At 29.6% G+C, this 139,967-nt stretch overlaps 24 protein-coding genes across 24 annotated transcripts; 18 read left to right on the plus strand and 6 right to left on the minus strand.

Moving 5' to 3' along the window:
* Positions 1-2,416: 2,416 nt before the first annotated feature.
* Positions 2,417-5,801, plus strand: OCT59_011037 (uncharacterized protein; the record flags this gene model as incomplete). Its single annotated transcript, XM_066136250.1, has 6 exons — positions 2,417-2,861; positions 3,068-3,190; positions 3,327-4,108; positions 4,208-4,556; positions 4,633-5,613; positions 5,689-5,801. 6 exons carry the CDS (start codon positions 2,417-2,419, stop codon positions 5,799-5,801), a joined length of 2,793 nt encoding a protein of 930 aa, XP_066000894.1.
* Positions 5,802-20,718: 14,917 nt separating this feature from the next.
* On the plus strand, positions 20,719-21,981 carry OCT59_011038 (uncharacterized protein; the record flags this gene model as incomplete). The annotated part of the gene is made up of 3 exons (XM_066136251.1): positions 20,719-20,986; positions 21,548-21,642; positions 21,712-21,981. 3 exons carry the CDS (start codon positions 20,719-20,721, stop codon positions 21,979-21,981), a joined length of 633 nt encoding a protein of 210 aa, XP_066000895.1.
* A 65-nt stretch (positions 21,982-22,046) lies between these two features.
* Positions 22,047-22,590, plus strand: OCT59_011039 (uncharacterized protein; the record flags this gene model as incomplete). Its single annotated transcript, XM_066136252.1, has 2 exons — positions 22,047-22,170; positions 22,463-22,590. 2 exons carry the CDS (start codon positions 22,047-22,049, stop codon positions 22,588-22,590), a joined length of 252 nt encoding a protein of 83 aa, XP_066000896.1.
* A 1,664-nt stretch (positions 22,591-24,254) lies between these two features.
* Positions 24,255-25,529, plus strand: OCT59_011040 (uncharacterized protein; the record flags this gene model as incomplete). Its single annotated transcript, XM_066136253.1, has 5 exons — positions 24,255-24,320; positions 24,522-24,682; positions 24,818-24,863; positions 24,931-25,173; positions 25,242-25,529. The coding sequence occupies 5 exons, from the start codon at positions 24,255-24,257 to the stop codon at positions 25,527-25,529; spliced, it is 804 nt and encodes a 267-aa protein (XP_066000897.1).
* A 561-nt stretch (positions 25,530-26,090) lies between these two features.
* OCT59_011041 (uncharacterized protein) lies at positions 26,091-27,763 on the plus strand (the record flags this gene model as incomplete). Its single annotated transcript, XM_066136254.1, has 6 exons — positions 26,091-26,374; positions 26,536-26,642; positions 26,710-26,958; positions 27,024-27,170; positions 27,226-27,274; positions 27,346-27,763. 6 exons carry the CDS (start codon positions 26,091-26,093, stop codon positions 27,761-27,763), a joined length of 1,254 nt encoding a protein of 417 aa, XP_066000898.1.
* Positions 27,764-29,650: 1,887 nt separating this feature from the next.
* Positions 29,651-30,118, plus strand: OCT59_011042 (uncharacterized protein; the record flags this gene model as incomplete). Its single annotated transcript, XM_066136255.1, has 1 exon — positions 29,651-30,118. The coding sequence occupies one exon, from the start codon at positions 29,651-29,653 to the stop codon at positions 30,116-30,118; it is 468 nt and encodes a 155-aa protein (XP_066000899.1).
* Positions 30,119-43,946: 13,828 nt separating this feature from the next.
* On the plus strand, positions 43,947-44,829 carry OCT59_011043 (uncharacterized protein; the record flags this gene model as incomplete). The annotated part of the gene is made up of 2 exons (XM_066136256.1): positions 43,947-44,621; positions 44,737-44,829. The coding sequence occupies 2 exons, from the start codon at positions 43,947-43,949 to the stop codon at positions 44,827-44,829; spliced, it is 768 nt and encodes a 255-aa protein (XP_066000900.1).
* A 1,687-nt stretch (positions 44,830-46,516) lies between these two features.
* Positions 46,517-46,789, plus strand: OCT59_011044 (uncharacterized protein; the record flags this gene model as incomplete). The annotated part of the gene is made up of 1 exon (XM_066136257.1): positions 46,517-46,789. The coding sequence occupies one exon, from the start codon at positions 46,517-46,519 to the stop codon at positions 46,787-46,789; it is 273 nt and encodes a 90-aa protein (XP_066000901.1).
* Positions 46,790-62,621: 15,832 nt separating this feature from the next.
* On the minus strand, positions 62,622-63,887 carry OCT59_011045 (uncharacterized protein; the record flags this gene model as incomplete). The annotated part of the gene is made up of 3 exons (XM_066136258.1): positions 62,622-63,584; positions 63,669-63,727; positions 63,804-63,887. 3 exons carry the CDS (start codon positions 63,885-63,887, stop codon positions 62,798-62,800), a joined length of 930 nt encoding a protein of 309 aa, XP_066000902.1. The 3' UTR covers positions 62,622-62,797.
* A 1,488-nt stretch (positions 63,888-65,375) lies between these two features.
* On the plus strand, positions 65,376-66,563 carry OCT59_011046 (uncharacterized protein; the record flags this gene model as incomplete). The annotated part of the gene is made up of 3 exons (XM_066136259.1): positions 65,376-65,459; positions 65,545-65,600; positions 65,684-66,563. The coding sequence occupies 3 exons, from the start codon at positions 65,376-65,378 to the stop codon at positions 66,561-66,563; spliced, it is 1,020 nt and encodes a 339-aa protein (XP_066000903.1).
* Positions 66,564-66,836: 273 nt separating this feature from the next.
* OCT59_011047 (uncharacterized protein) lies at positions 66,837-71,683 on the plus strand (the record flags this gene model as incomplete). Its single annotated transcript, XM_025314003.2, has 21 exons — positions 66,837-66,954; positions 67,057-67,100; positions 67,165-67,323; positions 67,396-67,495; positions 67,562-67,773; positions 67,847-68,021; positions 68,099-68,245; positions 68,324-68,382; positions 68,454-68,593; positions 68,665-68,719; positions 68,790-68,894; positions 68,958-69,050; positions 69,135-69,693; positions 69,777-69,919; positions 69,988-70,074; positions 70,146-70,241; positions 70,314-70,457; positions 70,557-70,673; positions 70,756-70,956; positions 71,031-71,143; positions 71,223-71,683. The coding sequence occupies 21 exons, from the start codon at positions 66,837-66,839 to the stop codon at positions 71,404-71,406; spliced, it is 3,051 nt and encodes a 1,016-aa protein (XP_025186086.1). The 3' UTR covers positions 71,407-71,683.
* Positions 71,684-72,444: 761 nt separating this feature from the next.
* Positions 72,445-73,226, minus strand: OCT59_011048 (uncharacterized protein; the record flags this gene model as incomplete). The annotated part of the gene is made up of 3 exons (XM_025314002.2): positions 72,445-72,938; positions 73,016-73,118; positions 73,200-73,226. 3 exons carry the CDS (start codon positions 73,224-73,226, stop codon positions 72,445-72,447), a joined length of 624 nt encoding a protein of 207 aa, XP_025186085.1.
* Positions 73,227-75,543: 2,317 nt separating this feature from the next.
* On the plus strand, positions 75,544-80,302 carry OCT59_011049 (uncharacterized protein; the record flags this gene model as incomplete). Its single annotated transcript, XM_066136260.1, has 16 exons — positions 75,544-75,708; positions 75,789-75,929; positions 76,001-76,234; positions 76,324-76,710; positions 76,788-76,928; positions 77,000-77,233; positions 77,328-77,705; positions 77,787-77,927; positions 78,004-78,237; positions 78,331-78,762; positions 78,839-78,979; positions 79,047-79,280; positions 79,371-79,622; positions 79,702-79,842; positions 79,913-80,146; positions 80,228-80,302. The coding sequence occupies 16 exons, from the start codon at positions 75,544-75,546 to the stop codon at positions 80,300-80,302; spliced, it is 3,564 nt and encodes a 1,187-aa protein (XP_066000904.1).
* A 3,273-nt stretch (positions 80,303-83,575) lies between these two features.
* OCT59_011050 (uncharacterized protein) lies at positions 83,576-83,806 on the plus strand (the record flags this gene model as incomplete). The annotated part of the gene is made up of 1 exon (XM_066136261.1): positions 83,576-83,806. One exon carries the CDS (start codon positions 83,576-83,578, stop codon positions 83,804-83,806), a length of 231 nt encoding a protein of 76 aa, XP_066000905.1.
* A 7,941-nt stretch (positions 83,807-91,747) lies between these two features.
* On the plus strand, positions 91,748-92,250 carry OCT59_011051 (uncharacterized protein; the record flags this gene model as incomplete). The annotated part of the gene is made up of 2 exons (XM_066136262.1): positions 91,748-91,763; positions 91,838-92,250. The coding sequence occupies 2 exons, from the start codon at positions 91,748-91,750 to the stop codon at positions 92,248-92,250; spliced, it is 429 nt and encodes a 142-aa protein (XP_066000906.1).
* Positions 92,251-92,800: 550 nt separating this feature from the next.
* Positions 92,801-93,496, plus strand: OCT59_011052 (uncharacterized protein; the record flags this gene model as incomplete). The annotated part of the gene is made up of 2 exons (XM_066136264.1): positions 92,801-92,912; positions 93,090-93,496. The coding sequence occupies 2 exons, from the start codon at positions 92,801-92,803 to the stop codon at positions 93,494-93,496; spliced, it is 519 nt and encodes a 172-aa protein (XP_066000907.1).
* A 583-nt stretch (positions 93,497-94,079) lies between these two features.
* On the plus strand, positions 94,080-95,030 carry OCT59_011053 (uncharacterized protein; the record flags this gene model as incomplete). Its single annotated transcript, XM_066136265.1, has 3 exons — positions 94,080-94,362; positions 94,426-94,458; positions 94,612-95,030. The coding sequence occupies 3 exons, from the start codon at positions 94,080-94,082 to the stop codon at positions 95,028-95,030; spliced, it is 735 nt and encodes a 244-aa protein (XP_066000908.1).
* Positions 95,031-96,805: 1,775 nt separating this feature from the next.
* On the plus strand, positions 96,806-97,723 carry OCT59_011054 (uncharacterized protein; the record flags this gene model as incomplete). The annotated part of the gene is made up of 1 exon (XM_025333641.2): positions 96,806-97,723. The coding sequence occupies one exon, from the start codon at positions 96,806-96,808 to the stop codon at positions 97,721-97,723; it is 918 nt and encodes a 305-aa protein (XP_025186079.2).
* Positions 97,724-98,421: 698 nt separating this feature from the next.
* Positions 98,422-100,023, plus strand: OCT59_011055 (uncharacterized protein). Its single transcript, XM_066136266.1, has 2 exons — positions 98,422-98,464; positions 98,547-100,023. The coding sequence occupies exon 2, from the start codon at positions 98,672-98,674 to the stop codon at positions 99,425-99,427; it is 756 nt and encodes a 251-aa protein (XP_066000909.1). The 5' UTR covers positions 98,422-98,464; positions 98,547-98,671; the 3' UTR covers positions 99,428-100,023.
* An 11,402-nt stretch (positions 100,024-111,425) lies between these two features.
* OCT59_011056 (uncharacterized protein) lies at positions 111,426-111,954 on the minus strand (the record flags this gene model as incomplete). The annotated part of the gene is made up of 2 exons (XM_066136267.1): positions 111,426-111,525; positions 111,602-111,954. 2 exons carry the CDS (start codon positions 111,952-111,954, stop codon positions 111,426-111,428), a joined length of 453 nt encoding a protein of 150 aa, XP_066000910.1.
* An 8,519-nt stretch (positions 111,955-120,473) lies between these two features.
* On the plus strand, positions 120,474-123,538 carry OCT59_011057 (uncharacterized protein). Its single transcript, XM_066136268.1, has 5 exons — positions 120,474-121,221; positions 121,301-121,587; positions 121,665-122,079; positions 122,165-122,431; positions 122,507-123,538. The coding sequence occupies exons 1-5, from the start codon at positions 120,924-120,926 to the stop codon at positions 123,124-123,126; spliced, it is 1,887 nt and encodes a 628-aa protein (XP_066000911.1). The 5' UTR covers positions 120,474-120,923; the 3' UTR covers positions 123,127-123,538.
* A 4,855-nt stretch (positions 123,539-128,393) lies between these two features.
* Positions 128,394-129,451, minus strand: OCT59_011058 (uncharacterized protein; the record flags this gene model as incomplete). The annotated part of the gene is made up of 2 exons (XM_025319838.2): positions 128,394-129,353; positions 129,410-129,451. The coding sequence occupies 2 exons, from the start codon at positions 129,449-129,451 to the stop codon at positions 128,394-128,396; spliced, it is 1,002 nt and encodes a 333-aa protein (XP_025172841.1).
* A 3,416-nt stretch (positions 129,452-132,867) lies between these two features.
* Positions 132,868-133,235, minus strand: OCT59_011059 (uncharacterized protein; the record flags this gene model as incomplete). The annotated part of the gene is made up of 2 exons (XM_025311337.2): positions 132,868-133,097; positions 133,169-133,235. The coding sequence occupies 2 exons, from the start codon at positions 133,233-133,235 to the stop codon at positions 132,868-132,870; spliced, it is 297 nt and encodes a 98-aa protein (XP_025172840.2).
* Positions 133,236-135,599: 2,364 nt separating this feature from the next.
* Positions 135,600-135,929, minus strand: OCT59_011060 (uncharacterized protein; the record flags this gene model as incomplete). The annotated part of the gene is made up of 1 exon (XM_066136272.1): positions 135,600-135,929. One exon carries the CDS (start codon positions 135,927-135,929, stop codon positions 135,600-135,602), a length of 330 nt encoding a protein of 109 aa, XP_066000912.1.
* Between the last annotated feature and the right edge of the window lie 4,038 nt (positions 135,930-139,967).

Consider the following 139,967-nt stretch of genomic DNA (forward strand, 5'->3'; position numbering starts at 1 on the left):
TCCTTACAACTTACTTTATTTGACATGAAAACTTCATAGTGGATATGATAAAACTAATAAAGATGGAATAAAAGCTGAAATGATTTATAATCTTTATGAATTATATTTTAACTTTAATATGAATCAATATCAAAACTCAATGTGATTACGTTGGTTATATGAACTAAACAATATCTTGAATGTAAAGAAGCTTACTAACAATTTGTAAAATGATTTATTCCAAAATTATGTGCATTGGAAAATACATCTAAATCATATTTAGATAAATAGAAATTATTTCAAGTATAATTGAATGAATTTCTTGTGAAATTTGGGAAGGAATTTTATAAACCAGTGGTAACTTTTTTAAATGGGATTGATTCTCAACTTAGGATTTTAATTAAGCATAATGAGGACTCCGCTTACTTATAATAAAGGTCACTATAAAAAATTAGCCCTTTACTAATAGTTTTTACTTTACTTTTTTCTTAAATTCTATTGGTTAATTAGCTAAAAAGGAAAAAATCATAACAATGTAACATAAAATTTCCTTTTATAGTAGGATTTGTAAAGAATTTTATATATGATTTTTACCTTAGGCCTGGGTGACCTTAAAGTTGCTTGTCTAAACCTCTTCAAAATCCTACGATTAGTTTCGTCAAAATTTTACTATAGATTTATTATAGTTTCGGCAGAGTTTCGGCAGTTTTGGCATTTATAATAAGTTTCGGCAGTTTTGCCTTTCTCCAAAGTTTCGCCAGTTTTTTAATATAACTTTAATATAGTTTCGGCAGAATTTTGCTTTTCGGCGAAACGTCATCTTGCCTAAACCCCTAGGTTTCGGCAAGCAACCTTAGGTTACCTATCTTATAAGTAAGTGGAGTCCTGCATAATGAATATGGCCAGTTACCTCACCATCGTGCTCATGGAATGCTAGAAGCAGTTACAAGATAAATTAAAGAACTCCTATTCATTGCTAAAAATATACATGATTTTTTTAGTGAAGAGTTATTAAAAGTAACAGAAGTATTAATAGAATAATAAATAGAGAAATTAATTGAAAATTTGGAACTTACAGCAAAAAAAATTACTGAAAGTTTTTCAAAAATGGATGAATTGTTGGCTTTATCTTTCTTTAAGTGTATTTCATCTTGGTGGATCTTATAATCATGAATTTGCTAAAGCATGTGCCAATGTTGTTTTTGATTTGTGTTTTCCTAGTATTCTAATATTACGTCAACTATTATATATTAAACTCTTTAAAAGTTATATTGAAAAAGGTAATACAAATGATTTTGATTTATTTGATGCTTTAGCAGATTCAATCTTTAAAATAAATTTATTCATTATGTTCAAAGTTAAAACTCAAATCTTTATGAATATCCTCATTTATATGATTTTGTAAAAAACCAAGAGTCAAGAGCTACAGTGCGCAAAAAAAATAATTATAATAAAAATTATATGTTGAAAATCTTTAATAATCCCTGCAATATACATCCATTCGGCAAATAATTTTACCTGATTATACAGTAAACATATAATTATATGCCAATCATTTTTTGTTTATATGTTCTTTTATAATTAGTTATATTTTACCTATAGCAAAATGGCATATAGAATTTTTGCACAATATCGTACAATGATAGCCATACTATGAGAAAATGGTACCCATGACGGCACGACGCTAAAACTTTACACTCTTTAACTTCTATCCCACTCCCTACAATACAGTCAACTCTCTTTATAGTCACACATCTGAGACAGTCCATATTTGGTGATTATAAAGAGATGTGACTATATAAAAAATTTCTTATATTAGTATATCATAATTCCAGCCAAAAATTAATATAATTTTAGCCAAAATTATACTCAACACTTTATTGTATCGTAACTCCGCCAATATAATCGTAAAGAGATGATCTTACCGCCATTCGATTCGTCTTGATGAGACGGTTCTAATGGTATAAAATACATCGAATTCCAATCACTAGATTAATTTCTGAAATTAAAAAAATATTAATGGTTTTTGTGTAATAACTCTGCCAATATTGATCCTAAAGAGACGATCTTACCACCATTCGATTCGTCTTGATGAGACGGTTCTAATGGTATAAAATACATCGAAATCCAATTACTAGATTAATTTCCGAAATTAAAAAAATATTAACAGTCAGGCGATATGTCTGATGATCAGCAGGGGGTTTGCATTTTATAGTGATCTGCATAATAAAAAAATTTTTTTTTTCATAGTAAATTTTGCATTTATTATGACGTTTCAGTACATTTGCATAATTGTAGCACAAATTGAATTATACGAATAGATAAATTGAGTAACGTGAATTATTTTTTATCATTTTTATTTTAAACTGCTTGTTCTTTATGGAGAATCTTCAATAATAAAGAGTATATTTCATTGCGAAATCAGCACAGTAGTACAATGGAAATGTTTGATTTTTATGACTTAAATGATCAAATAAGTGTGTTTTCTGATACAGACAGCGGGTTTAAGGAAAGTTATGATAATGAAGAATATGAAAATAACCAATATGAGGATGACTTCGTAATAGATTTTGATGAAGAAGGGTATTTTCGTGCATTAAATTCTTTAATTAATGAAACAGATGAAAGTGACATTGAACCTGATGATACAGAATCTGAATTGTCTGAAATTTCAGAACCAGACGAAGATTTTTATCAAGTCATTGGCCAAGATACTGATAGTAAATTAACGTCTTGTGTTTTAATTGACTATATAGATGGAACATATCGAACATGTGGACAAGTTAATTGTAAGAAAAGGTTGCGGGAATTAATTGGCATCTGGCAGATTGATAGCGAAATAGTTACAGCAGTTAAAAATGATCTTTCAAAATTAGGTGTGTGTATGTCTCACTTCAATTTTGATCAAAGAATTCATAAAAAAAAATAAAATCAATGACAAAAAGCACTGAGGAAAGTCGTATACAACAACGCCAATGTTTATTCTGTCATCAGAACCATCATTACTTTACAAGGGGAATTGGTTGTACACAACATTCATGGGTTATATTGGATAGAGTCATTCTTACGCCTTGCATTGGGCAGATAGATTGTTACGCGTTGAAAGAAAGTGGTAATTTTTGTAAATCTTCATTAAAGAACTTTTCCCGGCCTCGATTCTCATGTGGTAATTGTTTTGTTGATAAGGGTGGTCATTTATACACCAAGCCAGGTAAAGGTAAAAAAAAGAAGGTCGGATGTGAAGAGCATCATGTAGCAGATACATCTACACAACTTGAAATTATCGGAAGATGGTTTATTAGAATAGCGAAAGTTTGGTGAAGATAAATTTAAAAATAAAACTCTAGCAGCCATTGCACCTTCAATTTTTCAAATTCTTCAAGAAATTCGTCCAACAAAACACACTTCTGAACCTACCATATCAGAATCAGTTTCAGAAGAAATTCCTGATGTTCCAAGTTTATTTATGTTGCACGTTGGCATGCAACTAAAACAAATTAATATTGAAGTTATAACACAAGAGGATTTGAAAGATCAGTTTTGTCAAGATTTAGGAAAACAATTTGCATTAAAAATATGGAAATCTCGAATTGAATTAACTTTAAATAAGAATCAATTACAGAATCCACAATCCATAGGTGAATACGTATCCAGTTTTCCTTCATGGTTGGTAAATTTTTTTTATGCATTTTTAACTGGTATCTATGAAAAAAAAATGGCTATTGTAAATCAAAGACGAAAAGCAAGAAATATATCAATAAAAGCTAATGATCCAGTTCAAATTACCAAAATTGTTTCATTATTCTTATCCATTTTGATTAGCATTACCTTTCCTTCACTTCAAATCTGGTTTTCTACAATAATTGCCAGCCTTACACGAAAACCAAAAATGGCGGGTGATTTAACAAATCTTCTTGCTGTCTTAAAAGTTTTATCTCACTGTAAGGAACATGAACGAAGATTAGAAAAAGAGAGAATGAATAAAGTAGATCCAACAAAGCGTTTAAAAAAAAATTCTTACTTTTGGAATCTAGCCGTAATAGACAATATAGACTTTAAGGAAAAAACTTTTTCCTATGGCAATATATTTGACATTACACGTGGCACATCACATGCAACTCTTCGAATGGTATTTTAAACACCTTTACAAACTCCTATTATTGAAACTAAACACGATGAAAAAGCATTGGTATCTCATCGAATTTTTGGAATAAATGTCACTGCACAGAAAATATTAGATCTTTATGATGAAATATTAGATGAATGTTTAGGATTTTATTATTCTAATAATGATCATGAAAACTTACAATTTGAGACAAATTTTGATATTTCTACAGTACATAAAAAACTTATTGAAAGAATGGATCGAGGATGTTTTGGAGACCCACAGCATGTAGTAATTTTGGAAGCGGGTGGTATTCCAAATACAAATGAGGGAATCTTTAATGCAGCAAAAATGTATAAAAATGATTTTTCGTTAAGTTCTGATGAATATTTGGATATCGTTGCTGATGAATCTATATTTCGGCGGTTAATAAATTTACGAAAAGAGTGGCCAAACCTTCGACCTATTCTTGGTTCATGGCATACTAACAAAGATATGGCATCAGCTCTTATTAGTATATTCTCAAGCTTACGGAATTTTTGATTTAGCTGCTGCAGTTGGAGTCAAATATATAGACAAATTGGAGAAGGTTGTTGACTATCGGGCTACAGTCCGGATTATAGAATTAATTTGGGTTTCAGTTGGTATAGCTTTACGAATACATTTAAAGTCAAAAAATATGCATAAATATGATATTATGGATGACAAATATGAAGAATACCAAATACTTAAAATCTGGTATTTATTTTATAATTGGGCGGGTTTATTTATTGCACATAGAATTGGTATTCGAATAGGAAATTTTAATATTCAAAAGAATACTTTAGCTGCTTTTAGTCCCCTGCTTCCTTCAGCTGGAAAATCTAATTATGCTCAATCGGTTTCACATTTCTTTGGAATTCTTGAACAATACCCCAAATTAGAGGAAAAATTGCAAGTTGCAGGGTCTTTTAAAGTATCAGAAGATAGATTTGGACATTTTATGGCATTTGACGAAGCTCTAGAAACATTCGGAGTAAAATTTATTAAGCAGAATGTTACAGGTAATGTTATAGATCAGGAAAACCTTAAGCGACAAGTGAAAGCATCTCAGTCAGAGTATGAACGAATAGAATTATTTTTGAATGAATATTTGCATAACAATACCTCTACTAATCATGAACGATCAACAAATTTAAGAAAAGATGAAATGTGGAGTTTGGTGGAGAAATTGTTGATAGCTTTTGATACCAAAGATTTCAATCATTATAATCAAACACATGATCTTTTCCATACTTCATATCCAAAAGAGATTCATGCTGATGGAATAAGACGATTAAAGGAATGCTATAAGCGGGGACTTCACCGTATACATCTCATATATGCACAAGAAGTGTTAAAAAAGAAAAAAATTGATACTACAGGACGAAGGGTAAAAGAAGTATTAGTTACCAAATGTAAAGATATTGAAAAACCTCCCAGAAAAAGAAAAAACACAAATATTTTAGATAACCAACCTGGATCATCTGATGAAGCCACCAAGAAGCGAAGTACGTCGAATTCCATCAAAAGAAGCTGTTGAAATACTTGCCCCGATGGTGGCCCATTAACACCACCTACTAAAGAAGAAGTACAACGATATCTTGCTGCACTTGAAGGTATATCTTCATCTTCAGATATTTGGGACGCAGCTCGATTAACTCAGTATTATAAAAATCGACATAAAAAAGCTAAATAATGGCAAGGAAAACGGTTAATAACAATATTTGAAATTATAAAATAAAAAAAAACATTTTAAATAAAAAAAACCTTATATTTGTTTACTAGTTAACTACATACTATATTATTTAAAATTACAATGTCACTTTAAAGCTCTATTATCCGTTATATATCAAAACTAATATTAGTGATAGTGTATGCGACTCAACTGGACTCGCAAATCTGGGTACTTACAAAATTGTAATATTTCTTCCGTTTGGAGAATCCTTGCCATAAGTACGAAAATTAAGACCATATTTAACTAATTAAAATAAGACCAGAAGCAGAAAAAAGTAAGAAATTTCTTTAGAAATGTATAGTTTGAAACTTGGAAAACGAAGTTTATTTAGAAAGAATTCGCAGTTAATATATGACAATTTGACGTTAATATATTCCCTAACTTCTACGAATGATTGTTACACAAAACAATTTAATTAATGATCTGCACTCAATCAGACATATCGCCTGACTGTTAATGGTTTTTGTGTAATAACTCTGCCAATATTGATCCTAAAGAGACGATCTTACCACCATTCGATTCGTCTTGATGAGACGGTTCTAATGGTATAAAATACATCGAAATCCAATTACTAGATTAATTTCCAAAATTAAAAAAATATTAATGGTTTTTGTGTAATAACTCTGCCAATATTGATCCTAGAGAGACAATCTTACTACCATTCGATTCGTCTTAATGCGACGAATCTAATGGTATAAAATACATCGAAATCAAATCACTAGATCAATTTCCGAAATTAAAAAATATTAAATGGTTTTTAAGTAGTAACTCCGTCAATATTGATCACAGAGAGATAAGCTTACCACCATTCGATTCGTCTTGATGAGGCGATTCCAACGAGCTATTGATTGTCATTTTACAATCACTAGGTACCGAGAAATTTAGCAAAATGTTAAATGGCGCAGTAAACGTAAATCAAGAAATATAATAATGCTGATGCTTAACATTTTGTTGAATAACTCATCAGCCAGTGATCGCAAAAGGATAAAACTAAAAAACTAAAAAAACTCTCTCCTGTTGCCTTCACGACAATATTGCGACAAAAAATAAAAAAGATTTTTTCGAAGTATTTTTATTATTTACTTCGCGTTACTATTAACTATTACATATTTTAGTTCTCCCTTCTACTTCTAGCTATGACAACCAAACGAAACGCTAAAGCTTCTGGTTCTTCTGCTCCAAAACGTCCTGCCCAGAGTCCTCCTTCTGGCAACGTTCAAGGTCAAGGTTCTTCTGTTTCTACTTCAGGTTCTACTTCGCAACCTTTGACCGACAACTCTGCAAAACGCACACGGGTATCTTCGAACCCGTTATGGACCAAGACAATATTTTGACTCCTCCTACTTCTCAGAATAATACTTCAACTTCGCTTCCTCCTCCCGTTGATACCAACGCGTCCCCTTCAGCTCCTGACTTTGGTACCTCCCTTGAGGACTCCCAACACTCCCCCTCTAACTCCACAGACAAAGGAAAATCTGTAGAAATTTTGCCTCCTGAGCCTGAACGTGCCGCGTCTCCCGACGCGTCTACTGCCACCATACAATCTTCCCCCCTTCGCTTTTATGCTGCGGCTGCGCCCTCCACTATCGAAGGATTTTGGACCCACTACAAGACCAATCGCGAAGCTTGCGACGCGACTGATCGTGAATTCTCCTCTTTTTCCTCTTATGGTAGTAAGGCTACCACTCAAGGATCAGGCGACACTAAACTTATCGTTGTCTACTTTCGTTCCAAGCCCGATATGGAAAAAGCTATTGCTGCGCCTATCACCTCCCTGCATGATCTACAGTTTCACGAACATGACCCATCTGCTAAAAAGGCAGATGAACAACTTCGTACCCTGGTAGTTACCGACATCCCTCTGCTGTCACCTGATGCACAATTAAGGGGCACCTTTTCCCGTTATGGTATTGTTACCTACTGCCGTACGCGTCTTTCAAAACTTTATCGAACTGCGTATATAGTTTTTGACTCCGCCACCTCCCTGGACCAATTTGAAAACACGTGGGCCGTTCTTCGACGGACATCGCTACGCGTCGCTCGCCTCCTCTCATTCACCTGACCAACGCGCTATTAGGCGCGCTCATGTTGCACTTCTTGCCGGCCTCCCTCGCGGTTCTGTTGCCGCTGATCTCTCTGAAATTGCCGAAGAAGTTTCCGCTAAAAGCGTCAACATTCCTTTCTCTTACAACTCTTATACACCCAAACCTTATGCATATGTACATTCTTCCGTCGCTACTAAAGAGTCAGCTGCTTTTGTATTACTTTGCTCTCAAATCTATTGGCCTTACCTGGCACGAACCTACTGAAGTCTCTTCTCTTTGTCATCGTTGTGGCCGCCCCGGTTGTAATCCGGACAAATGTGCTTCATCACGTGCCCCACAACGTCCTTCTCGCCCATGGTCTAGCAATGATAAATTGCGTGAATTATATAACAAACACTTACCTCCCTCCCATCCTGCTAAACGTCACAATCGTTTTGCGCGTCCTGCTAATTCTACACATGCATCTTATGCTGATGCCGCTGGTAGAAAAGTTCCTTCCCAATCACAATCTCGCCCTAGATCTTCACGTTCGCGCTCTCGTCCTGACAATCGTCGTCATCCTCATCAACCTTCTCTATCTGAGTTGGATCACGACATTGCTGCAATGGATGTTCCGCCTTTGATGGATTGGCAACACATTACTGAACAAATTACTATTATACTCGAAGAAATTACTCACCTCACCACAGAATTTGCCCAACTTCAACATCGTGTCAAATGGTTGGAAGATCAACACTCTTCTTCTCCTTCACCTATCCCCAAATTCCCGCAACCTCAGGATCCCCTTGTTCCTGTACCTGAGCCTATGAATCAAAGATGGGATAATGATGAATCCTCTGGTCTTCGACGTCTGAGTAACAACCTTATGGATTTTAGTTCTCTTTCTTCGCCGCCAAATGGCCCCAATTTTATTGCTCAATCGCATATTCCTCTCCCTCCCCTTATGAGCATGATCCCTGGTCTCGCTACTTCACCACAAGATCGACTCTCCTCTCTTACTGCTACTGTTACTGAGCTTACTAAAACGGTTAAACAAGGCATGGCTCAACAACAACAATTCTTGGCTGCTCGCGATACCGTGAACTCCCAATAATTATTGATTACTATTATTCTCCTTTACTACTTACGCTCTTTATCATAGTGTAGTAATGATGGATAACAAAAAACATAATTTTTCCCCTCACCCTTCTCCTCTTATTAAATTCGGTCAAATTAATGTCAATGGTTTATGTTCTCCGGTTCGACAACAACATTTGCTTAATTTCTTTCTTCACTCATCTTTTGGTGCTTTGTCTTTGAATGATACTCGCCTTTCCCCTTCAAATGCTAAATTTCTTTTTAAAAATGAACATTCCCTACATCATTTTAGGTCATATTGGGCCTGTTCGACTTCTTCTCGTCCCCATGATGGTGTTGGTATTTTGCTTCGAAATCCCCTTTATAAACATGTACAAACAATTGATTCTTGGGAAGGTCACCTTCTTAAATTAGACTTATTTTTTCATCAAACAAAAATTTCAATTATTTCTTTGTATTATCCTCCTTCTGGTTCCGTTCATCAATCCATTTGTAATGATCTTATTGCCAAACTTCTTTCTTGGCTCGATCATGCCTGTACTAATAATCATTTTGTAGTTATTCTTGGCGACTTTAATATTGATGAGATCGCCCACTCTAACTATTCACCCAATCATTTTAAACTTCTTCGTTTACTTTCTTCTCGGTTTTTTACCGATCATCAAGCTCATTCCACTACCGAAGGTCCTGATCCTACCTTTTATCATGCCAATGGATCTTCTAGACTGGATTATATTTGGTCTTCGCCTGGTTTTCCTGCTCCTGGTCTTTTCTCACATGTGGTTACTTGTCCCTATCTTCTGGATCGTCCTTTTACTGATCACAAAGTTCTTACAACTGTTTTTGACTTCAGTTCTTGTCTGGCTATTTTAGCTAAATCTCGTCTTAAACAAAAAAAAGAAATGCGTACTATTTTCTCTTATACCTCCACTTCAGTTGAACAATGGAATAATTTTACCGCTGAAGTTGATGATTCTCTTGGAGTATATTTAGACAAGCAATATCACCCTAGTTTTGATTTCTCCTCTCTTTCTCTTGATCGTATGTGGCATGCATTGAAAGCTGCTATATTTAGTGCTGCTATTGAAACATTACCCTTTCAAAAAGTTTCTAATACACACCGACATTTGTACTCTCCTGAATTAACTAAACTTATTGCTATTAACAAGTTTTTAGACCGATTTCTATTTCGCCTTACTACTCGTCATTCTAATCGACCTACTCAAATTGCGCAAATGACTGCTGCTTTGCTAAGGTTGCTTGCCGAAACCTGTTTGGCCTAATGCCGAAAGGTGAAACCTCTTATATAGTGCCGAAACGCCGAAACGCCGAAACTGCGAAATCTGTCAAAATTGCGAAACTGCCGAAACATGCCGAAACCTCTATAATAGGTTTCTCCGTAGTTTCGGCATAGTTGATCATAAGATTTGCATATAGTTACGCCAAGTTACACCAATTAATAATATAATTTAGATGATCAAATAATCTACAGATAAAAGATTAAACTTCAATATTTTACCGTCGTCTTAGTTCTTTTAAGCTTTATCTAGTGTTAGAATTTTCATTTCTAACTCCCATATTAATATTATGATATTACACGTTTTTACAGTTTTTTTTTAAGGGGCTTATATTCATTAAAGGAAAATGCGTAACATGCATTTAATAAACCCAATTCCGTCATCTCCTTTAACACTGAACTAAAGTTTCTTTTACTTTCTTCCGTTTTCTTAATAATAATATTAATAATAAACTGTTTCAAATGACTGATCACATAGAAGATTCACCCATTAAAATGAAAAATAGAGGAGGTCGGCCACCTAATAGCATTTGGGAAGATATTAATAAAGGAGAAGCTGTTGGTTCTGGCAAATTTGCCGCCTCCTGCAAGTACTGTAAGAATACATGGTCATGCGGTGAAGTTTCAAAGCTCGAAGAGCATCTTTCAAACCATTGTCCAGATGCGCCAGCAGCAGTTGTTAGAAGGTATATGACTAAAGTAATGGAACGGCAAGATAAGTCCAAGTCATCCAAAAAAGAAAATACTCTGAAGGTCAAAGTAACATGGATGATTACCGCTGATTCAACAGAGCTTAACGAACAAAGATGTACACGAATTAATCGTGCATTAGTTAAATTTTTTATTGCGTGCGGAATTGCGTTTAGAGTAGTGGAACATCCCTTTTTCATCAATTTTATAAAAGAGCTTAATGCCGGGTACAATACACCAACAAGGGAAGTATTAGTAAATCAACTACTTGAACGTGAATTAGCTCAAGTGAACTTCAAAGTTAATTCTGAGCTTGAAAAGGAAACGAATTTAACGTTAGGTTTGTTAAATTAAATAGGCTATCATACGTCATTTTTATTTAATCTTACTTACTATATAATATTAATTTATAATTTAGCCTTTGATGGTTGGACGTCTGGTACACATCGTTCAATTTGGAACTTCATTGTAATGACTCCGTCGCGTAAAGAATATCTTTATCAACTTTCTGATTTGTCTGAAAATTCGCACACTGCAGAATATCTAGTTACGGTAATTGAAAAGGTTATAGAAGGTATTGGAGAAGATCGAATATGTGCTGTAGTTTCCGATAATGCGGCCAATGTTCGTAATGCACGAAAAATTATACATGAGAATCATCCAAAGATTGAGAATGTGCGATGCGTTGCACATTCTATCAATTTAATTGCATGCGACATCGTCGAGAGAAGTTTGGGGAACGTTTATTAAAACGTGTTAATATTTTGACAACCTTTTTTAGAAGTTCTCATCAGGCTAATGCAAAACTTGCTCAAATAGTTAAAGAAAAAGGAATTAGTGGAGGAGGATTAAAATTATATTGCAAGACACGCTGGACTACTGCTAGTGAATCCGTAAATTCAGTAATAAATTTGGAATCAGCACTAGAAGAAATGGCCAGCGATCACGATAAAGTGCTAACAAATGATAAAATAAAACCGATTATTCAATCGAGAAATTTTTTTTCAAATTTACGAGTTCTTGGGTTTGTTCTGGATCCTCTAAGAAAAGCGGTACTTTCATTAGAATCGAGAAGAGCTACACTTGCAGATTGTTTCCTGAGCTTGGCAAGACTTGCAGCTACATTAAAAAAGTTACCCAAATCATTAAATCCTGCATTCCGAAGTCATTGTATCAAAGTAATAAATGAAAGATTTGATGAATTCAATGATGATAAGTATATTACTTGTTTTTTTATGGATCCCAGATTTAGAAACGCGCCACTTAAAAAATGCGCCCTCATGAGAATTATCAAATGTGCAGCTTCAATCGGGAAAAATTTAGGTTTCGACCGTTACGAAGCTGAAACTTTATGTGATCAAATACAGAAATATATTAATGAGCAAGAGCCATTTGACCTAGATATCGGTTTTGCTAAAGATAATCCCGTGAATTGGTGGAAATATATTAATACCGAACCAGAACCAGATGTCCTGCCAAGAATTGCAAGTTATCTATTTGCAATATGTCCTAACTCAGCAACTTGCGAACGTGGATTTTCGACTTTAGGATGGCTATTTCATAAACGTCGCTTAAATCTTAATGTGGATAAACTAGAATCCATGTGCAAATTAATTTTGTATTGGAAATCCAATTCAAAAACTGAACTTGGATTTTATGGAATTGATCAAAAAAAGAATACTCGTCTTAGTGATGATGAGATCAATATACGTATTGCAGAAGCTTTTGCAGAAGATGACGATGAGGAATATAATGAGGAGCAAGCTTCTACTCAGAGATTAACTACAAGCGGCGAAACAATACCTGAAGACAATTGCCGTGTAGTAATCGAAAGTCTATGGATTGATCAATTTGTTAATTTATCGCATGATTCAATTACTAGTGAAATTGGCGATATTCCAAGAGATATATTGGATGATTCAGATGAAAATAATGCGGAAGATGATGAAGTTGATGATAGTGGTAATAACAAGAGACCCGGAGAAGGTGACTATGATTATGATATAGATGATGTATTAGGTATGGATGACGGTGATAATAATGACGATAATTATGATGATAATGAGGAATAATAATAATGAGAAATAATTACAATAGTTAATCCAATGAGAATTAATTCTAATATCATGTGATTTAAATAATGATACTATTTAGGAAATAAATGATGTAATTATGCAGGGCAAAATATTCGCGATCAAAGTCCAGTTAACATATAATTATGCAGGCAATGCAGGCAATTGTAATTTTATATTATATTTTAAAACATTGCAATTTAATTAAGGAATAAGGATAAGCATATTATATTTTAAAAATAGTGCAATTTAATTAAGGAATAAGGATAAGCATATTATATTTTAAAAATAGTGCAATTTAATTAAGGAATAAGGATAAGCATATTATATTAGAATCAATAAGTTTTAAGGACTTCGTTAATTAAATTTATTACATTAGATCAATAAATTTTAAGAACTGCGTTACAAAAAAAAATTTAGAACTGCGTTAATTAAATTTATTACATTAGAATCAAAACTGTGTTTATTTTGTTACAAATACTTTAATTATGTAGAATGTTATTATGTTCATCAGTTCATGTTTTAAACATTATAACGAATTTTAAAATTATTATAAATATTATGAAATTTGAATTTTTTTTTCGCAATTCAAAACCAAATTGTATTTTAATTTTCAAATTGTATTTAATTTTCAAATTTCAAGTTACGAAAAAATCATAAAAATAAAAAATGGCAGCATTAGTACCTTTTGTCCCACCACCACCACCAGTATTCCAATGGACGATTAATGCAGCTAGGCAATTAATCGCGGAGCGAAGAAACTTACATCAGCAATTCGAAAGAATTGCAAACCGTCATCATGTAAATGCATGGACAATAATAGCAAATAGGGTGTTCGTTGCAACGGGATTTGCAGCGACACCCAGGCAATGCCAAACAAAATGGAATGCCCTCAAACGAGGTTATGAAAACCTCAGTAGGATAATAAATAATAATGATGACGACATTCCTATTATAAGCCCAAATAGTTTCGATAGAGCGTGTTTTGCTGATATGAACGATGAATTCTGGTTACAAACCGGTAATTATTATTAATTATTATTTTAAATTAATTTTATTTAGGCAATTCATTCAATTCATTAATATTTTTATTGGATTTTAGATCTGTTTAGACGAGAGTATCGACGGCAGCATGATGCGCATGATCGACGTCGATATGAATATAGATTGCGAAGGGAAAGAAGAAGGTCGCGATCTAGGTCTCGATCAAGAAGTAGATCAAGAAGTAGAGATAGAAGACGAGATAGAAGTAGAGATAGAAGACGAGATAGAAGTAGAGATAGAAAACGGGACAGAAGTAGAGATAGAAGAAGAGGTAGAAGCAGGTCCCCACATAGAAGATAAAGATATTATTAAATTTTAATTTTTATTATATTTTTAATCGTGTATTTTATTAGTTTAATATTAAATATTATAAAATAAATATTTACATACAAAAAATCATATTGTCTTTAATCTTTATTCTTATAAATTGTTTAAATGCCGAAACTCTAATTAAATCATATAGAAAGTATTGCCGAAACGCCGAAACAGTTTCGGCAAGTTACGGCAGTTTCGCGATTTTGATAGGTTTCGCAGTTTCGGCATTTCTTGATGATTTCGCGAAACTAGTTTCGGCAGTTTCACGTATGCCATTCTGCCGAAACCCTCTAGTTTCGGCAAGCAACCTTATGCTTTGCCCTCCCATCTTGATAATCTTGCATCTTTACTTCCTGATTATTCGGTTCCTACCTATTCTACAACCCCTGCATCTGTATTTAAATCGTTTTTACGATCACAGAAGAATTTAGTTTCTGGCTTTTTATCTACTAAATTCGCCCAACATCTTACGGACTCAGTTGAATATTATACTGCACTACGTGACGAACACTTTTCAAACTCGCTCGGCACCTTTATTGATTCTGCCTTATCAGTAGAAAAACGTTCGATTGTTCTTGACCGTGTCCTGGTTGTCCTGGACTCAACTCCTACTTTATTAACGGATCCTTCGGATATTAAACAAGCTGCTATTTCTCATTTTCAATCAATTGTTTCTCCTCCGTTGGTCCGCTACTCTTCCATCACTTCATTTCCCGCCCGATGGCAACAAGCTTACACTCCTCTAGCCAACGTGTCTGCTTCATTATATGACCCTGTTTTGGCGCCTATTTCTCTACAAGAATGGTCTGCTGTGATTTCCTCCATGCCAAATAACAAAGCTTCCGGCCCTTCAAAAATTTCTTATGAGATGATTAAACATCTATCTGGTGAAGCCTTGGATTTCTCTCTTTTACTTGCCAATACCTGCCTTTCCCGCGGTGATATTCCTGCTGACTGGCGTGAAGCTGTGGTTTATCCTATTCCTAAACCCCATGATTTTGATGCTCAACTCAAGAACACTCGACCTATTACTCTTCTGGAAACAGTTCGAAAATGTGTAGTTAAGGTCGTCACGAAGCGTCTCTCCAACATCCTTGCTGATAATAAAATTCTCCAAGGTGGTAATTTTGCTGGTTTACCTGGTGGTTCTACGGATGTCCCTATTAAGATGCTTGATGCGATCATTCATTAACAAAAACATGACTCTACTGATGATCAGGAATTATGGATCGTTTCTCAAGATATCTCTAAAGCTTTTGATTCTATGGACTTAAATATGCTTAAATTAGCTTTAGATAGATTACATATCCCTGCACTTTTAGTGCGATTTATTTTGAATCTTTTTACACGACGAAATAATAAGATAATTACTTGTCATGGCGATACAGCTGCTTATAGAGTACGTGTTGGTATCGATCAAGGAGAAATCATTTCCCCTCTTCTTTGGGTTATTTATTTGGATCCCTTACTTACTATTTTGAATCAAGAAGCACGAGATCCTTTTATTTTAAAATCTTCAGCTCTTTTAAATTATTCTCCACTTGAATTTGAACAACATTCCTTACCCATTTCACATTTAACGTTTATGGATGATTCTACACTTATTGCTTCTTCAAAATCTGGGATAGAAGATCGTCTTTCTATTACTGCTGAATTTTATACTTTAAATAATGTTCAAGCTAATTCAGCAAAATATGTTCTTCTTTCATCCTCTTCGCCTTCTTCGGAGATTACTTTTGAACTTTCACCTTCCCTTTTAATTTCTGATATTTCTCTTTCCCTTTCTTCTTTACCTCTTAAAACTTCATTTCGTTTTCTAGGAGTTTGGTTTTCTTTGTCCGCCTCTTCTGATTTTGTTCTGAAACAAGCGCGCTCCATGGTTAAAGATATGGCTGCTCTCCTGGGACCAAAAAATTATTAGCACAACATGTGGCCTATCTCTATAATGCTGTCCTTCTTCTGAGATTGGAGTTTCGTCTCCAAACTACTCTTTTCTCTGAAAGTACTATTCAATCAATTATCAAGCCTATGTTTTCAGTACTTAGAAGAAAAGCTGGCCTTGCTGCTACTACTCCATTAGCTTTGCTTTTCTTGAAACTTCCTTTCTCTCTTCAAAATGCCTTCTATCGCTTTCTTTCTTCCCACATTGCATCTTGGCAGAAAATCTTCACTCATCCTGATTTTAAAAGTTTTGCCCTTTATGCTATCTCCTATCTTCAAGGATTTTTGGGTGCAGAAAGCTGCCCGACTACTATTAATTTAGAACCATGGTCACAAGTCGTTTCTTTACAGACGCATACCTTGTTTAATTCATTATTATTCTCTTCACGTTTGAACATCACGTGGTCTCTTTCCTTCCGGCCTCTGAGGCGTAATCTACAACCTGCTTTGCCACTCCGATCTATTCTACCACATTCCATTTTTCAATCAAGTTGGAAACTCTGGAAAAATTTGAATATATTTGTGTTTGCTCAACTGGTTTCTCCTTGTGGACGTTATCTCATGAATTGGCCTGACCTTCGGTATCTTGGCATCGTTGGTCGTAAAGGACGAATTCCTAATTGGTTTAATTTTATTAATAATAACTTTCTTTCTTCTTCTTCTTCTTCTTTACTTTTGCCTTTGTATTTTATTAATTCTTCTTTTACTCTAGCTTCTCCTTGTTTATTAGATCATACTGTTAAAGATTATTCCTTTTATCCTCAATGGGCTATTAATTTTGATTCTGCTACTCAAGCTTTATCTGTTGGTCGTGTGTGTATCACCTACAAGAAACAAAACTCGGCTATTATGTCTCATTGGCTTCCTATATCTGCCCTGGCTGATGAACGATCCTATAACCCTTGTCCTGGTTGTGCTCTTAACATCCCTGCCTTATCCAAAAAATCTGCCATTAAGCAACGCTGTAACAGCGAAAAGTGTTTCTTCAATGTTACTCTATCAGAAACTGTGGGCTACCCTTCCAAAAATGCCAAAGTGTTTGCGGCTTACCTTCCCATTACTTTATCTACTTCATGGAGTTATGCTACTTCCTTGGCTCTTGTTCATTTATTGAACACGCCCTTATCCGCTTCTCCTGCTCTTTCTCCTTCCCATAAGGACAAAATAGATGATAATATCCTGCCGCTTTCTGTGCAATCTATGTATACAGATGGTTCGTTCCATCCCACCAAAGATTCTTCGCCTTCTTCCATGACTTCTGCTTGGATTGCTCTTGATGATGATGGACTTGTTCTTGAAACTTCCTCCATGCATCTCCCTTCCTTTTTCCCTTCAGCTTTGCGTTCTGAAATTTCTGCTGTTCTATTAGGATTGAGCGCCCTCTCCTGTGATTCTTCAATCTCTATTCATACTGATTGTAGTCGATTAATTTCACTATGGACACAGTTTGTTGATGCTCCTTTCTCACCGAAGTTGCTTCGAGAACCCAATCATCTTCTTTGGCTTTCTATTCGACATTTTGTTATGGAACGTAGTCTCAAAGTTGACTTGATTAAAGTCCCTGCTCATGGCGATGATATCTACAATATACAAGTGGATTCTCTGGCAAAAGATGCACATTCGTCTTTACAACCCACTGCTCTACCCTCAGCATTTTGTTATGCTCCATGCTTGTTGACCTTTAATTCCTTGCCTATTGACGTAAATATTCATCATTTTCTCCGCTCCATTGCAGATGCTCGTGCTCTTTTATCTTTCTGTTCGCTGGCACGTTTTACTGCTCTCGGACCTCCTTCACTCTTTGATTGGGCTGGTATATATTTTTGCCTTTCACAAATTAAAGGTTTTGTTTCGCATAGGAATGGTCGTCCTGAATTTTGGATCTTCCGTATCAAACTTCTTTTGGATATGTTGCCTACCTTAACTACTCTTCAACGACGCAAACCCTACTTATACTCTCCTGATTGGCTTTGTCCGCAGTGTAATTCTGCTCCTGAGGATTTGAATCATCTTTGGACTTGTCCTTACATTTTACCGGAGTTAAATCCGTGTTTAACACACCAATCTGAAGTCATTAAATTTAGAGACTCTTGTTTATCTTCTTTCCTTTTCTTGAAATCTTTGGATATTTCTTTCCAGACTGAATTTCTTGCTTTGGATTGTTGGAACTATGAAGCTCCTTCTTCATCCTGTCTTTGGCTCACTCGAGGATTGTTGCCTGCGCATTTAACGGCCTTTTTGAATCAACACTTCCCTCTCTCTATTATATACAAAACTATTTCTCCTCTTCTTAATGACTTCCAAGTCGAATTATATGGTGAAATTTGGCTATGTCGGAATGTTCTTTTCCATGCTTGGGAAGAGTCGCAGGGTATCTCGGCTGCTTCCAAATTACGTGGCCCATCTACAACTTCTTCTTCTACTGTTACTTCTTCACAAAATATCAACTCTTCTTTGGCGTCGGTTTCTCAGGATTCCTGGATTTCTTGGATTTCCTCTTCTATAATTCGGGGTGGATCATGGATCTCGCACTTGGATTTTCTGCGCCGCTTAACAGTTTAACCTCTTAGGGTCTCTTTCTGGTAACGGACTGGATTTTTGGACGTTGGATAGTTGACTCACACTGGCCTTCGGGTAAAGTTGGGGTATGCGATTCTGTAATAGTTTAGTTTTTCTTTGCTTTAATTTATTTTAGTTTAGATTTCTTTACTTGTATGAGTCGTGAAGCTACTCTTTTTATTTTTAGTTTATTTTCTTATTTTTGTAATATTGTTCGATTATACTTTCGAAATTTAAATAACAATAAAATAAAATCATAAGACTGTTTGCACAGCAAAAGGATAAAACTACCACCATTCGATTCATCTCAGTGAGACGATTCTAACAAGCTATGATACATCTTTGTACGATTATTAGATGCCAGTTATTTAATATATTCTTTATATAACTGTGATTATAAACGGTTTTTTTTAATATAAGATTTTTGAGGATAGGTGTGATAGTGACTATAGATAGATTGTGACTATATAGGATAGTTTTTAATAATAAAGTGTTTTGAACATTCAACTGGTGTGACTATATAGTAGAATGTGACTATAACGGGAATGACTATAGAGGGAGTTGACTGTATACCATTATGGTGGTAAAAAAAAATCAATTACTGTAGACATTTTCCAGGATATAATTTGAAAAGAGTGGGAAGGAATTGAACTGAAGATTTTTATTAATTTAATTAAAAGTATGCTCTCAAGATTAGAACAAATAATTAAGGGTAATGACAATAAGATAAATTATTAATTATACATAGTCAAACTTTTTCACAATGTAATAAAGCATATACTATGTTTAAATTTTTATGAATTTTCAATGAATATTCGTTATACAAATAGACAAAATATTATTATAATTATTTTTTTCGCACACTGTACAACAATCAAAGCTGAAACTTTCTATTGGTTCCAATTTATTTGATAATATCAATAAGTCTAGTATTCAAAAATTTGAGAACAAAAAAAAATGTCAACTATTGCAAAACTTAAATATAATTCTACAGGATACTTTACAATTGAATTCAGAGCAAGTTAGTGCAGCAAATCAGTTATTTAACAAGTATTTTTCCAAAAAATAATATGACATTATTTTTATGTATTCATAATAATATTTATAATAATGATTATTTAAAAATAATAAAATAAAAATAAAAATTATGTATAACTATAAAAATTCTGGCAAAAAATCCTTTTAATTCATTAACCAGCAGAAATTAAATGATCAGCAAAAAAATCTTTAATAGTAAATTTTCACATATGTTTTAATTTAATTAATTGATGGAACATCCCAATGTAATAGCGTTAACATTAATCCAGTTTGTATATTAATATTATATACCCTCACTATACATTAAAGAACTTCTTCATTAATAATAAATTAATATGGAATTTATTTTAGTAAATTTTCTATAATTAAATTTATAAATATATTATTTTATTTAAAAATTTTTTATAATTGTTTTAAAGCAAATTTATATTATATTGTTAAAGAATTTTTTTATTCACATTTTTACCATTTATCTTAATAAAATTTTGAGAAATTTCTAGTGAATTTGCATCTATTTTTTAATTTATAATTTATAAATTTCATGTCAAATTTTTCTTTAAAATCAATATTTATATTAAGAATGATTTTAACTTATTTCATAGTGGTGAAATTCACCCAAGGTAAAGTTCACCTATATTACATAATTTATTAAAATTTAATTCGTGATCTGCCTGTGAAATATAAAAAATTTGATAAATTTATTAATGATCGGCGGTGATAATTGTTATATGAAAATTTGCTTCGCATCTGAATCTCTCATTTCTTAAAATTACTAGCCTTTAAAACCCGTGTTTATAACAATGAACAAGTGTAAAAAATATGATGTTTCATTGATAAAAGTAGGAAAACTAGATGAAGAACTACATTTTGGAGCATTTGGACGTTTCTGGTGGAAGGCACGTGACAATATATTATATCCTATACGCTTAGAAATGAAAACCCTTGTCACACTTAATAAAACTCACTTTATAATTACTGTAATTAAAGGAACTTCAGTTGCTGCCTTTCAACCTGGTTATATTTGTGAAGCAAATGGCATTACAAGTTCTGTTTACAATACTCCCTCTGGTGCGATTAACTTTTTATACCACATATTGGGGGTCTTCACAAAATTCGTGATTGAGATTATGATTGAGATTAGAGGTTAATCTGGTTTCACAAAAAACGTGATTGAGATTAAGCTTAATCTCAAGCTGATCGTGATTGAAATTTTATATGAAATTTCAATCTTACTCATCAAGTAAGATTAGAATAAGATTAGTATTAACTTCGTTAACCTGGCAAATTTTCTTGAATTTTTTTTTTCAATTTAAAAAATGTATGCATATTTTTTATTTAAATACTTTTTGAACACGAAACTATTGCAAAACGTGAACTTTTTTTTGTCATTTTCCTTAAACCGTTTTCTTTTAAACACTAAAAGTTTGTGATCTTTTTAATAAAAAAAAATGGAATCTACCTACGAAAATAAAAAAGATAAAAATACTGAGAAACCTTCAAGAGTCAGATGAACTGAACCTGCTATTAAAGCTTTATTGTCTTTTCTTCTTGAACATAAAGAAAAGCTTGAAGATTTAAAGTATAAACGTGGTGCTACATCTAATCCAAAGAGTGTTTAATTGTGGAAAGATGCTGAAGCTTTTTTTTTGACTTTTGAATTTGAACAATCTTATAGTGTTGTTCAAATTGCTAACAAGTGGAAGAATTTAGTAGATAATTATAAGGTTTTTATTTAAAATTAAATTTTCTTTACTTATTATTTAAATTTATTAATAATTTTTTTTTTATTTAAGTCGCAACTTGCAGCTTCAGAAAAAAGTGGTGGACATCCCATTGTTATTCAATATAAAGAAGAAATTGAGGCAATTTTGAATAAGGATAGGCCTACATTAAATCCAAAATCTTGTATTGATTCTTTTGTACCCTTACCAAGAATAGAAAATTTTGATCTTGCGCAAAAAGATTTTGAAGATAATAACAAGACAGAAATTACATATGAATTCCCTAAAATTGGTAGAAAATATACAAATAAACGTGAAATAAAGAAGTTGATGTTAATGTAGATAATCAAAGCAAAAAAAAATCCAAAAATCATGGAGTTATTTTGAAAAATACTATTCAAAAGTGGATGGAGCAACAAGAAATTAGGCAAATAGAATTTGACAAAAGAAGAGAAGAAAAAGAAAAAAGAGATCAAAGGGAAAGGTTAGAATTGCTTACAATAAAACATCAATCAGATATGATGTTATTTGGTTTATTAAATAATATTACAGAATGTTTAAGGAAATTCAAATAATCAATCAGAAAAAAATTTACAAGGTATTTATTATTAATTCCAATGGTAATATTAAGTTTATTTATATGTCATGTTCAAATTCAAATGTTTGTGTTGCGTTCAAATCTTGATTTTTGCATCACATTTAAATTTTGATTTTTGCGTCACGTACAAATTCAAATTTTTATTTTACGATCAAAATCTGATTTTTTATATTAAATTCAATTCTAATTTTAATTTAATTAATTTAATTTTAATTCAATTTATAGATGATTTGCCTCAATTTTCTTCAAATTTCATGTACTTGCAAAGAAATTTACAAACATCTTTACCATCTTTTGCACAATTGGATGATTCTGAATATAAAAATGATAGAAATGATAGCTCACGCACCTAATAATAAATAATGTAATTCTTTTAAATATTTTATGAAATAAATTGGAAAATATATGTTTGTAATTTTTTTAATTCATTGATTTATTACTTAATTATCATTTGTATTTAAATATCTTCTCTGATGATTATTCCATAATAAATTACATATTGCATTTCTTATAGCATTACCTTCTGATGTTTCATTAACATTTGTTTCACTATTTACATCAGTTTCTGTATTATGATATTGTTCTTCTGGTGGTAAAAAATCGCGTCTTTCTTCACAAATATTATGGAGTATACAACAAGTAGTTATGATATGTGGTATTATTTCAAATGAAACTTCTAAACTATGAAGAAGACATCTCCATCTACCCTTTAATAAACCAAAAGCTTGTTCTACTTTGATTCTTATTTGTGAATGTTTACGATTGAAATATGTTTGTTTTTGAATTAATCCTCTACCTATATCTTTATAAGGAACTATTAACCAACTAAGATTCGGATATCTTCCATCACCTAATATGTTTTTATTATTAAAAGTTGTTACTAAATTATTAAACTTATTATATAGATTAAAATTTATTAAAATTCTACTATCATGTATAGAACCTGGCCAACCAACACATATATCTAAAAAACTTTTTTTATGGTCAACTACTGCTTGTAAAACAATTGAATAAAATCCTTTTCTATTAAAATAATCTACAGGAAATAGATGAGGTGCTTTAATTGGTATATGACTACCATCAATAGCTCCAATAACATTAGGAATTCTTCCAGTACCTTTGAATCCATTTGTAATTTCATTAATTTCTGATTCTGTATTTGGAAAAACAATTTTTTCTGCTAGAAATTTTGTAACTATTACATTAATAAAATCTCTTAATGCATAACTAAAAGTTGATTCTCCCATTCCAAACCTATTACCTATAGACCTAAAACATTCTCCAGTAGCAAGAAACCATAATGATGCACCAACCTTTTATTCCTATGCAAGTCCAACTATACCAGGTCCTGTAATTTCTCTTCTTAAATGTGGTATTATTTCACAGCATAACCATTCAAATGTAGACCTGGTTAACCTAAAATGTCTTTTAAATTCAAAATCTTGCATATTTAAACATATTTCATTAAACCAATACTGAGATATTGATCTATTTAATCTTCTTAAATTGATGCACTTATTAATTTCTATTCTATTAAGTTGTAAATATAGCAAGTTTAAAGGTAAAATGTTAAAATTTTCTTCCTCTTCTTTTTATTCAGTTTGATAAGTAGCAATTAAATTTTCTTCAAATTCATTATATTTAATAAGTATAATAATTATTAATATACAAATTGAAATTTGGAATTCCCTGTTCATTACTGAGAAAATAATATGTAATTATAAAAATTTATGTAAAATTTTAAAAGAAAGTACGAAAAAAAAAAATTTTTAAATCATAACGGTAAATCATTAATTTAATGTAACACAAAAATTTGTGAATCAAGATTGAAACGTTAATTTCAATTTCAAGCTGATCTCAATTCCAATCTCAATCCCAATCTCAATCACAGGTTTTGTGAAGACCCCCATTATTCAGTTCAAAAACAAGATTTTCTGGTCTGTTAATATGTGGTTTTAATAATAAGAAAATTAACAAACGAATTTTGGATGATATTTTTTTTCAACTATTTACAATAATGGTCAGTAATTTACAAATATTTATTGGAATGATTGGAGTTTTAGATCAGGAGAATTTGGGATATGTAGGTCTGGGATATTGGTCTTCTTTCATTTATAGAGTTGGTGAAGAAAAAATTTGAATATTATTTGTACAGCAAATTCATCAGCGACATTGTTCTGTAGCTTTATACCAAGATGAGCGAATTAAATTAAAATATAGCGGAAAAAATCCAGATGAAGTCTAGAAAGAAGTTTGGAAAAAAATTGAAGTGCTACAAAATTAGGATGGAAAAACTTTATTTGGTATTAATCATGAAAAGACTCAAAATCTAGTGAATATTCTTCGAACGCCTTCTTGTACAATTAATGAATGGAACAATGAAATTATGATGACACAATTATATAAACAACATTTATATAAGTTTACCCCTGCCAGCATCCCTTGGTATGAATTTTTACTTAATTGGAAAAAGTATAAATGCAATATAATAGAACTATATAGCGCTCTTGAAAATATATATCCAGAAGAATATCAATTTAAAGAAAGAGAATTTCGTGCTTGAAAAGCACTACTACGTAGCATTGGATGTACTAATATTACACCATTTGATAAAGATAAATCGGATGTGAGTTATATAATTGCTTTGGAAAAAAATTTTTTTTTATTTTATTAATAACGAAATAATTTTTTAGAAGAAATTTTGGACTAAAGCTGAAAATCCAATTAATGATAAGCATGTTCTTATCTATTTGTATGAGAATAATTTTCTTGATATGTCTCTCCCAGATGACAATCCTAATCCTATTGTGAATAAATTTTGGTCTTGTTTTAACGAATCTTTAAAAGTAAACAAAAAAGGGATTGATGGAAAAAGAAGAATTCTATCAATAATTGCGGATGATTTTTCATATGAAGAAATTAGGACAAACTTACTGGTTAGTTTATTGATTTACCCAGTTATTTTTTTTTTTGTTACAATTTTACTTATTAATTTCCAATATAGGTCGCTCCTACTACAATTTTTGATGCTCGCAAATATGCTAGATTAAATGGTCCAGACACTAAGCAAATTGAGAAACCTATAAGAACAGTAGCTAAATTATCGCAAGAAAAACTGGAACAATTTAGCATTTTTTTTGAAGACAAAGCAAACGTTATTATGTCATCTTACAAATCAGATGCCAAAACTCAATTACCTGTTCTTTATCTAAAAAACACAAAAAAAGCACTTTGGGAGAAATTTCAGGAAACATATCCAAATGGTTTAAAAAGAACGATTTTTTATTGTTAGTTGGAAGAAAATCGCTACCAATATCGGGAAGATATGGAAGGATTTTGTGCAATTTGTAATACTTATGGATACAAAGTATTTGGATATTTGAAAAACCTAATTCAAAAAGAAGTTAGTTTGATGGAAATTCAGGTAAAGTTAGATTAATAATTGATATACAAAACAAACAACTTATTAACTAAATAATTTTAGAATAATTTCATTCAATGCGCTGAGAACTTACAACGTTACCTTAAAAAATCATATGAACAAAAGTTCACAATATCAGAAAATGGTACAACCAGACATGATCTTTGCATTAATCATTGCTTGCTATACGCTTTTGGAATGTGTGATAAATTACATACTCAAATATGTAATGAATGTCAAGAGTTATTTACTTTCTTTAATGATCTCAAAAAAATTATTGGCTTGAATTCTCTTGACGATTTGAAAATATATGAAGAAAAGCTAATCTACTATCTATCACATCAAACAAGAAAAGTTTACTTGAATTCTTAATTCAATGTAATAATATTAGAATTAGATGAAAAAAGGGCAATTTTCTTAGTAGATTATAAAATGAAAATCTTACCACAAACTGCAAGAGAAACAAAGCAAGATTTTTATGGTAAAAAAGGGTGGTCTTTGCATTCTGTTCTAGTTTATACAAAATCCAGTAACAGCCAAATCTGTATTGAAGCTTTTGATCACTGGTCGTGTGATGTGTGGTTTACTGCTTCATCTTTACATGGGGTAATAGAAGTTCTTGATAAGAAGCCTGAATGGATAAGCATCATTTTGGATAATGGTCCCCATTATCACAATTCTGAATTAATGATAATATTGAGTTATTGGAAAGAATGGTACGATATAAAAGTAAATAAATGGGTATTTCTAGAAGCAGGAGAGGCGAAAACCTCTATCGATTCCCATCATGCACAGGTATATAAAAGTTCTAAATTTATTCAAAATTTTCTTACTTTATTAATTGTTGAATTAAATAAATCTCACAATCAATCAAAAGGCGTATTAAATTGGGATTTGAAATAAGGAATGGTGAAAATATTCAAGAAGCAATTGAAGATATTGCTGGAATTCGTATAGCACATTTAGAACCTGATAGAGATAATGGTAAATAATTTTTTTGTTAGAGAATTGATTTTATGCATAATTTAACACACTATTTGAAATAATAAAGAAAATAAAAAAAATAAAGTAAAAACAATTCCTGGAATTTCGAATTATTTTGAATGGAGGTGGCCAGAAGAAGAAGGATTAGATGGGTGTATACAAGCGAGAACCTTACCTCAAATTGGCGAATGGAAAACCTTTACTCCAAATCAAATATCCAATTGGGCGAAAGCTGGAATGCACATGCCGCAACCTCAAATTTCCTTGCACACGACATCAAAATCCTCTTGGAAGATACCAATGCCACATAGTTCAAGTAAGTGTCTTGATTACATTATACAAATAAAATCAGATAATTGATAAATCAAATTTATTTACCAGATATTGGTATAAAGCGACTAAAGGTAAAACAACTGCAAGAGGAATTGGAAAATCGAGGAATAATGACAAATGAAAAAGAAAATCGTGCAGGAATGATTGAAATTTTAGAAAATGAAATAGCTAAAGAAATGCAAACCAAAAAAATTGGTAAGTTTAAAAAGTCAATTGTATAAAAACGCCTAATAACAAGAATCTATTATAGATAATGAAGGGAGAATCTTAGGTAATATAACCAATACGTCATACGACAGGTAAAATAAAAAATTATAAAATATTCAAATATCGCTTAAGAAGAAAAGTTTGATATTTGTAAATCAAACAGCAACGTAAGTGCATTTCCTTTGCTATGTGGTTGGGCACCAAAGCATAATCAAAAATATGGTAAAAAGGGTTCAGGAAAAAGAATTGCACCTCAAGTTATAGTTTTATTAGAACGGTTCTTCTTAGATGGTAATGTTCACAAAAACAGAAGAATGAATGGGCATAATATGCGAGATAAACTAGTTGAAAAACAAGAAAATGGAGAATTAGCACGAGACATTGAAATTCCAGAAGTAACTTCTATTAATAATTGGATAGCAAGATTTGCCACAAAGTCCAAAAAGGACTTATCTGAACAAGCTATAGCTGGTTTTTATGTAGTTCGAGGCAAAAATTATCATTTTTTGTCATTCTTAATAATCAATAAAATACCTGGAATCTCACATTCCGGGAAGGCAAAGTCAAAAAATTTTTTTTAAATCGTTTTAATTAAATTCATAAAATAAAAATTCAGGATTTGTCACATTATAATAAGGAGTTTTTTTTTTGTATTACGCATTTAAGTCGTATTCATAACATGATCAATTTTTACAATTTGGAATCTTTTATTATATGATTGACATAAAATTCACCAAATTTGTCTAATTAATTTTTATGGTTTATTGGCGGATCACGAATTAAATTGTTTTGTTTTGAAAAAAATAATAATTTTATTAATAAAAATATTTATATAAAATATATATTTAAAAAAGCATATATAAATCATTAAAAAAAGATATTATTTTTGTTACAACAAAATAATAATTATTGTTTTAAAAATATTATCATTATTTTTGAAAAAAAAAAAATGAACCTTTAGCTGGTCTAAACAGAAGATAAAAAACAAAGTAATGAAAAACAAAAACTACATAATTTATTTGAAATGACAAACAAAAATACGAAAAATACGCGCAAAACAAAGACAGAAAAGGGAAAGTTACAACAAATTCAAAATTCCCCAAGAACACTTAAGAAAATAACAATGACGCGTCTCACATACAAGACACGAACGTTAGACGCGCACAACAAGGGCAGGACGAACATAATAACAACAGTTTCACCAACACATTTAACTTAACATTTATGGGGCATAATATTAACGGTTTTGGTCCTGACGATTTTAAACTTAATGTTCTAATGGACTACTATACAAACAAAAGAGCTAACATTGTGGGCATATGTGATATGTGAAACTAACAGAGATAGGAAAAACGGAAAATTTTGGAATAAGTAAAATCCAGAATATATTTCATTCTGGACCAACAAGGACAACAAGATTAAAGGATCCAGAGTTTGTATTGTAATTAATAGGAAATAAGAAAAACACCTAGGAAAGGTTAATAGGGTAGGTGCTTATTACATAGAAGCTCGGTTACTTTTTAAGAATTGCACACTCGTAGTGAGCGTAGTGTACATGCCACCATCAGACATAGAGAAACAAAACGAATTGACTAATCACATTAAAAATGAGTTTATGAATCATAGTAAAAAAAATAGATATTACGTTTTGATAGGAGACTTGAACTCGTATTTTGACAAATCAATGGATTACAGTGGCCCATCCAAACTCACTAAGAAAACTTCAAACATCATCACATAGCTAGACGACTCTTTTTTTGTGGACACATTCAGAAAACTAAATCAAAAAAAGAAGCTTTACATGGACAAACAGAACTACATCAACCAGAATCGATTATATATGGGCAGATCCGAAGCTTGAAGCTAAACTAAAAAAGAGCCACATATACCAATCAGCCAACGTCACAGATAGTGACCATAATATTACACTCGCAGAAATCTCTTTCACAGATATAATAGCTACTAATAACAAAGGTGGTAGAAGAGCTGAGAAAAACACAAGACGCATTATATATGATTATGAAAACACCACAAATGAACAATGGAACAAATACGAAAACCACCTCAAAAGTCTCTTAGAGAAGCGAAAAGCCTTTGGTTATATAGAAACCCACAGACAAAATGAAAACACCCTAAATGAACTATAGGACATTATATGTAACTGTATACAACAGGCCTCACCCAAGCACATCCCACACAAAAAAGTAGGAGGTACCAAAACTAACCTCAATAGAAATTATAAAGAAATAGAAGACTCTTCAAAAGAACATAAAGATCTTTTATACATAAGAAGTATAATGAGGAAACTATACAAGAACGAGTTGAAAGGAACAGAATTAATCAAGGCGTCAGAAGGGATCAAATTGTTCAACCAACGGTATGGAACTAATATCTCCCAGCTAACAGAAAACACAGATTGGTATACGTGAAAATGTGATACTAGAAATTGGTTAAAGTTAGTCAGAAGAATGATTAAATTGAAAGATAAAGCTTGCAAAGAAGCAACAATAAAGAGGAGAATTAAGGAAAGGAACAATATGATCACCACAGATCAACGAAAAATGATTAATAGTATACTAGACAAGACTTACTCCAGAATTAACCTGAACAGGATCCACATAGCCACAGACACACAGGAGGAAATCCTCTTGAATTCTAAAGAAGAAGTTCAAGCAGAAGCCATTAACACATTCTCATCAATATTCCGTTCAAAAAATCACAAATTTGAGAATCTACCTGAACAATGGAAAGACATATATAAACCACGAGCTGATATTGACCTGCAAATTTATGATCATTTAGATGATATGCCGATAGAACAAGAATGGAACGAGATGCTAAACACAATGAATGATAAATCAGCTCTGGGTATATCAAACATCAGCTACAAATTAATAAAGAAAGCAGATGCTGAAGTAAATGAATTATTCAGATGATACACGGGTTTGTGTTATTATCTGCAGAACATACTAGTAAAATGGAAGATATCCCAATTGTATCCGATCCCCAAGATATACGATTGGGATTATAATTTGGCAAGAATGAGACCAATACTTTTAATTGAATGTCTACGCAAATGTGCGGTCAAAATTATTATAAAGTGCTTCAGTAGCATACTCAGCAGACACGCAATCTTAAAAGGACCAAATTACGCAGGCTTACCAGGCGAATTAACATCAATTCCACTAACAATAATAAACAGTATATTAGAGGACGCCCATGAAGAAAATAAAACACTATGGATCGTGTCTCAGGATATGGCGAAGGCGTTTGACAGCGTTGGAATGATCCCCCTGCAAAAAGCTTTGGAAAAGATTAAACTGCCACATACCATCATTAACTTCATCATAAACATATACAGGAACCGTAAGATGAGAATTATTACGGTATACGGTTTAACGGACGCCTTCACTGCGCAGGACGGTATTGATCAAGGTGAGGTGATATCCTCCTGGTATGGAGGATTTTCTACGACCCTTTACTTCACAGAATACAAGAAGATGAATCGTTAGGTTATACAATAAAACTGGAATGGCTGAATAACGTAATCTGCAATGAGAAACGGAGTACAGTCAACTCTCTTTATAGTCACACATTTGGGACAGTCCATATTTGGTGATTATTTTACAAGTGTATTGTACGTTTAGTGGCCACTACTTTCCGCACCCTCTATTGAAGGATATGGAGGTAGGTCGTTTGTATCCTCACCATCATTGAACCACCAGATGTCATCAAGGCCACCTTTTAACCAAGACAACTTATCCAGCACGTCCATCAATCAGGCATACCCCAGGGACCCGAAGGCCTTTGGATCGGAAGAACACCACCCTACTCGTCCTTTAATCCGTTGCATGATACTGTAATGGCTACTATTATAAACCCCTCACCACTACTACTGTCACGGAGGACTTTCGTCAGATAACTTTCAAACATCTAGACCCCTTCCATACCACCATATTAGGTAACAGGTCTCACTCAAAGGCCACTACAGCCCGCGATTACCTACCACCGATAGTACAGTTGTAATCCCCAAGTGGTATACTTTGTAGTGACCACCTGGACAGTAAGCTTGTAGGTGTTACCCAAAATCATCCCTTATGGTGGGTATCAACCACTAGGAATCACCAACCAGGGCCCATCAGAGAAGGGAATCGAACCCAATCACCAAGCTATCTGTCTGTGCACGAACACCTTGGGTGGTCTATGACCTAACAGAAGGTCAAACTACCACTAAGACATTGCACCCTCAGCTTTACCATCTAGGATGACCATCTAGCCATTACCTGACCCCTGCCGGTATCGTAGCCGACCTACCCATTGACAGGAAGTTCCCTCCGGCGTATAGTAAGTGGACCTCAAGGACAGGACTGCGCACATGCCAATGGCCTCATAGGAAACGTTAGAAGGACACCATGACCCTTAGTTGAAATGTGCGGCCTAACCGTACACACTAATTCACCATGATGCAGTCCAACTACACTAATCCCTGTACCTTCACGCTATTGGTTGTAGCGTCCGCAGTAAAATTCTTTTTATTTCCGTGGTCATGGGAATCGAACCTGCGACCTCACCATACTCAGGCTTAATGAGGGTCTCAGTGACTAACCACTAAGATAGGGTGACCAACCCTATATTTGGTGATTATGAGCAAACAGTCTTATGACTTTATCTTTTATTATTAAATTTAAACGAAAAGTACAATAAACAGATCGAACAATATTACAAGTATCAAATATAGAAAATAAACATAAAAATAAAAAGAACTAGCTTCACGATTCATACAAGTAAAGAAATCTAAACAAAATAAAATTAAGTAAAGAAAAACTAAACTATTACAGAAACGCATACCCCATCTTTACCCGAAGGCCAGTGTGAGTCAACTATCCAGCATGTCCTAAGATCCAATCCGTTACCAAAAAGAAATCCTAAGTAGAGGCTGAACTGTTAAGCGGCGCCAAAAATCCAAATGCGAAATCCAAGATCCCCCACGGATTATAGAAAAGGAAACCCAAGAAACCCAGGAATCCAAGGAAGCTGTCGCCAAGGAAGGTGTCAAAGAGTCAAGAGGAATGTTAGAGGAAGGTCATATTTGGTGATTATTTTACAAGTGTTTTGTAAGTTTAGTGGCCACTACTTTCCGCACCCTCTATTGAAGGCTATGGAGGTAGGTCGTTCATTGCATCATCCTCACTAAGCCATGATGTAACCATCCCTGCCACCTTTTAACAGGGACAATTCAACACCACAACCAGAACGCAAGGACTTATCCCAGGGACCCGAAGGCCTTCGAATCTGCTGAACACCACCCTACTCGTCCTTTAATCCGTTGCATGATACTGTAATGGCTACTATTATAAACCCCTCACCACTACTACTGTCACGGAGGACTTTCGCCAGATAACTTTCAAACATCATATTTGGTGATTATGAGCAAACAGTCTTATGACTTTATCTTTTATTATTAATTTTAAACGAAAAGTACAACAAACAAATCGAACAATATTACAAATATCAAATATAGAAAATAAACATAAAAAATAAAAAGAACTAGCTTCACGATTCATACAAGTAAAGAAATCTAAACAAAATAAAATTAAGTAAAGAAAAACTAAACTATTACAGAATACGCATACCCCAACTTTACCCGAAGGCCAGTGTGAGTCAACTATCCAGCATGTCCTAAGATCCAATCCGTTACCAAAAGGAAATCCTAAGTAGAGGCTGAACTGTTAAGCGGCGCCAAAAATCCAAATGTGAAATCCAAGATCCCCCACGGATTATAGAAGAGGAAACCCAAGAAACCCAGGAATCCAAGGAAGCTGTCGCCAAGGAAGGTGTCGAAGAGTCAAGAGGAATGTTAGAGGAAGGTTGAAGAATAGAAGAAGGCCCAAGAGCTGACGATTTCATTTTTTTTGTAATGCCTTGAGCTAATTCCCAATGATGGAAGAAAATGGATCGGCACAACCAGATTTGAACATAAAGGTCAAAATGAAAGTCGTGCAAAGGTGTATCTAAGATAGACCATATGGTAGGTGAAGAAAAATAATTTCCAAGAAATTCAGTCAAAGATATCGGTATAAGTCCTCTTGTGAGTCGCAGGCAGGAAATTGAAGGAGGGTCACAATCCCAACAATTAAGAGCCGTAAATTCAGCAGCAAAAGAGTCTGGTAAAGGTATTAAAGATGATGCGGAAAGGAAATTATCAAGATAAGTAGTCCGAAGAGCCAATAGTAATGTTTTAAAAGTTTGTAAAGGGCTAAATTCCGGTAAAATGTAAGGACAAGTCCACAAGTGGTCTAAAGTCTCAGGAGAAGAGTTACATTGAGGACAAAGCCAATCCGGATTATAAATATGAGGTTTTCGTCTCTGAAGAGTTGTAAGCGTTGGAAGCATATCTAAAAGTAGCTTGATACGGAAACCACAAAACTCGGAACGGCCATTCCGATGAGAGACAAAATGTTTATTGTTATTGAGACAAAATTTGGTGCAAGCCCAATCAATATCAGAAGTTGAAGAATAAGAATTAAATCTTGGTAATACAGCAAGAGTTAAAAGACTTTTGGCGTCAAAAATATCTCTAATAAATTTCCGGATATTCATATCCACAGGTAAGGAATTAAATTGTAAAATGCAAGGAGCCATCAATTCCGAGGGTGGACAAGAAGAAAGATCTGAGTCAGTATGAGCGGCTTTGGCTAATGCATCCACATGATTATTCAAAGGGACGTCAGCATGAGCAGGAACCTTGATCAAGGTAACATCCAGATTCTTTTGCAACATAATAGTGCGTATGGAGGACCACAAAAGGTGGTTGGATTCTTTAAGCATTCTGGGAATAAAAGGAGCATCCACATATAAAGACCATAAAGAAAGTAATTGAACACAATCAGTGGCGACAGTTATCGAAGAATTCCGAGGGAGGGAGTCTAATCCATGTAATAAAGCAAAAACTTCTGAACGTAAAGCAGAAGGAAAAATGGAAGAAATAATATTATAGTGAGATTCTAAAATAAATCCATCAGGATCTATAGCAGTCCATGCGTAGGCCATCGAGGATGTCGGATGACTAGGAGGAGAAAGGAAGGAACCATCAATATAAAGTGTAGACACCGAAGAAGGAAGTTGGATATCGGAAGTCCTAGACACTTGATCAGTTATAGGAGGTAGTTGAACCGGAGCAAAAAGCTGGAATAATAAAAGAGATTTGGCATAGCCTAACGAGGCAGAAAGTGAAACCGAGCGAGTATCCGCGTGTATATAAGTACGTGGTTTCGTAGGATAACGGATCAAACTTGATAACGGAACATGAGAAAAACATCCTTCGGAGGGACATCGTTTAATCAAAGTCTTAGAAGTAGAGGATCGCGGAATAGCAGAGGCACAACCTTGGCATGCAGTAAAATCAGAAAGCAAGTCATCAACTGAAGACGCAATCCAATGTGAAATAAGAGCTTCATTACGTGGAGTAGGATAGGTAGTAATCACACGGCCAACAAGAAAAGAGTTAGTATTACGATTAAAAGAAATAGCCCATTGAGGGTTAAACCAATAATTTCGACTAACGTCGATAAAAGAAATGGAAGCTACTGTATGAGAAATAGGAATCTTAAATTGCGGTAAAACAAAAAAGGAAGAAGAATCAGAAATAACAATAAAATTAAATAAGAAAGTAAACCAAGCAGGCACAGATCCTTTGTTCGAAACTCGTTTAAGAAAGCGTAAGTCTTTCCATGAGAGAAGTCGAGAGCCACACGGAGAAACCAGTTGGGCAAGGAAACGAGTGCCAAAATTGTTTCGAACATTTTTCATAGAAGTAAATAAATCTTTCGGTAAAATAGACCGGAGTGGAATCGCCGGACGTAAGTCTTTTCTCGGAGGTCGGAACAATAAAGACCACGTGATATTTAAACGAGAGGAGAACAATAAAGAATTAAATAAAGAATGTGTTCGCAAGGAAAAGGTATGGGACCATGGTTCCAGATCAATAGTAGAAGGGCAGGCATCGCAGTCCAAAAAACCTTGAGATAAGTAATCATATAATTAGCAAATAGCTTATATGAAGGGTGAGAGAAAATTTTCTGCCATGAAGCCACATGGGATGATAGAAATCGACCAAACGCTTGTTGAATAGAGAAAGGCAACAGAGTGAAAAGCGCGGAAAGAGGAGTGACTGAGGCCAAACCAGCCTTCTGTCGAATAAGAGAAAGCATTGGAGAAACCATGCGATTAATGGTAGATTCTGCAAATAATGTGGTTTGTAGGCGAAATTCTAGCCGCGGAAGTAGGACAACGTTATAAAGGTAAGCTACATGTTGTGCTAAAAGTTTTTTAGGACTGAGTAGAGCTGCCATGTCATTAACCATGGAGACAGTTTGGTTATGAACAAAACGAGAAGAAGCTGAAAGGTTAAACCAAACACCTAAAAACCGAAAAGATGTAGATAAGGCTAACGCCTTTAAAGTAAGAGTAGGATTCAGAATTAAAGGGGAAGAAGAAAGATCAAACTCTATAGTTTGTGAAAATTGTTCAGAAGAAAGAAGGATATATTTTGCTGAATTTGCTTGAGTATTATTTAAAGTATAAAATTCAGCAGTAATGGAAAGGCGATCTTCAATTCCTCGTTTGGATGAGGCAATTAAAGTAGAATCATCCATAAATGTAATATGTGAAACAGGAAGATTGTGTTGTTCATATTCAATTGGAGAATAATCCAATAATGCAGAAGATTTCAAAATAAAGGGATCACAAGCTTCTCGATTAAGTGTGGTAAGTAATGGATCCAAGTATATAACCCATAATAGTGGAGAGATGATTTCACCTTGGTCAATACCAATTCTAACTCTATATCCAGAAGTATTACCATAATGTGTAATAATTTTATTATTACGCCTTGTAAAAAGGTTAATGATAAATTTAATCAATAAAGAAGGTATATGTAGACGGATTAAAGCCAATCTAAGCATGTTCAAATCAATTGAGTCAAAGGCCTTAGAAATGTCCTGAGAAACAACCCATAGTTCTTGGTCATCGCTTTTATCAAAGCGTCGTTGATGAATAATAGCATCAAGCATCTTAATAGGAATGTCGGTGGAGCCGCCTGGTAATCCAGCAAAATTACCACCTTGGAGCACTTGATTGTCAGCCAGGATTTTTGATAGTCGAGTTGTAACGACCTTAACCACACATTTTCGTACTGTTTCCAATAGAGTGATAGGTCGCGTATTCTTCAATTGTGCGTCAAATTCATGAGGCTTTGGAATGGGATAAACAAGCGCTTCACGCCAATCAGCAGGAATATCTCCATGAATGAGGCAAGCGTTGGCTAGTACAAGGGACAAATTAAAAGCTTCTCCAGTTAAATGTTTGAGCATCTCATAAGAGATCTTGGAAGGACCAGAGGCTTTATTGTTAGGCATAGAGTTAATAGTATTTTTCCATTCATCGGTCAGAATAGGAGACATAACCGAAGTATATAAGGACGAATCAAAGTCAGAAAGAGGAATATATGCTCTTTGCCAACGCGGAGGAAACGAATCAGTGGAAGAATACTGGACCAAAGGAGGAGTAACGACCGATTGGAAGTGTTTAATAGCAGCTTGTTTGATGTCGGAAGGATCAGTAAGTAATGTGGGCTTGGAGTCAATAACAACTAAGACTCGATCAAGAATGATAGAGCGGTGTTCCACTGATAGGGCTGAAGAAATAAAAGAGCCTGGAGATGTAGAGAAATGTTCATCTCGAAGGGCAGTATAATATTCAATGGAATCTACACGATGCTGATGAAATTGTGTGGTAAGAAAAGCTGAAACCAAAGCTTTTTGTGAACGTAAAAATTTGACAAAGGTAGGAAGTGGTGCTGTACTATAAGAAGGTATAGTATAATCCGTTAAAAGAGACTTAAGGAGGATTAATTGAGTAGGTAAAGAATTAATCATTTGTGAAATTTGAGCAGGACGACTAGGCCTAGAAGTGGTCAATTTGAACAATAATCTATCCAAAAATTTGTTGATAGCAATAAGCATTGTAAGTTCTGGAGAATATTTATGGTGATGAGTATTGGATACATGTTGGAATGGTAGAGAATCAATGGCACCGCCAAGAATAGAACGTTTAAGAAGCGTGCCAAAGTTTGTCCAATGAAAGAGCTGAAAGTGAAGATACTGAAGGATGATGTGTGGTCAAATACAACTCAAGACGCGAGTTCACTTCAATAGAAAATTTGTCCCAAGTATCATCTTTCAAATTTTTGTAGAGAAAAATGGTGCGTTGTTCGCTTTTTTGTTTTAATCTAGCTTTGGCTAAAGTAGCGAAACAAGAACTAAAATCAAAAGCCGTTATAAGTACACGGTGATCAGTAAATTGATTATCATTCAACTTAGGACAAGTTTCAACATGAGAAAAAAGACCAGGAGCGGGAAAGCCAGGGGATGACCAAATATAATCAAGTCTTGAAGAACCATTCTGATGATAAAAAGTGGGACTAGGACCTGAAATTGAAGAAATATGGGATTGATGATCCGTGAAATATCGAGAAGAAAGTGATCGTAAAATTTTTAAATGATGTTGAGGAAGATGTGAATGTGAAATTTCATCGCATTAAAATCGCCAAGGATGACTACGTGATAGTTATTAGAGCGGGCTTTATCAAGCCATAAATTAAGTTGGGCAAAAATAGCATCACGTTCTTTATAATGAATAGAGTGATAAGGAGGAAGGTAAACAGAAATAATAGAAATTTTTGTTTGATGGAAGAAAAGATCTAATTTTAATAAACGACCTTTCCAAGGATCGATCTTCTGAACATGTTTATGTAAAGGATGGCGAAGCAAAAGACCAACACCATCATGTGGTCGTGAATTACAAGGGGAAGGAGCCCAATAGGACTTAAAATTATATAAGGAATGTTCATTTTGATAAATAAATTTAGCACCAGAAGAAGTAAGGCGAGTATCATTTAAGGATAAAACGCCAAAGGAGGAATGGAGAAAATAATTTAACAAATGCAGTTGTCGAACAGGAGAACACAAACCATTGACATTGATTTGTCCAAAATTAATAAGGGGGAAGAAGGAGAAGAGAGATTATTAGAATTATTAAAATTAGGTATCGCACTATTAGGGGGGTGAAATCCCTGTGATACACCCGATATAAATTGGTGTTCAATCATTAGAAGGGGAGGGTTTTGAAGGAGAGAAGAGTCAATTTTTCCATAATCGAACCAAGTTGGGCAGAAAGATTCTTTTGTGTATTAGTAACATTAAAGATTTCGATTGCAAACGAAGCGTTAGCATCGGGGGTGGTATTAATAGGTCGGGAGACAGGTAAGGGGACATGTCGTCTTGATAGGATTGGAGCTGCCAGTCCTATTGGGCTGAGAAAAGCAGAGGAGAGACGTCCATAAGAGAAGAAGAGATATTGGGGGGAAGATTGAATCCAGAATTCGCGTCTTGGGGTGGAATATCATCCCATCCATGACTATAGGAATGAGTTTCTTGATCGTTATGAGGTGGGTACAAATCTGAGTCACCGGGATTAACGCTATCATAATTCATCATCGATTCAAGCTCGGAAATTCTATAATCATGATTCGTGATAGTATCCTGCATCCAGGAAACAGTTTCGTCAAGAGATTTAAGGGTAGTAGCAATCTCTTTAATCTGCGCCTTTAATTCATCAATAATATGTTGAGGAAGCATAGGGGCAGGATTGTCCGATGGAGAAGTAGGTGATGGAGAATTGACAGAATGAGGTTTGTGTGGAGGTCGAGTAGAACCGGAGGAATTTGTATTGTTCCTACGATTATTAGGATTAGTATTGTTCCGGTTGATATTTTGAGAAGTATTGGGACGAGAAGTGTTAGGAGTATTATTGTTGTTGTTGGAACGGGATGAAGAGGAATTATTATTGCGGGATCTAGAGTTGGAACGCGATCTTGAACGGGAAGTGGAATTGTCACGTGATTGGCGCGAATCCTGACGACCACGTCTAGGTCCAGCATTAAAACGAAAAAAGTTTGTTAAGGCGATCATCCACTTTCCGAGTAGGACGTGGATTACGTACAGAGGGAGAACAACCAGGACGCCCACAAACATGGCATAAAGTTTGTGCTTCATCGTGAGGGTGCCATGTTAATCCTTTGCCGCCGGAAAGCCACGGTCATTTCTTTGGCAGCTTCAAGGATTCAAATGAGGAGAAATTCAAATATACATAAGGGTTTAGGTTTGTAGGAATTGATAGACAAAGGGATGTTAAGGGCACGCGTTGACTTGAGTAGCGATTTCTAACAGATCAGCTTCTTTAATATTCTTAGGATGCCGGCAAGGATAGCAACATGTTCTCTGCGGCTATCGCGTTGGGATTTCGAAAAAGATGCCGGGCAGACACGTAAAGAATTACCAAGGCAAATGATCGCCCAAATGTCATTAAATTGGGTAACTGCATCCGTGGAAGAAAACTGGATATGACCATTATAATAATGTTTTCGAGGAGTAAGTTTGCACTTAATAACAGTGCCGTATCTGGAAAAATGCTTGACGACTTGAGTCCTCAGTTAGGAAAAGCGGGATATCGGTGACGAACAAAGACTTCATCTCATCACTGAGTTTGGCATCTGCAGGGGAGTAATGCATAAAGACCAAATCAAGGAGATCGGCACGTGGGAACTGACACAATCGGTATAATCATGCTGATCGTTAAAGAAGACAAGGATCTTTTTGTTATCGCCTGATCCTTCGCAACGTGCACGAGCGCCATAAGAAGAGTAACGGGAGAGTGAACAATCTACTTCGTCACACATGGAGCGATTGGTAGTGAATTTAGCTTTGAACGCGTCAGGCGCGTCGCGTAAATATGCCGCAGCATAGTAACGAGATGGAGCGGATTTTATAGCGGCAGCATTACCATCGGGGGATGGTCGTCGTTCTGGAATATCAAAGGCGACAGCTTTGCCTTTACACTGCTGGGGGTAGAGGGAGCATGGATAGAAGCGTCAACAGTTTCAACAGGAGTGGTAGTATTTTGAGGAGATGTAAGCACTTGGACTTTGTTGACCGGAAGACCTGAGGGAGTGGTAGAAATAAGGTTGGGAGCTGAAGCAGAAGGTGAAGTTATATCAACATTCATAGCGTCATCGAGACGAACGCGTGAACGTTTGTTGGGCGCGCCAGCGGTACTAGTGGGAGATAAAGGTCGGTCTCCAGAGGGAGTAGAAACAACAGGACGCGGTGGCGGCGGAATATCCGGGTTAATAACAGAAGGAGCTGGAGTTGTAGACGTAGTTTAGAGCTCAGTAAAGAGGAAAGCAACTGTGGAAATATTAATATTTTGAACGAGCACTTAGAAATTTTCGAACGAAAATTTCAAAAATAAATTTTATTAGTATTTTCAAAAATTCAGGAAAGAGTTGCGATGATCCTCATATTTGGTGATTATAAAGAGATGTGACTATATAAAAAATTTCTTATATTTGTATATCATAATTCCGGCCAAAAATTAACATAATTTTAGCCAGAATTATACTTAAAACTTTATTGTATCATAACTTCGCCAATATTAATCGTAGAGAGATGATCTTACCGCCATTCGATTCGTCTTGATGAGACGGTTCTAATGGTATAAAATACGTTGAAATCCAATCACTAGATTAATTTCCGAAATTAAAAAAATATTAATGGTTTTTGTGTAATAACTCTGCCAAAATTGATCCTAAAAAGACGATCTTACTACCATTCGATTCGTCTTGATGAGACGAATCTAATGGTATAAAATACATCGAAATCCAATCACTAGGTCAATTTCCGAAATTAAAAAATATTAAATGGTTTTTAAGTAATAACTCCGTCAATATTGATCACAGAGAGATGAGCTTACCACCATTCGATTCGTCTCGATGAGGCGATTCCAACGAGCTATAAATCGACTTTTTACAATCACTAGGTACCGAGAAATCTAGCAAAATGTTAAATGGCGCAGTAAACGTAAATCAAGAAATATTATAATGCTGATGTTTAACATTTTGTTGAATAACTCGTCAGCCAGTAATCGGAAAAGGATAAAACTACCACCATTCGATTCGTCTCAGTGAGATGATTCTAACAAGCTATGATACATCTTTGTACGATTATTAGATGCCAAGTTATTTAATATATTCTTTATATAACTGTGATTATAAACGGTTTTTTTTAATATAAGATTTTTGAGAATAGGTGTGATAGTGACTATAGATAGATTGTGACTATATAGGATAGATTTTAATAATAAAGTGTTTTGAACATTCAACTGGTGTGACTATATAGTAGAATGTGACTATAACGGGAGTGACTATAGAGGGAGTTGACTGTATAAAGATACGAACTGCCGCTTTAGCATACGCAGATGACACACAGTGGATAGCTAAAAGTAAAGTCGAAGCAACAAAAATATCACTAATTGCTAATGAATTCTTTGACATTAACGATATTAAGATAAATGGAGGTAAATCTGAAATTATAGTTGTAAATCCAGAAGATAGCAATGAAAACGAAAGGTTTATAGAAATAGGAAAAAATAAAGACAAAGTGTTTGCTAATAAAGGTTCAGATGCAATACGAATTTTGGGAGTGTGGTTCAAAGCAGATAAAGGAGACAAACATACAGAATTGATAGTGAAGAAAGAAATTTTAACAATACTAGGGGCCATTAGACGTAAACACATAACTCACGCATAGATAATATACATTATAAATACCGTTTTACTCCCAAGGCTTGAATACAGATTAAAAACCACCATCTGGGAGGATAAAAAATACGAAGAAACCTTCAGACCAGTTATGAAGGTAGTCAAACATAAAGCGCGACTCCCTACTAGTTGTCACGATAATATTCTCCTACATTCAGCACAAGGCAAGTTAAAAAACTTATGGAGAAACCAAATAGCCGCGCAGATTACAGAGCTCTAAATGCAAATGCACAAATAAGCAGGCAGATATGCTCAAAATGAGATTAAAAAAAGCACAATTAACGTTGAACATAACATCGTGTATCTTAATGATCAACCCCGACGTCACAGTCCCGAACAAGATGTTGAACAATCATGCGTACAACATGGCAAGGAAAGCACATGACTATTTGTTTAAATTCCATCCGTTAACGGAAAGCGAAGAATGGAACATACCAATAATCAGTCCAAACATGCAGAGACTTCATATACAAACAAGCGCCAGAACTGCAGAAAAAAGATAAGGAACTCGCCAATGCAGAAAAACGACGCTCTCCATACACAGAATTTTGCAACTCTTGAATTATGATGCATCGAACACAGTCACATGGCAGCAAATATGCGATTTTAATAGGAGACAAGCAAGAGGAAGGACTCTGAAATGATTTGTCACGCTATTAAGCCTAGTGCAACAGTTACCTCAACTTAAAGACTTTTGTAAGATAAGTGTGGAGTCCGTTAACTCAGAAAGCGAGTCAGGAATGGACAGAGAATTTTTAATTAACCTTCAAGCAATTAAAATGACAAAAAAGTTCCATCCACAGATGGCAGAAAAAAGGAGTTTGTTTATACACAACAGGATCACACGCTAGTAATAAGACAAATTAACAAAAAGAATCAGTCAGGAAAGCATACAATGCAGTATTGGACTACTAATGTTGATGACCAGAGAGATGACAATGGAGTAATAATTATACAACGTTGCAGTGGTTGCGCATTAAATGATAAAAAGGTCAACAAAGGAAGTCACGGCTGCTATTTTAATAGGAACCATTCAGATTTAGCTTGCATAAATAGGATCTCTAGTTGCAAAAACATTCCCAATACTAAAAGTATTAAAGATGTTCTGGAAATTAGAAATTGTCCGAGAAACAATATATCCCAGAATGGATACCTGGTCTCATACAAATACACGATTATGATACAGCCCTCATTCAAAATACGTTATTAAATAAGGAAGCTGTGATATAACACACATCGATATTGCATCTTTTAAGATCACTGTTCAACTCAACTGACATGATCAACATATATACTAATGGTTCATTGACAACTCGGTTTAATGCGAATTCAAACACCTTTACAAAGCATATGGGCACAGGTTGGGTGATACTGAATGATAAAGAGGAGGTGATACTGGAATGTAGCAGCTCAATTACAGAATGGCCTTCATTCACACGCGCAGAACTAGGAGCCATCCTATCAGCTATACTTGTCCTACAAACAAGACAGAGAGTAAACATTTTTACAGATTCTCAAGCTGCAATAGACAGTATTAATCACACAAGAATAAATTTGACAAATGGAAAAAATAAAATACGAGTATGGTGTAAAAGTAATAACCACAGTATAGTCAGCAGCATAATTAACTTTGTTGATAGCAAACACTTAGAGTTAAAACTAACAAAAGTAAAAGGGCATTCAGGAATCAAAGGCAATGAAGAAGCAGACAGAGTGGCTAAGAATGATACAGAAAGACTAACTTGCATTACAATTAATGACTCACAACAAAAGGACTTAAAATATGATATATATTGGGATGGTAAAAGAGTTGACAGACACATTAGAAAATTTATAGATAATATATGTGAATCCGTACTAGAGGTAGCATAGTCCTTTAATCGTGCACACAGAACAATTTTTCAAGACACAACGTGTGTGATAGAAGAAAAAGTCACATGGGAATTACTTAAAAAAAACACAGTTCTTAATTGTACAACATCAACAATAAATGACAGATTTATTAAGCACCTGAAACTGACAAATAATCTGCTACCAACTTAGAGATTATGAAAGAAAGGAGATATGATCTATATGGAGATGTAAAGTGCAGAATGTGTCTTGAAGAAAATGAAGACGATGATCACATAATCTATTGTCAGCAACTTAGAGACAAATGGTTAATGGTGGTGAACAACACTATGCATAAATGTGATCAAATGCTTAAAGACTTACTTTCGCAAGAGAAATATCTCCAACTAAATCAAGAGGATACACAACTATTACTTTTGTGGAATAGAAATTTTTTTAGCCATACAATAGATCCTAATCAAGAGTTACCTATTCCCTTCGTACATTTAATGCTAAAAATTTTTTTTCCTAAAGAAAAATATAGAGAAATCAAGCTTATTTTTAAGTCAGAAAAAGCTACACTAACAATTACTACTCTTTTTTTAGAAATATTTATTAATGAATTTTATAAAATCATTTGGCAATCACATTGCAACTTAATAACAGAATGGGAACGCACAAAAGGAATCAAGAAGCAAGACTTAAGGAAGAAAATACCAGCACATCAACATATTACATATGAACGAACTCTAACTCAACAAATAGAAGGTGATACTTATGACTTAAAGGGAAGGAAAATTCTTAAACATAGTGAACAATGGTCAATTGCTCTTGGAAAAACTAGACAATATATAGACCAACTTATCAGAGAAGGAAATAGGGTGATTTGGAAGGTATATAATAATACTAAGATGTACAAATACAAATATAATTTTTCTTTTTGTTTAGAGGGTAGTGAAAGCACATACTAAAGCCATATGATAATAATGATCCTATATAATCTGATAGCTACTATGGGAGGATATAGGTGAATTTTATATTGGTGATGGTAGGGCAGGACCCCGCTTACTTCTAATAGAGGTCTCCGAAAATATAAGGTAAAATTTATATTAAAAAAAAATTTTAGGTCTCTTAATAGATAAAGGTAAAATTATATATATGACAAATAAAGGTCTCCGGATATGTAAGGTAAAGTTAAAATAGGTTTCCAGTTTTATAAGGTAAAATCAAATATAAGTTTACAAATGTTTCGGTAAATAATAAGGTAAAATTGTATATAAAATTTAATATTTACCTTATATATACTAATTTGAAATATTGTACAACAATTATTACAATATTTGGTAATATACGTTTTATAATTTTTTCTCAAAATAAAAAATTTATTCTCTTCTTTATACTTGTAAAAACCATTTTATATTTTTAATTTTATTTGCATTAGCACTATCTTTTTGAAAATTATTACAAAAATTAGCTTTTAAAATATAAAAATTCGTACAGCAATTAGCAACTTCAGAATTTAATTTCAGTACTTTGGTTAAATCAAATCATATTTTACTATCTAAGAAAGTTGTTTAGTAAGGTCGAACTACTTATATTTGAATTTTTATAGCAGTTGGAGTAATATTTATTGCATACGAGCATTTTTTTATTTTAATATTAACTTAAAATTTACGTTTTTTGTTTATTAAATTCGGAGCGTAATTTGGGCATTTTAGTCAAATGAAATCACCTTTTTAAGCTTAAGTAATATTGTTCGGCGAGATCGAAACTACCTGAATATTAATTTTCATAAGAATCAGTTTAATATTTACAGAATACGAGCAATTTTCGCACTTTTAATTTTTTTTTATTTTCCCGATCAGTGATTATAGGGCGTAATTTGGGCACTTTGGTCAAATGAAATCACTTTTTCATGCTTAAGTAAAGTTGTTCGGCAAGGTCGAAAATATTTAAATAAATATTTTCATAGCAGTTGGATTAATACTTATGGGGTACGAGCATTTTTTCATAATAATACCAATTACGAATTTATTTTTTTTAAAAAAAAATCAATTAGATTTTTTTAAAGAAAGTAAGTGAATAATAGTTTCGAAGTAAAGTTAAAGATGTGTGTCTTTAAGATTTTTTTTATAGTATTTTTGTAATTCAAAGTACTTTTTTTACTAATAAAAGTTATTTATCTTTAAAGAATAAGAATTAAACTTAGTAAAAATAAAAAATTTTTAAAATTTATTGTAATGATTATAAAATATTTTGTTTATTTAATATTTAAAAAAATTTAGGTCTCTGAAAATCTAAGGTAAAATTTAATATAATTTTAAAAGGTCACTATATATATATGGTAAAATTATGAGATAAGAAAGGTTGGTAAAATTACTAGTAAATCTGAAATTTTGCCCGGAGACCTTTATTAGAAGTAAGCGGGGTCCTGGTAGGGTACAGGAGCAATCTATAGGATGGGGAACTGGTTCAGAGTTTTAATAGATTAGTTATATATTTAGCAGACACTCCTGTACTTTCGTATAACTAATAAACTCATGAATTGCACTACCTTGCAAAAAAAAAAAAAAAAAAATATATATATTTAAATATAATAATATATTATACAATAATTCATAAGTTAGTTTTATTATAAAAAATGGATAAATCCTACAAGTATTAAGTAGATTTTATACTGCTAAACAACTTTCAATTAATAAAGGAAGTAAATTTCATTTGACTAAAGTGGTGAAATTACGCTCTAAAGTTAGTAAATAGAAAAAAGAAAAATTTGAAAGTTAGTACCATGATGAAAAACATAGTTTTCTCCATATGTATTATACCTATACCCAAAAGTAGTTTTGATCTTGCTGAACAATTTTCAATTAATTTAGAAAGTCGATTTCATTTGACTAAAGTGGTGAAATTACGTGCTGAAGTTAATAAACAGAAAAAGAAAAATTCAAAAGTTAGTACTGATATGAAAAATGTAGATTTCTCCATATGTATTATACCTACACCCATGAAAATTAATATACAAGTAGTTTCGACCTTTCTGAACAATTTTCAATTAATTTAGAAAGTCGATTTCATTTGACTAAAGTGGTGAAATTACGCGCTGAAGAGTTAATAAACAGAAAAAAATTTTGAAAGTTAGTACCGTTATGAAAAATGTAAAGCATATGGGCTGATTTGTCTACCTTTAATTAAAATATTAATTTTATTACATTTTTATTATACAAAATACTATATAATATACAGTAAATTGGAAATGAGTATTAAAAAATTTTTTTATACTATAATTTGGTAAATATTTCTTTTAAATTAATATAATTCTTATACTATATATGTTAAAAATTTGTATCTCAACTTAAAACGTAAATATCTCCAGATCTAGTAATCCAATTGGCAAGCTCTTTTTTCGTTCATATAGACCAGATCAAAGGCTTTCCAAAGAGCCTAAATTTATAAAAAATGGATCAGTAGATCCCAAGATATTTGCATTTAAGCATGTTAAAAAGTTCGTACTTCAACTTTAAACGTAAATATTTCCAGATCTAACAATTCAATCGGCGAGCTCTTTTTTCGCCTATAAACACACGTCAAATGATCAAAAATAGGCAAAAAAAATGGCGCAAATCGCATAAACTATTTGCAAATTTATATAAACTATTCGCAAATTTGTATAAACTATTTACAAATAGTATAGGTTAATTCGTAAATAGCCAAAAACAGCCAAGAATAGCCAAGAATAGCCAAGAATAGCCACTGCTTTTCGCGCCATTTTTTTTGCCGATTTTTAGCATTTCGACCTGTGAAAGTTCAGAACAAGGGGCTTTTCAACGAGCCTAAAATTATAGAAAACGGATCAGTGAATCTTGATATATTTGCATTTAAAGATGGTAATACAAACTCTGACATAAAATAATTATTTTTATTGTTTGAAAATATTTATTATGATACCATCTTTTATATGATATTTTTATTATACTTTTATAAATATTTATAGCTACTAAGGCTATATAAATTTTTATTTTACTTTATATTTTATTAAAATATACTTACTTTTTAATAATATATATTAAAAATTCCATATATATGAGAAATGGGTTTTTTATTAGTGAAATGGGTTTTTCACAGCTCTTTTACATTTAATAATTTAAGTTTTGCAAATGTAAATTTTTGTTCAACTTATTATTTAGTCAAGTGATCATCAATCAGATGATTTTTTGGTATTACAAAACAATTTTGAGTAACAAAAATTGTGAAAATCAATCAATAACTCTTTATAATGCAAAGTAGACAAATCAGCCCATATAACAATATGATTTTACATAGTTTTCATTCAGAAATTTCTTATTTCCCATCATCGAATAAAGCTGAGTTGTTAGCAGTCATTTCAGCATTGATTGTTTTACCAAGTAATAGTGAAGTCACTATTTATACTGATTCGAATAATATTATTACAGGATATTATGATATTATAGACAGAAATAATTTTATTATTTCACCAAGGAAATTTTTTAAGATTCAAACGAATAATATTTATTGGAGTATTCTTCGAGAAATTATTGTTACAAATAATCTTACTTTAGATTTCATTAAAGTTAAAGGACATAGTGATGATCAATTTAATAATTACATCAATGAGTTTATTACTCATACTGACGAATTATCAAATTTAGTTTTTAAGCCAAATAACCTGATTAATTTAGACTATATTCCACAATGGAATAATATTATAATAGAATGTAATTTATGTCAATTTTTGAAGAAAAAATCAAAAGTACAACATTGGGAAAAAATTTTGAATTTGAATCGAAATGGTAAATATAGACACCCTCATGTTAATGTTGATTGGCATTATATATTTTTAATGCTTAATCGGGACATTGAAGATAAAGTTGAGTCAACATATTTTACATCTATATTTTCATCAAAACGGAAAAAACAATCAGTTAATCTTTTGACTGAAGAAATTCCTACTGTAGAAAAAAGGAAATATTTAGCTCATAAAATATTTGATAATTGGAAATGTTCCTTCTGTGAACAGCATGATGAAACATTTGATCACGTATGGATGTGTGAGGATCCCGAAAAATACATATGGAAGTCATAAATGATCAGCAAGATTTTGGCCTAAAATAAGCAACTTTTCAGGGCCGGAATTATGATAATGCTAGCCAGTATCAAAACGGACAATAAAATTTAGGCCAGCACTATCTAAAAAAGGCAAGATTTTTGTGAAAATTTAGGTTCTTTTTAAGCAAACTCAAATGTGACCTTTTTATGTATTTTTCGGGTCCTGATGTGTGAGTCACGTGCTGATGAAATGAATACTATTATTTGTGAAGTAAAAAAGTTTTTCGAAGAAACTTGTAATTCTTTGTTAGTAGAAGCAAAAAAGGATCCTATTATTGACATTGAGTTGATTAATAAAATGACATTTTGGGATCGAACCTATAGTAAAACGAAAATTACCTTCATGGATTTGATTAAAGGTATAATTTCTTGTGAGTCAGCAGCGTATACAGCCTTAATTTTTGAAAACAAGAAATTATAAGAAAAATTTCTGGTTTTATTAAAAAATTTTATTTTTAACAAAAGTTGGAACTTTTGGATTAATAGGTGCTTGAAGCAAAAAGAAAAAGAAAGAAGATTAAAAGTTAATCTCAAGAAAGTTAAAGAAAATCTTGATAAAGATAAATAAATATATTGATCCTAATAGAAAAATTAATCAACTTAACCTTTTTAGTGGTTTAAAAAGTTTACGATCAAATATATACTTTGGAACGAATATGCAGGGTTTTATAGTTTTAGTTAACTACGCTCTTTGCTCTTTATTATGTACTTATTTTTAGGGGTTAGTAGTTGAACGGAGTTCAGTAGTATTAAGGAGTTGAAATAAAAAATTAATTTTACCCTAGGAGTCAGGTTTTTAGAGCGAGGTTGATAGAACGTCTTAAGTGTATGTTACTATAGTAGGTCTCAAATCCAGGTCATAACTTATATAGAAACTAGTTGGTTAGTATTCGTTAGTTTAGAATCAGGTACCTGCAACTATTATTATAAAATTTTGTATATTTGTATCGTTCTTTACAAATTTAATCGCTAATAAAAAATAAAAATAAAAAAAAAAAGACAAATCAGCCCATATGATTTCTCCATATGTATTATACCTACACCCATGAAAATTAATATACAAGTAGTTTCGACCTTGTTGAACAATTTTCAATTAATTTAGAAAGTTGATTTCATTTGACTAAAGTGGTGAAATTACGCTCTAAAGTTAGTAAACAGAAAAAAGAAAAATTTGAAAGTTAGTACCATTATGAAAAATGTTGGTTTCTCCATATATATTATACTTACACCCATGAAAATTAATATACACGTAGTTTCAACCTTGCTGAACAATTTTCAATTAATTTAGATAGTTGATTTAATTTGACTAAAGTAGTAAAATTACGCTCTGAAGTTAATAAATAAAAAAACAATTTTGAAAGTTAGTACTATTATGAAAAATATGGGTTTCTTTATATGTATTATACCTACACTTATAAAAAATAATATACAAGTAGTTTTGGCTCTGTTGAACAACTTTTAATTAATAAAAGAAATTGATTTCATTTGACTAAAGTAGAGAAATTACACTCTAAAGTTATTAAATAAAAAATATAAAACTTTAGGAGTTAAACAGCTAGTAGTGTTATAAAAACACAAATTTCTCTATAAATTTCATTTCTAATTTATGAAATTGAATTGTATGGGTTTAATAATATGTTTGGAAAAAAAGTTACAGTTTAAAAAAATTCATAAAAAATTTTTATTTACGTGTATAAAATTGTGAACGTAATATAAACAAAATTAATATAAAACTAAAATTATAATATTACTGGTGAATTTCACCAGAGATAAATTCACTCCTAGTGAATTAATTTTAAATTAACCACTGGTTAATATAAAATTAATCCTTATATTAATTTTTTTAATTTTTTCAAAAAGTAAAAAAATACTAGTTCTAAATGACATCAAAATATGGCCTTAATATTTAAGTTTAACTACATGCATTTTTGTAATTTTATAATTTAAACCATTTATTAGCATTTTTTACTATATTTTAAAATTGTGATAATTTGGAAAATAAAATTTTCGGCCATCATTTATTCATTTTATTATATATTACAGATATTTAATATTTATTTTTTGGCACAATATTTGAATATTTTAAATTAAATTTACCAGTTGAACAATGCCAAATTAGGAACTAATCAGGTGACCAAATTCCATCTAATTGGTTTCTATTTTTTTTAATTTTCATCGATAAACTTAATTACTATTAAAAAATATTGCAAAAAGAGAATATTTAGGTTTTAATTGGAATATTTAATAGAATACAATCAGGTATTAATAGTTACCAATAGAATATTTACTATTCATCAGGAAATTTGTTTAGGTGTAATTTAGTGTAATATTTTGGAGATGGTGTAAAATTTTGAAATATTATACTAAAAACATAATATTACAAAAGTTTACGTTCTTAAATTTGAATATTTATAATGATTTAATAATATCTCACTATCTACTGATTCAATCAAGACGATCTATAGCTCATTGGAATCAGCTCATCAAGACGAATCAAATGGTAGTAAAATCACATCTTTACATTTGATAGATGACTTTCTATTAATTTAAAATTTTATTGCATACTATAGAGCGTTTTATTAACTATAGAAATGCGATTTTACTACCATTCGATTCGTCTTGATAAGCTGATTTCAATGAACTATAAATCATCTTGATTGGATCAGTAGATAGTGAGATATTATTAAATTACTATAATTATTTAAATTTAAGAACGTAAACTTTTGTAATATTACGTTTTTAGTGTAATATTTCAAAATTTTACACCACCTCCAAAATATTACACTAAATTATACCTAAACAAATTTTCTGATATTTGATATATTAGTATACCAATTGATAACAATAAAAAATCTTCTGATTGCCATACATTTTTATTTAAAATTTACAGTTTTATTTAAAATATTAAAAATATTTAATATATTAAAAATTGTTTTTATTGAAATACCAATTGCTAAATTGTTATTTATACTATTTAATTATCTTACTATTTAGTATTTACTGATACTATTATATTTAAAGGAAATGACACTTATACAGGACCCTGGATATCTAATATAAAGGTCATAATAGACTTTTGGCCAAAAACACCCCTTTTTACTAAAACTCAAAAAATCGTTTTTTTTAAATATCTCAGCATTCAGTGATTCAATTTTAATGAACATTTTTTTATTTTGTAGCCCTCATTTAGCTCTACAATTTAAAAAAAGTTCATCAAAATTAGCCCACTGGATGCTGAGATATTTACAAAAAATGATTTTTTGAACTCCTGAAAAATGGGACAATCTGCCGAAAGTGTGACTTATGACCTGTTTTGGAAATATCCAGAGTCCTACTTATACCTTTTTTTTTATTTTGATCCTCTTCCGTCTTTCTTATTTTTATTTTCATTATTTTTATGATTTTGATCCTCTTCTTTTTGATTTTCATTATCTTTTTTCTCATTTTTATCCTCTTCTTCATCTTGATTTTTATTTTCTTTTTTAATTTAATCAGCTTCTTTTAGTAAAAAAGTATTTATTCTCATTATATTTCTTAATAAACTATTTTGAGGATTTATCGTAACTATTTTTCATTCATCTTAAAGCATTAATTAGAACATTATTCTCATTAGTTGTGTATCTAATATTATATTTCCAATTTCTTATATGTTGAACTTTGATGAAGCTGCATTATCAATGTAATTTTAAAGAAAGTATATAGCTATATAAAATAAAAATAGTATTAAATTAAGATATACTAATTAGTAAAAATTACTTAAATACTTATGAAAGATGATCTCTATATATTTGAGATTCTAGATAATAATCTTACATTTGTTTGGATTGATTTTATTGGTCTCTAATTCCTCTGAAACTCTGAAATGTAATATCAATTTTCAGTCTGAACAGATCAAAGCTTATTGTCGTAAAATTTATCTATCAATTAGTCCTTTAACATTAATAATTTGTCAATAGTTTTGATCTTCTTTTTTATTTTTAAATAAATAATAGAAATTTTTTTTTTTTTTAATCACAATGCATTTGATAGTTTATTAAATAATAAAATTAAAGCTAATTACAACTGTATAAAACTCTAAATAACTATCTAATATCATTAATTATTAAACTACTCGTCATGCATAAAAGCACCTCACATGTGCACTGTCGGGTAATTGCTTTTGCTCAGAGGGTAAGGAAAGCTTTAAACTTCCTATCTTAATGTAAAATGCCCCTCTTTCTTCATAAGGTTATCACAGGACCCATTACATCATAATCAAAAAAGAAAAAATTATTATAAGTTCCTGTAAAGTAAGTAAAATCGAATATTCAAATCGTCCCTTCTTGATACTTTCAACTAGAACCGATGTTGGGCATTCCATTCTAACCAAGTTGTAGTATCTTGCAAACATAACATTAATTAACAAGACCAACCAGCTGCAGTGAGGAAAGTCTGTACGCTTATTGGATTTTTCTAACAAGGTACGGTGCAGAACCTCTATAATAGGAACTTAAAAAAATTTAAATAAAATTTGATTTTATGATTGGATTTTAATTTTATAAAAAAATCAAACTCTATTTATTAAAAAGAATTGATTTATAAAATAAAAAAAAAAGTCTCGATTTTTCAGATTATGTAAACGTCACAAGATACATATATTAACCAATCAGAAATTAGGATTTTATAAGTTATATGATATAAAATTTATTAAGGTTGCTTGCCAAAACTTAGAGGTTTAAGCAAGATGGCATTTTACCGAAAAGTGAAATTCTGCCAAAACTATATTAAAGTTATATTAAAAAACTGGCAAAACTTTGAAGAAAGGCGAAACTGCCGAAACTTATTATAAATGCTAAAACTGCCAAAACTCTGCCGAAACTATAATAAATCTATAGTAAAATTTTGACAAAACTAATCGTAGGATTTTGAAGAAGTTTAAACAAGCAACCTTAAAATTTATATAGTAATATATTTATTTATTGTATTTCATTATAAACTGATGAATCAGGTATACGATGATGAGATTTGTATTTTATTATATATATTTTTTGACCAAATTAAAGTAAAATTACTTAGTTTTTGAATTCTTTCATTTATAAATTCATCTGAACTGTCTTTTAAATATTCACTTAATGATATATAATTATCATCTATAACATTAAATTGACTTATATTTAAACAACCTTATTCATTAAATCTTTTTTTGCAGTTTTAAAATTTTTTTTCTTCTTGGCATATTAAAAAAAAAATCTGTACATTAAATGTGGCTAAAAAAACCTGTAATATAAAAATTTAAACTAGTCTCAATTTTGACTAAATTTAATCAATATATTTAAATTACAGATTTTTAAACAGCTAAAACTCAGCCAAAATTTAATTTAGAAAAAAAATAACCGATAATTTTTAAAGCTAATGGTCATATCTATAAAAATTATCGGTTAAATTTTTTACTTTAATATAAAAAAATTTTTTTTTTAGGAATTTATAATCAATCAATTGTTATTATACATAAATAGTTGAGTATAGAGGTTCTGCACTATACTATTAAAGAAGGTCCCATTTACATGTAGAAGTTTGAATGTCAGTGTCAGGTATGGTATAAGCTATTAGATGTTTAGACACACAACGATAATAGCTAAACACTAACAATCTCCATAATCCAATGTCGATGATTAAACCCTTACTGTAAGTTCTATTCATATAATATAATTGTAATCATGTTAAATCTAATTTAAAAGTTGATTTAAAAGAAAAAATAACAAATAATAAAAAAAAGAAAAAATAAAAGTAAAAATAAAATTCTATGTATTTATCTATAAAAACTATTATGAACATTTTAAGCGTTAAATCTGACAGCTTGTCTCTATTCCTTAAAGCCTTTGGTGAATATGAGTTGAATTCTATGAGATCAAGGTGCAGTGTCATCCATTATTTAAAGAGAGCAGTACACAGTGAAATTCGATAAACCGGATATTCGATAAACCGGATTTGGGCCTAAACTGGACTTTTTTGCTGGAACCAAATCACGTATATTAAAATAGGCTTGATATACCGGAGTTTACTAGTAAAAGCTCGATATTCGCTATAACGGATCAATTTTCTAACCAGCTATAGTAAAAATGATTCGATAAACCGGATCACGTGACTGAGAACCAATAAAATTTAAGTAACGTGATGCGGTAAATCTTAAATTTGGCCGGAATTATAAAAATCTTAATTCCGGCTGAAGTTAAGTATTACTTATATATTCAATTAAAATATTTTATATTCATTTTCATGACCTCTATTACTTAAAACTAGATGAAAAAATCAAATTATAGTGTATATTAGTTTTATTAGCATGAAAATTTTTTAAAAATTCAATATAATAGATTTTCAATATATCGAAATTTTTTCGCTAAACCGGATATCCCGATAAACCGGATATTTTTAGTAGAACCGATAGATCCGGTTTATCAAATTTCACTGTGTATATGCATTTTCACAGGGAAGGCACAACATTCAGCCTGTTGAATTTTTATTAGTTCTGATAAAATTTTCAAATCCAGTGTCACTTATTGGGTATTGCCTAATACGGAAGGCTTCCTCTGTATTTATTATTAATCGTAAATAAGTCAAGAGGTTTTAGAATGTGATCAAAAAGACGTCCAATAGGAGTAGAGAATGTGTTCAGAATTGTTTATTTGGTGATTTTCTTGTGAGCTTGATACGTTTCTTTTTCAGAAAGGACCTTAGAAAAAAGAAAGAGATTATATTGTTCATAGATTTAGAGAGAGCCAGCTGATATATTTCTAGAGTGTCATTTAAGACCTTGTAAAGATATCGTCCATAAGATTTTCGTAAGTGTGGGGTAGTCTTTTCGTATTTCACTTGGACTTTCTCCAAAATATCAAAGTAGGTAGGGTCACCTTTGTAGAGAACATTTTCCTTCATATATTGTAGAAACTTTTTGTCCAAAAAAAGTTTGTTAGAAGTCCGTCTTTCTATATTGCTTTTATTCGTAAAAATTCACTTAATATTATTGCCAGTCTTGAGGTATTCACATTTTTAAGAAGGTGTCCTTTTCTTGTTTTGCTGGGCGATACGTCAATATAAACAAAGTCCAAAAATTACAAGTTAAAAACATGTTAAAAATATGTGAAAAATAAAATGAAACTATACTAAAAACTCATAAGAGTTATTTCTGTCAAGATAAACTTGAAGTATAAGTGTATTATTTAAAGTATTAAAGTATTAGAAGTGAAAGTATATAAAAAAAATAAATAAAAATAAAAATTTTTGTTTATAAAAAAAATGGTCATGAACAGTAGCGAAAAGAGTTTCCATCTATTAGATAGAAAATATTTATTAATAAGAAAAAATAATATTAAACAAAATAATTTAATATTTACATCACTTTATTGGAAATTTATATGCCATTTTCTTTTATCATTTTCTATCCAATTTGTATTTTGACTTGCATTAAGAAGTTTCTTTTGTTATATTCATATATTATATGTTTAATAATACTATCAGTTATTAGGAAGAATTTCTTCATCAGGAAATTTGTTTAGGCATAATTTAATGTAATATTTCGGAGGTGATGTAAAATTTCGAAATATTACACTAAAAATGTAATATTACAAAAGTTTACACTCTTAAATTTAAATAATTATAGTAATTTAAGAATATTTTGCTATCTACTAATTCAATCAAGACAATCTATAGCTCATTGGAATCAGCTCATCAAGATAAATCGAATGGTAGTAAAATCACATCTTTACGTTCAATAGATGACTTTCTATTAATTTAAACTTTATTGCATATTATAGAGTAAAGATGGTCATCGGTCCTAAAAGACTGCAGTCCTACGGTTCTACACCATAAAAAGACAGACCGGTCTGTCTTAATGTAGGACTGCAGTCTTTCAGTCCTGTTTCATATATAATAAGACTGTTAGTCTTTTTATTTAAGGATCACAGTCTTTTTAAAACCGATTGGTCTTTTTTCTTTTTTTTTGCAAATAAAATTTTTTTTTCCCTAAACTTTATTAGAAAATCATTTTCGGTTTAATTCTAATTATATTTATGCAAAAATATTTTTTTATAATCATGATATTGCGTTTTAGTTTTTTCTGAAGTCTTTCGAAATTATAGTTTCAAAAATTTAAAGTTTTGAGACAAAAAAACTTTAAAACGTAATATTTCGTCATTCAGTAATTATAAAGGGATGTAACTACCACCATTCAAATCATCTCAATGAGATGCGTAAAATGATATTAAAATCATGATTTTAGAATTAATAGAAAAAAATTATGTCAGCAAAACTATTTGATAACAAATTCAATAATTACCAGCTATATATCGATCCTAGAAATATGATTTAGATACCATTTGACGCATCTTGTTGAGACGATTCGAATGGTGGTGGTTTCATCCTTTTATGATCACTGGATGACAAGATATTCCGCTTAAACGCTTTTTCAGAGTTTGCATTTTGACAGGCAATTCTACAAGTAGGGAGAAGTGATTGTCATTATCAATTGGTTTGGAATTGGTCAGTCTTTATATTATTTTATAAAGACCTTAATCAGATTAATAGATTTATTTAATATAAAAATCATTTATTATATGAAGACCGGTATGAAGACTGGTCAGTTCTCAAGACCAGTGCTATTGCGTCACAAAAAAATGCAAGACCACAGTTCGGTCCTACAAGTTCTGAGACTGACCAGTTTAGGACTGAGTAAGACTGGTAAGACTGATGACCATCCTTACTATAGAGCGTTTTATCAACTGTAAAAATGCGATTTTACTACCATTCGATTTGTCTTGATGAGCTGATTCCAATGAGCTATAGATCATCTTGATTGGATCAGTTACTATTCACAAATAAGTTTGTAATCAATTGTATCAGTATTTTAAGAATTTTAATTCTATCTATCACCAGTTTTAATTTTTAACATCTCCACTAAGGCTCCGATTAGTTTAGTTCAGTACGGTTTTTATCAAAACTAAAACTGAACTGAATTGATTGGTATCAGTATTGTTAATTACTGAAACCAATCAGTTTCAGTAATCATCAATACTGAAACTGACTGGTAAATACCAAAAACTGAACTGATTTACCAATTCATTATTAGTTTAGTTTTTAACGTTTTTGCAAAACATTTTTTTAATTAATTAACTAATAAAAAATATTTCGATTAAATTATTGAAAAAAAATGTTACAAAACATTTTTTTTTAAATAAATTAACAAATAAAAATGGTTCGCAACATTTTTATTAAATTACAAAAAAAATGTTGTGAAACATTTTTTTTTAATTAATTAACTAATAAAAAATGTTTTGTAATGTTTTCTATTATATTATCGAAAAAAACGTTGTAAAATGTCTTTTTTTTAATAAATTAACAAATAAAAACATTTTGCAACATTTTTATTAAATTATCAAAAAAAAAATGTTGTGAAATGTTTTTTTTAAAATTAATTAATTAATAAAAATGTTTTGTAACGTTTTTATTAAATTATCAAAAAAAAATATTATGAAACGTTTTTATTAAATTGTCAAAAAAATGTTTTGTGATGTTTTTTATCATGACACAAAATGTTCAGCAAATCAGTTCAGTAAATTTACTGAAATGATCAGTAAAATTTACTGAAGTGATCGGTAAAATTTACTGAAATGATCAGTAAAATTTACTAAAACTGATACCAAAAATATCAGTTCAGTAAATTAGTTCAGTAAATTGCAAAACCAATACTGAAACTAAAGTTACCGAAACTGATCAGTAAATTTACCAAAAGGTTCAGTTTGATAAATCAGAATACCAAAACCATTCTAATACCAAAACTAATCAGAGCCCTAATCTCCATATCTACTACCTAATCGTATATCTTAAAAAGGTCTTGAAATATCAATCAAATATATTTTTTATTGACTTTAGCGTCTTCTATACAAGTATTGATAATCTGTAATAATATTTCCGTGGATCTGCTAAGTAATACCGCATGATTATCACAGGACCCCGGACATCTCTAAAACAAGTCATAAGTCACACTTTTAAGTAAACATGACATAGCAGTTTTTATCTTTATTAATTATTTATCAAACTTTACAAATTTACATACAAGAAAAAAGAAAATAAAATAAAAACTAACTAAAAACAAAGCTATATAATCTTCTAGAAAGAAATTAAAATTAAAAGAAAATTCAAAAAGAAAAATCGCTAATACTAATACTTTCTAGATCTTCCTCCTTGATATATTCCAACTAAAGTAAAAGCAACTATGCTAACAAGATAACAAATGACGCACTCACTATTAAAATCGACACTCCATCCTGCAAAAGCTGTTATCAAGTAGTACTGTTAGATAACCCATAAAACCTGAAATGTGATTAAACCAAGATAATCCATATTGCATCGAGTTTTTTAACCAATCAGTTCTGGAGTCATGTGAACTAACATGAGTTAGAAGTGGTAAAGACAAATAAGGTAGGTACGAAGATTTGGGCAAACTGGCAAACCTTTAGGCCTTGAGGAATTTTTAAGTTTTGAAGTAATGTTCATCACATGTTCCCATGATTCTTTATCATAAGAACGTAGATTCCAAATTCTCTTCCAGAATTTGTTGATTAAGTTGTTTTGAATAGCAGCAATTACATTCATGGCAGTAAGACGAGGAATATTTAGATTCTCAAGTACTTCCAAAAAGGCAGAAGGCAAACAACCACAGACTAAACTATAAGAGGACCAGTTATTAGATAAGAAAGACCAACAGGGAAGAGAAGTGATTCTTTTAATTTGAATGAAATAGTCACAATTAGCATTATCACCCACTTCTTTAAGTTTAGTTGTTAGTTGAGAAAATAGAGTTGTGTTAGTACGAAGAGTAAAATTTCTTCTGCAAAATTTTTGACCAAGGATTTACAAGAATAAGTTCAGCAGATTGGGATCAAGTTACACTTTTAGGCAAACATGGTATAGTAGCCTTTATCTTTATTAAATTTTATCGAACTTTACAAATTAACATACATGATACATATGAAAAGAAAATAAAATAAAATACTAACTAAAAACAAAGCTATATAGTTTTCTAAGAAGAAATTAAAATTAAAATGAAAATTTAAAGAAAATCGCTTAATACTAACACTTCCTAGATCTTCCCCCTTAATATATTGACAAAGTAAAAAAGTGTGTTGCAACAGAATTGACGCATTTTTTGAGAGCTCAAAAAATCATTTTGTAAATATGCCAAATGTCCCCAGTAGTCGATTTCGATGAACTTTTTTTTAAAATTGTAGAGTTAAATGAGGGCTACAAAATAAAAAATTCTTCAAAATTGAATTACTAGATGTTGAGATATTTGCAAAATACGATTTTTTGAGTTTTAGTGAAAAGTAGTATTTTTGGCCAAAAGTCAGTTATAACTTGTTTTAGAGATGTCTGAGGTTTTATTACCACCTTTTAGTATATTTTTTTCTGCAATTACAGTTGATAACCTTTTTATAATAATCTTAACTAACGTTTTTCTTAACATCTCTAAGAGTATTATAGGTTTTGTTTTAGTCAACATGTGTTCCATTTCATAGTCTTGAGTATAGGATACAATAAGGCTTCTCTCCATTCACCCGGTATATCTTTTATTTGTAAACACATATTTGCTAATTTCAGCATTAAAGCCTTTATATTGGTATCCAAATGTTTTAACTCTTTAAGCATATATAGCAGTTATTTTTAAGTAGTAAGTAAAAGGAAAAACTTAATATTTTATATATGTAGAAAAGATATATTTTTTCATAATTTTTAGCTTTAATTTATTGTTTTTTCTTTATAAAAAATACATGCAAATAAAAAATAATTATGATGTAAAATAGTTGTAAAATGAATAATAAAATATTTTTTTTTTTCAAAATAACTAATTATATATTTGTTTTTTATCTTTTAAAATTATTTTATTAGATTTATTCTACTAAAATCTTTAAATGGTGAATAAAATCTTTTAAATAAAGTAAAAGAATTTGGGATTCTCTTATGAAAGTATTTTTTGGTAGAAAATAAAATTTTCAGATCAGACTTTGTGCAGGTAACAAAATCGTGCATTACTATTCCTGAAGATATGCTAATATTATCGTTTTACATTCATTTGAAAGCTGAGAATTTGCTCTATTGTAAGAATTAAAGATCAGGAAATTTGGATTACTAGATAAGGTGTAATTAATGATTAAAGTCAAATTAAATTTAAAAATCAAAAATAAATATATTGGACGTAATTATTCACAATTCAGTGATTCAATTCATTTGATTTTAGGCTTATTAGATAGACCTCAATTTTCTCTTTCAAATAAATATAATTTCATTCATGTAGCTTACATCTACAGGTATTTAATAGATTTTTTTACATCAGATTTTATCAAACTTATAAAATTTTATATTAATAATATAATTGATGATTACTGAACATCTACATATATTAAACAAATTATTTTAAATTTATTTTAAAGATAAAAGTTGGCATCACCTTAGGGAGCAAAGATCATTCAAATTGAATCACTACATGTGAAGTAATTAATGATCAAATTTAAATAAAATTCAATAAATATACTGAACGTGATTATTGAACAACTAGTAATTCAATTTACTTGATTTTAGATTCATTAGATAGAACTTGATTTTCTCTTTCAAATGAATATAAATTTATTTATATAGCTTATTTCTACAAAGAATTATCAATGATTTTGTCATGAGAGTTATATTTGATATTTTAAATTTTATGATATTTTATATTAAAAAAAAATTAAAAATTATATAATTAATTAGTTTTTTTTTGCATTATCTAGTATAAATTTATTATTCTTATATAAATGATAATTTATATTTACTTTAATAAAATTATTTTTGTGTAAAAAAATTAGATTTCAAGAATTGACTCATATGTTATCCTGTAATACTGGTGGTTTATAAAGTATTAAATATGCTGTAAGCAAAAAAAATATATATCTGATATATAATAAATTAAACTATAATTTTATATAGTTTAGTTAATGATAAAACTAAAATTAATTGATAATAAAACTGAAATTTTTGGCAAAAAAAGTTTAGATAGACATTATTAGAAAAAAGCATAAAAAACTCTAAACTATAATTAATAATCTTTTTAATTTAATAATACAATTACTTTATAATTACAAATTTATTAAATTTATTAAATATTTAAAATTTTAAAGAAATTAGAAAAAAAAATAATCATTTACTTTTAAAATATAAAAAAAAATCAAATATAGTATTATATAAAAAATCTTAGTTAAAAAGATACTACTTTATAATACAAATAAAGATTTAACTATTTGAAATTAAATTTAATAGGAAATTATAGAATCTTTATTAAAGATCCATAAATTTTTAAAGATCCTTAAAGGATTCTATAACTAATTTAAGAATTTTTATGAATATTTTTTATCTATAAAGAAAAAAACAATTTTTTAAAAAAATTAACTAAAAAAAATAAAATATTAAGTTATTTTTTATTAAAATGCTATTAATATTTAATGTAAAAGTTTAAAAAAATCACTATTAATCTATTAATGAAGTATTATTTTTAATTCAATGAAATTTTTTTGCTATCTAATATAAATAATAATAAATATATATTGTATATGAATAATATTCTAATATCATTAATAATTAAAAAATTAAATTTACTTTTTATAATGTAATATTAAAATGTTTTACAATAATTTATTCTAAATGATTCCATTTTTTTAATAATTAATATATTATTTAATATTGATACTATTATTTACTAAATAATTAAGCCCTAATTGCAGTTAAATTCTTTATTTTTTAAATCAAATGTCCCTTCTAAAAAAAGAGGGAAACAACTAAAATAATTTTACAATATTTTATTTTATACCCATCTTTCACAAATTTTAAAATATGAAATATATTTTTTGAAAGAAATAATTCTTACCTTTTGAATAAGAACCATTCAGCACAGTTTTTTCAATATATTATTACATTCTTTTTCATTAAGAATATCTTTACTAATTTCTTCATAATTTCTTTTCAATTGTTTAACATTATCATTACTTTCAACTTGAATGATTTCTTGAGATTCCTTTGTATTTTCATTATTATTAGTAACATCCTTTTTTTCTTGATTAAAATTTAAAATTGGTAAAGACAATCTCTTATTTGTAAACCAATCTACAGAACGATAATGAAGATGTAATACTGCTATAGGTTTTAGATTGACAATTTTTGTTACAGTAGCAGGTTGAATTTTTGCATGCATAGCATCAAATCCGGTTGTATATCCAATCTCTATATTTTTGATATCAGTTGTCTCTGGAAACTTTACTTGTTTTATCTCAAATTTTGTTTTACTTTGCAATGCATCTTGATCAACAATAATCCCTTTGAAAAAACAAACTGTTATGGAACCAGGTTTTCCATACGTATTTTTTTTTTGTTGTTGTTGAATTGAAGATTTTTTTATAATAGGAAAAGGAACTTTAAAATTATTATTATTAGATAAATCATCGATTTTGTCAAAATAAGAGAATTTGAAGAAATAAACTTTGGTTCTTTCATTATTACAAAAAAATGATCTTGTTCTTGAACCTGATTGTTGGTGAAGGTGTTGTACTTGATCAGACTGTCCATCTATAAATATACGAGAGATTATAATATTAGATGGTTTTGCCTGCTTAGCTTCAAATTTAACTGTGTAACGTTCTCCTGGCGTTATAACTGGAACATATGTAGTGAAATCACTAAAAAAATTGGAACAAATTTTATCAATTCAATCACTTATAATTTAAAATTTAATGAAAAAAAAACCAAAGAAACATTTTTACCTGTGTTTTTTCGTTTGTGTTAAAGAATCCGTAACATAAGAAATACTAGTATTCTTTAACTATTTATTTAAGAGAAAATAAATAATTTTTTCTTTAAAAGAAAAAATTATTATTTTTAAATCTCAATCAACTTACATTAGATTCATTAATTGGGAGATTATATTCTGGTAAAGGTTGTTCATTTACCAAAATTTCAAGATTAAATCCTTGTAAATGCATACTTTTTTCTTTTGATTTTATTATGAAAAATTATAAATTATTGAGGAAAAAATAAATTATTTTTTTAATAAAAAAAAAATTTGAAGATTTAAGATTATTTTTTTTTATTATAAGCGGAAAATATCACTTACTATATTTTACTACCAAAATTATTAAAAATTATTACAATTTACACAAAAATTTTAAAAGATTTTAAAAAATTTTTTTTTGTGAAGATCCAAAAATATCAACGAAAAGAGCTTGTAATACGTAATCATTACTTTATAGATTACGGAATCAGGTTTAAGTGGCTTAGATAAAATGAATTTCATTTGATTGGCTGGACAAATGTATTAAATGTGTTTCTGAAGAAGGGTTTTACCTTTTTTTGTTGTACACCACACGAAATTTTCAAAATAAAAGGTTTGGTTTAATCTTAAATTATTTCATTTTTTTAAATTTTTTTTATTTTTAGAATTTTTCTTATTATTTAAATACTCATCCTAACCCTAACCTAACATACCCCTAACGTGTGACACATTATGAATGACAAATAGAATCTTATTCGTGCAAAGTTGTTGGGTGTAATACATGGTTTTTCAAACACTACACTTACGTAAATCAACTCGTAAATTATTTACTCTATAAAATAAATAATCCAAAGTTAATATGAAAGAAATCGAAAAATACATAAAGAATTCGTTATTTTAACGATGGGTCAGATCTGATTTAACAATTCATCGTAAACTCTTTCACTCATTAGTGCAGAATTACCGTGATATATTTTTTTTTTCCATCATCCCCAAATTAACCATTGAACATTGAATAAAAGTTTTATATCTTTTTTACCTTTTATATTTCATAAAATTATAGCTTTGCCGAATTTTAATTTTATTTTAAATTTTAAGGCTTGTAAAATAAACGAGAAGGTCATTTTCATAGATAATGTAATTAGTATTTCTTACAGAAAAAAAATTATATTGAAAAAAAAAAATATTTTGGAGCAAAGAATTTTTTTTATTCATTTTTATTTCCATATTTTGTTTATACCGTCTTTAAAATGGATATATTAATTAATAACCAATCAAAGCTCGTTATTTTGCTGCGGCATAAAAGCTTTATTTTGTTTTGTGAGACCTTGTACTTTCATCATGAATTTCAAATGAAATTCCAAAATCAGTAAAAGAGTTAATAGATTATAATGTGGCACATGACCATCTTAAAACTTGCATCAATATAAATGTGCTAGTTCCGAACACTTAAAATTTTTATTCCTACTAAACTAATATTTTTTTCGGAATTTATTAAAAGGTAGATATATTTGATTCTCCACATTTACGGACTATAATATATTTAGTTTAAATCTAACACGTGATTGATTAAAATAAACTATAAAAACAAATATGTGAAATATTTTTTCGCTTACTTTCTTAAAAATTTCTTTCCTATTATTATTAAAAAAAAAGACTCAAATTCACTTTTTCAGATTTTATTGGATAATAATTAATTATGCGATTAGATGGGTTTCAACTTGAAGTTTTGGTAAATGGTCAACCTTTGGAAGAATATAATCTTCCGATAAATGAATCAAATGTAAATAATTGTTGAATTTTTTGTCAATTTGACGGAAGTGTGGACTTTCTTTTATTTATTTACTTACTTATTTATTTATTATCAGCCCACAACTGATTCGTCTTATGTATTGGATGAATCAACAAGACAAAAAACATATAGGTAAGTAAGACAAATGGATTATTAATGCAAGTCATTTTTTTTCTTCAATGTATAAATTTTTTAATCATTCATAATCATTATAGTGATGATGTAACATATATCGCTGTTAAACCGGAAATGAAATATTCCATTAGGTTTTCTTCTTCAAGAGCATCTATGTGGTCTCCTCTAATGGCATATGTATATGTTGATGGAGAATATGATTATACTTATCGAGAAGTTTCAAATTCATCACCTCGAGAAAAAGATTGTTTTTGGAATAATACACTTAGTAAGAAATATTTTTTCAAATTTGAAATTTCTCAATTATATGAGATAGATAATCCAGAAATACCTCTTCAGAGAAAACCATATGGTGGATTAGGAGCAATTTCAGTTTATTTTTATAAAGCGAGAGTTATACCTCAAACGCCAGTTTATATACCTAATTTTTCTGTAAATCAAGTAAAAGTAGCTGAAGCAAAATCAACTTGTGGTATTAAATTTACAACGGCATTTGAGGAAGCCGAAGGATTTTCTAATCGACAAGCTGTGGCAACAATGGAAAGACAAGGTGACGAACCCGTTGCTGTATTGCATCTACATTATCGTCCTGCTACTTGGCTTTCAATTAGAGGATGCAATTTACCAGAAATCGACCAACCAAACCATCTTTCTCCAAGTGTTCCCGGATTGTTGGGAGATGTAAAACCATATTCTTTTAATATTAAAGGAGAAGAACCTCAAAGTCCTACAGTGGTAAAGACGAAATATAAAATTATTAGAGCTGCTGTTATACATTCAGATAATGTAATTGAAGTTACTGACGAAAGCGAAAATAGAAATAATAATGAGGTTATCGATTTGGAAAATTATACACCAAAAAATAAACGAACATATACAAAGGAGGTTGATGTCATTGAATTGTTGGATTCTGACGAAGAGGAAGAAGAAAATCCTTCCAAGATTCTTCGTATTGAATGATATTTTTTCTCGTGTTTTTATTTATTTAATTTATCTGTGATGTGAATATAATAAATGTAAAATTTTTTATATCGGCTAATGTAAAACATTATTAACATTATTAGCCGGACTTTTAAATATGACAACAGTAGTTAACTGACGTAAATTCGACGTAAATCACTACCTGATTTAGATGATTTACATTTTGTAAAAAAAAAATTCAATCTCTTCATCTTGTTTTTTTAAATCAAATTTTATCAAAAATAAATCATAAAATTTTAAATTATATAAAGCATGAATTCATTGCTTATTCGTCGAAACTTTCAAAAACTTCAAAAAGTAACTTCACCTCATAATAATAAAATATTAAATTTTATTTGTAAAAAGTCTTATTCGCGTGTCGTTGGTGAAGGTAGTAATATCGATATATTTATACATATATACATATATTTTTATTATTAAAACAATCAAATTCTTATTTTTTTCTTGATTTTTATATTTTTACATCTTTTAGAGTTTAAACTTAATGATAAACTTCATGGGTTTCGTGTTGAACAGGTATATTTTCTTATCGTAAATTTAAGAAAAGAAATTTTATATAATATTTGATTTTTAATTTTAGATAAATCATATACCAGAACTTGAACTAACAGCAACACAGCTTATACATGAAAAAACGGGTGCTTCGCATTTACATATTGCAAGAGATGATAACAATAATGTATTTGGTGTAGGTTTCTCCACACCTCCTATGAATAGCAGCGGGACTCCTCACATATTAGTAAGTAAATATTTTAAATTAAATTTCTTTTGTTATATAATTTTACAGTCGAATTTTTTTTAAATAATACAGGAACATACAACATTATGTGGAAGTAAAAGGTTTCCGGTGAGAGATCCATTTTTTAAAATGTTGAATCGAACTTTAGCAAATTTTATGAACGCTATGACAGGTATAATTTACATTATATTTTTATTTGGTTGGTTAATTGTTTTCTCATTTTTTAAATTTTATTCAGCAAATGATTATACAATTTATCCATTTTCAACAACACATAAACTTGATTATGATAATTTAAGAGATGTTTACATGGATGCAACATTTCATCCTTATTTGAGAGAATTGGATTTCAAGCAAGAAGGGTGGAGACTTGAACATAAGCAACCTAATGATAAATCAACACCTTTACAATTTAAAGGAGTTGTATATAATGAAATGAAAGGTGTAATGGTAAAAAGATTTTTTATAAACTTTGTTAACTTTATTATAATAAAATAAAGTAATTATTCTTATTATATATTAGTCAGATGCAGGATATTTATTTTATAATGGGGTACAAGAAAATATGTTTTCAGGCACAACTTATGGAAATAACAGTGGGGGTGATCCAAAATATATAACCGATTTAACATATCAAGAACTTTTACAATTTCATAAAACTCATTACCATCCAAGTAATGCAAAGTTCTATACTTATGGTAAGATATTTAGAATATTAAAAAGTCTTTTATGTTTATAAATGTGTATAATTTACTTTATTATCAATATTTTATAGGAAATTTTCCATTAAGTGATCATTTAGCAACAATTAATAATAAAATTAGAGGGTTTGAGAAATCAAGTCTTGATGAGGGTATAAAAAATGTTAAACCATTTGGTTCTTCTCCAAAAAGGATTAGTTTATATGGACCTCTTGATCCAAGTAAGAAATTGGTTTCAATTAAAATTCATTATGTATTCAAATGAAATTATTTTTATTAATTTTATTATAATTAATTAGTGATTAATTCTGAAAAACAGACTAAAATGTCCATGTCATTTTTGACTAATAATATAAATGTAATGTACTATTATATTATGATTCATTATTTTGTTTAATTTTTTTTTTAATTTGAAATTTTTTTTTGTAGGATACTTTTGAAACTTTTGTTTTAAAAATATTTAGTTATTTATTATTGGATGGCCATGCATCTCCAATGTATAAAGCACTTATAGATGGAAATATTGGATCTGATTTCTCTGAAAATACCGGATATGATTCTTCAACTAAGTAAATTATTATAAATTAAGTATGAAATTTATTATAATAATTATTGATTTATATAAACATATCAATTATAGAATAAGCTATATGAGTATTGGATTACAAGGAATGAATGAAAAATATGTTCCATTGGTAATTATTATTATATATTTTTTATACAATGTCTTATATTGCTAATATTTGAAGTTTTTCTTATTAATAGGCTGAAGAAACTATAAATAAAGTATTGGAAGATGTGTCACAAAATGGATTTGATTCAAAACGTATTGAAGCAGCAATACATCAAACTGAATTAAGTATAAAACATGTAAGTTGATTATAATATTATATAAAAGTCTAATAAATATGTTATTAATATTTTTTATTATAGAAAACTGCATCTTTTGGTTTAAGTCTTATGCATTTAATAAGTTCTGGATGGTTTAATGGTAGCAATCCTGCTGAATTTCTGGAAATTAATAATGTAAAAAATAACTATTTTGTTATTATTGCATTATCATGATTTTAAGTTGTTTTTTAATATATATATATATATTTTAATTTTTAGAATATTAAATTATTAAGAGAAAAATTAAAGACAGAACCATTCTTTCAAAATTTAGTAAAAAAATACTTTATAAATAATCCACATACACTTATATCAGTAATGACACCAGATTCATCATATACAGAAAAATTATTAAAAGAAGAACAATCCCGATTAGAAGCTAAAACATCAACACTTACATCAGAAGAAAAAGAAAAAGTTTATATGCAATCAATAGAGTTGTTAAAAAAGCAAGAAGAAGAAGAAGATTTATCTGTTTTACCAAGTTTAAAAATACAAGACATAGATAAACAAACGAAAAAATTTGAATTGAAATTTACTGATGTTAATAAATGTCCTGTACAATGGAGAAATACAAGTACAAATGAAATAACTTATTTTAGGATTATTAATAAAATTGAAGGATTAAAAGAAGATTTAAGAATTTATTTGCCTTTATTTGCTCAAGCATTAACTTCTTTGGGAACAAAATCTAAAACTATGGCAGTAATTGATGATGATATAAGATTATATACTGGTGGCATAAATGTTTCAACTTTTTTATCAACAAATCATTCTGGTAAATACATGACAGATTCAAAATTGCTGTCTTCTTTTTTTTAAAAAAATAAATTATATATTAAAAAATTTTTTTTCTTTTAGATTTAAATCAACATGAGGATGGATTATTAATTACATCACATAGTCTTGATAGAAATATTAATCATATGTATGATATATTAAAACAACTCTTATGTGAGACGAATTTTGATAATGTTGACAAATTGAGAACTATTATTTATGCTGTAAGTCAATCTGATTAATGAAATTTAATAATAAGTTAATTTAATATATTTATTTATTTGTGTGATAGAATGCAACTAATATGATGAATTCAGTTGTTGAATCGGGACATCAATATGCAAGTACTTTCGCCGGATCAAAATTAATTCCTACTATGGTAAATAAAAATTTTCAATACTGTAAATTTTTATCTTTATGATTTATTCAATTATATTCCTATTACAATAGAGTAAAGCAGAGATTTATGGTGGTATGACACAAGTACATTTTATGAACAAACTAGCAGCTAATGAAGATTTTGATACTATAATTCAAAAATTGAAGGTAAATTTCATTGAAAAAGATTTTACTTGTTAATAATGTATGTATCAATTTACTAAATATAATATATTTTAGGAAATTTCCGAATACGTGTTAAGTAAACAATCTTTAAGAGTAGCAATTACTTGTGGTTCAGAGAATGTAGATCAAAATATAAATGCATTAAGTAACTTCTTAATTGAATTACCTGAAAAAAAAATATCACAGAGTAATGAACAAGTGAGTTAATTATTAGAATTCATATCCACTTAAAAAATAATATTTGGTTTTTTTTTGTTAAATATATTTTTTTAAAAAAAAACTGCAATTTTTCATTAGTCTTCATTTCAACCAACACATGAAAAGGCATTTTTTCCTTTACCATTTGCGGTAAATTTTTGTGCTCAAGCTTTTAAAGGAGTACCTTATACGCATCCTGATGGAGCTAAATTACAAGTAAATTATTTTTCAGTATAGGTATCTTTTTCATGCTTATTTATGTTTTTAAATATATGAACATATATATATCTATTTTTAGATTCTTTCGTCGTTAATGCGTACACATTATCTTCATCGAGAAATACGTGAAAGAAATGGTGCATATGGAGGAGGTGCAACCTATAATGCAAGTACGGGTATATTTTCGTTTTTCTCCTATAGAGATCCTAAAACTTTGGAGACCTTAAAAACATATCGGGATAGTATTGAGTGGGTTGGAAAAAGAAAATTTACTCAACAAGTAAGTCTTTTATAAATGTTATTTAGCTTTTATAATGAAAGAAAAGTGTGATAAATGATTTTGTTCTTCTGTAGGAAATCGATGAGGCAAAATTATCTACATTTAAAAAAATTGATGAACCTATAAGCGTATCTGAAGAAGGGATGAATTATTTCACAGGAAAGATAACAGATGAACAAAGACAAAAGTAACTTTTAATTATTCAATTTTTAAATTTATTTTCCCTCTAAGAAAAAAGACTTAAACATTGAATTTTCGTTTTATAGACGACGCGAGCAATTACTTGCTGTAACAGAAGATGATGTTAAAGAAGTCGCCAAGATTTATTTAGAAAAACAAGAAAAAGAAAATTTGAATTCCATCGCTATTATTGGTGAAGGTAAACCTGAAATATCAAATGATAAAGAATGGAAATTTTATGAATTAAGTACTGAAGATGAAAAAAAATGAGTATAACAAATATTTAGAAAGCGAAAGAAAAGAAAAGAAATAGCACAAGTTCTTAAAAATAATTATTAAAGACTGCCACGATAATGCAAATATCATGAATGTATATTCCAAAGAAAACAAAATTTTATCCTAATATAAGCTCAATTTCAAGTTTAATTTATCGTTTGCTCCTTGTTTTCTCCTCTCTCTTGGTTACTACCTATTATTTTTTTTTAAAAAAAAAAGCATTCTCATTTATCAAAAAAATATACAGTAATAAATATTCCCAAGTTTTTTTAATGTTATATGTAGAGTGATTGGAAAAAAAGCACTTAGTTCAACAGTATTTTTTTCATTTTAAAAGATAAAGAGATTATTAACAATTGCATAAAATGGAAAATAAGCCGATGAATAATAACAAACCCACCGATTTAACCTGTAATTGAGAGAAAGAACCTGAGAAGACAATGAAAGCATTGTATTTATTAATGTAAACGAAATAAAGAATCTTATAATTGAAGCAGTTGAATTAATATAATATTTATAATAGTAATGTTAATTATAAAGAGAGAAACAAGGTAACATTCTGTTAGAGTCGCTTGCTCAAAAGTTAGTCACTGCACAATTTTTTGTTAATTTCGGAAGGTTATAAAGCTATTTTTCTTTTTAAATCAAATAATTGACTCAACTTTCTACACTTTAGATATCAAAAATGTTATTGGAAGAAGAGAATTATTATATACTACAGTGACACCTCTATAAGTGTACGCAATATATAAATTCTCTTGGGCCTGGTCCCAACTTATAAGAGCTCTTAATATTTTACTCCATAAATGCACACCCTCACTAAGTATACATTCTAGTATTATTTTTTTACTATGGTCCCAAGGGGGGTGCACTTATAGAGGTGTCACTGTATATGATTGTATATATTTTATATTCAAAATTTTTCAGTAAAGAAATCAAAAAAATGAACAAGGCTTGAGGAACTTTAAAGAACGTCGTGAATTAGTATGCCGATCTTTACTTAGTTAAGTTTTATTAAATGAAAAGAAACAGTTAATTGTTGCCATAAAAATAATCCATTCTAAGGTTCTCTTCCACCCAACCCCTCTCATTAATAAATTTATCAACCAATTTCCATATAATCTCTAATTCAACATAACTTAACTGACCATCCAATTTTAATTCAAGTAAAAAAGGCATCCAATAATTCACCCATAAGTTGTTCCAAAATATAGCAAATATAATACCTAAAAGCATACCCATTAATACTTGGGCTGTTGTATGATGACCTAATTCAATTCTAGACCATAATATCAACAAAGCTATTATAAAAACTAGTAAAAAAGAAAATAATTTAACTGAAGAAGATGAATTAGTAGTTACATTAAATAATTGAAGGGATATGAAAGTTGCAAAATAAATTATTATTGCAGAATGTGAAGATGGCATTCCATAAGATTTTCTTTGTTTTATTGTAATAGATTGCGAAGTTGGGATGGTTACGTGATATGGACGAGGTTGTCGAATTATTTGTTTTAATATACTAACTGAAAAAAAAAACGAAATAATTATATATTTAAAGATATTTGTTTTTTTTTTCGATTTTTTTTTTCGATTAAATTACCTGTTATTTTCGTAAACACACCACCTGCTATAGTAAACACAACATGAAAAGTTCTTATATAATTTAATAAACACAATATCAGTATGGAAACCCATATTTTAGTCTATTAAAATAAATATCCATTAGAAGCAAATTTAATTTACACAAACACACAATTATAAATAGTAATAACAATTCTCATTACATGTTCCAAGAAAAATAACAATGACATGATTCTAACGATTCTAACCGCATATAAAATTATTTTTGGTATGTAAATCTAGTTAAGTATATTTATACAGTACAACCAATTTGACTAATCCTAATTTAGTACAGATATTTTAACACAATTACATGTTCGAGTGTTATTGCCCAGGAAGATATGCCGGTTAGATCAAAAAATTTATTAGACAATCACTAAAGTATGCCATTTATTCTATTTATTCTTAAATAATTTCCTCTGCGAATTTCTTGTTATATACATATTTAACAATTTTCATTTACACGACCTAAAAGATATGACAATTGTAAGTTTTAGAGTGGATATAAAATAGTGAATTTGTTTATGTTTAATAATAGTAAAAAAAAAGAAAATACATATAATAAAACTGTTATATGACATTAAAGTCACATGATTTAAATAAATTTTACATAGGATAATACATGTATTTTTAAATATCAGATATAGATTCGGGGATTTGTTAAACATAATTGTAAAATTGGTATGGTCCGCGATTAATTTTATTTTAAGAAAAAATTTTTTTTTTTTGTTAAATCCTAAAAATGCCCAAGAGATTTTAGGAATTCAAATCAATTTTCATTTTCATTTTTTTTACATTTTTGTATTTTAAAAGAAAAGTTAAAATCAGAATACCTTTATTTAGTTTTCTATTATCCTCCCTTAATTTGAATTATCCAACGATTTCCGTGTAACTCGAGGATGCAAGATTAGAAAATAGAAAGAATTTATGCAGAATAATACAAAATATTCAAATATATACAATATTTTACAGTAAAAACTAAATAGTTCTCGGTTAAATAAAACCACTAACGTGATGTTCAAAGATGAATAGAACAGAATCGGGCTAGCAAAAGCATAAATGCAGTACGTGCTTTCCATATTTTTAAAAGAAGACACTCATTTAATCTAACAATTACTTTCCAAAAAAACAGAAAAGTGATAAATATCACTATCACTTTTCGTTATTGTAAGCTATATTGATCTTATTCTGTTTCTATGGAGGTAATGGGATATTTCTGGTTCAATTCGGGTTGAACAACCCAAAAAAATCTGGGAGAAAAAGGTTAAAAGAATTTACGAAATTGAATACTAGAGATAGGTTTTTTAGGCTAATTATATTTATTATAATAATCAATTTTCATCAAAATCATTCTAAAGCAACGCTTTATGGCAAACAAAAAGAAAGCAATTAGTATATTACTTAAACTGTAAGAAAAGTAAAAGTATTCAAAGAAAACGAAGAAAAAAAAGCGTTATTAAAGTTGAACCCCGATTTCATCGGAATGAATGAAAGAAATCACTAAATGCACTTGTATTATATCTATTATGAGCATTCGTTTTCTTTTGTCCCAACGACCCTGACAGATTCTGGTCTCGGTAATTAGTTTGATAGCAAACAAACGAATATCATTAAGCAAATTTGTACGAGTTCTTTTTTATTCGATCAAATTCTTATATTCTTATATGCTGAAAAGCTAGTAATGGATTTTATAACAATTGTGACACAAATTTAGAACGTTTTTTAAATCACTTCATTTCCACGAGAAGAAAAGTCCTTCGTTTAGGAACACCATTTAATTGTTCTTTCTTCTTTTTTATGTCTCTTAAAAAAGTTAATGTACTAATTTCTCTAACATTTCCTCTTTCATCTTAGGAATAGATTTTAATGTAAACTATTTCAAAATTCAGGTCTATATATGTTATTGTCAATAAGGTTGTTGCATGAAAATATCAATTTCTTGTGTTACAATTTCGGATTACACAAAATTTTTCAGGAAAAAAAGTTCTTGGCAGATGAAAATGCATGGAAACATGAAAACATGTAACAACAAAGAATTTTCTTGTAATCTAACTTTAAATATTGGTTTTGATGCATGATGTCGATATTTAATGGAAAGTTAAATTGTTTTGGAGTCGATCAATTCTTAATATTTCATACAACGTTTCATTGTATTTCTCGGATATAGCCAAATGAATAGTTACATCTAGAATTCGATAATTTCTTTTGTGAGTGCAGGGTAACTTTCTCCGAAGTTTTAAGCTCCGGTTAATGATAAGATTAATTATTGTATACATTATGTGCACAGAAATTCTTCACACAACACACACCCGAACATGCATATAAAGTAGTTTATTAAACAATTTCTAATATATTCTCGGTAATAAATTCTTAAATTAGAGTGTTGTACTATGTTTGAACCGACATATTTCTTTGTGGCATGCATAACTTTTCCTCATTATATATAATTGGTAGTTGGAAGATACATCCCCAAAATTTTGTTCCCAGACAAATTCTCAACTGATAAACATGGCCGAAAAATTGGGTAAGAAGACAGCTATTAAAACTACTGGAAAGTTGGACAAGAAAGAAACGAGCAAACTATCAAGAAGACCTTCTGAAAAATTGAATAAGAAGGAAGTTAGAAAAACTACAAATGCAGCTGATAAACTAAACAGAACAGAAATTAAAAAGGTAACCGGTGTAACCTTAATTTTAGAGATGGATGTTCATATTTTCAAGATAATAACTTCGTTTTTTTATAACTGCAATAGATTTTTAACACATTCGATTATAATGGTAACGGTATCCTGTCCCTTGCCGAAATTGATAAAGCTGTTATTGAAATTTACCCACATCTTGCTGAAGACAAGCCTGCCATCATGCGTGCTTACAAAGCTGCTGATACTTCACAGGTTTGTCTAGTTTATTTCGTAATTTATTTATATATTGAAGAATAACACTTCTGATATTCAAAATTTACTAGGATGGTTTTATTGATTTCAAAGAATTCGGACGCCTCATAGATCTCCTTCATTATTACAACGACCTGTTTCAGATATTTAAGAAGCTTGATATAGATAATGATAGACGTGTTGATTTTGATGAGTTCAAAAAGGGATATGAGCTTATGGGAATAAATGGAGGTCCGGATGAAGAGCTTAAAGCAAAGTTTGATGAGATTGATACAAACCAAGGAGGTCATATTCTTTTTGATGAAGTAAATGAAATTTCTATTTTTAACTAATAAAATCTTCAAAAAAAGTCTAGTTTATTTGAAATTAATTCTTCTATGTTTGATTTATTCAGTTCTGCATTTATGCTGCAAAGATAAAATTGAGATCTGAAATACCTCAAGATGCACAAGAAACTCAAGAAATTCAGAAAGCTCAAACAAAACCTTCTGAAAAATCGGATAAAAAAGAAATCAAAAAACCTTTAAGAAGACTTTCTGAAAATGTAAAATCGGATAAGAAAGAAACAAAACCTTTAAGAAGACTACTTTCTGAAAATGGAAAATCGGATAAGAAAGAAATCAGCAAACCTTTAAGAAGACTTTCTGGAAATGTAAAATTGGACAAGAAAGAAACAAGCAAACCTTTAAGAAGACTTTCTGGAAATGAAAAATCGAACAAGAAGATCTCCAGCAAGACTATAAATTCGGTTACCAATACAGACAGAACCGAGATTAAAAAGGTAACCAATGTAACTTTAATTTAGAGACGAGTGTTTCATATCCTTCAAATTACTAATTTCATTTTTTTGTACAATAGATTTTTGACACATTCGATTATAATGGTAACGGTATACTGTCTCTTGCTGAAATTGATAAAGCTGTTATTGAAATTTACCCACATCTTGCTGAAGACAAGCCTGCCATCATACGGGCTTACAAAGCTGCTGATACTTCACAGGTTTGTTCCGGAGATTTCGTAATTTATTTACATATTGAAGAATAAAATTTCTAATGTACAAAATTTATTAGGATGGTTTTATTGACTTCAAAGAGTTCGAACGCCTCATTGATCTTCTTCATTATTACAATAACCTATTTCAAATATTTAAGAAACTTGATATTGACAATGATAGACGTATTGATTTTAATGAGTTCAAGAAGGGATATGAGCTCATGGGAATAAATGGAGGTTCGGATGAAGAGCTTAAGGCAAAGTTTGATGAGATTGATACAAACCAAGGAGGTTATATTCTTTTTGATGAGGTAAAAGAAATATAAATCTCTCTTATTAATTAATAAGACTTCAAAAAAACTAGTGCATTTAAAATTAATTCTTATATCAAATATTCGGTTTTAGTTTTGCATTTATGCTGCAAAGATAAAATTGATATCTGAAATACCTCAAGATACACAAGAAGCTCAAGAAATTCAGAAAGCTCAAACAAAGCCTTCCGAAAAATCGGATAAAAAAGAAACCAGCAAACCCTTAAGAAGACTTTCTGAAAATGGAAAATCGGATAAAAAAGAAATCAGCAAACCTTTAAGAAGACTACCTTCTGAAAACGGAAAATCGGATAAGAAAGAAATCAGCAAACCTTTAAGAAGACTTTCTGGAAATGTAAAATTGGAGAAGAAAGAAACAAGCAAACCTCCAAGAAGACTTTCTGAAAATGTAAAATCGGACAAGAAGATTTCTAATAAAATTACAAAACTAGACAGAACCGAGATTAAAAAGGTAACCGGTGTAACTTTAATGTTAAAGACGGATGTTTCATATCCTTCAAGGCACTAACTTCATCTTTTATTATTACAACAGACTTTTGACACATTCGATTATAATGGTAACGGTGTCCTGTCCCTTGCTGAAATTGACAAAGCTGTTATTGAAATCTACCCACATCTTGCAGAAGACAAGCCTGCCATCATGCGGGCTTACAAAGCTGCTGATACTTCACAGGTTTGTTCCATCAAAGATTTCGGAATTTATCTTAACATATTAAAGAACAACGTTATAATGTAAAAAATTTTACTAGGATGGTTTTATTGACTTCAAAGAATTCGGGCGCCTTATCGATCTTCTTCATTATTACAACAACCTGTTTAAAATATTTAAGAAGCTTGACATAGATAATGATAGACGTATTGATTTTGATGAGTTCAAAAAGGGATATGAGCTCATGAAAATGAATGGAGGTTCGGATGAAGAGCTCAAGGCAAAATTTGATGAGATTGATACAAACCAAGGAGGTTATATTCTTTTTGATGAGGTAAAAGAAATATCTATTATTAGTAAATAAGGTCTTAAACCGCGTACATATCCGAAACTAATTCTTCTATTTTAAATATTTGGTTGTTTTCAGTTCTGCATTTATGCCGCCAAAGTAAAATTGATATCTGAAATACCTCAAGATGTACAAGAAACTCAAGAAATTCAGAAAGCTCAAACAAAATCTTCCGAAAAATCGGACAAGAAAGAGACTAGCAAAACTTCTGGAAAATTGAATAAGAAAGAAATTAGCAAACCTTTAAGAAGACTTTCTGGAAATGAAAAGTTGGACAAGAAAGAAACATGCAAACTTTCTGGAAAATTGGACAAGAAAGAAGCCAGCAAACTTTTAAGAAACCCTTCTGTTAAAAAAGAAACAAGCAAACCTTCTGGAAAATTGGACAATAAAGAAACAAGCAAATCTTCGAGAAGACTTTCTGAAAAATTAGATAAGAAGGAAGTTGGAAAAATTAGAAATACAGTTATCACAACAACTCATAAATTAGATAGAACAGAAATTAAAAAGGTAACTGGTATAATATTATTTTAGAGTAGGATCACATTCTTCAAATTACGAACATTATCTTTTATTACCGCAATAGATATTTGACATATTCGATTATAATGGTAACGGTGTCCTGTCCCTTGCTGAAATTGATAAAGCTGTTATTGAAATTTACCCGCATCTTGCTGAAGACAAGCCTGCCATCATGCGGGCTTACAAAGCTGCTGATACTTCGCAGGTTAGTCTTGTAGATTTAGGATTCAATATATTGAAGAATAACATTCCTAACGTACAAAATTTACTAGGATGGTTTTATTGACTTCAAAGAATTCGGACGCCTCATTGACCTTCTTCATTATTACAACAATCTGTTTCAAATATTTAAGAAACTTGACATAGATAATGATAGACGTGTTGATTTTGATGAGTTCAAAAAGGGATATGAGCTCATGGGAATAAATGGAGGTTCGGATGAAGAGCTTAAAGCAAAATTTGATGAGATTGATACAAACCAAGGAGGTTATATTCTTTTTGATGAGGTAAATGGAATTCTTATTATTAATTAATGGAGTCTTCAATAAATATGGTGTATTTGAGATTAATTCTTATGTTAAATATTTTGGTTGCAGTTTTGCACTTATGCTGCCAAGATAAAATTGATGTCCAAAATACCTCAAGATGCACAGGAAGCACAAGAAATTCAAAAAGATCAAATTGAGTCTGCCGAAAAATTAGACGAAAAAGAAATTAGTGAAACTTCTATAAAATTGGACAATAATGATACGAGCAAACCTTCTGAAACATTAGATGAAAAGACAGCTGGTAAAACTACCAGTGCAGTTACCACTACTAATAAACTAGATCGTACTGAAATTAAAAAGGTAACTAATGTAACTTTAATTTTAGAGGTGATACTTCATATCCTTTAAGATACTGACTTCATCTTTAATTATGCAATAGATTTTTAATATCTTTGACTATAATGGTAATGGTATTCTATCCCTTGCTGAAATTGATAAAGCTGTTATTGAAATCTACCCATACCTTGCTGAAGACAAGCCTGCCATTATGCGAGCTTACAAAGCTGCTGATACTTCACAGGTATGTCTTTTTACATTTATATTTTATTTTACATATTAAAGCCTAACATTTGACATGCAAATTTTGCTAGGATGGTTTTATTGACTTCAAAGAATTTGGACGTCTCATCGACCTTCTTCATTATTACAATAATCTGTTTCAATTATTTAAGAAACTTGACATAGACAATGATAGACATATTGATTTTGACGAATTCAAAAAAGGATATGAGATCATGGGAATAAATGTAGATTCAGATAAAGAGCTTAAGGCAAAGTTTGATGAAATTGATATAAACCAAGGAGGTCATATTCTTTTTGATGAGGTAATTGAAGTCTCTATTATTAATTAAGTAAGATCTTCAAAAAGCTAATGTATCTGAGACTAATACTTATAATTTTTTCAGTTCTGCACTTATGCTGCCAAGATAAAAATGATATCTGAAATACCTCAGGATGTACAAGAAGTTCAAGAAACTTAAATATTATTAAAACCAATAAATTGTAATTAAAAACTAATTCTTTTACTAAATTAAAAGAAAAAAATTTTTGTTATATATAATATATACTGTAATAAATATTATCTATTTTCTTATTTATATATCAATAAATATTTCTATTATTATTAAACAATTATTAAATTTATAATAAATAAAACTTAAAATAAATTTTTTCAGCTTTTAAAAATTTGTCAAAAATAAAATTTTAACTTTTTATCAGAATTTATAATACTATTACATAATTTAATTAATTTTACTTAATTATATTTTAAAATACTAAAATTTTATATTTTCTAATTGTAAGTTATTTTAGAAATTCTTATTAAATAATATAAATAGATATTATTGATTAATTTTAGCATTAATTTTAGCAAAATTAGTTATAAGTTATTTTATTAATATTATATTATATAAGTTTGATCTTATATATAATTTTATAATTGCAGCAAATATTATATATATTTGTAATAAAAATATAATCAGTAAAATTTGCTATTATTTATTATTATATATTGGATTTTAAATAATATAGTAGTTTATTTTTTATAGAAATTAATATTTTATCATAGTAAAAAAAGCCATGTACTGTATGGATGATCGCTAGTTGGGAATTTGTACGAACCAAAAATAAAAAATTATACATGTACTGCTGTAAATAATAAATATTTTCATTTCAATAGAATAAATGATAATAAATAAATGGTTATATTAATTACTCAATTTTCACAAAACATATTTTTAAAAAAAGCTCAGTAAATCGGTTCAGTTTTCAGTAATTACTGATACCGATCAATTCAGTTCGGTATCAGTTTTTGCAAAAACTGAACTGAACTGAACCGATCAGAGCCCTATTCGCAATAGTGAAATGGGTATAGTGAATTCGTTGTTACAGTGAATTAAAAAAGCATTGTATATTATATAACAATTTATATATATTGTTTAGAATTCAGTTTATATATAATTTACTAAAAATTAAAATTGATATTAATTTGAATTAATTTAAAATTCACCCTAGGTTATTTTTTAATTTTAATCACCTTAGGTGAAATTCACCCCTTTGATTTGTGTTACATTTCACAATTATTTATTTATTTATTTATCACGTTATGATTATAAAAAAAAAAAATTTCTTTTCTAAAAAAAATTTTAAAAGCTTTGTTATTAACACATATTAAACACTTTGACTCAGTTTTGTTACTTATATCTTGTGAAGCTACAGGTATTTTATACAATTCATATATTTATTTCTAAATTTCTTTCGTGTTATATTTTCTAACTTCAGAGCGTAATTTCGTCACTTTAGTCAAATGAAATCAACTTTCTTTATTAAGTGATAGTTGTTCAGCTATGTCGAAACTACTTATATCTTGAATATCATAAGCGTAGGTATAATACTTGTGGAAATATTCATGTTTTTTATAATAACAATAATTTTTGAATTTTTCATTTTCCGTTTTTTAATTTCAGAGCGTAATTTCACTACTTTAGTCAAATGAAATCGACTTCCTTTATTATGTAATTGTTGTTCACCGATGTCGAAACTACTTATATCTTAAATTTCATGAGCGTAGGTATAATACTTGTAGAGATATTCGTGTTTACGTAATGGCAATAATTTTCGAATTTTTCATTTTTTGTTTATTAAATTCAGAGCGTAATTTTACTACTTTACTCAAATGAAATCGACTTTCTTTATTAAGTGAACATTGTTCAGCAAGGTGGAAAACACTTATATTTTAATTTTCATGAGTGTAGGTATTATGTTTGCAAAGATATCTGTATTTTTCATAATGGTACTAATTTTCAAATTTTTCTTGCTAAGAATATAATTTCACCATTTTGGTCAACATTTTAGCTATCAAATTTTATAATGCTTTAATAAAGTAAAAAGGAAAATTTTTAATTTATAATTTATTAAAAAATCAGTTTTACTTTACATGTATAAATTTTAAAAATCATATGACCAGGTGATTTTCACCTGAGGTGAGCGTTAAAATTACCCAATTATATATCTTTTTTTGCTAAAATTTAAAAACTATTGTTTGTAAATACTTTAGTATTTAATAATTCAATTTCAATAAATTTTTTTTTAAATTGTAGAATCCAATTATAAATGCTGTCAGAATTATTATTATGGTTATGACATATATTATAATACTGTAATTAAATGCTATAAATCATAAATATTGTAATATCATAATGCTGCAATTTAATTTGATACTATAATATCATAATTTCTTAATTTTAGCTAAGTTTATAATACCGATTAACGATTATTATGTCTTTTGTATTTTGAATGCGTGGGATGCACAATATTGATCCTATGCTGATTTTTCACAGAAATGGGTCTTTTCAACTAACAACCAATTACAAGACATTTCTTTCTTCTGTCTATTATTCATACTCATTTTCATATTTAAAATTTATTGTCGTCTCAAAAGAGAGAAATAACAAATAAGTTTGTCATAATGATGCCTACTTGTATAATAGTTGTTTACTTTAATAAACCTCTATTAATAAAAAAATTTTTTGGCAAAACTTCCTAAACTTGGTTCAGGAAAAACACGTGGTCAAAACTTCCTAATTTCAGTTTAGGAAGTGACATCATAACCTACATATTTTTCTTAGCAGAATGTATATGTACTAATGGACTATTGAATATTTCATATTTTCTATAGAATATTATTGATCATGACATCTAAGGTTGAATCATTGTGACAGCGTATTATTGAACTTAAGGCTGAGAACGCAAAGTTGAGGCAGATTATTGAAGAGAATGCTGTAGCCATAGATACTGAAGTAATCGCATAATATGGAGGAATAATATGGAATAAAAGATCAAACGATAGAAAGTCACATGATTGGATAAAATTAACCGGAAAGGATAAACTTTTAGGAGAAGGAATGATCTACATGATGTAATGTTTATTAAATGATTAACGGAGAACCAATAGATCAAGTGGGGAGTTGATCGATGTGGCTTAGCAACCAGTTTATCAAGTTCAACAATAGGAACAATTAGGAGGAGTAATCATAAGCCACAAATGATAAATCATATAAAAAAGGAAGGATAGCGAATTAAAGGAACAAAAAAAATAGGAACATGTAAAATATTGATGAACTGCAGCCGCAGTAGAAGAATAGCTGACGAGACGCAGTAGAAAAGATAGCACAGCCACAAAAGATGGATCTTTATGATATAATATTTGAAAGATTATTTTATTTTAAAGAAAAGATAGCACAGCCACGAAAACGATGGATCTTTATGATATAATATTTGAAAGATTATTTTATTTTAAAGAAAAGATAGCACAGCCACAAAAGATGGATCTTTACGATATAATATTTGAAAGATTATTTTATTTTAAAGAAAAGATAGCACAGCCACAAAAGATGGATCTTTACGATATAATATTTGAAAGATTATTTTATTTTAAAGAAAAGATAGCACAGCCACAAAAGATGGATTATATCTTTACGACATAATATGCGAAAGATTATTTTAAAGAAAAGATAGCATATTAAAATAGTATAACATATTAGAAAAGATAACATATAAAATAGCATATAAGATAGCGCATAAAAGATAACATATAAAATATTAGAAAGAAATAAGAAGTAGGAAAAGAAAGAATAAGAAAGTTGGTTTAAATAGGAGCGGAATGGGAAGTGAATTCCACAGTCGTCAGATATGATGTAAAACTTTAAGTAAATTAGTTAATTGTGAATTTTATGAAGAATAAATAAAATACCCTTTATATGAAAATTAATTGTTTCGATTGTTTTTGTTACTATTTTCTTATGATGAAAAAGTAATTTTGTTTAATTAATTGTTAGTGAAGCGTAATGTTATTTTAAAGGTAATAGGTTCGCCCTAAACTTTATTGTAACGTTCGCTTAATTAATTTTAATTGGACAAATACATGGTGAATTTAATGTCATAACAAGAATTATGAAACGAATAAAATATAAACTTTCGTAAAGAGGACTATCGTAAATTTGAAAAAAGAGAAAGGATGAAGTATCGTGGCGAGAGCTATCGCAATTTGAAAGTTAAGTAGTAATAAAACTAAACCAAGCAAGAATGTTAATGTTTCGCTGAGAGCACATATAACAGAAGCAGGGAATCTGACTTTACGCGGGTGGCAGACGGTGATAATGCCAGGCGTGATGCTGAGAATGCCAGACACAAGATCAGAATTGAAGAATTGGAGAAAAATAGTATAGATATTTCAGCTGAGAATGCTAAGCTTAAAGCTGAATTAGCAAAATTAAGACATAATTTCGATTCCTGAGCTCAACGTAAGGAACAGCACTTCTTAGCATCTGAGCTACATGTCTCTGTTGGAGAAAAAGAGATATTAGCTGTACTACAGCCATATGCTTTCCACGATATACCTGATCCTGTAATAGACCAGCCCATAATTAGATCACCTGGTGATAACGCAAACATCAAGCTATCGGAGGAAGAGATGATGGTCTCTTTTCTGGATGAAATGAATAAGAAAATTGTCAGTGATGGGATAAGGCAAAGAAAGTGGGATGAGAAGCTTGTAAAAGTGAAACCCATCTTTCCTGAAACAGGTAAACAGGTATCTGTTAACAAAAAAGCACTTTGCAAGAAAGAACAAAGGGAGAAATTCATTCAGAAAGCATCTGAGAATTCAAGCACCAAATGTTCTAATATTATGGGTGAGCTGAGCTCGAATTCTTTGGATGTTTGCCTAAAGCAATTAGTACAAAGCTATAATTTCTCAGCAGTAAAAATAGGGACAACATTTTTTCTTTTGTATAAGAAACTTCTCGATACTGAGAACTTTACTGATTGTGCAGTCCAAGAGGCCATTCATTCATTATATGTTACTGTCAATTTGGAAAAGCTCTTATTTAGAGATGAAGTGAAATAACATTTAAAAAACAAGTTGATCCAAAATCCAATGCTATCAGTAGAATTTTAAATATGGAAGTTAAAGCTCAGCTTCCTGCAGATACTTCTGATGCACTTTTATGGAAAAGAATTGAGCAGGTCAAGAAACTCTGAAAGTTTTTTGATGCAATAAGCATGGATAAAATTTATCAAATACATTCATTCTCTGTTAGCAGTATTTCAAAAATAATGTATAAAGACATTCAGTATATCATAGATAATATAGGACCCCAGATATCTCCAAAACAGGTCATAAGTCACACTTTCGGCAGATTGGCCCATTTTTCAGGGGCTCAAAAAATCGTTTTTTGTAAATATCTCGGCATCCAGTAGTCCAATTTTGATGAACTATTTTTTAAATTGTAGAGCTAAATGAGGGCTACAAAATAAAAAAAAAGTTCATTAAAATTGAATTACTGGATGCTGAGATATTTACAAAAAACGATTTTTTGAGTTTCAGCAAAAAAGGGTGTTTTTGGCCAAAAGTCCATTATGACCTTTATATTAGATATCCGGGGTCCTGATAATATGCCAGTTGACTATAGCATTAAGATAGAATTGCCCACCTGTACTCAGCTGAAAGACACTGTTAAGTGATGAGAAAAATTCTGAATTGTCACATTCTGATCTTGTTCAGGAAGTGATAAGAAAAATTCTGAGTTGTCACATATTAATACATCAGAGGAACAAACATCTTCAAAATCTGGAGTAAATATTTCACCTATATCTCGACCAATGCCTAAGACGAACCCAACTTATAACCAGTCCTATTTTTACAACAAGATATTAGATCAATATCTTAATCTATATAGAAAATGTAATTGTGAAAATTTCGATTATTATGGGATTACTGATGAAACATCATGCGGGAACTACATTTGCCCATTATGTAAATTAGGTCATGATGATGAAAAAATAGAAGGTGAGTATAAAGCTGGATCTTACTTTATTAAATGTGAACAGCGTGAAATTGAGATAACTGCATAGTCCAGATGATTAGACAGCTTTCTATCTGAAAAAATTTTTAATCTTTTTTTTGAATTGATGACCTGAGGAAGAAAAAGGGATTTAAATTGTTTGCAGTCGTATAAAAAGGAAAATAGTGAAAAGTCGATAAAATGCTAACTGCCAAATAAGGTTCTTTTGCAAACCTGTTTGGCTGTACTGAAAAGTGAAAGCTGCTTATATAGTGCCGAAAGCAGCCGAAACGCCAGCTGAAACGAAACCTGTCAATTGCGAAACTGCCGAAACATGCCAAAGCAAACCTCTATAATAGGTTTCTCCGTAGTTCGGCATAGTTGACTATAAGATTTGCATATAGTTACGCCAAGTTACACAATTAATAATATAATTTAGATGATCAAATAATCTACAGATAAAAGATTAAACTTCAATATTTTACCGTCGTCTTAGTTCTTTTAAGCTTTATCTAAAGTGTTAGAATTTTCATTTCTAACTCCCATATTAATATTACGATATTACACGTTTTTACAGTTTTTTTTTAAGGGGCTTATATTCATTAAAGGAAAATGCGTAACATGCATTTAATAAACCCAATTCCGTCATCTCCTTTAACACCTGAACTAAAGTTTCTTTTACTTTCTTCCGTTTTCTTAATAATAATATTAATAATAAACTGTTTCAAATGACTGATTACATAGAAGATTCACCCATTAAAATGAAAAATAGAGGAGGTCGGCCACCTAATAGCATTTGGGAAGATATTAATAAAGGAGAAGCTGTTGGTTCTGGCAAATTTGCCGCCTCCTGCAAGTACTGTAAGAATACATGGTCACGCGGTGAAGTTTTAAAGCTCGAAGAGCATCTTTCAAACCATTGTCCAGATGCGCCAGCAGCAGTTGTTAGAAGGTATATGACTAAAGTAATGGAACGGCAAGATAAGTCCAAGTCATCCAAAAAAAGAAAATACTCTGAAGGTCAAAGTAACATGGATGATTACCATGATTCAACAGAGCTTAACGAACAAAGATGTACACGAATTAATCGTGCATTAGTTAAATTTTTTATTGCGTGCGGAATTGCGTTTAGAGTAGTGGAACATCCCTTTTTCATCAATTTTATAAAAGAGCTTAATGCCGGGTACAATACACCAACAAGGGAAGTATTAGTAAATCAACTACTTGAACGTGAATTAGCTCAAGTGAACTTCAAAGTTAATTCTGAGCTTGAAAAGGAAACGAATTTAACGTTAGGTTTGTTAAATTAAATAGGCTATCATACGTCATTTTTATTTAATCTTACTTACTATATAATATTAATTTATAATTTAGCCTTTGATGGTTGGACATCTGGTACACATCGTTCAATTTGGAACTTCATTGTAATGACTCCGTCGCGTAAAGAATATCTTTATCAACTTTCTGATTTGTCTGAAAATTCGCACACTGCAGAATATCTAGTTACGGTAATTGAAAAGGTTATAGAAGGTATTGGAGAAGATCGAATATGTGCTGTAGTTTCCGATAATGCGGCCAATGTTCGTAATGCACGAAAAATTATACATGAGAATCATCCAAAGATTGAGAATGTGCGATGCGTTGCACATTCTATCAATTTAATTGCATGCGACATCGTCAAGGAGAAGTTTGGGGAACGTTTATTAAAACGTGTTAATATTTTGACAACCTTTTTTAGAAGTTCTCATCAGGCTAATGCAAAACTTGCTCAAATAATTAAAGAAAAAGGAATTAGTGGAGGAGGATTAAAATTATATTGCAAGACACGCTGGACTACTGCTAGTGAATCCGTAAATTCAGTAATAAATTTGGAATCAGCACTAGAAGAAATGGCCAGCGATCACGATAAAGTGCTAACAAATGATAAAATAAAACCGATTATTCAATCGAGAAATTTTTTTTCAAATTTACGAGTTCTTGGATTTGTTCTGGATCCTCCAAGAAAAGCGGTACTTTCATTAGAATCAAGAAGAGCTACACTTGCAGATTGTTTCCCTGAGCTTGGCAAGACTTGCAGCTACATTAAAAAAAGTTACCCAAATCATTAAATCCTGCATTCCGAAGTCATTGTATCAAAGTAATAAATGAAAGATTTGATGAATTCGATGATGATAAGTATATTACTTGTTTTTTTATGGATCCCAGATTTAGAAACGCGCCACTTAAAAAATGCGCCCTCATGAGAATTATCAAATGTGCAGCTTCAATCGGGAAAAATTTAGGTTTCACCAAGTTACGTGCCTGAAACTTTATGCGATCAAATACAGAAATATATTAATGAAGCAAGAGCCATTTGACCCAGATATCGGTTTTGCTAAAGATAATCCCGTGAATTGGTGGAAATATATTAATACCGAACCAGAACCAGATGTCCTGCCAAGAAGTTGCAAGTTATCTATTTGCAATATGTCCTAACTCAGCAACTTGCGAACGTGGATTTTCGACTTTAGGATGGCTATTTCATAAACGTCGCTTAAATCTTAATGTGGATAAACTAGAATCCATGTGCAAATTAATTTTGTATTGGAAATCCAATTCAAAAACTGAACTTGGATTTTATGGAATTGATCAAAAAAGAATACTTTCGTCTTAGTGATGATAAGATCAATATACGTATTGCAGAAGCTTTTGCAGAAGATGACGATGAGGAATATAATGAGGAGCAAGCTTCTACTCGAGAGATTAACTACAAGCGGCGAAACAATACCCGAAGACAATTGCCGTGTAGTAATTGAAAGTCTATGGATTGATCAATTTGTTAATTTATCGCATGATTCAATTACTAGTGAAATCGGCGATATTCCAAGAGATATATTGGATGATTCAGATGAAAATAATGCGGAAGATGATGAAGTTGATGATAGTGGTAATAACAAGAGACCCGGAGAAGGTGACTATGATTATGATATAGATGATGTATTAGGTATGGATGATGGTGATAATAATGACGATAATTATGATGATAATGAGGAATAATAATAATGAGAAATAATTACAATAGTTAATCCAATGAGAATTAATTCTAATATCATGTGATTTAAATAATGATACTATTTAGAAAATAAATGATGTAATTATGCAGGGCAAAATATTCGCGATCAAAGTCCAGTTAACATATAATTATGCAGGCAATGCAGGCAATTGTAATTTTATATTATATTTTAAAACATTGCAATTTAATTAAGGAATAAGGATAAGCATATTATATTTTAAAAATAGTGCAATTTAATTAAGGAATAAGGATAAGCATATTATATTAGAATCAATAAGTTTTAAGGACTTCGTTAATTAAATTTATTACATTAGATCAATAAATTTTAAGAACTGCGTTACAAAAAAATTTAGAACTGCGTTAATTAAATTTATTACATTAGAATCAAAACTGTGTTTATTTTGTTACAAATACTTTAATTATGTAGAATGTTATTATGTTCATCAGTTCATGTTTTAAACATTATAACGAATTTTAAAATTATTATAAATATTATGAAATTTGAATTTTTTTTTCGCAATTCAAAACCAAATTGTATTTTAATTTTCAAATTGTATTTAATTTTCAAATTTCAAGTTACGAAAAAATCATAAAAATAAAAAATGGCAGCATTAGTACCTTTTGTCCCACCGCCACCACCAGTATTCCAATGGACGATTAACGCAGCTAGGCAATTAATCGCGGAGCGGAGAAACTTACATCAGCAATTCGAAAGAATTGCAAACCGTCATCATGTAAATGCATGGACAATAATAGCAAATAGGTGTTCGTTGCAACGGGATTTGCAGCGACACCCAGGCAATGCCAAACAAAATGGAATGCCCTCAAACGAGGTTATGAAAACCTCAGTAGGATAATAAATAATAATGATGACGACATTCCTATTATAAGCCCAAATAGTTTCGATAGAGCGTGTTTTGCTGATATGAACGATGAATTCTGGTTACAAACCGGTAATTATTATTAATTATTATTTTAAATTAATTTTATTTAGGCAATTCATTCAATTCATTAATATTTTTATTGGATTTTAGATCTGTTTAGACGAGAGTATCGACGGCAGCATGCTGCACATGATCGACGTCGATATGAATATAGATTGCGAAGGGAAAGAAGAAGGTCGTGATCTAGGTCTCGATCAAGAAGTAGATCAAGAAGTAGAGATAGAAGACGAGATAGAAGTAGAGATAGAAGACGAGATAGAAGTAGAGATAGAAGACGGGACAGAAGTAGAGATAGAAGAAGAGGTAGAAGCAGGTCCCCACATAGAAGATAAAGATATTATTAAATTTTAATTTTTATTATATTTTTAATCGTGTATTTTATTAGTTTAATATTAAATATTATAAAATAAATATTTACATACAAAAAATCATATTGTCTTTAATCTTTATTCTTATAAATTGTTTAAATGCCAAAACTCTAATTAAATCATATAGAAAGTATTGCCGAAACGCCGAAACAGTTTCGGCAAGTTACGGCAGTTTCGCGATTTTGATAGGTTTCGCAGTTTCAGCATTTCTTGATGATTTCGCGAAACTAGTTTCGGCAGTTTCGCGTACGCCATTCTGCCGAAACCTCTAGTTTCGGCAAGCAACCTTACTGCCAAATACAGTCAACTCCCTCTATAGTCACTCCCGTTATAGTCACATTCTACTATATAGTCACACCAGTTGAATGTTCAAAACACTTTATTATTAAAAACTATCCTATATAGTCACAATCTATCTATAGTCACTATCACACCTATCCTAAAAATCTTATATTAAAAAAAACCGTTTATAATCACAGTTATATAAAGAATATATTAAATAACTTGGCATCTAATAATCGTACAAAGATGTATCATAGCTTGTTAGAATCGTCTCACTGAGATGAATCGAATGGTGGTAGTTTTATCCTTTTGCGATCACTGGCTGATGAGTTATTCAACAAAATGTTAAGCATCGGCATTATTATATTTCTTGATTTACGTTTACTGCTCCATTTAACATTTTGCTAAATTTCTCAGTACCTAGTGATTGAAAAATGACGATTAATAGCTCGTTGGAATCGCCTCATCAAGACGAATCGAATGGTGGTAAGCTCATCTCTCTGTGATCAATATTGACGGAGTTACTACTTAAAAACCATTTAATATTTTTTAATTTCGGAAATTGATCTAGTGATTGGATTTCGATGTATCTTATACCATTAGAACTGTCTCATCAAGACGAATCGAATGGCGGTAAAATCGTCTCTCTAGGATCAATATTGGCAGAGTTATTACACAAAAACCATTAATATTTTTTTAATTTCGGAAATTAATCTAGTGATTGGATTTCAATGTATTTTATACCATTAGAACCGTCTCATCAAGACGAATCGAATGGCGGTAAGATCATCTCTCTACGATTAATATTGGCGGAGTTACGATTCAATAAAGTTTTGAGTATAATTTTGGCTAAAATTATATTAATTTTTGGCCGGAATTATGATATACTAATATAAGAAATTTTTTATATAGTCACATCTCTTTATAATCACCAAATATGGACTGTCCCAAATGTGTGACTATAAAGAGAGTTGACTGTATCTGGATTGGCATACCAAATTAATTGGATTATCAAGTATTTTAACAGATAAGATTTGTTCCAAATTATACAAAAGATATAAAAAACAAACTGGAAATGAGCCATGGCAACTAACAGAAGTACATGAATCAGAAGTCATAAATTCGAAGCCAGAAAACAAAGTATCCTATTTATCTTTTTCTGAGCAACATGAAGAAAAAGGGCCTATCACTTACAAAGCCAAATCTGATCCAGAATTAATTATCAAATCCATCTTAGAGCACTTTCCATACTTGAAATTTGGAAATAGTTTCAGAGGGATTGATAATTATGATTTTACATCACCTCAGCCGTGGAGCTCACTATGTCCTATTTGCGATGGAATACATGGGAATTATGGATTACATGGCGAATGGTATAAAAATGAAACGGAATATTGTCTTGCTTCACTTCAAGCAATAAATTCAAATTCACGATCGTAGCATAGTTCAGTCATGTGAGAGACGATCACCTGAAAATGTGCAGTTGCAATATAATTGTCTTACTAATCCTGATTTGTGCGACAATAGATTTCTTATATAACACTGATACTTTTTGCAAATTTTTTTTTTTTCTGAACTGTACAACTGTCGACTGCACGTTCCACTACTTTTTAAATTGAAAATGTCTGCAAGTACCACCATTGAACCCTCGGTAGAAGAAGTTGAAGGATATAATACGGACGCGCTTATCACTGTCTTAAATGGAAAAAACTTTGGCCTTAACGAAAATGAAATTCAAATTATTCATGAACAGGGGATTGATGGTGCTAGCTTTCTTATGTTAAACAAAAAAAGGTTTAAGGAATGTAACATTAGAATTGGACCAAGAGCTAAGCTTGTCAACTGGATTAATAATTTAAACAACCAAAGTAAGTTCTATCGTAAAATAGTTTAACGTTTGTACGTCTCGTGTGTTATTCAACAGACGTCTTTCAACACAATTATTTTCATAGTATTTATTACTCGTTTCTATGTTTTGCTTGTCTTTTATATGATTCATATAATACCGAATACTTACTTATTCTTGTGCTTTTCTTTCCTGCTTCTTATCGTCAAACCCGCCCAAAAACACATTCGCGTTATCACAGGTCAATCCGTTGTTGGTAAGTGAATTGTAATAAATTTAGTCAATGCGAGTGAATGCGAAATGGCTTGATTTTTCTTTCATAATAATATCAAATATTCCCGCTTTTTTCATTTTCTAACCAATAATGTTAAACTTTTTTTTAGATTCGCAAGTATTAAGAAATTTTCCCTCTAAATTTGAAGGATGTATTAAGAATCGTTAGAGGTCTTGATTTTAAAATGGAGCAGGGGTTTTAATAAAATACGTCGTGCTATAGAGAAACGATCTATTCGCCAGGTATGTTATTCATTTGATCCATCAATCATTTCTGCAAATGCCATTAACGATTTATGTTTAGGTACTGATTTAACGGAAACTGAGAAGGGTAAAACTGTTATGGATAAAGGAACACATATTGTGTTTCCGCTCAAATGGACCACGAGTAGCAAAAGAAGTGGAAATGGAAGGTTTACAAATTCGCCTAACAGAAATGCAGATCCAAAAGAAGAAGAAGTACAACAATACTTTATTAACGAATGCAAGGAACTAGATAAAACTCCAAATATAAAAAACAAGCTTATTGTTGTGGATAAGCATTCTTCACCATCACTAGGAACTTGAAAATCAGATTTCCTATTCATTTCAAAAGGTTCACATTTAAATATGTTAAATGTTGTTGCCGTTGGTGAGATACAAAAACGAGGCAGTGATAATTTTAATAGCGCACAAATAGGACAGGCAATATCATTTGGCGAAAAAGTACTTCAACTTCAGCCACGTCGAACCTTTGTATATGTAATATTAACAGATAGTATTGTAATTAATATCTATGTAGTGCATAGGGTCAGTGATATATATGGGACATGTCCGCCTCATATTGAACGGACTGGACATTCCGGGACATTGTCCAACTGTCCATGTCCTGCTATGTCCCAAAAAGCTGATTGTCAGGGGGACATGTCCCACAAATTTTTTTCATTGTCCCCTGCGTCCCGGACGTCCGAAATTCAGAAAAAAAATTTATTTGATCGATTTTATCGATCTTTTTTTTTAGCGATAAATAAATTCTTTCTAAAAAATTTTTTAAACGGTAAATAAAAATGTTTTTTTTTAAAAAAAATAATAATATATATTTTTTTTTTTAACCAATAAATATCTTATATACCGCTTAAAATTTTGCTTTTTCTTTTTTAAAAAAAAAGACATGCCACCGTTGCCAGCAATTTTAAACGACTATATTATTAAAACTAAAGAGAAACTCAACCAAAGTAACCTTAAAACTTATTGTAGATGTTGCATTGAAGCGTTAGGAGAAGAAGTGGGAAGGAGGAATTGTTTTCCCAATAAAACAGATAGAATAGTACTTCATTTAAAAAAATGTAGCTATTTTTCTGCAAAAACAACACCTGAAATACAAAATGAAATTTTTTCATTAATAACAAAGAATAATGATTTAGAGAATTTAGAATTATTAGGCAAACGAAAATGTAAGCAATTCATATTTCTATTTTTTTATTACAACCTTTTTTTCTGAATTATTTTTTTTACAGCTATACAAGATGTTCCTTCTTATCAATCTTATGGTACGGCTTCCACTACTTCATTTCTTCTCAATTCTTCTAGACGAAAGGTTGTTGTGTGAAGTTCTTCCTATGGACTATTAGATAATTTTATCGTTAGATCGCTATCAAAAAAAGATAAAGAAAAATTTTATATCCTGTTAATTCGATTAACAGTCGCTTGTGGATGGGCTTTGCAATGGGTTAACAAACCCGAGGCAAGAGAGTTATTTGAATTTCTTAACCCTTTTCTTAAGCTCCCTGATCGCAGAAGTCTTGGTGGAGAAATTTTAAAAGATGCTGTTGCTGAAGGAGACAAAGTAATGGAAATTGCATTAAAAGAAGATCAAACAGGCGTAACTCTTACATTTGATGGGTGGACGAACGTGAGAAATGAACAATTGTTAGGTGTTGTAATTATGACATCAGAGGGAAGACCATATGTATGGAAGGCAGTTGATATTAGTTTAGAAAGGGAAACGCATGTTGAAGTGATGGAAAAAACCGAAGCTATGATTTCTGATTTAAAATCAAAAGGGGTTAATGTTTGTGCCGTTGTAACAGATAGTGCAAGTGCATATGCTGCGGCTAGGTAGGTATTTTTATTCTATTTGATATTTAGTACAATTAATATAATAACAATACGACTATTTAAACCTTAGGCGAAGATTAAGAATTTCAAATAGAGCAATAGTTTTTTTACCTCGTTTTGCCCATCAGATTAACCTCTCGTGAGGTGAAATCTTTAAAGAATCAACTGAGTTGAAAGTAGCATTGAATAATGCGATTAGACTTACAACTTACTTTAGAAATCCTAATCATAAATTTTTTATAGCAAAATTACGCGAACAGCAAAAAATTACTTACGATGGTAAAATCTATGCACTAGCACTGCCAGGAGAAACCCGGTGGAACAGTTATTACGAAGATGTCAAGTTATTTGAAAGCTCAACAAGCGTTACAGGTAAATTTACCAACATGCTGTTAAATTATTATTAATTATATTATATTTTAATTAATTTATGAAAATTTGATAATTTTAGATACTTGCAATTAATTTTAAACCACCTTTTAGTCAAGTTCGGCGGCAAGCAGGAGAAACTCCAACTATTTCACGTGAAATGTTTGAGATCATTGATTCTGAATCATTTTAGACGAACATACATTTAATTGTAGAAATGTTGTATCCATATTGCAAAATACTAGATATTCTTCAAAAGGATAAAGCGCGTTTATTTCAAGTTACACACTGTTTTGCATACCTTTTTCAATTTTGGAATGATCATTTGCGAATATTCAAGCTTGCCTGCGCAATTGAAGTTCAAATGCAATTAGAAAAAAGATGGAGTGGTAGACAATGCATACTTTTATTATCATGTTTATTACATCCTGAATATTGAATAGAACAATTCAAAGATAATGTAAATATCAATTATACTACTTTTGGTAAATGGCTTAAATACTATTATTAGGGCGTAGTCTGGAAAAGAATCCACCTGTATTTTACGTGAATTTGATGATTTTCGTTTGGGCAAATATCCGTTTGATGATGATACGTATAAACAATTTAATAATGACATCTGGAGATATTGGTGTTTTGCGAGAGTATCTACAAATGAATTAGGATTAGTTGCTTGCACATTATTTGGTATTTGTGTAAATGCTGCTTCTGTTGAACGTTTATGGAGTTGTATGGGTTTTTTGCAAACTAATCGTCAAAATCGTTTAAAGGTATTTAATTTTTTATTTTATAAATAATATAAACAAATATTAAATTAATATGTAAATTTTTTTTTAGTCATCAAAAGTTCTTAATATGAGTAAGTTAAGGGCAGATATAACATGGAAACATCGTATAAATTCTGATTCTTCAATTTTAACTCCATTAAGTATTATAACTCGTAATGAAGAGAAAAATAATAATGAAAAAGAAGTTGAAGAAAATCTAGTAATTATTGAAGAAGAAGAAGGAGAAGAAGAAGAAAAAGAAGAAGAAGAAGAAGAAAAAGAAGAAAAAGAAGATTTAGAAAAAGAATTTAATAATTATTTGCAAGGATGGTCAGAAATGTTAGAAGAAGAAACTTATGAATTTGGAGAAAATGAAAATGAAAATGATATAATGCAAATAACAGTTGATGATATTCTTCATCCTGCAATTGATCCTAATGCTAAATGGAATTTGAGTTCACTTTTTAAAGAATTAGAATTTCTTTTTTAATAATAATTCTATAAATTGTAAATAAATAAATAAATAAATAAATATTATAAGATCACGTGATATAAATGTCCCAATGTCCCGGAAATTAAAAAATTTTTGTTTATGTCCATGGACTGTCCCGTCCCGTCCCGTCCTCGTTTCTGTCCCGTCCCTATGACAACACTGCATAGGGTAGATCAAAATACCCATTCAAATCCAACCACCAAGTTCACGTATCAATACATAACACCCGCATTTTTAGAGTTCAGTGGTTCTAACGATGCTGATAATACTGGGTGGAAGTTACTGGTAACAATTATGGAAAGCTCTCCGAACATCTTGGGATGGGTCGAACCATCACTGAAATTTGGCAATAATACTGTAAATCTGGTTCGATCCATTGGTGTTGGTAGAACTAGTGTTGTTTATCAAGGAAAACATGATGATGCACTCATAGCTGTAAAAGTTGCGAAAAAGGCAAATTATCTTCCTTGTTTTGAAAAGGAATATACCGCATTGAATGATCTGTCAAGTCTTAATTCCATTCATATTCCAAAAATCCTTTTTAACAGTGTGGATGCTCTTGTTATATCTCAAGTTTGTGAGAGAATTGGTAATTTGCGAAAAAAAGATATTAAAGATATCATCAGTACACTCGAAAAAGTACATTCACTTAATTATGTACATAGAGATCTTCGTAAATATAATCTTGTTCGCGATCAATTAGGAAATATTGTTATTATTGATTGGGGGTATAGCATAAAATTGGAGGGGAATCATAACTTCGCATTTGCTGGAGCGTTGGAGTGTATGCCAGATAACATCTTGCAATCAATAGTCAATGATGATGATATTAATTATGGACCAGGAGTTGATTTGACATGTTTGGTGCATTCATTCTATTTAATGCTTCATAGACCATCATTAGATAGAATTCCTTTCGATAAAGGGGATGATATCAAGAGTCGAGCACAGATGATGCTAAATTTCTGGATGGATTGTGGACGTTCGGATGTATGGGATAACATTTATAACGCAATAGAAATCTTAGACTACGATCAATTAATTCAACAGCTTGAAAGATTGTTTTAAATTGCTAGCCTCGGGTAATTTGGATTTTATTGCTAATTGCTATATCTCTTCTAATTTCTAATGGCATCAAAAAATTTAATGTAATATTGCTTATTATTTCCATCATATATATCAATAAAAATTAGTTTATATGACGTGATGTTAATAACTGTGATGTAGTTTTTTGCTTTTGTACTCCGCATATCATATATAAATAGCATCAATTTTACATATATAATGCATCGTATAAATAATAAATTTTCTTGATTGATTGCACGGGTTTACTGCGCCGAATGCCCGAATCGTGTCCAGACTCAGAAATAAATTTCTTCGGGAGGGAATGCTTTCCATTATTCCCTTGCCTTAATCTTAGAAAATATTTCGCTAAACAATTAGATTATATCCCGCAGAAGTTATGTTTCAAGTGTGATATCCAGTGTTAGCATTTGGCCGTGGCCAAGATTTTTTTGGCCATTTTGGCCACGGCCAAACGGCCAAATGCTAAACGGCCAAAGAAATAACTAGATAGGTATTAGTACCTTGTTGGCATTTGGCCGTGGCCAAAACTTTTTTGGCCATTTTGGCCTCGGCCAAACGGCCAAACGGCCAATGGCCAATGTGCCAACACTGTGATATCGGAATAACTCTTGCCGAAGAATAGTGGCTGTGCAACATGCGAATCACATATATATTCGTATTACTTGATTTGCATTTATTTTTTGCGCAGGCATGCTACTATCATACTAACAAAACAATATTCGGGTATGGATATTTTTCCAACAATCACTATTTCGCATATGGGATTTGGGGATGTGTATCTAATCCTGAAGTCATTTTTTTATAGATTAATGACGAAATGTAGTGCGTAATTGCTGGTGAAAATCCGGCAATATCTTACTCCCGCGACCTTATAAAATAAGCGAGAGCGCCAAGCTGAAAGAATATTATCTTTTTTTTTTCCGAAACATTATGTCCCGAAAAAACATTAACATGGAAAACCAAGAGAGCTCCGCTAATATAGGAGTCGAAAGCCCGAATACTCCTGATGATAACAATATGGAGGAGCACCCAGAGGAATCAGATACAGAAGGTCCATTTGATGTGGAAAATATCACTGCTGACGATATTTACAAAGTACAACTGAGGCGTAACAGATCCCTTAAATCCCTTGCGTTGAGTATACTAAAATATCTCCCAAAAGATATTCTTTGTGAAGAACCAGACTTTTCATCTATTAAATCAAATGATTTTATCCAGGATTATGAAGAGTGTCAAGAATGTGATAAGCCTATTTTATCAGAAGACCCACCTAAATCGCTCGTTTTAAATGTTTGTGGCGATATGATCCATCAGACTTGTGCGGGAAACCCTGATAAGAGGGGAGTATTATTGTGCCCATGTGGCGTGAGTGATGATAGAGATCCGTCATTGCTTTCAGAAGAAGAAATAAATGTGGACGGGAACGAAGAATCAGCTCGGCCAGAGGAAACCAACTCAACTTCCAACAGTGGAAGGAAGAAACGGGCTAATGAAGATACGGATTCTTCAGCTAGTCAGAAATCTAAGAAACATGTTCAACCGGAAGTCTCTAACATTTTAAAAAAGCTTATCCAGGAGTTATCTTCCGACACTACTCGCCTTTCAGAAATTAAAGAAAAGAGAGCACTTTATAGAGAAGCTGTACGTGAAGTTGAGAGTGATCAAACCCTTTTTGACCTATATTGAAAAATATCCAGGAGAGGAGTGAAAAGGCGCGTAATGAAGTGATCTTTGCATACTACTACTTTGGGGAGGAGTTAGAGAAACATCTCGCTCATTATAGGAAAACTAACGAAGAACATGAAGCAAAAAAGAAGCTCTATGATGCGGTTAAAGATCAGCTTCCTAAAGAGGTTACAAAAAGTGCTGTCCGAAAGAAAGCAAACAGGGCCGGGAAGGTTTATGATCTTTTTTTTCGTATTAGCGATGATAAGACTCAATGATTGTTCATCCAATGAATAAAGTCAATTTCAGCTACATCTATTTCAAAATTAAGTGATGATGATATCAAATACGTTGCATCTCAAGTTAGGAAGAATACTAGACAAAATTAGTCAGAATACGCGGGTTCAGTGCAGTGGTCACGGATATATAAATTCTGAGATGAGAACACGATGTCCGCTTCTCAAAGTTTAGCACTTTTTTTATATATTATATTGTAAAGCATAAATTATCTAATAAAGTTTTGCGGTCCCCGGAACCTGACCATATCAGATCTAATGTTTTTATCATGTGATATTATACACTCCCCTACAATAAATTACCAGATTTGACAAAATTTACATAGCAATTTTCACGTTGCATATAATAAATTTATGAATTTTAATAAAATTCGGCCAGAATTTTTTTATTTGAAAGTTGATCGTAGATAGTTTTTATGTATCAAAATAAATAAATATGATTAATTATAAATATAAAAAAATTTTCTCATTGCAAAATAATATAAAAAATTATGAAATTCTCACTTTTTTTTCAGCAATGGGTCAACTTTTTAAAATTTTAGAAAATTTTCTTTATTTTTTAATACATGAAAACTACAATTGATTGGCTTTCAAATAAAAAAATTTTGACTAAATTTTATTGAGAATTCATAAAGTTTCATATAGCCCAAAAATCAACAATTTTACTAGTAAATCTTATAAAAATTTGTAATTACATAGTAAAATTAACAATAATTGACAAAGTTTAGTCTATATGAAACTTAATGAATTCTCTACAAAATTCAGTCAAACTTTTTTTGTTTGAAAGCCAATCAATTGTAACTTTCTTGTATTAAAAAATAAAGAAAATTTTCTAAAACTTTAAAGAGTTGACCTATTGCTGAAAAAAAGTGAGAATTTCATAATTTTTTATATTATTTAGCAATGAGAAAACTTTTTTATATTTATAATTAATCATATTTATTTATTTTGATACATAAAAACTATCTATGATCAGCTTTCAAATAAAAAAATTCTGGCCGAATTTTATTAAAAATTCGTTATGCAACGTGAAAATTGCTATGCAAATTTTGTCAAATCTGGTAATTTATTGTAGAACAGTGTATAGTCAAACCTTTATATAACGATATGTTGGGACTCATAAGAAAAAATTTAAAAAATATCGTTATATCAAATTATACCAATATTTATATGTCCTCACATATAGTGAAAATGTAAAATTTTATCGGTATATCAAGTTTTTAATAATGTATCAGTATGTCAAATATCGGTATATTAAGTTCTGACTGTATATGCTATAACCCTGTTTTAACCTGAATGAGCTAGTTCAGTGTAGTAGTCACGGGATATATAAATTCTGAGATGAAGACACAATGTCCGCTTCTCAAAGTTTGACTCTTTTTTTATATGTAGTATTGTAAAGCATGGTGCGGATGAAACAATAAAATAAATTAACTCTATATCAGGCTTTTCTCCTTTTTAATTTATGTGTATTAGTTTGTGTATCGCTATGTATCTGTAAATGCTGTATAACTGCTTATCAAATAAATAAAATCATAAGGGATCTGCATATGCACAGCCAATCTCGAATAAAAATAAATCTGATTGGTCGATCAGCTGTAAAAAATCTACATTATTTTAAACATTGTCTTTATTGATATAATAGTAGAACTACGTGATCAAATTTCCCAGTATATAGGCTTCAAATCTAACGAAATCTGTCTCCCGATCACAGAAGAGAATAGGCAGGTATTTTGTGAGATAATAGCAGATCATGAGAAAATGACAGATATCATAATAGATGACTATCAATTTTTGCTACATTATGGACATAATGGTAAAGGAAGTAACTGGATCTTTATTAACATGTTGTTATCCTGTCAACGATTAAAGCCGACTGAAAAACTTTAACACTTTAACAGGTTAACTGGAGTTTAACTTAATAGGAGAGTCTTAAGTTGATCACAAATAATCACATGAAATAACGTTGGATGTTCAGTTAAAGAAAATAGGTTTTTATTAAAATAATGTAAGATTTTGGATATGACGAAAATATAGATAATCTCTTAGTTGCGAAATTAACTATCTTGAATTATACTACTGGGAATAATACTCTTATTGTATAACTCGAAAACTACAATACAATTCTTAACTAACTAACGGACCTTCTTCCTATTTGGTAAAATCCTATCACTATTTATAATAAAATAAAAATCAAGAATATTTGATAAAATAAATAATAAATAAAATAAAATAAATAAATAAAATAAAATAAATAAATAAGATAAAATAAATATATCAAATAAATAAAATATAACAAATAAAATAAATAAAATTAATAAAATAAATAAATCAAATAAATCAAATATACCAGATTTATCAGATTTATCAAATAAATCAAGAAAATCAAGAAAATCGAAAAAATCAAGAGATTTACGAAATGATCTACAAAATTGATCTACATAAAATTACTGCGCTACATTTCTATTTTAACACTTTCCCCCCTTAAAGAATGAACTCCTGTGAGTCTTTAAATTTCCAATACCAATTGCTTAATTTCATTTTGTTTTAAAGATCTTATCAAATTAACAGTAGTATTAATGGTACAATAAATTTGAATAGGATTTGTCTCGAAGATATAATAAACATGAACAGAAATCCAATAATAATGTTCTGAAACTATTTGTCTAACTTGCTTCTTTGTTAATTCTTTTTGTTCAATAAGCTGTCCTAAGAAATATGCGAAAACTAGAGCTGGAATTCTTTGTTTTAGTCGTTGAGCTCGTAACAAATATCGGTAAGTCACATGAATTTTTGTTTTATCATCCATTTCGTCTGAATAAGGTTCGTGAGAACTATTTCCTTCAATTAATGGGTCTTGTAACACAATTTCGTAAGGCGTTATAATGAGAAAAAGTGAATCATAACAAAATAGAACGCATCTTTAAATAAGAATTTCATTGTCATACTTAATTAATTAATATTATTAATGATTAACTACTAATTTCGGTAGATCGTGACATTATTGTTCCACTAATTTAGTTTGATTGATATTTTGAAACATTTCTCCTTATTCTAAAAATAATTTTTTCTTTTCCTTAATTATTTCCACGTGTAATTATTATCAGCTGTTATTAAATTTTTCGCATCATTTTTATTATTTCGTCTAGAGCATATTTTGTCGCGTCATGTCTTTTTCTTATTTAAGAACCTAATTTTTCCTTTCCCCTTGTTCTTTACTTCTCCGCAAAATCTTTTCGCATATATCACCTTTATTAAAACTTACATATTTTTCCTAACATCCTTATTATTAAAATGGGCTGCCGTTGATCAAAAACATCCCAAAAAAAATCACAAGCTCGCTTTAAGGTCCTAAAGGCTGCTCGTAAATCACAACTTCGTCAACTTGAGGGTGAGTATTGCATGCAAGGTTCTTAAAATGTTTCTTAAACGGGGATAGCCTGCAGACGGGGTTTCGATCTTATATCCGGCTTACCGAACAGTTGATCTCTTTTTCTTTTCTTGCAGTTCAGGGTATTTATACCTTCAGATATCTAGTCTTGAATGGACTCCCCCTATGAACTTTTTTGGACTATCGATTTATTCACTTAGTTCTTGACTAACTTGCTGTTTCTACTCTCTCAATTTAATAACACAAGATCAAGTTCAAACGTTACGATCTGAAAATGATTTCTTACAAGCTGAAAATAATTTCTTACAAGAAGAAGTTGCAACTTTGACAGAGTTTGGTATCTTCCAGTCTGGGCAAATCCATCAACAAGAAGAAGAAGCGCAATCTAATAACGAACTGTGGGCTATCGTTCAAAAGGAATGTTAGGAGGCCCAGAAAAAGGTTATTCAACAAGATGAAGAAATTGTCAGTTTAAAGAACAAAGTAAAACAACTGAAAAGTGAAAATAAAAGCACTACGTATAGTACAAAATATTTTGAAACTAAATATTATCATGCAATGAGCGTTATACACAAATATGGCATGATTGTTATTAACGATAATATGCCCAAGTCTCCTTCACTGTACCGCATGCTTCAAATCTTCATCTTTTTCCTCTTCTTCTTACGATCAAATATTTGTTGCCTTTAATTGGTTCCTAATTATATTAATAATAATACTGATGATAATAATAATAATAATAATAATGAACAATAATATTTTTTCTAATAAAACTTTTTAATATTTTCAAATTATAACTATTAGTTCTAATCTTCGCTCATGATATTTCTTAAGTCTATTCCCATGAATTACATGTTTAACTAATTTTCCGTCTAAATTTCTAAGTTTATAAACATTATCATTAAGTACTTCATGAATAAAATAAGGTCCTATCCACTTATTTTCTAATTTTGCTGAGAAATTATTTTTAAGCCACGTTCGTTCTACTAAGACTTGATCTCCTATTTTTAATTTTTCTGAAATTCCTCATTGATCATACACTTATTTTTGCTTTGCTTGTTCTCTTTCAATTCTTAATGAAACATCATTTCGTTCTTCATCTAATTCAACTATCAATTGATAAATTCGTCTTTGCATTAGATCCTTTTCATTTTGAGGTATTTGCGATGGGATTTTTAAATCAATTGGTAAAGTTGCTTCTCATCCATAAGTTAAATAGAATGGTGTTTTTCCCGTAGTGTTATGTTTTTTCGTTCGATATGCCAAAAGTACTGCATCGACTAATTGATCCCATTCCTTATTATTATCTTGAACTAATTTTGCTATACATTCACCAATTGTTCGATTAAATCTTTCAACCATTCCATTCGTTAGAGGTCGATAAGATAAGGTAAGACGATGTTTAGTTTGATAATTTTCACATAATTCATCAATTAATTTATTCATAAATAATGTTCCTCTATCTGATAGAATTTCTTGTGGAACTCCATGTCTACAAATAATTTCTTCATAAATAAATTTAGCTACTGTTTCTGCTTTAATATTGGATATCGCTCTTGCTTCTGGCCATTTAGTAAAATAATCCATAGCGACAATAATATATCTATTTTTACTACTAGTGATCGGTAATGGTCCTTTAATGTCAATTCCTATTCTGTGAAATGGTCCCTTAACTGGTATTGGTATCAGTTCTTCTCGCTGATTGGTAGGTCCTCTTCTTTGAGACTTTGACAAATATCGCTAGTTCTTATATATTCTTTTACATCTTCTCCTAATTGTGGCCAATAATATCGATCTTTGATTTTTCCAATTATAGCGTCTATTCCTAAATGAGCACCGCTCATATCTGTATGAAAGTGATATAAAATAGGTTCTACTTGTTCACGTAGAATTACTTTTCTTATACCATCCTTTGTTTTCCTAAATAAAATATTGTTTTGATAAATATATTGGGTTGAGTTTTTCCGAATTTGGGTTTTCCGTTTATCCGTTATACCATCCATAAAAGTGAGAGTTGTTAAAAATAAGATTAATTCATTATATAGTTGTTCATCCATGATCATTATGTGAGGTTAAAGGGTTGGTGTGATTATTAGTTGAGGTTGAGTCAAGACGAGAGAATGCATCAGCATTCGCATGTTTAGTTCCTTTTCGATATATAATGTCATATTTATATTCTGATAAAGCAATCTTCCATCTTTCCAATCTTTTATTATTATTTTCTGTTGTTGAATTCAACAACCACTTAAGCGCTGCATGGTCGGTGATGATGGTGAATTTACTTCCATAAAAATAATGTCAAAAATATTTAACTGCCCATACAATCGCAAGGCATTCCAATTCTGTGATGACATAATTCTTTTCCGCTGGTATTAAAGTTCGACTGGCATAGGCAATCACATGCTCTTGATCATCATTTTTTTGTGCAAGTACTGCGCCTAACCCTATAATTGAAGCATTAGTATATAAAAAGAACGGTTTTGAAAAATCTGGGTATTGTACGATCAGTGCTGTTGTTAATTTATCTCTTAAATTCTCAAATGCCTTCTGTTGTAAATTCGTCTATTCATAGGGTGCATCCTTTTTTAATAACTTGTACATTGGATCAGCAACTTTAGCAAAATCATTGATGAAGCATCGATAATAAGAGAATAATCCTAGGACTCCGCACAATTCTCTAATATTTTGAGGTTCTGGGTAATTAACCATTTTATTGACTTTTTCTGGATCAGGTTTAACATTTTCTTTTCCTACAACATGTCCTAAAAATTGAAGTTCAGCTGCTGCGAAATGACATTTCTCTGCTTTTAATCTTAGATTTGCTTTACGAATTCTATTTAGGACTTCTTCCAAATATTGAAAAAGTTTTTGAATATATAATGACATCATCAAGATAAACTAAAACGAACTTCTCCTTTATTTCATGTAAAACTTTATCCATAGTTCGCTGAAATGTCGCAGGTGCGTTGTAAAGTCCAAAAGGCATAACTTTGAATTCATATGTTCCAAATTTTGTGATAAAGGCTGTTTTTTCCTGATCTTCTGCCCTTACTTTTATTTGCCAATACCCTGATGCTAAATCTAAAGTGGTGAACCATTGTGCATTTTGTAGAGAATCTAATAATTCATCAATCCTTGGAAGTGGGTAATTATCCTTTTTTGTAATATCGTTAAGAGGTTTATAATTAACGCAAACCCTAAGTTTTCCATTCTTCTTTTTCACTACTACTACCGGAAATGACCAGGGGCTAGTTGAAGGTTCTATTAGCCCTTGTTCTAACATATCGTTGATTTCATTTTCAATAAATTCATTTTTTTTTAGTGCTGTCCTATAAGCTCGCTTTTTGATAGGTGGCACTTCTTCAGTAATAATAATATGTTCCACTTCTGGAGTTTGTTTCAACTCTTGTAATGATTTAGCGAATAAGTCTTTATTTTTATCTAGTAATTGGTAGAGCGATTGATATTGACTTTCCTCTAATTCTCCAATTGGAACAACTTTTTCTGGTTCTAATTGAATATTAGATATATTTGGACTGTCTGATCCTTGCATCACATGATAAATATTCCAATCTTCTTGAACTATTTGACAATTATTACAAACTTCTTGATCTCCCAAGTTTTACGTAGCTTTTCTATTTTCCTGGCCCTTTACTATTAATTACGCCAGTACTATTGTGACTTTGTTGCTTAATATATTCCAAATACCTTGGGTGATTCTCGATCATTGATTTGAAAAGTACTTTTGGTTATTTCTGCCTTATAAAATGGAACTGCTATGGTGTCTTCTAACTCATCTTCTAATTCTAGTTCATCTACTGGTAACAACGATCTGTATATTTTGTTAGGTCTAATTTTTGAGAACATGTGACAGGAATTTGTTGTTGGATTCCTTCATATTTAATGGTGATGGTATTCTATCCATAATCGATGTTTGCATTAACCTTCTTCAACCATTCGTTACCAAGCAGAACATTATATTCAGCTGAGTTTGTGACTATCATATTAACATAGACTTTAATATCCCTCATTTGTACTGGAACTTGCTGAACCATTCCTAATGGTGATGATTTTTGTCTTATTACATCGATGATTTTAATATTCGTAGGTAATTCAATTCCTTTATTGACTTTATCTAGGAATCTTTTAGAAATAATACAACCTACAGCTCCTGAATCTATTAGGACATTAACAGGTTGTCCATATACAATCGCTTCTCCATACAAAGCTTCTTCAGCTCTTTCTTTTTGATTAAGATATACTGGTTCTTCTCTAATCAATTGGTTAAGAATATCAGTATAATAATTAACTAGTGTTGGGGTTAATTTATTATGTTTCACCATAAATTGGAATTGTTCAAAAAAAGTAATTGTCCAAGCTCCTTGTTTTTCAGGTTCAGTTCGCTATAACTCTTGATAATCAGGTACTTTCATTAAATGAACATCACAATTAAAAGCTGGATCGTTAAATAAAAATATACATTTATCTTTTTTAATATCTAGCGCTGTTTCTTCTTTTGTTTTTCTAAGCACAGCTTGAAGAGAAGATTCACGATTTTCTACTTTTCCTCCTGCTACTTGCCATAAATTATACATTGTTTTATTTTCTGTAGTTGTTTCGATAAATAAATTCTAAAGTTATTATATAGAATGTTGAGAACATATGTAGGTCTTTTTAATAGTTGAATTGGCTTTTCAATAGGTCTGATTTCTTCTAATGGGTCCTTCCAATTCACTCTTTTAGTACTAATTTCGTTAGAGGGTTTTCTAAAATTCGCACTCTCCCCCTCCAGAGGTGCACTTAGTAGTTTAAACGACCATTATTTTGGAAACCATTATTGGTTCTATTATTGCTATTATTATTATTTGATGGTGGTGACCTGCAATTCCTGGATACATGTCCTTTTCTTCCACAATTGTAACAATCAACATTCCTTAAATCTCTCTCATTATTGTTGCGATTATTATTGTTTTGTTGATTATTTTTTTGACGACAGTTTTTTGTGATATGTCCAGTTCTTCCACAGACATAGCATCCTGAATTATTCCTGTTTTGATTATTATTGTTGTTATTATTTGGAGTAGGGTTGGTTGGTTTAATTTTTGTGCGCATTTGGCTTAATGCTACAGTAATTCCTTCGCTGATTTTCTGTTCAACCATCTTTTCTACACTTTCTGGTTGGGAATAACTCATCAAATAGGCAGGTTGATACATGGCTAAGTTGGTTCAAGAAGGGATCATTCCTCCATTCATATTTTGTAAATAACCTGGCATCATTGAATAAACTGATAGGTCCATTCCCATTGAAAAAGCAGTTTCTAATGCTTGTGCTTTTTCCATTGCTTTTTCTACTGTTTAAGGCATAGCAGATTGTACAGGTACAACAAACTCAGATCTTAAACCTTCGATAAATTCATGAATTTTATCCAATTCCATTCATCTATCTGTAAGATCCACACTTTTCCATAATTTTGTAATTGCTGCGATATATTCTTCAATTGTTTCACCTTGCTTTTGTTTCCTATTTCGCAGTTAATGTTTCCATTGACTAATTCTAAAAGGATTACAGAAATGATCCTTAAATAAGTGCGTAAATGATCGTTGGGGGTTATTATCATTCTCCCAAAAAGTAATATTTTGACGATTGTACCAAATTAATGCTGTCCCTTTTAAATTGGATGCTACTAAAGATGTTAGCCGTAACTATAATATTAAGACACAGTGTCGTATATAATAGGTTGCGACCTATCTACATTAAAAAGCAAAAGTTGTAATGCTGTAATTAGGTTGTAATGCTAATCCGTAATGCCGTAATTCCGAAATTACGTATGTAATTTCGGCCAGAATTATGCACTTAATTTTAGCAGAAATTAACAAATATCCTAAAAAGGAAAGTGTTGTTACACAAAATTCCAGTGTCGTTCCCACTAAAATCAATTTTTGTGGAACGGCTATCGCCAAAAAAGGAAAGATCTGCATTCCCGTTTTGGCTGAATTATGATTTTCGGCTGAAATTACATGTTTAAGTGAAATTACGTTAATTTCGGCCGGAATTATATTTCGGATTTCGGATTTCGGATTTTAGGAAATATGTGACTATGTAATTTCAATTTTAAGGGGTAAATAATATCAAAAATAATAATAATAATAATTTTTTTTTTGTAAAAAAGTTTATATGTAAATTATGCATAAAATCATCTAATTATTAAAGATATTATGCTAATTTAATATAAATTTTTTGAAAAAAACTTAATATTTCCCACCTTCCACCCCCGACCACCCATCCCTAGGGATTTTAGTTCATTATATAATTTTTTTCTTTACACGAACGTATATACAAAATACAAAAAAAAATGCGACGCGTCTTATGTACCCCCTAAAAATTAAAATTACACGACATATAAACTATTGTAATTTACTTTTATAATTCATTACTTTTATTTTAAATTTTTATGCCATTAAAAATTACGACATTACAGCCTAATTATAGCATTGCGACCTAATTACAGCATTACGACCCAATTACAGCATTACGGCCTAATTACAGTATTACGAAAAGTGTCATAACTGTAATGCTGTATGCTGTAATATTACGGCATCGGCCAATCAATTACGGCTAACATCTTTAGATGCTACTAAAACAATCGCTCATTCTTTGCTGACTTTATTAGCTACACAAGCTATATAAATAAAAACGTTAAACGGTATTATATTATGAAAAAGATGACATTTCGGCATTTTTTCATATTATTTTATACAAAAAGATGCTGAAACAGCATCTTTTTCATTTTTTTTATCAAAAAAGATGCCAAAACGGCATCTTTTCATATTGTTTTATGAAAAGAGATGCTGTTTGGCATTTTTTCATATTATCTTATAAAAACGATGCCGAAACGGCATCTTTTCGTATTATTTCATGAAAAGAGATGCCGTTTCAGCCTCTTTTCGTATTATTTTATGAAAATAGATACCAAAATGGCATCTTTTCGTATTATTTTATGAAAAAGATGCCAAAACGGCATCTTTTTGTATTATTTCATGAAAGAAATGCCAAAACGGAATCTTTCTGTATTATTTTATGAAAAAGATGCCAAAATGGCATTTTTTTTCTTTTTTTTTATCAAAAAAAAATGCTGTTTCGGCATCTTTTCATATTATTTTATGAAAATAGATGCCGAAATGGCATCTTTTCGTATTATTTTATGAAAAAGATTCTGAAATGACATCTTTTTCATTTTTTTTATCAAAAAAGATGCCAAAATAGCATCTTTTCGTATTATTTTATGAAAAAGATGCTGAAATGGCATTTTTTCGTATTATTTCATAAAAAGAGATGCTGTTTCAGCATCTTTTCATATTATTTTATGAAAAAAAATGCCGTTTCACATCTTTTCATTTTTTTATCAAAAAAGATGCTGAAATGGCATTTTTTCGTATTATTTCATAAAAAGAGATGCTGTTTCAGCATCTTTTCATATTATTTTATGAAAAAAAATGCCGTTTCACATCTTTTCATTTTTTTATCAAAAAAGATGCCGAAATGGCATCTTTTCGTATTATTTTATAAAAAAAAATGCTGTTTCGCATCTTTTCATTTTTTTTTATCAAAAAAGATGCCGTTTCGGCATCTTTTCGTATTATTTCATGAAAAAAAATGCTGTTTCACATCTTTTTCATTTTTTTTTATTAAAAAAGATGCCGTTTCGGCATCTTTTCATATCATTTTATGAAAAAATATGCTGTTTTTTAGCGTCTTTTTCATTTTTTTATCAAAAAAGCACTGAATCAGCGTTTTTTATAAAATTCTGATTTAATCTTTTAATTTAATTGACGGTCAATTAACAAGTCAAGTTAAAATCGAATTCATTTACTATACATATTTAATAATATAAAAAATTGTTATATCTGCTTGACTTTACACATTATATTTCATTTAAACTTTATTTATAATTAAATCTATTTACAAATGAATTAAACCTATTTATAATAATAGAAATATTATCAAAGATAAAATAAGAAATATTAAAATTATTAAACTAACTACTGTTAAACAATGATAATGACCACCACGACCTTAAACATAAACACATTCTTATAGTTTTCCCAACCAACCAGTTTCTTTTATCAGTAATCAAATTTTTTTCTCGATGAAAAAACTTGCTCGAAGGTATACTTGTAGCTTGAATTGATAAAAAATCACGTGCTATTTTAAGCAGGCTTGAAATTATTGCTCGTATTCTTCCGCATTCAAGTGGATCTTCATTTCCATCAAGCTGCGGTAAAGAAAGATATATTTGGTATTCATCAGCAGAACTTTAAATACAATAGACGTTTAAATACGGGGAGGCATTACTGAATTTTCTTTATTAGGAGTTTCAGTTTGATTAGATTGAATAGAAACAGCATATGATTTATTATACATATTTAAAAACCTAAAAATTTAATAAAATTATAAAATTAGTATATATAATCATTGTAAATAATATAAATAATTAGTAAAATACTAACTTTTGTTGAATATCATTTATTAATTCATCTTCCCATTCATTATCCTTGTAATATTGTAATTTCAATTTTAGATCCAAAATAGTAGAAATTAAATATGAATAATTTGTCTTGTTGTAATACTCCAGCAATTTTAATCTGCATATTTTTGCAGCATTTTTTATAATTTGACTCCATTCATTCTCATTGTTGTTGCTACTATTAGCTTCAGATTCATCATTATCTACATCTTCAATAACTTCCTCATTTTCATCTCCAATAACATTTACATCTCCAATAACATTTTCAACATGATCAATAAGAATATTATATAAAGGAATAGTAGCAGAAAGTGTTGGATAAGTAAATCCAGACATTATAGTTGTTACTTCTTTAAATAAAAATAAAAAATCCTTAATTTTTTCAAGTTCAGCCCATTGATTCTCTGTAAGTAAATATTTTTTAAGATCACGATCATTAAGTGTAACAGAATCAATGGCTTTTTACATGCCATTTTTAATTTTTCATAAAGCTGAGATCCCCCAATTCCCTCTGTCATCAATTTACAGAGTTGCCACATTGAACGGGCATTCTCATGGTCGAACGAACAAATAATCGAACGAATAAACAAATAAACGAACAAGCAAATAATCAACAGCATAATTAACAACAACATAATCAACGAACAACATGCAACAACATATAGCAACATTCTTGGTTCTCAACATAAATAGCGTTAGTAATATAAAACACCAAACGATATAAAATAAAATTTAACTTCTCTAAATTTTCATCAAGTTATATCCACTTTTTACCTTTAATTTCAAACTTCGATAGCTCTCGCTACAAATTATTACTTTCCAAAAGTGTATATTTAATTCATCTTAAAATTTTCATTTTATTCAATTAAAATTAATTAAGCGAATATTAATTAAAGTTTAGGGCAAACCTATTACCTTTAATTAATATTAAACTTTACTAACCGACAAATAATTAAATGAATCTTATATTTTTATTGAGTTCTGTGGATGAGAACTATAGAATTACTTTGAATTCCGCTCTCTATTTATACAAATTTTATACTACTTTCTATTCTATCTATATACTATCTTTTATGTTCTTTTTACATATTATCTTTGAACTATCTTTCTAATACGCTATCTATATTTTAAATACGCTATCTTTTAATATGCTATCTTTTTATATATATTCTTTTTAATATTCCATCTTTATACTATCTTTTTATATTATCTTTTATATTATTTTATATTCTTTAATCTTTCTGACATTATTTTATATATTCTTTTAATTCGCTTTATGTGTTTTTCTTATAATTTATCTTTTGTGGCTTATAATTATTCTTTCTAATTGTTCTTATTGTTAAAGATTGCTAAGCCGCAATTGATCGACTCTAATTATTCCATTGGTTCTTTATCAATCATTCGACAAATATTACATCATGTAGATCATTACTTTTTCTAAATGTTTATCCTTTTCGGCTAATTATTTATCCATCTACGCTAATTCATAATTAATTTGTTCGTTCTTAATATTTGGTAATTACATTTGGTGGTTGAATTTTATCATCTTTTCATGCTTGATATTCGACCGTTTACAACACAAAGAAGAATGAATTCTATTAACAAGATCTCTAAGCTGTAAGATATAATGATTTTATTAGTATTAAAAAAAGAATTTATAAAATAATAAATAAGTTAAATAATAATTTTACCTTAGAAATTTTACTTTTCAATTGGGTCAATGCTGCTTGAACACTTAAATTAATGACATGGGCAAAACACCTAAAATGATTATCATTTTTATCAAAAGAAATTCTTTTTTCTATTGCCCAATTAGTTAATAAACGAATGAATACTGCATTATTTGATGCATTATCTAATGTAATGACCATTAACTATAAATATTAAATATTGGTAAATTTGATAATTAATTAAATTAAAATCAGAATAAACTAATAAAAAATAAAAATACTTTTTTTTCCATTGAAAAATATTCCAAACCTGTCACAAATGTTTATTTTAAATTTTGCCCAGTATGTAAATCAAACATTTCAAGAAAATCTAACAGTATATGTTGTAATTTCCAGTCCTTATCAATAAAATGTGCAGTTATTGATAAAAATGATTTGACTGAAGGACTGGTCCAGCAGTCAATTGTAAATGAAATTTTTCCTGGAATATTTAACAAAATATTTTGAACTTTTTCTTTGTCAGTTCTATAAAAATTTGAAATATGAGATTTAATTGTGTCAGCACTGGGAATTTTCGCAGTGGGGTGTAATGAATGTATAAAATTGATAAAATCTGGCTCCTTAGCAATTGTAAATGCATGTTGTTTAATAACAATCCATTTTACCAAATTATTTATCATTTCATTATGATTATATGACTACTAAATAATAATACAATTATCTATTAATAAATAAAATATTATGAAATAAAAATAAAATAAGAAGTTATTTTTACCTTTGGTGCTTTTAACATTTCTAAAACATTTACTCCAGTTGACTGAGTTTCTTGCTGTATAGAATAAACATTTTTTAAATGTTTTGTTATATTCGTAGTACTACTCCTAGAACATATATAAGTTTTACTGCAATAAGTACAAGTAGCTCTTTTATTATATTTAAAATTTTTATCTTTTTCGAAATGGCTTTATACAAAACTGCCTTGATTATTTTGAGCATTTTCTAACGATTTTAAATTACTTAATCTTCTTGCTGGTATTGCCGGTAAGGACGCATCAATTTCATCCTCAGAATTATGACAACTTCCTTCATTATTGTCTTCTGCGTCTATAGTTAGTTTACAAAAAAAAAACTGAAAATTTTAAAAATTTTTTTTGGTGCTACATATGGGATAAGCACAGTAAAACAAAGGGATAGCCTCAAAAAAAAATTTCTTATGTTTATATGATAATTATGCTCCAATTTATCCAAAAATTACAGTTGTAATGAAATCTCAAAAAAAATTTTTTAAATCTTATCCCCTTGTTTTGCTGTGCGTATTCCCATATGTTGGTTGATCATCATGATTATCAACTTAGTGTTCCAAACGGATCAAATCGGATGAATCCGATTTTGACTCGAATCCATTATTTAAAAAACGTTACGTAATGTTTTTTATTTCAATTTAACGAATAAAAAACCGTTTCACAACGGTTTTTTAATTATTTTAATAAAAAATGTTGTGAAACGTTTTTTATTTTAATTAAACCGTTTTGCAACGGTTTTTTAATCATTTTAATAAAAAAATGTTGTGAAACGTTTTTTTATTTCAATTTAATGAAAAAGAACTGGTTCGCAACAGTTTTTAATTATTTTAATAAAAAACGTTGTGAAACGTTTTTTATTTCAATTTTTAATAAAAAATAAACCGTTTCGCAACGGTTTTTTAATATTTTAATAAAAAAAACGTTCACAAAACATTTTTTTATTTTATTTAATAAAAAAAAACTGTTTCGCAATAGTTTTTTAATTATTTTAATAAAAAATGTTGCGAAACGTTTTTTTATTTCAATTTAATGAAAAAAAACCGTTTCACAACGGTTTTTTAATCATTTTAATAAAAAAACATTGCGAAATGTTTTTTTATTTCAATTTAATGAAAAAAAACCATTTCGCAATAGTTTTTAATTATTTTAATAAAAAACGTTGTGAAACGTTTTTTTATTTCAATTTAATGAAAAAAACTGTTTTGCAACAGTTTTTTAATATTTTAATAAAAAAACGTTTGTGAAATATTTTTTTATTTCAATTTAATAAAAAAAACCATTTCGCAATGGTTTTTAATCATTTTAATAAAAAAATGTTGCGAAACGTTTTTTATTTTAATTTAATGAAAAAAAAACTATTTCGCAACAGTTTTTTAATATTTTAATAAAAAAACGTTTGTGAAATATTTTTTATTTCAATTTAATGAAAAAAAAACCGTTTCGCAACGGTTATTAATCATTTTAATAAAAAAACGTTGCAAAACATTTTTTAACAATTAACTTAACAATTCGCAACATTTTCAACTTAATAACAGGGCATTTTTTTCATCTTATTTTATGAAAAAAGGCCTTTTGGATCTGATCCGATCCGATTTGTATGAATTGTTGATCCAATTTGATTCGATCCGAATCAGATCAAATTTTTTTGATTCAGATCAGATCACGGATCATAAAATCTATGATTCGATCTGATCTGTCTCAGATCAGATCTGCGGATATGGATCAGATCAGATTTTTTTCAGAACATTACAAATGTGTATTTTTTTATTAAGTTATAATAAAAATTAAAATTTACTTTAATTTTTAACATAAAAATTGTAAATAATAAAAAATTCGTAAAATAAATTTGCTTTTCCAAACTTAAAAAAAAAGGTATTTATATAAAAAAAAGGTGTTTATATAAAAAAAAGGTGTTTATATTATTTTTGATTATTCAATAGTATTACATGCCTCTTATATACGTTCTACTACATACGTTACTTTAACGATCGAATATTAATATTACGCAGGTTTACAGTTTCATAAATTTTTGAAATATTTTAACTGTAATATTACGCAGGTTTACAGTTTCGTAAATTTTCAAAATATTTTAACTGTAATATTGCATAAATCTTACGATATTGAAAACTTGTGTAATATTTTAACCATAATATCACATAAATCTTACGAAATTGTAAACTTATGTAATATTTTAAAATTTTTTGAAATATTATGCCATAAATTTTCGTAAACTTACAAAATTGTAAACTTACGCAATTTTTTGCACTATAAAATTTTCTGATGTGGAAGTTTAATATTTACAGCACAAAGAAATCTTTTAAAAGTCTAGTTTCTAGATTTGCATTTTCAAAACTAAAATCTGGCTAATATAATTTATAAATACAAAATTACTAATAAAGTTAATAATGATGCATCTGTATTACTTATAATATTAATGCAAAAGAAAGCTAAAGACTTATATTAGGTTGTTAATTTTGAATTAGATAAATATAATAGATTAACTTGTCTTCTTTAGATGTTTTTAGATCAGGTGAATTTATGGTTTAAATATCATGATGTAGTTATCAATAATAATACAGCTTGAATAAATCAGTATCAAATGCCGTTGGAAGTTTTCATAATAATTAGTATTAGTAAGTAATAAATCTTTTGATATATATACATATATGAATATTTAAATACATCAAAAAAATAACTGAAATAGCTTTAATTGTGATGTTTACTGATGCTAATTCAGCTTTTGATGCAGCAATTCCAATTGTTTTTTCTAAAATATATCCAATTCACTATATTTTTCATATTGCACAAAATTTACCTAAAAATTTGAAAGTAAAATTAGCCAGTGAAAAAAATAGGACAATTTTATCAAACAATTTTATCAATGCCATAATAATTTATGTGAACCATTATTTAAACAAAGATGGAATTAATTACTTATTAATTATTCAATGACAAAAGATTATCTTTTACATATATTAGATCAAAATTTTAGATTCTAAGCTTAAGCATACTTTTATAAAATTTTTATAGTTAGTATTAAAAGTATTGCAAAAGTTGAAGATTATAATTAGTAGATTATAAAGAAATAATTAAAAACTAATAGTATTTTATGTAAGATTGCTGATCAACTTGATTTAAGATTAAAAAATGAAGAGCAATAAAATTAGTTTTACAAATACAAGCAAGCTACTACAATAAATACTTTTTCTGTGGTTGGGTAAGATTTGTTTTCTATAGACTATAGTAACAAAAATTCTTGATAAATATCTTATTAAACTTATTAATAATACAATTAAGACAGAAATATCTCAATGTTTATTTGTTACTGCAAATATGATTGAGTTTAATAACAAAAAATTAAATTGTAAGCAGGTATGTTATTATTAAATAACTGAATTGCAATATATTTTAGTATTAAATAATATCTTGCTATTATTAAAGGAAAATTCCTATAGATCATTAGATAGTTTTATTGAAAATTAATATGATGCATGTTTTATTACACTTCAAGTTATGATTAAAAAAATAGGACAAGAAAAAGTATTAGAAATATGGGAAGTTATAGATATATGAAGTGAAAGAAAAAGTCATATACATTTTATTATTATTGTCAATGCAATATCCTACCTGTATTCTTGTCTTAAATCTATCTCAAAGGAAATAATATATCATCACTATTTTTGTGTTATAATGAATTTCAAAACTGCAATATTTCACATTAGCATAATAACTTAAAGATGGTATAAGGATATTTACCAAGATGAGATAAATCTATAAGAAAAAGTAATATTTAACAATAAAGAAGATATTTATGATAATAAAACTATAAACAATAATACATTACCATATGAAAGCCTGTCACAATTCCAATAACTGTTCCTATTCTTAAAAAGGCCATTCATAAAAGAAATTTATATGGTCGTATATAGAAATTAATATGAACAACTACTTTACTTGCAGTTAAGTAAGAAGATGATGAAATAACTCTTATTTTTCAAAATTATATTAGAAAAAAATCTAATTAAAATACACTTTTAATAATAATTGATAAAAGATCTACTATTGATGAAATATCTGATTATCCCTAAGAAATTCAAAGAAATTATAATGATACTAATTCTAGAATAAAGAGTAGTAGTTAGATAGAGGAAGATAAAACTGAAAAAGACAGAGAAATTATAGATACAAACCTTTAAAATATGAAAAATCTGAATAGGATTATTACTAAAAATCAGTTATCCAAGTAAAGATATTTGAGTAGTGTGAAAAAGGAATAGGATGTTTGAAGAAAACCCAAAACTAGAGACTCTTATAAGTATTGTGTTTGCAATGAAATAGGACATAATGCCACTTTCATAAAAATGTGAATAATAAATAACAAGCCTAGGGGACAAGGGAAATGATTTTAATTATAGGTTTATGTTATATAATATATTTGGCAGTTTTTTTCAATTTAGAATAGTGTAGCCATATATGTAAATACATTTTTTTACAAATATAATGTGGTTATTTATAAACCAATAAAAATCGTTAAATTTTCATAAAATATGAAGTATGAACTGTTTTAAAAGAATAAATTTATTTTTTTAAAAAAAAAATAGCTTACTTTAAAGTTCAGAGTTGTTTGGCAATTTTTTTTACTTTACGTGAAAATTATATGAATTGCATCCCAGGGGTTAGATTTAAGCATTATATAAGGTGATAGATATAAATTTACCCTTTATTTTATTTATTTTTATTTTATTTATTTTATTATTTCTTTTTAAAATTACTACTTAATAAAAAAATTTTCTAAAAGAATTTTAAAAGAAAAAAAAAGCAAATAACATTATTTACAAAGGAAAATAAATTGGTTAAATGATGGAAAAATTGGTTAAAATGCAAATTTTCTGTAAAAACAAATATATACTTAAATATATTTAAATTTCTTTAAATATATTAAATATATTTTTAATTTTCTTATTTTTATACTTATACTGAAAATATTTTTTATAATTAAATTACACTATTTTAGTATATTTTTAAATATATTTTAAGTATATGGTATATTTTAAGTATATTTTAGTAAAAAATAGTTAATTTAAATTATAAGTAAATATTATAAATTTGGTAACTAAAATTGGCTAATTTAGTGATTAAATAACAAATTTAATGACCAATTTCATTGTAACAATATATTACCATATATAGGACATTTAAAGCAAAGTAATTACATAATAATAATAAAATATTTGTCATATATTCCTTATTATTGATTTGATTTGTTATTATATATACCAAAAAAAAAGTCTTCTATCGTATAAAATCTATTCTTAAAAGAATTATTCCTATAATATATCAGAAATCACACTCCACCAGTATAACCGGATCAGCCGGATCAACAGGATCAACTGACGGATAATTTAATATCCAAATAGTCATATTTTTACACATTGATCCACAAGACATATAATAAAACATAATTACCAAAATCTGCTAATATTGATGAAATTAAAATTTAGTAAACAATATCACAAGTCTACAACCAAAAGAATGGACAATTACTTTGACATACCATAAATACCATAAATATATTACAGGATCTATAATAATTGAATAATTAACGAATAGCTAATATGATAATAATGACACGTTGACAATAAGGAAGTTGACATTATTTAAAATAACGTTTCGATTAAAATTGTTCAACACTTTTTGTGATACATGGACTAATCGATAAAAATGTAAAAATAATGTAGATCAATAAAAAAATTAAATTACGATTTACAATATAGACGAATCTTTTTTTAATTATTATTAAATATGAAACCTTTTTTTTTTTATATGAAACTTTTTCCTATGCGAAATATAAACAATTTTGATGATATAATGAAATAAACTTTTTTATTCATCTAAATTAATATAATAAAATATTAATACTTTTTAGTAACCCAAATCCTGATTTAGAATATTTATTAATAACAAATTTTTTTTTTATTCGACAAAACAAGGATTTTTTTGTATCACAAAGTTTTATACGAATTTCTTCTACATTTCTCCTATGTTTCGTATTATACAATATCTCTTTAAGAGGAAAGTTTGAATAACAAAGAATCATAAACATTTTTACAAAAATTCGAAAATAATGAAATATTTTTTTTTTCTGTACCGTAACAAAAAGTATTAATTGAATGATAACTTTTTTATCTATATGCGGTTAAATTAATTAACATAAATTCAGGGTTTATAACCAGTATTATAAGTATTATTATTTATTAACTACTAAATGTTGTGATTTGTGTCACATAATATTAGTAATACAACGGTAGTCGACAGGTTTTACATCAATAAAGGGTCTTTTTTTTACATAAAAAGACTGAAAATCAACTTTAAAAAAGTACCGTTATTCTGGAAATAAAAAAAAGTAAAAAATCATCCATAGTTTTCTTTCGTATCTTTCTATCTTTTTCGCACGCACATACATACACACATCTAGATTATATTTATTTATTTATTTCTATGATTTACTAAATTATTGTTTTTATTATTATTGTCCGTTATTATTATCTTTTTTATTGAACAAACTGGTTTTGTTAATTTCAATAAGACGAAAAAATAAATTTTTTTTTTTTTCAGAATAAAAACGGTTTTCCCTTATCGATTGTCAATAAATCCAATCCATTCTTTCTTATTAAACCATATATATTATTATTATAATTATAATTATTAATTTGAATGACACATGTGCTAAATTTCATCATTCATTTGATAAAAAAAATCAATCCCTAAATTTTGATTGTCTTTTTACTAAATTAGATTATATATTTTCCCTATTTAAACAAGGAAAAAAAAAATGACAACAATTTCTTTACATAAAGATACTCTTCAACCTCAAAATTTGAAAGGTTTAAATGGTTTAAATAATAGATTAACCAGGAATAGAAATAATCATCCCACTTTATCTCGTAGTATACCGAAAATTAATTTACCCACTCCCTCTCCAACTCCGGTATCTCCTTGTTTCGTTCATTCTAGTTTTGATCCTACATTCTTATTTAAGGATATTATGGATAGATGTGATAATGAACCAACTGATTATTCGGAGTTAGCTGAGACAACTAACTGCGTGCGTAAAATATCGAAAAAACTTGGTTAGTATCCAAATTTTGTTGCTTTCACTTTGTTTAATATACTTTATTAATAAATTTTTTTTTTTCTTTTTTACTAAAGGTCAAGCACGTATACAAAATGTTGTAAAAACTGTGATGATTGTTACGAAACCGGGAGATGCACGATTGGTCTCCTTAACACGTGAATTAGCTTTATACTTGATAACAACTCCTCGTTTTGGAAAAGAACATGGGGTAACAGTATATGTTAATAAGGATTTTAAAGATTCAAAAAAATTTGATTTTCCGGGATTATTAAAATCCACCCCCTTGGTTAATGATTATTTGAAATTCTGGACGGAAGAATTATGTTCAGCGAGGACCGAAATTTTTAATTTCGTTATCACGGTAAATTAATTAAATTTTATTCTATATCATATATAAATATATATTTTTAAACTAATTCTTTTTTTTTTTTTATTTAGCTTGGAGGTGATGGAACTGTGCTATTTACATCATGGTTATTTCAAGAAGTTGTTCCACCAGTTTTACCTTTCCATTTAGGTTCTTTGGGATTTTTAACAAATTTTGATTTCAAAAATTATAAAACTCATTTAACAAATGTAATGGAAAAAGGAATTAGAGTAAATTTACGTATGAGGTTCACATGTACAGTATATCGTAGTATACATAATCCTGGGAAGGCAACAAGATGTGGTGAAACTGGGGAAATTATGATTCAAAATCCAAAAGATAGTGAATGTGATACTCAACATGAATGTGATCAGGATAAAGCATTAACTTGTGTAATCACTAAACCTACTGAATCTTTTGAAGTATTAAATGATTTAGTAGTTGATCGTGGTTCTGGTCCTTATATGAGTCTATTGGAATTATTTGGTAAGATATGCACTGTTAGTCATTTATTTAATTAATTAATTATTTTTTAAATTAATTTTTTATTTTTTTTTTTCTTTTTACGCAGGTGATGATCAACATTTGACAACAGTGCAGGCAGATGGTCTTGTAATCTCAACGCCGACTGGTTCAACAGCATATTCAGTATCAGCCGGTGGTTCATTAGTACATCCTGAAATACCTGCATTACTTATAACTCCAATTTGTCCTCACACTTTGTCATTCCGTCCAATGTTATTACCTGATTCTATGGAATTAAGAATATGTGTTCCATATAATAGTCGTAGTACTGCTTGGGCAAGTTTTGACGGAAGACATAGAGTTGAACTAAGACGTATGTAAAACTTTTTTTTTTTTTTTTAATAATAATTTATATACAAGTGACTAAAATTCTGTACTTTTCTTTTAGAGGGAGATCATATAAAGGTTACACCCTCAAAATATCCATTCCCAACAGTTTGTATGGACTCACAATCAACAGATTGGTTTAATTCAATCTCTAGATGTTTAAGATGGAATGAACGGGAGAGACAAAAAAGTTTTGTTGTGGTAGAAGAAGAAGCTACCGAAGAAGAAGATGAATATGAAACTAATTCCGAATCTACGGAGAATCTTGATGATTATGATTCAGGTTTTAACAGTATTAGTACTGAAAATGATGTTAAAGAAAGTAGTGATGTTAAAGAAAGTAGTCGTATGGAAATGAAAGAATCGTCGGCAATACAAGAAAAACAAGATTATCATTATCATCAACAACAACAGCCACAACAGCAGCAACAACAATATCAACAACAATATCAACAACGTCAGCAACAACATCAACAACATAGCAATAATCATAATCAACAGCTGAATCATAATAAACAACATAGAAGAGGGAATAGTAAACATTCTTTTGCTTGTGTTCGAAAAAATAATAGTGATGCTAGTAGTAATGCTAGTAGTAATAGTGGTGAAGAACAAGAATGGAAAGTTGTTAGAAGACAAAAGAAAAAGAAATCCAATAAGTCTAATAAGTCTAATAAGTGAAAAGTAAAATGTAAATTATAGATTGTACCATTCATTTGTGAAATAATTTTTTTTTCTTTTGTATAGTTTTTATATTCTGGGTAACAATGTTCGAGGGATTTGGGGGATTTTTTTTTTTGCAAGTTTTTTTCTAATTTTTTCGGTTTTAAATCATTCTTTAACATAATAATATATACATATATATATATATATAATATATACATGTATTCGCTTAATATATTATAATAATTGGGAATCAAAATTTCACTATTATATGAGTTTATGAAGAACTTCATATTTTGATTGTTAAAGAATGAACCTCTTTGTAGATATTAAATACTATAGAATAACTTAAAATTTAAATTTTTTTACATTTTATATTATGCTAATAAAAATGTGATTGTTAAACACAAACTCTTTGTGTTCGGTTCTTAACATAATTTGGCTTATCGAAATATAAGATTATTATTATTAAAAGATATTTCGCAAGGTAATCTTATACCATTCCGAATTCAGGGATAATTTCCGAATAACGAAACTACTTTCATCGTAAAGATGTAAAATGTAAAATGTCAACTTTTTTATTTATTCTGCCATAAAGATCATTTTTTTTTCCAGGTTTTAGATATTGATGGAATATCGGTTCAAATTTGACAAATAGTGATATATATTGAAACAAAAGATTAATTCAGAACCAAAAAATTATACATGTATCTTGAAAAGATATACTAATATCGGCCCAGAACTAAAATATTTAAGGATAGATTTCATTTCTTTGAACTTATCAAAATAAAATAAAAATACAATTGAATAAAAATAAAATAAATAACGACTTTTCTAAATACACCAACACGTCGACATGCGTAGAAAAATATATATATTTAAATCCCAAATTATTTATTAAACTTCCTTTATGTATAACTTTTTAAATAAATAAACTAAGCCACGTTGTCTCCTTTTCAATTTAGGAAATCGACCATTCAAATATTTTCTATATAGGTGGCGTCGCGGAAACGGTTTACGAAATTAATTATGGCTTATTATGTCTCACGTATGCCGTTAATTGTAATGGCGTGATTTTTAAAAATAATTTATAATGACGATGACGTAATTGCTGACAGCGCCTATACCTTTTTTACCGATCGATATGTAAAAATTTAAAATTCTTTATAATACAATCGGTTCGCTTTATAACGAACTCGCGTTATACCGAACTTTACAGTAAAACGAATTTCTAATGTAGTATCGGTTTCAACATGTAAAAAAATCCAGTTATACCGAATATTACTAATTAAATGTTTTATACCGTATAAAGAAGTAAACTAAATAATTATATATATTACATTATACCGCGAAAGTCCGATTCTTTCCTGGACAAAACTCGGGTTAAGGCGAGCGATTGTACGTGTATATTAAAAATAAATTTATTTAATCGATTGGGAATATGCGAGATTTTTAATGACCGGGTATGTATAGCATTAATTCCTATTGGTCACCGCAGTATTTCTAAATTCTACTATTATAACTCGCTTATATCACATATATCTTTAATGATAATATATTTTAATAGTAATTATTTTATAATATATATTTATTGCATCAAATATGAGAATCATGATTCTTTCAATTTAAAAATAAAAAAAAAACCAATTTTTAAAAAGTAATTTATAAACTATTAAATTATATAATAATTATAATACAGCTTACAATATGGGAAATAAGAAATAAAATTTATTGTTTATATTGTAATTTTAATATCCAATGATAGCTTATCGCCATTGGCATTGAGAATAAGGAACGAATTGATTACCAATAACATATAGTTGTAATATATACAATCTTAAAAATCACATTGAAAGGGGCTTTTCTTTTTTCCAAAATCTGTATGAAATTACTTCAACAACTATCAGGTTAAAATCATTCGGAAAGCAGAATGTAAAAAATTCAATGGATTATGGTACATTTCTATACATAAAAAATTGCCCCAAATTTTGTTATATTTTGAAATTAAACTTTCGTGTAATGTGTAATAGGAGATATAGCACAATAGCAGATAGATTGTCCAATTGCTCAATTGTCATTATTTGATAAATAATATTGTTGATATAACCTTGAACACAACAATCATTGAGAAATAACCCCTTATAACGAACCCCAAATTCGACATTCCCACGCATAATTCTCCTAGAGGTTATGCATGATTTTATGTGATTAATAATGTTTATTTCCTGGGTTAAGAATGAACACTCGCGTGACCAAAATAATATCATCATTCGTAACCGCCAACTTTGGTATTTTCTATGCTCAAATTGGTTATTAATGAACCTATTTACCATAGCCAATCATGTCTCCTTCTAACATCTGATATTATCATGATTAAAACATGTGCGATATAAGAATTAATTTAGTGTTTATGCTTCATTTTCCTCTTTTGGAACAATTACTCCTACCCATCAATATAATATTCACACTACCCCTGTAATAACCTTATATCACGGAATTTATCGAATTATTTACATTTTCCGTGAATGGATCCGTGAAAAGCTCATTTTTACGGGAGTTTTTACAGAAATAACGGAGAAATTTTTTCATAGGGTACATGAGGTGTAAACTGTAAAGTTTTCGTTATTACGTAAATCTACAAGATTATGTTCGCAAAAAATCTTTTCTGAGATGAAGTTTCACATCCATTGCGAAATTTCTTTTTGAATTCTTTTTGAATATGTTAAAATACCGTATTGATATGTCCAATCATCATACCTTAATTTTGATTGTGAATTTATATCATCTAACAATTTTCCTTGACACAATTTGGTATTAACTTTGATCTCGTCACGAAAATTTGATCAACGACCATTTTTTAAAAAACACTATCACGTAATTATAACATGCTTTAATAATATACTCTTTATTTTACTTGCTGAAAAAATCACTAGTTATTTTTAGTGAAAAACATTGGTACTCAAACGTAAAACTTTCCATTTTTTTTTGTTTCGTTGATCTGAATCTGAGAAATATTCGCTAAATATATCTATCTATAAAGTATAAAAATCTTCCATATAGAATGTCTCAGCTAAATCAAAATCTTTCTTTGTCGCCATATGTTGTCTTTTTTTATTTTCTCCATTCTTCGAAATCTTTCCGCCTTTCTCTCCTTTTAGGTACGCCCTCATTAACTAATCAAAGAAAAAATGTATGTTTTTCTCTCTGAAATTCCCGTATCTTGCGATGGGATTTGTGTAATTGCTTTATAATTTTTAATATCTCAATATTGTATGCTTTATGGCAGGATTTATGATTCGAGCTACAGCTCAAAGAATAACTACCTAGTAGTGTAACTTCTCCTTCCTTTATCATCGTTAGCAGTATATAATTCTATATTCTGAAATAATAATTAATATACAATTAGTATCAGTATATACATACTTTTATACTTTTTTTCGGTTTTTTAATTATATAATGCTTTACTTCTTTTTACATTGATTTCCAATGCAAAGAGCATGTAGAAATTAAAGTATCAGTTAGAAAATATAACTTGTATAAGAATTTCATATTTTAATGATGTTGTGATAGTTCTTTTATAATTGCTATTTATCAAACTAAGCTATATTTAAAATTATTATTTGATTTATTTCCAATTAGTTTAAATAGTTCTAAATAATTAATATAAATAATTAGTTCTGCTAATTTTCAACTTTTCTAACTAAAAAATACATTTACCTTTTGATCTTTTTTTTTTGATGCAAATAACTCAACACCAAAAATTCTAATAGTTTACATATATATGACACTTTATACAGTCAAAGCTCGTTATAGTGAATCTCGTTATAGTGAACATTAAGTAAAATCGCGTTATAGTAACCTATTGATTTTTTTCCTTATAATTAATTTCTCTCAATATAGTGAATTTTCTTAATGAATCTCGTTATAGTGAAAAAAAGGGAAAAAATTACATAGTGGAACAGAAAGTTCACTATAACGAGCTTTGACTGTAGTTAGTTCAAAATTATGGAAAATAAGTTCATTTCTTTTTAAAGTAATTTCATTTTGTTCTGGTAATTTGTTCATTTAAAAGGGCAGTTTAATTTATTTAGGGTATCAATAAAAGTTATAACTGTTATACCATTTATAATCTAACTATTCTACCAGTTATATATTTGGCCAAATTTTTATTTATTATATTAATATATATATATAAATTTTTTTATTTGAATAGTATTTGCATAATATTAATCATCATCTGTATTTATAAAATAGATTAACTTTTTGTATGAAAATTATCTTAATATAAAAAATTATATCTAAAAAACGTGGGTTTTTTTAAAAAATTCTTTTCCAACTTTTCAGTAATCCTTTTTAATAAACATTTTTTTTTATTTGAAATGAATGCTGGAAAAAAAAATTAAATTGAATTTTTTTTCAAAAAAACATTTATAAGTAAAATAGATGTAAATCTGATTATTTGATTCAGAATATTTGTTATTTTAAAAAAAACTTTTTATCAATTTGATTTCTTTTCCAGCATTCACCACATTTTTTTCTAGTTAAAAAATAATTTTATAATTACATTACTTTTATTTTAAATTATATTTTCTTTTATTTATTTATTTTTTTTCCTAAAAACAAAGTAATAACAAAATAATTTTTTATCATCTAATTTTATTGGTTTAAATAATATTTTTATAGTATTTAAGATTAATACTTCAACTATTTTTAAATAATTGCTGTAGGTCGCATTTATATCTGAAATATATAAATACCTTAAATGAAAAAAAATATAATATAAAATAATGAGTAGCTTAAATTTAAATCACGGGTTTTCAATCCAAAAATGGTGATTCTCAGGAGTAAAAATTTTTTCTTCAGATCGTGTAGAATTCCGAAAATTTCTTCATGCAAAACGATTCTTAGAAAAAAAATGGATTCAATTTACATGACCACACCATGATGCAAAACACAGTAGCTTAAAAATACAATAAAATTATAAACTTTATTGTTATTTTATTTACAAGCAATTTTATTTACAAGCAATTTTAATGTCTTTTAGTATTATTATTTTATGAATTATTATTTACAAGCAATTTTTAAATGTCTTTTAGGTAAAGCTGAAGAATTAATCATTATTTGTACTTTAAATTTTTCGAAAATATCATTTTGAAGTTGTTTAGTGTAGTACACAATTATATTAACGTATCAGTGTATACACCTAGAAAAAAAACGGAACAAAAAATTAATTAAAAAAATACCAGTAATTAAACACACGTGTCATAGCATTTTTTTACTTACGTTCACCCAATATGTTCATATACAATTCCATTTTCCACATACCATGCTTTATCTTCAATTGGGCGTTCTGGAACTTCTTCAAGAGAATCTCCAAGCGGATACGCCATTTGACTCATGTTGTCCCAGAGAAAAACACGATCATAGCAGTCTAAAAATAACATTCCGTATTCGGTCTCTCCAATGTAGATTATATGGTCAAAGCCGAAATCTGCAACATCTGCTATATAGTATTCTACTTCTTTAGGTTCAGTAACGGAGACACCCTTGATAAAGGTTGCAATTTGAAATCTAACGGATTTCTCAAATGTATCAACTACGATGAGGGAATTGTTGTTACTGGGTGAATCGTTACCAGCAGATAAGAAGCAATTCGGATTAACACAAGATTGCAGATTGCACACGGCTTCTTGACAATCAATTGTTCTTGAAGGTTTATGGACAGGGTGAGAGTGAGCGTGTACAAGTCGACATGGTCTTGATACGATTTCATCTGTCCAATAATCGCCTGCCATGGAACCGACTCTGAGCAATTGCCCAAACCGTGTCTCAACGTCTTTAAGCTTTCTTGAGTTAGGACAATTCGGTAATCTGACTCCCATTGTAATGTCTGCATTGTTTGTGCTCTCGATTCTGCTACTTTTGAGTTCATCGGTGTTATACAACGAACTGAGGAACCCATCATGAATTTTACCTTTTGGTTCGCAATATAGTACGTCAAGTTCACGGTTGCTGGTCGAATTTTGTGATGTGGTTGTATTATCATCATACTCCTTGCTAAGAGTTCCAGACTTTTCACCAAATAATTTATTTTCGCATCTAAGTTCATCTCCTCCGGAGGTTGATAAGTATAGGTCCAGAGGAGACATCAAGCGTCCCAAAAGGTATGGATTAATATTTGACCAAACTCTTCCAAGATGATTACTTTCCCTTTCTCGTCGTAAGGTGTGTATATGTTGTGCGTCCTATATAAAATACATTTTTAATTTGTTCAACCATTTTTTTTACTCCGTCTTCTTACCTGAATGGAACCACAAATTTCGAAATCAGATCTTGTTGCCATTCTTCGTTTAAATTTTCTTGCCAACTAACTGTACGGACTAGACAAATACTGAGAGATATAAATAAACTGGTGATTGATTACAATATTTTAGTCTTATATGATAAGGATTTACATATGATTTACATATGTGTGTGTCATTATTATTACGTAATCTACGGTTTACCTTTTATGGGTGTAGTCTGTTAAATTGCCCATTTTTCAAATGACTTCTCATACTTTTTCATAGTAAAATCGATGTCATTTAATATTATTTGATGTCATTTCAACGTCCATTGACAACACTGTCTAGGAATACTTCAAGAGGAAAAATTCCATTATCTTACAAATGCATCTTTTTTGTCCATCACGAACTTGTTGTTTTTTGACATCTTATGCCATCTAGTGCTATGAAACCGATGTTGATCCCCTTGCACCTCCAATGCAATTTGATATTGTTGAAAGAAAGCATCAAGCTCTAATCCAGCAGACTTCGTAATATTGATCTGATATAATAAGGACCCCCAAAGAATATATATTTTGAGATATAACTAATATTAACAATAAGAATCATGAAAAAGAGATTGTAATTAGTATAAAAAGAAAGACATTATAAAAAATGTAATCAAGTTGGTCATTATGCTTCATGATATCCAAATAATTAACTAAAAATAAATTGTGAATTTTTTCTTTATTAATAAAAATATATATCTTTTAAATATCAAATAAATAAATCTAATAATTAATTAGTATTGGCTACTTTATATATTAAAACTATTTTATTTAGAATTTAAAAATCAAATAAATATAATGCCATATAATAAGATTTTCAATTTTTTTATACAGGTAAAATCACCTGATTTTTAATAAATAGAATATGAAATATAATTTCTTAATTTATTTAATTACCAGTCCGTCACTCAACAGTATAAAATTAATTTGTAAATCCGCGTGTTCAATTATCCTGAGCTGAGCAAATATCTGGGAATTACAAATTAATAGACTGGAAGGCTCTGGACATCCTGCGAAATTCATCCTGAGTATATGAAAGATCCAAAGATTTTAGACAGCCTATGAAATTAATTCTGAGTACTTGACTTAAAAAGTTAAGGGACCGGAAGACTTTAGACTCTAAGAAATTCACCTTAAATATTATATTGGGATAAGATATCTTAATAATACCATGATCATGTTTAAACATTGGTGTGTATTAATATTCATATGGCGTATAGCCATTTTTTATACGAATTAATAGTTTTCTTTTAATATTATGAGCAGAATTTAAGAACTGATCATGATCACAGAGTGTATTAAGATGGAAATATTTTACGTACAAATAACTAAGTTTATATTCCCATAATTTACATACATCAAGGTACTTATTAAATTTGTCATTATTACGAGAATCATTATATACATATAGAAGAATATTATCACGAATGCCAGGAATCTTAATAAACTCTATTTTTCTTTTTTTCTGAATAACACATATAGATACGGCATTCTATAAACTATTTACTCTGGTGCAACTCCTATAGTGGTCTTTCCTCTAAGGAAGGTAAAGAAAATTTCAAGTAGTTCAGATATTTCTAAGGTATGGTACATATTCCTCTCAGTATTCAGAAATTAGTCTAATTATTGAGAAAAAAAAAAATATGATAATAATGAATGGAAGCTGAAAGTAAGAAAGATACATCCAATAATTTACTTAGCGATCCAGGAGAAACAATCAAAGCATTTGAGAAAAGTTTGAAGGGACTAGAAAACATGCTAAAGTTGCTAAAATCTGATATTAATAAACTGTTACTGTTTGATGTTGCCAATTCTGTTCTACCATACAATTCGCCCAAAACTAGTCTGAGGAAGTGATCACCAGTCTGGATCAGTGATTATCAGCTCGAAAGAATTTCTGAGCCATGCACAGCGCCTTCGGCCAAATTGTGCGACAGATAAATTGATCACAATGCAGGTCTGTGCGATAGAGGAATTTCTCACATATTAAGCGAAAATAAATTATATTAACTTCCTATTCTTATTTTTTTCCCAAACAAATGTAACCGAAGAAAGAAAAAAATGTCAAAAGCAAATAGTGCCAACAAAAGCATATGTTATAAAAGCTAGTGGACCCACAAATCCAAGATCACTAGTAGTAACGAAGCCATGCGTTGCAAGTATATTTCGGCTATTCTTTACGCTTCGCTCTATATTGCCAAAAGAATAACAGATAAAAAGCTTACCTTAGCACCTCAGCTCAAAATCGTTGAAGAAAAAGGTACTGGCCAAGTTGACTACGCAATCAAAGTCCTCGAGGAACTTCTTTGCATCATGAAAGGAAAGCTACATCAAGTGGTTATAGGTTTCGCTCAGAATCTAGTCCAATGTGAAAGTGCTCTACAAGTTAATAAAAGAATAGGAAACGTAAATCAGGTGAAGCGTTTAGGGAAGACTTTGACTATATCTATGAAATCATTACAATAGCCTTAGAATAGTATTTTATTCTTTTCGCTTCAGATGGAATATCGAGTACGAGCAAGGATCCCCTCAATATTCAATTTTCAGAATCTGCTTTGAAGGAAGGATCGGAAGAAGAAAAAGATTTGCATAAAAATGTGAAGTGGGTTATAGAGGTCATTGTTAGGCTGTTGAAAGATAGTTGAAGTCAGTGGATGAAAGACCTGATAGGAAGAAGGCTAGGATAGAGGAATATTGTTCGAAAAAATAATTGTATAGACGTCATATATTACGGGCAATGTCCTGAACTTTGTAATTATTTTTGCATGTATTAATAAAAAATTTTTTTTGAGCAAAACCCGTTAACATTATTAACAAGTTAACAGAATGACATACTTATTTTACCAATTTTCAACAATTACAATCTATTCTGTAGTAAAAATAAGATAGATATTACTGAACTCGATTCCGTAATGCCAATGTAATAGATAATTTTTATAACAACAATTTAATTCCCTGCCTTCGAGTGTAAGTGAGAAGTCATTGGAGGGTAAAGTGTTATAAGAAAAGCGATTCTGATGAAATAAGGCGATGTTTCGAATATACTGATGACTGGATTGAGTTCACAATTATTTTCGACCAAAGGAAAGCGTTCCCTAACTCAGATGCTAGGAGATCGGTTTTAGTTCTAGCATGTTGGCTAATATCGAAAAAACCTTTAAAAACTAACCACCTCAATAGTTTTACGAATGATAGCAGTGGTTAAGTAGTAATAATTAGATAGGCAAGCCCACAGAAAAGGGACTGTCATTTAACAAGTTCGCTTTATAACTATTTCGCTTATACAAGGTTACAACATTATTCACATTTATTTCAATGATATTATTGTTACATCGGATTATAATATTTTACATAATAGTATAAAAAAATTGCAATTAATCGCAGAATTTTATATCCTTTTTATATTATACTTCTGAAAGAAAGACAGCTCAATTAATGCACCTAGGGTGAGTTCTCCTTGAAAGCGATTCCCTCAATAATTGCACGTCTGTTTTATTGAGCCGTTGATTGATTCTTCCTTCCATCTTATTATTGATCTGTTTCTCCAGTCTTTCCTCCATTTTACCAACTGAACTTTCCACCGCTTTCCAGACTCCAATGACAGAGCCACTTCCAACACCCAAAACTGTAGCGTAAGTGTGTACATTTTTGGGGTTCACTAATTTTTAATAGTAAAAATTAATATTATATTTACATCTTCAATAAATTTTATTACAACACTATACATACTCTTAAACAATGCTTCCGCTTTGGTAGATGAACTAGAAGAAAAATTCCTAATAATATGTTGATACATAACATGATGGAAAAAATGAAAATTTTTAGAGAATGAAAGTTGAGATAGTAGAGTGTATATATACTAGATGGCTAAAAAAATTCCAATACTGCAAAACTTCTCTGACTGTTGTAAGAAAAGAATATAACCGATTCCTCCTCCAGAATCGATAGATCTTATAACAGGTGTAAATCAAAGAGCACTTGTAAAATTGTTTTTTGATCAATTTTATACATATCGGCTAATCAACCAACCTAAGGTAGCGGGTACGACGTATATTTAGCCAATGATCTACATATAGATTTATACCTAAAAAGGAAAGGCCTATGGGCAAATAAGATGTGTCAGGTGCGTTGATTGATTAGCATTCCAAAAATTGGCCGATTAATTAATATGCGGTTTTTTCAGATCGTTAAATCACTCACGATCTACCGCAGTATGAAGGAGGTTAGCAAACGAAGACTTTATTAGCACCATGGAAGGAAACTTTCACTGGAGCTTCACCATTTTATGGAATGTATGCTAGATAATGAAAAGAAACCACTTTTCAAGCTGTCGAAGCTCTTATTTGTTGTATATAAAATGAGAATATGAAAGACAAGCAAATAAAAGTCCTTGGTCATATTTTATGGTTATTGAAAGAGGCATAGAAGTCAGTAGAAGCTTCTCAAACTGAAGTAAGAAGGGTAAGATTAATGGGCAATCTTGCAGGAAAATTGAATTAGAATCCTGACTTCCTGTTTTTCTAGGTGAAAAAAATATATATTTTTATTTGCCATAAAACATTATGTATCATGGGCTAGTTCCAAACTTTGTATTTATTTTTTATCTTGTATTAATAAAGCTTGTCTTTACATTTGCAACATAACATTGAATATTTCCTATTGTATAAAAATATTAATAACCATGTAATCCAAGCTTAAAGTATTGAAACAGTGCATCACTGAGCTTGAGGCTGAGAATGTGAAATTGAGACAAATTATTGAGGAAAATGCCAGGTATGATGCTGAGAATTCTGAATAAAGAGCCAGAATAGAAGAGTTAGAGAAGAATAGTGCAAATATTTTGGCAGAGAATACTGAGCTTAAGGCTAGGGTTGCGAAATTAGAATAAGATTCTAAACAGCTACAGAATGATTCACATTTTGAAGAAGCAGTCACCATACCAGAGTCTGTAGCAGTCAAGCTCAGTGGAAAAAATTGTGTAGTACCAGAGGTAGTAACGGTACCTGCCAGCTCTAAATCATCGCAGAAGAAAGAGATGAATAATTTCTTGAATGAGGCACATAAGAAAAGCGTTAGTGATGGAATAAGGCGATGCAATAAAGAGAAAAAACTTAAAAAAAGTAGAGCAGAATCTCTTAAACAAAGGTACCAGAATTCTTTAGAACAATACTAACATGTACGGTCAGTTAGTTTTTTTTAGTATATCAGACTCCGATTGGATGCAATTAACTTCTGACTTAAATATCTCTCTCTGGAACTTATAAATCGAAAGAGGTACAGTAATTACTTTACCTTTATACAATAAATTAAACTCCCACTTAGCAATAGGCTCCCATCCAGTACGATCAAGCTAAGGTATCCCTAACAATATTCAGGGTTTACCATTACTGGGAAATCTTCAGAAATTGTACAACTATTATCATCCTGACCAACTATAACCAAAATATTATAAGACAAATCAATAGAATCTAGAGAATTATTTCACCACTTAACAGGAGGCTTTTTATTTTTATTGATTTCTGCACCCAGTAACTTTATAAGACCTTTTGAGAGGACTGAGCAATTGGCGTCACTATCAATCAATGCGGAAGGCACTTGTACAATTTTTCTTAATGGTGAACTGATTTTGCAATGAATGATAGCTACATTATTAGGTATAATTTTTCAGATGAAATTAATTTCCATAGGATTTGGCCATGAAATAGCTGGTCCTATTAACTGGTTCATTTGTATAGATTATGGTTGCTAGGCATTTTGTGGCAAACTTGTTTGCTGAGGAACAATTCAAACTAGATTTGTAATTGGTTGTAAAATTTGAGTAAATACTATAGTAATCCCATTCCAGAACTTTTCACATTCCTTTTCTGAGAAATTTGAAACATAATAGCTTAAGATAAGATCTTTTAAGTCTATAAATTCCGCATTGATCATATTCCAAGTATTAATTGAAACTTTTTTAAGCTGAGCACAGACAAAAGAATCAACCATTAACTATAAAATAGCAAAAAATGCATTTAGGATAATATTATCCATAGGAATCTTAAGTGACTTAGTATTTTTACTGCTTTTTTAGTGAAGTGTAAGCTCAAAGGAGAGATTTTACTAGTTTTTTTACTAGAAGTCTTCTTGTGCTTTTTTGAGCCTTTGGTATTAAAAGAAGTTACTTTTTTTTTGTGGTATTGACTTTACATTCTTCTTCACTTTCAGAATTACTAGAGCTACTTGACTCACTTTTAGATGATTTGAAAGCTATTTCTTCACCATGGACTAGAGCATTGGTCTCAAGTTTATCTTTACTAGATGTTGCATCATCATCATTACTGCTAGACTCTGAAAAGGATTCATCAGAAATTGTATAGGAGTTAATTCGCTTAGAGCTATATGATTTTTTCTTCTTTTTCTTAGATTTAGTTTTAGATGCAAACTTAGATTTTCCTCCAGTCATTTTCTTACAAGTAGTACTAGCAATCTTTTTTACATCTTTAGCCATCTTTATTTGATTGATACGAAAGTGTTGCAATTCACTGCAGGCTTGCATCTTTTAATGACGGGATCATCATTTTCATTAAGGATTGCATCATATTTTTTATAACTTCTTGAAAAAAGCAATCTGAATGAATCTGATCAGCTTTTTTCTTACCAAGATCAGACTTTTTAGTTAAAGTCTTTTTAGCCTGCTTCATAGCAACTAATAATTATCTAACTGCTTCAATATTAAAATTGAACTGTATATTTGTGATTATTTTGGCCTGGGATTGTTTTTCTCTAGAAATCATTCACTCTTCTACAAGCTTTTTAATATCTGTATCTGTATAATGTCCAGGTTGTATAATAGATGGTTGAGCAATTGAAAAAGATGATAGTGTATCTGCTTGCTTCTGAATTAATATAAATTTTTCTGTTTCTACTAGAGTTTTTGTAATATTTTCTAAAGTATTATGAAATTTAGCCATCATACGAATATTATATTGATTTGTAGGATTTAAGCCATAAATAACTTACTTTTGTATATGTTCAGAAGTCATCTTTGCAATTCTACCAATCCTTTTAATATGATTAACAAACTGCTCTATTAGCATAGATCCTTGTGCAAGTTGGCCAAATACTGCCATTTGTTTTTAGTCATTCAGTTAATTGTTGTATAGTTAGTTGCAAATCACTAAAGCTTTTGGCCTATCTTAATACCAGGCGCAATTGTAACTGTGAGAAGTTCTTCTCCTGCATTTAAAGCTACTGAAACATTCACTGTAAGTTTTTTACCTGCAATAGACCAATCTTCATTAAATGTACTGGTGGAAATTAAATTAACTCCAGTTGCAATTTCTACACCAACTTTACCAATTTCTGTGATTGCCTTATTTTAGAATTCACCAGCAGTATTTAAACCACCAATTTAATTTCCAGCATTACCAACACCTAATGTTCAAATAGCATTTAAATTAGCTACTTCTAAATTGTCTGAAAGATTAATACACTTCCAGTTTTTATTTTTAAGATTGGTTTTATATTATGTTAATACTATCTTAGATATAGCATTTCCAAATAAAAGATCTATTTTCGCTCTGCCAGCTATTTCATCTGCATCAGGTGCAAAATTTATTTGATTTGCTATTACATTTTTCTGAAAATCTCTAAGCCATTCTTCTGAATTCTTTCCTAAAAGATCCTTAAAAAGTTTAACCCCATATCCTATTATTCTTACTTATTGGTTATTATTAGGCAAATTATTTTGAAGTACTAAAATTTGTTACTGTAAGTTAAAAATATTTTGCCAGGAATTTCTATATTGACTCTTTTAATTTTAAGCCTGCTGAATAGTATATGTATAACATCTTTTCTAGTGTTCTGTATCAGTATTATAATGTACAATTATTTTATAAGCATTTTTTCTACTATGCTTATCCCATTATCTTTGAATATTATTTAGTATTTCAGCTAGTCTATTCTAAGTTAAATCCCAATTCTATATAATTTTACTCTAGTTATTTGAAGTTTTGCTAAATATTAAATATGATTTTACTCTAAATAAAGTGAATGATTAATTCAAAAAACAGGCTATATGCCAGATATATAAATCTTGTTCTACTAAATATATTTCCTAAGCAAGTTTTACTTCTATTACTACTTCTAATAAAGTCCACTAGGCAGATGTTCTCTATATGCCTTATGATTATGCCTTATGATAAGATAGATCAGATTACATATCTTTTTTATTTTAATATTGTAGATGTGACTTTAAGATATAAAGCATCTATTTCTATTGGTACATATAGTGTCAAGAATAGGTAGGAAACTTAACTTTAAAGATTATTGTTAAGGTTATTGAGAAGATTTATAATAATTCTGAGTGTCCTTTTGTCTAGCTGAAAGTTTTTTTTAACAGATAAGGGTCCAGAATTTAAGAGTGATTGTGAAAAATTATTGAGAAAGCATGGTGTAAAAATTCAGAAAGCCAAGTCTAAACCCACTATAGGTATTGTTAAAAGGTATAACTGCACCTTAGTTGAAAAACTATTTTCTTCTTAAAATGGTTCTAATCTTTCGACTTTACATTTAAATAAACGATTCAGAGTTTGGATGAAAAATTTGCTTATTGTTATTGAATATATTAATAATTCTATCATATGCCAGTTTGATATTTCTTCAGCTATGGCAATAGAAAAAGAAAAGGCCTTTATTAAGTCTTCTTCTCCTTATAATGGACCTATAGGATTTAATAAAGAAAAGCTTTCTAGTGATATATATTCTTGTAAGATATTTAATAGATACTTGTGAGTTAAAGGGTAATATCATGCTGGAGATTTGAATTGATCCTCACATATTTATTATATCTGTCAATTTATGGTGCAAAAAAAATCAGCCAGTCTTATACTGACTAGAAGAATTCTCCTTTGAGCTAGTTGATAATAATGATTATATGATCAAACATCCTGAAAGATCCTTTATAAGAGAAGAATTAATGCCTATTTTGTTAGACACTGAGTTACCATCCAGTAAGCTTTTACAAATTGAAAAAGTCTTCTTCTTTTTCATCAATTTGTACTTCTATAATGAAATAATTTTTGGCTAATTTATAATATAGTTTATTGAGATCCATAATAGCATTAAAAATTTTTAGATCTTGTCTATAGTATTCTTTGTAATCATCTTTGATTTTATAATATTTATTCTTATTGGAAAATCTTACTTTATCTTGTTCAAAAGTATACAAATTAATTTTTTTATCCATTTTTGTCCAAATAAAAAAAAGTGCTGTTAAAATTAAACTTTCATCATCATCAAATAAATAAACTTTTTTTTCATGAATTTAAATTGAGAACTGAATAGGATGATAAACATATTCTTATAACTATAAGCAATATTGATATAATATATTATATTAATAGTAGTAGTAAATATATAATTATGTTTAAAAGTACAATATTATTACAACTAAAATATAATTACTTTCTAAATATAGATAAAAGCTTTTAAAATATATGATAATTTATATTATTTTATTATTTTTTTTTAAATTGATAAAAAAATTGATTAACAAATTCTATTTTGTAAAAATTTTCCTTTTTTAATTCTATCCTTTTAAAAGAATTAATTATATGAATATACAACTTAGAATAATAATAATTTATATCATTTTTTTGCATTATTATGTATTTATAAAATTTGATTATTATTATTTTTTAAAAAATTATAAATAATAAATAGATGAATAAATTAATAGGTAAGTAAATTAATAGGTAATAAGGTGAATAAATTAATAGGTAAGTAAATTAATAGGTAAGGTTAAGAGATAAATAAATTAAGAGATAAATAAATTAAGAGATAAATAAATTAAGAGATAAATAAATTTTAAAGAGATAAATAAATTAAGAGATAAATAAATTAAGAGATAAATAAATCAAGAGACAAATAAATCAAGAGACAAATAAATTAAAAGATAAATAAATTAAAAGATAAATAAATTAAAAGATAAATAAATTAAGAGATAAAGAAATCAAGAGACAAATAAATTAAGAGATAAAGAAATCAAAAGACAAATAAATTAAGAGACAAATAAATTAAGAGATAAATAAATCAAGAGACAAATAAATTAAAAGATGAATAAATCAAGAGATAAATAAGTCAATAGATAAATAAATTAATAGATAAAGAAATCAATAGATAAAGAAATCAATAGATAAAGAAATTAATAGATAAAGAAATCAATAGATAAAGAAATTAATAGATAAAGAAATTAATATCAATAGATAAAGAAATTCAATTAATAGATAAAGAAATTAATAGATGAATAAATTGGATAAATAATTTTTATATATAATAAATAAATGTATTCGGATTGTAAATTGTAATAAATGTATATTGGATTATACTTAATACTTGGATAATCTTTTAAACATGATTTTTTTTTGGCCGGTAAATTAAATAAAAATAACGGGTATATATTTTTTTTTTTGGTAAATTAAATAAATTACGATATTTTACATTATTTTTTAATTTGTACCTATCAGGTTTAACCTAAGGGACAAAA

Source organism: Rhizophagus irregularis, chromosome 19, assembly GCF_026210795.1.
Source record: "Rhizophagus irregularis chromosome 19, complete sequence".
Lineage (NCBI taxonomy): Eukaryota > Fungi > Glomeromycota > Glomeromycetes > Glomerales > Glomeraceae > Rhizophagus > Rhizophagus irregularis.

What these genes read in the sequence shown, in the direction of transcription:
- OCT59_011057 (XM_066136268.1), top strand. Translation starts at nt 120,924, where the DNA reads ATGACAACAATTTCTTTACATAAAGATACTCTTCAACCTCAAAATTTG. An exon ending in GAGTCTATTGGAATTATTTG is followed by an intron (nt 122,080 to 122,164) that starts GTAAGATATGCA and finishes CTTTTTACGCAG; the next exon opens with GTGATGATCAACATTTGACA. An exon ending in ACATAGAGTTGAACTAAGAC is followed by an intron (nt 122,432 to 122,506) that starts GTATGTAAAACT and finishes CTTTTCTTTTAG; the next exon opens with AGGGAGATCATATAAAGGTT.
- OCT59_011055 (XM_066136266.1), top strand. Translation starts at nt 98,672, where the DNA reads ATGTCCCGAAAAAACATTAACATGGAAAACCAAGAGAGCTCCGCTAAT.